Raw genomic sequence first — 144,179 nt, forward strand, 5'->3', positions numbered from 1 at the left:
AATCATTTAAATAGAAGATAGGAAAGGAGGGGGAAGAGCAAAGAGAAATTATCATAGAAAGAAAAATGCAGACAGTAAGATAAGAGAAATAAACAAAAATATATCAGCAATCATAATATACAGATTTAACTCTCCAGGTAAAAATCAGAAACTCTGGAACCTGCGGGGCGGGATGGAGCCGATGGGCAGCGGTGGCACTTCCCCCAGGGACCCACCTTCGTGCCCAGCTGCAGGTGGCCAGAGTGAGCAGGCAGGAGGGAGAGTGCCCGGCGGGGGCTGGATCTCCGCGGCCTGGCGGATGGCAGCCCCCCCGCCTGAGCACTGCCTCTGGACCTGTATCTGTTTTGTGAAGTTTGCGGCGTATGTTGGGGGTTGATTGGGATATAAAACCGGTGTTTAGAAGCAGGGCTCCCTCTGGGGAAGTGGGGTCTAAGGTGGTAGAGGAGGACAGGGTGACCCCAGAGGCCTGGAGAGGTGGAAAGACAGCGTTTGTCAGCTGGTTGGGTTTGTGCTGTGCCGGGGCAGGTGCTGGGGAAGAGGCTCCGGGTTCCCCAGGCGGACCAGGTTAGGAAGCCTGAGGAAAGCGGGCTGTGAGAGACAAATGAGTAGGCAAAAAGGAACCAAGTTTCTTTCTCCTTCACTTCTCAAAAAATGTGTTGTATTTATGATTTGTTTATATGTTGCTCTGCTGTCCCAGTTCCAGAATGAAGGGATTCTTCAAAACGTCACGATTCTCACTACAATGAGGATGGTACTTTCCACAGCTGGAACTTACGTTCATTCCATGAGAGACCCTGTCCGAAACAGAGTGAGGCTAGCAAGTATGTGTAGATTGGTGGCTCTCTGGGAGATATGGCTGTCATATCAAATTTGTCAGAATGCAGAATTTGTCTGGGAAATGAAAGCAAACATTTCTCACGATGTTTAAAATCTCTTGTAATGTGTTATTTCTTTGCACTATTTGTTGATGTTGTTTTAAATATACTTCTTTATTGACTTCAGAGAGGAAGGGAGATGGATAGAGAGATAGAAACATCAACGATGAGAAAGAATCACTGATCAGCTGCCTCCTGCACGCCCCCCACTGGGGATTGAGCCCATAACCTGGGCATGTGCCCCTGGCCGGAATCGAACCCGGGACCCTTCAGTCCACAGGCTGACACTCATCCACTGAGCCAAACCAGCTAGGGCTCTTTGCACTATTTGACTCTGAAGTCAGTCTCCCTCCTTAACTCATTAAAAGTTGCTATATTAAAAATTTATTGAGAACAAAGCTTGTTCAATCAGTTGAATTTTATATTGATAAGAATTTTGTCTTTTCCTTAAAATTCATCTGAGAGAAGAGTCCCTCTCCCTCAGCGTTCTGGTCACCTGTCCGGCTGCCACTGCCGTTGCTATGATTACTGTCACTAGACGGCTGGGCCGGGCGGCAAAGATGGAAAACACACAAGTAGCAGGGGCTTTCTACGCTCTGGCTGTCGGGCTCGTCCCCATTCCTCACTCCAGCAAGCGAGGCTTTGCCGGGAGCTGTTTGTCCGTCTCCTGTGCAGTTCCCAGGCCCATGCTGTCTCTGAGCCCAGAGGGAGGAGAATGGGGCCGCCACCAGTTTGGTGGTGTTTGAGTTCTGGTTTCCTTCCCAAGACTCCCTGCTCCCATTTATTGCTTTGAGTCTTCAGATGCTGCCCAGGCCTCTGGCTGCCCTCAGTGGGAGGAGGAGGAGGCAGAGCCACCCTGTCTGACCAGAACCGAGCTGCACAGGCCTGTTGTGATTCTCTGCACAGCACTGTCACCACCCAGTACCCCTGCCTATTGGTTCATCCGCATCTGTGTCCCCATCCCTGCCTCTCCCCAGGATGTTGCTTTCGGGAGAGCAGTAGCTTGGTTCACAGTGAATACTGCCACACACAGTAGGCACTCAAGTCATGCTTCAAATGATTGAATCTAGTCTCTCAGGCATAGAGACTTTGGGACAACTGCTTTTATCTTTTACTAGAGGCCCGGTGCATGAAATTCGTACACTGGGGGGGTGTCCCTCAGCCCAACCTGCACCCTCTCCAATCTGGGACCCTCCCTGTGGGATGGGGTCTAAACAGGCAGTCAGACATCCCTTTCACAATCTAAGTCTGCTGGCTCCCAACTGCTCGCCTGCCTGCCTGATTGCCCCTAACTGCTTCTGCCTGCCAGCCTGATCACCCCCTAATCACTCACCTGCCAGCCTGATCAATGCCTAACTGCTCCCCTGCCAGCCCGATTGTCCCCAACTGCCCTCCCCTGACATCCCAGTCACCCCCAAATGCCTTCCCCTGCATATTCCCTCTTTATTAGATAGGTTTTTTCTTTAACATATTGGACAGCCCTAACTGGTTTGGCTCAGTGGATGGAGCATCAGCCTGCAGACTCAAGGGTCCCAGGTTCGATTCCGGTCAAGGGCATGTACCTTGGTTGGGGGCACATACCCAGTGGGGAGTGTGCAGGAGGCAGCTGATCGATGTTTCTCTCTCATAGATGTTTCTAGCTCTCTATCCTTTTCCCTTCCTCTCAGTAAAAAAATCAATAAAATATTTTTTTTAAATAAATATTTAAGATACCTCCATATCTGCCTGGCTGGTGTGACTCAGTGGTTGAGAACTCAGGCTGCTGCAGCTGGCAGGGGATCATGCCATGGGGATGCCGTGCCCCGGCCAGGCTGAGACCCCAGCCCAGGCTGCTGGCGCTGGCAGGTGATCATGCCATGGGGGTGCAGGGGTTGTACTGTGGGGGTGCAGGGGTCGCGCTGTGAGGGTACGTTGCCCCGGCCAGGCTGAGACCCCAGCCCAGGCTGCCGACGCTGGCAGGGGATCATGCCATGGGGGTGCAGGGGTTGTACTGTGGGGGTGCAGTGCCCCTGCCAGATTGAGACCCCAACCCAGGCTGCCTGCGCTGGCAAGGGATGCGGCATGGGGGTGCAGAGGTTGTACTGTGGGGGTGCAATGCCCCTGCCAGGCTGAGACCCCAAAACAGGCTGCCTGCACTGGCAGGGGATCGCGGCATGGGGGTGCAGGGGATCAGCCATGGGGAGTGAATTTGTTTTTGTTTATTATAAAGGGTCAAGAGGGCCTCTGGACAGCATTCCGCCAGGCCGCTTACTCTGCAGGCTCTCAGAGGCAGCCCTCCCTGAGACTGGGGGACTCCGTGGGGCTGAGAGGACTGGGCACCGCCATCTTGTGGCTATGGGCGCTGCCATTTGTCGTGGAGGGATGGTTAATTTGCATATTACTCTTTTATTAGATAGGATTACTCCTCCTCAAGCTCTCTTCCCACCATAAATTGCTTTACACACCTTTCAGAGAAGATTTCTTGGTCACCTGACAAGGGGTTGTGGTTTTTTTTTATATTTTTTTTTACAGAGAGGAAGGGAGAGGGATAGAGAGTTAGAAACATCGATGAAAGAGAGAGAAAGATCAATCAGCTGCCTCCTGCACACCCCCCACTGGGGATGTGCCCGCAACCAACTTACATGCCCTTGACCGGAATCGAACCTGGGACCTTTCAGTCCGCAGGCCGATGCTCTATCCACTGAGCCAAACCGGTTTCGGCTGAACTTTGTTTTTTGAAGGAGCACCTATTAAATGGACATAAAAAGATACAACTAACTTCTTTCTTACATCTAATTAGGTTAAATCACATTCAAATATTACACTGAGTGAAGTGGTTAACAACACAACTTTCTCAAATAGGTTGTGCTGATTTCCCCTTCATTTCACAACATCAATTCTATTAGCAATGATCATACATTTCTATATTCCAGACACTAGACTCTTAAAGACATATGACCTGTACATATCTCCTGCCATCCCCTGGGTTGGATAGTCACTTTCTTCAATAATCATAATTCAGCTTTTGATAAAAATCTTGCTTTTGTACAAATCTATAAGTACAGTCGACTTACATTTGTTAGTTGGTTTTTGAAGAAATTTAAAATTAGGTATAACAGTATTCCTTATAACAACTTATTTATTCAAAGATTCACATGACCAGACAGGTATTTCTTACAGAATGTGGTCTACACAGGACGAGTAAAGCCAAGTTCGGCGTGGCCGGTACTGCTGGCTGCACTTCATGGGCCACCGCTCTCAGGCTGCTTTCTGTCTCATTTCACCCAGGAAGTCGTAGGTCTGCTCTGAAATGTCAAAAGGCTCATGGACACCCTCTGGTGACAGCAGAGCTTGGAGGGCGCCCTGGTTTTCTCGGTTTTGCTTCAGGAAGTCAGCGATGACTTTCCACCGCGCGGCCTCGGTCTCTTCTTCTGCCCACCTGAACGGGGGCAGGAGCGTGGAGTGGAGCAGGGGCACCGCGCAGTCGTGGTAAACGAGGAGAAACGCAGCCTTCAGGAACGCTGTGTCTCTCTGGGAAAACACCACAAGTAACTGAATGGATCTGCATCATTAAGTGTTAAATTCTGAAAGCCATTACGGGTGGGCGGAGGTGCCACAGGGCCTGGCGGGTCGGGTCAGCGGCTCTGCCCCAGGGAGGCAGCAGGAAGCAGCCCCTCAGTGGGAGCGAGTCACGGAGTCACATGGAGCAGAGGGGCTGCGGGTGACTCCTCGAGACCAGGGCTCTGGTAAGGCACTGAGGGTGTCTCACACATCCCCCCAAGGAGAATGGGCGCTGAAGTCTAATTCTGGTGACAAGGGTGTGGGTCCAAGTAAATACAACGAAAGCACAACGTGAAGCCAGCTGTGCCCCTTACTTCCATCACAGCACATCAGACGATGAAGTGTACACGGGAAGGGCCGCACGTGCTCTGCGTGAAATCCAGAGAAAGGACCCCAGCAGTAAGGACCCGCTGTCAGACTCTCCCCATAACAGGAGGACTGCAGTGTACACTGTCACTCAGCCCCCACACGGACAGGCTGAGCGGGAATCACAGGGCAGGGCACTCGGAAGGTGGAGGCGTCCCCACTGTGGAGTCTGCACAAGATGCCGCCCTCCAAGCACACCCTGTGCGCAGGGCAATTTCCACCGGCCTCAGGCCCAACACCTTGCCCATGGCTACACCAGAATAGCATTAAACCTCCCATTCTAGCCTGGCCGGCGTGGCTCAGTGGTTAAGTGTCAACCCATGAACCAGGAGGTCACAGTTCGATTCTCAGCCAGGCACATGCCTGGGTTGCGAGCTCAATCCCCAGTGTGGGCATGCAGGAGGCAGCCAATGGATAATTCTCTTATTGTTTCTCTCTCTCTCTTTCCCTCTCCCTTCCTCTCTGAAGTCAATAAAAATATTTTATTTTAAACTGCCAATTCTGGCAAAGATCAAATAAGGATACAATATAGATACTTTTTTTCAACTTTTAGGGTTTTTAGTTTGTAGATAATTAAGACTTTAGAAGTCCAAAACACCATGCCCATGGGTCCATGTAGCCCCTGCTACTTTTTATAAACCAAGTTTTATAGAACAGCCGTGCTCAGATGTTTCAATGGCAAAGCTGAGTCACTGTGACAGAGAACGTAGGGCCCGCAAAGCCAAAAATACCGACCATGTGGCCCTTTCCAGAACCGTCTATTGGACCCTGGGGTGGAGCAGTCAGGGTGTTGCTCACTGACGGGGATGGGACTGCTGGTTTGTAATGACCACGCTTCTGTGGCAATGGGCACACCCTGCGTTTTCCAATGTCTGACATGGCTCAGGCTGAGTTTCTTTTTCCTTCTCCTTACCTGTTATGCACTTTGAGAGCAGGAGGAATTTTTTTTTTAAAGGAGAAATTTGATAGTCAACTGGGAGCTTTGGTTTAGAATCTCCCCTCAACTAAATGACACTTAGTGACCTGAAATGACTCCTGATCCAGTGTCGGTTCACTTTAGGAATTGGCACCCAGACACTCCTGGGGCGTGTCTTTATAACCGTAATGACACCGTTTAAAGGACTAGGGGGAATATGACTATGGCCACTTTGCCTAAAAGGAGCCTGTGTTAGAATGTGTGAGCAGTGACGCTGCAGATGTTAATGCGGACGGATCATGAGAATTCTTGTGTTTTCATATTACACAGTGTTTTACAAAATATCATACTTTAAAAAGATATTAGCTTGTAAGAGCATGTAATAAATAACTTCAAAATGCAATGGGTATTTAATTTTAAGGCGTGCCTTTAACATTTAGGCAAAACGTTTTGTACTCATTCAGTAGAAACTTATCTGGCCACTGGGTCAAGCTAGCAATAAAACTACTGGTCCGCAATGTGTTAAGTGCATGTGGAAAAGCAGGTTACCTTCTCCGATCTTTTTAATGTACTTTCTTTCTCAGCCCACGAAGTCTGAAAAGGAAACAAATGCTATATTAATCTGAGGGTTCACAAGTCTTTGCCACACGCCTGCAAGTTTACTGTCATTAAGCTGGTGCCCGGGGTTTAGAACCCTGTCAGAACCGCCACCGTAAGAACGGTCTGAGGGCGCCTGCTTCTAACCACGGAGCCAGACCGGCCAGGCGGGGAGGGACGCCCCAGAAGCCCGTGCTTCTTACACGTTAAACCAATTTAAGATCAGAATCAGTGAGCGCGAACACACACATTCAAACTGCACAAACACACACCCGAACAATGAAACACTAGCGAGCTTTTCAGGCGAGCCAGTAGAGACGTGGAAAACTGCCGAGTACCACACCTGTCTCCAGTTCTGTCTGCTGGATGATGACAATGGTCACGGGACATAAATGCTGTTCAGCTTTGCAAGTAAATATTCTAGCTGCCCACGAGGCTTCACCAATGCTCTTCTACAGACATAAGAACCCCGAGTTCAGGTAGCCCCACAGAAGTCGGGATTGAAGCCTCCGGTGCCAGCTCTGCACACTGTACCCGAGGGGGTGCCCAGGCTCTAGCTGCTCGCTCCTGGGCCTCTTGCGGTGCCTGTTGGCTGGTATCCTTCCTCTGGCACCCGAGTTCATGCTTTCTGTGGGTGCATCGACCTTCCTCAGTGGGGAGGCCCTGGGGTGAACATGACATGTGGCACCAAGACGAAGAGTCTCCATGAAACAAAGAAGTTCCCCACCGAGACACAGAGTGTCCCTCTTCCCTCCCCCCTGCAGGAGCCGCCTGGCAGGAGCCTCGCCCCAGATGCTCACAGTTCCCCTGGGAAGAACCGCCTTAGGGGCTGTGCTCCTTCCCCCTGGCGGCTGCGCCTGGGGCCTGAGAGTTTGAAAGGATCCTTAAGAGGCCAGAGCACGTCACTAACCACCAGGAGCCATTATCATCATCAAAGCACCAACAACAAACTGAACTTTGCTAAGTTAACAGTAAGAGGCTCACGCGTCACAAACTCTGTAAGGAATCTGACTTAACCCGAACAGCACTCAGGAACTTTAGACTCACCGGCTGGTGTATGACCTTTTTAATGTATTGCTAGAGTTGGTTTGCTAATATTTTGTTGAGGAATTTAACATCTATGTTCATCAGGCATATTGGCCTATAATTTTATTTCTTTGTAGTGTCTTTATCTGGTTTTGGAATTAGGATAATGCTGGCCTCATGAGATGAGCTTGTCTTTTCCCCTGGAATTTTTGGGAATCGTTTGAGAAGGATAGGTATTAGTTCTTCGAATGTTTGGTAAAATTCACCTATGAAGCCATCCTGTCCAGAACGTTTGTTTGCTGAGAGTTGTTGTTTTTTATTATTATTATTATTACTGCTTCAATTTCATTAGTTGGTATTGGTCTATTCAGGTTTTCTGAGTCTTCCTAATTCAGTTTTGGAAGATTGTATGTTTCTAGGAATTTATCCATTTCGCCCAGGTTGACCAATTTGTTGGTATATAGTTGTTCATAGTATTTTCTTAATAGTCCTTTGTATTTATGTAATGTCAGTTGTTATTTCTCTTTCATTTTTTCTTGATGAATCTGGTAAAAGGTTTGTCAACCTTGTTTATCTTTTCAAAGAACCAGCTCTTGGTTTCATTAATCTTTTGCATTTTTTTTTTTTTTTTTTTAGTCTCTATGTGATTTATTTCCACTCTGATCATTATTATTTCCTTCCTTCTACTTAGTCTGGGCTTTGTTTGTTGTTCTTTTTGTAGCTCTTTTAAATATAGGGTTAAATTGTTTGAGATTTTTCTTGTTTCTTATGGTAGGCCTATAATGCTATGAGCTTCCCTCTCAGGACTGCTTTCACGGTGTCCCATAGATTTTGGGTTGTTGTGTGCTCATTTTCATTTGATTCCAGGTAATTTTTTATTTCTTCCCTGATCCGTAACCCATTCATTGTTTAATAGCATGCTATTTAGCCTACATGTGTTTGAATGTTTTTTGGGTTTTTTAATTGTAATTAATTTCTAGTTTTATACCACTGTGATCTGAGAAGATGCTTGATATGATTTCAGTCTTCTTGAACTTGTAGAGACTTATTTTGTGTCCTAACATGTGGTCTTTAAGAATGTTGCATGGGCACCTGAGAATAATGTATATACTGCTGCTTTTGAGATAAAATGTTTAGTAAATATCCATTAAATCAACCTGATCCAGTGTGCTGTCTCCTTGTTATTTTTTTGTCTGGAAGATCTATCCATGATGGTAATGGGGGGTGTTTAAAATCCCCTACTATGACTATATTGCTGTCAATCTCTCTAATGTTCACCAAGATTTTCTTTATATATTTAGGTGCTCCTATGTTGGGTGCATATGTTTACAAGGATTATATCCTCTTGTTGGATCAATCCCTTTAGTATTTTGTAGTAATCTTCTTTGTCTCTTGTTATTACCTTGTTTGGAAGTATATTTTGTCAAATATAAATATTGCTACACAAGCTTTCTTTTTCCCTTTCCATTTGCATGGAATAATTTTTTTCCATCCTTTCACTTTCAGTTATGTGACTACTTTGTTCTGAGGTGGGTCCCCTGTAGACTGCATATACATGGGTCATGTTTTCTTATCCATTTTCAGCTACCATGTCTTTTGGAGCATTAAATCTGTTTACATTGAAGGTTATTATTGATAAGCATTTATTTATTGCATTTTATACTTTATACTTACGTTCATCTCTATATATATTTCTTCTTCTTACAGCAGGCCCTTTAACATTTCTTGCAATACTGGTTTAATGGTAATGAACTCCTTTAGCATTTTTTTTTCTGGGAAGCTCCTTATTTCACCTTCAATTTTAAATGATAGACTTGCTGGATAGAATAGTCTTGGTTGCAGGTCCCTGCTTTTCATCACTTTGAATATTTCATGCCAATCTCTCGTGGCCTGATGTGTTTCTATTGAGAAATCACCTGACTGCCTTATGGGAACTCCCTTATAGGTAACTGTCTCTCTCGATGCCTCTTTTTTTTCTTTTCTGTCTCTTGATGCCTTTAAGATTCACTCTTTGTCTTTAACCTTTGCCACTTTAATTATATGTCTTGGCTTGGGTCTTTTTCAGTTTCCTGAACTTGATTGGGACTCTCTCTGTTTCCTGAACTTGTACATTTTTTTTCCTCCACCAGGTTAAGAAAGTTTTCAGCCATTATTTCTTCAAACATTATTTCTTGTCTATCCCTTGCTCTCTCTCCTCTCCTTCTGGTATTCCTATAATGTGAATAATTGATTGGCTGTCTCCTGCACACTGCCCACTGGGGATCAAGCCCAAAACCTGGGCATGTGCCCTTGACTGGTATCAAACCCGGGACCCTTCAGTCCACAGGCTGACACTTTATCCACTGAGCAAAATTGGCTAGGACTCATGGCTTTTTAAAAATTTGACATTTAATATGACTCAGCGCCAGACTCGCTGCCACTTCTCCTGGACCCTCTCCTCTCCCTAGCCTCTGTTCAGACTCCACAAGTCCACACCATCTCCTGCACCTCAGCGACGGCTCTCCTAGAAGTCCCAATCCCAGCACCACTCAGAAGAAGCACTATATGTAGCTGTTAAGTGGTGTTTCTTTGTTTTTCCACCTTTTCATACACCAAGTAATGAATCTCAGATTTTACCCAAGATAAGCTGCTTATGTTGACATTCTGGGAGTGAAAGCTTAAATGTGAAGAAATGGCTATGAGCACAGGCAAATTTATAGTTAAAATGGCTCAGATATTTGGCTTCCAGAAACTTCATTTAGCAAGGGGAAAGAAGTTTATGTAGCTCTTACAGTTATTTTATAGGAACCTGAGCTCACCATCTCTGCCTACCCACTCCCTCTTTCACTGCACACAGCAATGAAGAATGGGCCTGGATCTGGACATTCACGTGCAAGTGTGGCATTTGGATTTAGGCTTATTTGTAAATAGCATTATTCAAAAAACCCATGTGAATAACAAAAGGATGAAGCTTTAATTAATGTGAAGCTCAGAGAGGATGTGCAAACTGTCAATTTCTTCCTAGCTGAGTGCGAAGCAGCTGTTCAAGAACAGTTTGCAATCTCAATAAACAATAGTCGGAGAAAACCAAGATGGCGGCATAGGTTAAACACCTAACCTGCAGCCGGGCACAACAATTTCAAAAATACAACTAGAGGTCAGAACGGACATCGTCCAGAACCACAGGAGAGCTGGCGGACTGAAATGCCCACAGCTGGGGGGAAGGAGAAGGCCACGGGGACAGTCGGGGAAGCCGTAAAAGCCTAAGGTATGGAGAAACGGGCGGAGACACGAGCACACGCGCCTGCGGGGAGGATGGAACCGGAGAGGAGGGGGCGGCTGATGACCTGGCCGGAGTTCACTGGCAGGAAGGAGATAAAGGCTCCCGAGTGCGCTGAGCACCGGCTCCGATTGCACTGAACCCCATTCCGGGCGAAACCCTGGGAAACTCACTCACTTTCGCAACTCCGCCGCCCCCGCAGGCTGCCCGGCCCGGGACGCTGGGGACGCCGCCGCAGCAGCGGCGCCCGGAGCCCGGCGGCCTCCCAGCACCCGTCCCCGCCGCGCAGCCCCCCGCGCACCTGGTGCCGCGGGCCGCGCGCCCCGCACACCGGACGGAGGCCCGGGCGCCCTCTCCGTGCACCTCCCGGCGGCGCTAGACTTCAGTAGAGTTGACTGAATTCAAGGGATTAAGAAGTATAAATTGGGGGGACGCCGCGGCGGCGACGTCCGGAACACGGCGATGGCGGTGCCTGGAGCTCGGCGGCCGCCCAGCGCCCGTCCCAGCCGCGCGGCCCTCGCGCGCCTGGTTTCGCGGGACGCGCGCACCGCGCACCGGACGGAGGCCCGGGCGCCCTTTCCGTGCACCTCCCGGCGGCGCTAGACTTCAGTAAAGTTGACTGAAATGAAGGGATTAAGAAGTACAAATTGAGAAGTTTGAAAAAGATGGCGGCGGAGGTTAAAGGCTGTTCTGTTGCCTCGCACCCAGCGAAATCGGAGGGGATGAGGTGTGGAGGTGCGTGGGTCTGGCTGGTGGCGGGGGAAAGGGACTTTTGTTCCAAACCTAAGGGAGATTAGCTCTCCATCACCCTGAAACCCATCTTCTGGCGAACCCCGGGAGACCCAGATGCCTGCGGGGAGAGGCGGGACTCTTGCAGAGGTGCGCCCAGCAATCAGTGTTTGCTGCGCTGGAGTGCAGAACGAGGGGACTTAGATACATGGAAGGCAGAAGGACCAGACTCACAGCCATCGAGGCTCGCCGCACCATGGCCTGTTGGCGCCCTGAGACCCCGCCCCGCCCTGGGACCCGCCCCGCACGTCTTGAAGACCTGCCCCGCAAGTCTTGCAGGCACACCTGCGCCCCAAGCAACGGCTTATGCATGTGGGTGGACTGCCCTCTGGCAGCGGACCAGATGATCTGCTGTTCTAGTCGGACTGCTCCAGGGCCACTCAGACAGGAGGAAGAAACTACAGTTTTTGCTGTAATCCTTGCTGAGTGCCTAAGGCAGTAGCTGATCTACACCCCATTGGAGACCCAGAAACGAGGGCATCTAGTGGTCTGTGGGAGATGACACCAGATTTCAACCACGTGCATAAGGGACACATTCAACGGGAATATTCAGTGAGCGCCAAAGCTTTGCTGCACCAAGACCCGGCCCATAAACGTGTCTCCTGCACAGCAACTCTTCCTTTATAGACAAAGAGAGCCCCCCCAGTGACACCAACAACAATCAAGACTTAACTATACAAAGGAGGACCAAGATGGAGGCATAGGGCGGAAGCCTGATTGTTGCCTACCACAACAACTTTGAGACTACGACAAGAGAGCAGAGCAGACACCATCCAAGACCACCATAGGGCTGGCTGAGTAGATGCTCTACAACTAGAATAAAAGAGGGGGATGTGGGATGATGCTGATGCCGGTGACCCAAAGACCACACTTTAAGAACTACAGCTCAGGCGACACAAAAGAACTATGGCTCAGGCGATACAACAGCGGCCTGGAACGTGCTCGGCGCAGTTCCCCCGGCGGTCTCCGGCTGAGGGGACGGCTCCACTGGCAGCCAAGCACGGACAGACGAGCCCCTATGAGACATGGGGTGGGAGACTCCGCGCTTGCTGACCTCTGAGTCCGTCAAGAATCTCAACGCCCCGGAAGCGGCCAGGTGCGCATGCTCGGCGACCGGCCACCGATGCAGACCCAAGGGCCGACACAGCGACGCCAGACTGGCCCACCGCCATGCACCGGGTGCACCGGAGCTTCGCCGAGCCGCCGCCCGACGAGTTCTGCAGCAGCCATACTGGAGCTCCGGAAGGATGGCCAGGGGAATTGCTGAGGGGGGATTGACCAGCAGGAATTGGGATCGGGAAGACGGGGCCCCGCTGAGACCCGGGTGCGGGCGGGGTTGCGCGCCTCTGGGCTCGGGTGTGGTCACACGCCTCTGGGTATAAGTGAGGCCTCACGTCCCTGGGTCTAGGTGAGGCCACATGCCCCTGGGTCCAGGTGAGGCCGGACTCCGGGTCCGGGTGAGGCCAAGTGCCCCTGGACCTGGATGACGCTGGATCCCGTGCCCGGGCGAGGCCAAGCGCCCCTGGGTCTGGGAGAGCCCACACACCCCTGGGTCCAGGCGAGACCATGTGTCCCTGGATCCGGGTGAGGCCGCGTGCACCTAGGCCCGGGTGAGCCCAAGTGGCCCTGGGTCTGGGAGAGGCCAAGCGTCCCTGGGTCCGGGTGAGACCATGTGTCCCTGGATCCGGGTGAGGCCTCGGGCACCTAGGCCCGGGTGAGGCCACGTGCCCCTGGGTCTGGGAGAGGCCAAGCGTCCCTGGGTCCGGGCGAGACCATGCGTCCCTGGATCCGGATGAGGCCTCGTGCACCTTGGCCCGGGTGAGCCCAAGTGGCCCTGGGTCTGGGAGAGGCCAAGCGTCCCTGGGTCCGGGTGAGACCATGTGTCCCTGGATCCGGGTGAGGCCTTGTGCACCTAGGCCCGGGTGAGCCCAAGTGGCCCTGGGTCTGGGAGAGGCCAAGCGTCCCTGGGTCCGGGTGATACCATGTGTCCCTGGATCCGGATGAGGCCACGTGCATCTAGGTCCGGGTGAGCCCAAGTGGCCCTGGGTCTGGGAGAGGCCAAGCGTCCCTGGGTCCGGGTGAGACCATGCGTCCCTGGATCCGGATGAGGCCTCGTGCACCTAGGCCCGGGTGAGCCCAAGTGGCCCTGGGTCTGGGAGAGGCCAAGCGTCCCTGGGTCCGGGTGAGACCATGTGTCCCAGGATCTGGGTGAGGCCTCGTGCACCTAGGCCCGGGTGAGCCCAAGTGGCCCTGGGTCGGGGAGAGGCCAAGCATCCCTGGGTCCGGGTGAGACCATGTGTCCCTGGATCCGGGTGAGGCCTCGTGCACCTAGGCCCGGGTGAGCCCAAGTGGCCCTGGGTCTGGGAGAGGCCAAGCATCCCTGGGTCCGGGTGAGACCATGTGTCCCAGGATCCGGGTGAGGCCTCGTGCACCTAGGCCCGGGTGAGCCCAAGTGGCCCTGGGTCTGGGAGAGGCCAAGCATCCCTGGGTCCGGGTGAGACCATGTGTCCCTGGATCCGGGTGAGGCCTCGTGCACCTAGGCCCGGGTGAGCCCAAGTGGCCCTGGGTCGGGGAGAGGCCAAGCGTCCCTGGGTCCGGGTGAGACCATGTGTCCCTGGATCCGGGTGAGGCCTCGTGCACCTAGGCCCGGGTGAGCCCAAGTGGCCCTGGGTCGGGGAGAGGCCAAGCGTCCCTGGGTCCGGGTGAGACCATGTGTCCCTGGATCCGGGTGAGGCCTCGTGCACCTAGGCCCGGGTGAGCCCAAGTGGCCCTGGGTCTGGGAGAGGCCAAGCGTCCCTGGGTCCGGGTGAGACCATGTGTCCCTGGATCCGGGTGAGGCCTCGTGCACCTAGGCCCGGGTGAGCCCAAGTGGCCCTGGGTCTGGGAGAGGCCAAGCATCCCTGGGTCCGGGTGAGACCATGTGTCCCAGGATCCGGGTGAGGCCTCGTGCACCTAGGCCCGGGTGAGCCCAAGTGGCCCTGGGTCTGGGAGAGGCCAAGCGTCCCTGGGTCCGGGTGAGACCATGCGTCCCTGGATCCGGATGAGGCCTTGTGCACCTAGGCCCGGGTGAGCCCAAGTGGCCCTGGGTCTGGGAGTGGCCAAACGTTCCTGGGTCTGGGTGAGACCATGTGTCCCTGGATCCGGGTGAGGCCTAGTGCACCTAGGCCCGGGTGAGCCCAAGTGGCCCTGGGTCGGGGAGAGGCCAAGCGTCCCTGGGTCCGGGTGAGACCATGTGTCCCTGGATCCGGGTGAGGCCTCGTGCACCTAGGCCCGGGTGAGCCCAAGTGGCCCTGGGTCGGGGAGAGGCCAAGCGTCCCTGGGTCCGGGTGAGACCATGTGTCCCTGGATCCGGGTGAGGCCTCGTGCACCTAGGCCCGGGTGAGCCCAAGTGGCCCTGGGTCTGGGAGAGGCCAAGCGTCCCTGGGTCCGGGTGAGACCATGTGTCCCTGGATCCGGGTGAGGCCTCGTGCACCTAGGCCCGGGTGAGCCCAAGTGGCCCTGGGTCTGGGAGAGGCCAAGCATCCCTGGGTCCGGGTGAGACCATGTGTCCCAGGATCCGGGTGAGGCCTCGTGCACCTAGGCCCGGGTGAGCCCAAGTGGCCCTGGGTCTGGGAGAGGCCAAGCGTCCCTGGGTCCGGGTGAGACCATGCGTCCCTGGATCCGGATGAGGCCTCGTGCACCTAGGCCCGGGTGAGCCCAAGTGGCCCTGGGTCTGGGAGTGGCCAAACGTTCCTGGGTCTGGGTGAGACCATGTGTCCCTGGATCCAGGTGAGGCCTTGTGCAACTAAGCCCGGGTGAGGCCACGTGCCCCTGGGTCTGGGAGAGGCCAAGCGTCCCTGGGTACGGGTGAAGCCAGATCCTGGGTCCGGGTGAGGCCGTGCGCCCCTGGATCCATCCGGGTGAGGCTGGGTCCCAGGCCCGGGTGAGACCACGCGCCCCTTGGGTATGGGTGAGGCCACGTGCCCCTTAGTCCAGGTGACGCCGTGCCCCTGGGTTCGGCCGAGACCAAACCAGAGGGAGTCGGACCTCCATTACCACCATTTGTCCACCATCCAGAGCTGAGGGGTCAGTGCTGACATGTACACATAAGGAACTACTGGACATCGAAATTGGGTCTCAAAAGAACTGTTGGTCCAGGGGGAAGCTCGCTACAGAGTGATTCATTTGCCTGTCAGCATAACTATTATTGCTCGTCTCACATTCAAAAAAAAAAAAATAAAAAAAAAAAAAAATAAAAAATAAACAATAGTCATGCAAAAAAAAAAAAAAAAAAAAAAAATTTGACATTTAATATGGGCGTTTAGCTAAAATGGAAGCATAAGTATGGCAGCACAGAGTGGAGAGTTGAAAGTGTACCCATAAAAATGCAAGTTATCTGAAGTTTAATGTGACCAACTTGGAGTGGGAATTTCCCACATTATTGTTACTAGCAGTGGGAGACCAGGTGGTGCACTCCCCAGGCTGCTGCTGTAACAACAGATTGCTCATCCCTGTGAAGGTGGCATCTGGGTCTTTCAGGTAGACTGAAGACCCACTGATTTTCACCACCAGATGCTATGTGGGCTCCTCTTCCCATCTCTGTTGCTCTGGGTTCTCTCTACATGGGGTTGAGACCCCATGATACTGGGGGGAAGGAGTTTTGTAGCCACAATATCCCTCCAGCTTCTCAGCCACTGTCGCACCTGGGTGTGGGGGCCAGCCCTTTCCACGTCTCCACTCTTCTTGCCAGTCTCTATGTGGCTCCTTCTATAAATCCTTGGTTATTTCAGTTTAGCTAGCCTTCAGTTGGTTATTCAGGTTGACTGCTCTATAATTTAGCTGTAAACCCAGTTTGGGGTGGGGAGCAGATGAATGTAGTTCTCATCTACTCTGTAGCTATCTTGGGATCTATCCTGTAATGTCTTCCACTCACATTTCAGCACGTCAAAACTGGACTTGGCTCCAGTGTGTACTAGGTCCATCTCACCCAGGACCTCTTTAATGGAATAGTCCCTGGTCCTCATTTGCTGCCTTATTAAGTCTCTAAGGACCTGGGTCATGCTTCCCCTGTGGCACCTGCCATGGTATCTGTACATCTGCCTTGTGGGCATACAGGTCTTCTAATATTTGTTGACCCTGTTATGATAAGTTGAACTTTATAAAATTGACATTTTGAAGGTCAAAAATGGCTGAAAATTGAAGAATTCATGTGGTTCAACCAGCTGCTATTTCATGCAGCAGACAGTATATGTTGAATTAAATAAAGAATGATATGGGTGCCCTGATTCTCCCCTGAGAACTCAGTTCATGTATCTAACAAACCATTTTGGATTTTTGCTCTTAGGCCACAATTATTAGTGGCCATCTTAAGTTAAGGAATAAACAACAAATAAGAGATTGCAACAGTATACACAGCATGCCCTTCACCTGCTTACTGGGTGTTGGGCAGCCTGGAAAAGTAACACTCATGCTAAGAAAGGAAGGATGAGCCCAAGTCAGCTAAAAAGTGGACACAGATCAGGAGATGTCATCCAAATAGGGGGCAAAAAAAAAAAATAGGTGTCAGAATGCACTAATGTTGTGTGTTTAATTGCTTTCAGAACCCACCAGATTCCCATCATGATACTACCCACCCTGAGCGCATCCATCACATCAGGCTGCTCCAAGAGCTTGGGGAAGGTGGCCAGTACAGGATTACTGATTACATCTGAAATACAAAGACCAAAAAGGATTTACACAAACTTTATCCAATATGTTTTACTGCAACAGACATAACATATATTCAAATTAGAATCACTGTGTCACAAGATTTGTTGACAACACATTCTAACACTTTAACCTCTAGGAGCTCAAAGCTATCCCCTCAACCTCCATCCCCCACTATATCCACACCCAGAGCGTTCTGGAATGAGTCTTGTACCAAGTAAACAGAGCTTTTAGGAGGGGAACATCCTATTATTTCTGAGTTTTTTTCCAGCCTCACTTTTCTCATGACTGGTCTCACCTTTGGAAGCAGAAGATACAGGCCGACATAGGTTACATTTACTCAAAGCATGATGCATTACTGTACAAAAGGAAATTGCAAACGCCCCCTTACCAGCACTTTGCATGCTCAACCTGTCTTTCAGGAGTACATCTCCAAGAATTTGGCGATAAAATATCAACAAATGAATGTAGGACATGCTTCCAATTAATGTTTCCGGCAGTAAACTATTAAAGAAGAAAAGAAATGTATTCACTAAACAATATCCTACACTCCAACTTACAATGTTTTTTAAATGTGTGTTTATTACTTTAATGAACTATTCCAAGTTTTGTTTCATCATTAGGAAAAATGCAACAATTATATGGGAAATTCCCACTCAAGTTGGTCACGTTAAACTTCAGATAACTTACATTTTTATGGGTACACTTTCAACTCTCCACTCTGTGCTGCCATACTTATGCTTCCATTTTAGCTAAACGCCCATATTAAATGTCAAATTTTTAAAAAGCCATGAGCCCTAGCCAATTTTGCTCAGTGGATAGTGTGTCAGCCTGTGGACCGAAGGGTCCCGGGTTCGATTCCGGTCAAGGGCACATGCCCAGGTTTTGGGCTTGATCCCCAGTGGGGAGCGTGCAGGAGACAGCCAATCAATTATTCTCTCTCATCATTATTGTTTCTATCTCTCGTTCCTTCTCCCTTCCTCTCTGAAATCAATTTTTTTTTAAAGGCATGATTACGTGTTTTGGAAATAAAGAGACTAGTCAGCTACATGTTTTAACAAAGCCATGTAGCCATCCCACCTGATGTGATGAATGCAGAAGAAATGTGAGCTGATTGTTCACAGTACTGGGTGGGACATGGGAGGGTGTGGCAGACCTGGACTGAATTCTGACTTTGCTACTTCCTAGCTATGTATCTTCTGGTTAATTATTCTCCTTGTGTTTTGGTTTCCTCATTTGTAGAATACAGAAATAATACCTGAATTTCAGAAGGCTAATAAAAAGATTAAAATGAAATAAGTGTGGAGTGTTCAATGCAATGCATGGTATACATTAAGGGTTCAAAAACAAAATAAATTTCAGCATTGAAGTTAAATTATTATCAGTTTAAAACAGATTCTTATAACTATGTAATCCCCATAGTATCCACAAAGAAAAAAATCTATAGAATGCACACAAAAGAAAATGAAAAGGAGTAAGTGTATCACTACAAAAAAAATCAATTAAACACAAGAGAAGGACCCTAGCCGGTTTAACTCAGTGGACAGAGCATTGGCCTGTGAACTGAAGGGTCCCAGGTTCGATTCCAATCAAGGGCACATGCCCTGGTTGAGGGCTCAATCCCAAATAGGGGGCGTGTAGGAGGCAGCTGATCAATGATTTTCTCTCATCATTGATATTTCTCTCTCTCTCCCTCTCCCTTCCTCTCTGAAATCAATAAAAATACATAAATAAATAAATAAACAAACACAACAGAAGGTAAGAAGGAAGGAAATGAGGGACAAAACCAATCTGAAACATACATAAAATCAATAACAAAATGACAATAGTAAGTCCTCTCCTATCAGTAATCATTATAAATATAGATGGATTAAACTCCCAATCAAAAGACAGATTGGAAGAATGGACAATAGGATTTAACTATATTCTATCCTATATAGTAAAAGGCTAATATGAAAATAGACCAAATGGCAGACAACCAAACAACCGGTTGCTATGACATGTACTGACCACCAGGAGGCATGTGTGGAACATGACGGGTGTTGGCAGCAGGAGGCAGAGTGCGGAACATGGTGGGCGTCAGCCGTGGCTGGATAGTGGAGCAGGTGAGCGGGACGCCAGACCAAGGTGGGGCGCCAGTCACTGTCATCAGGGGTGGTTACTAAAAATTCCTTGCTCCCGCGCACCGCGGACCCATCCGGCACTCGCACCTGCTGCCGGCGCCGGCCCTGCTCACACCTGCTGCTGGCGCTGGAGCCACCACTCGCACCCACTGCCGGCGCCTGGTGCAGGCCCTAATTGCCCCTGAAGGCTTCTCCACCTCACCCTACTCCTGAGGGGCATTCAGGGCAGTAGCCACTGCTTGCACCCACTGATAGCACCGGCCCCGCTCGCACCTGCTGCTGGTACTGGCCCCAATTGCTCCATGCCGTCAGCAGGTGCGAGCAGGGCTGCCAGCAGACAGGGGACCAGGGGCCGCAGCAGGAGAGGCTGAGCGGGGATATGGAGGGTGGGCTGAGACCCGCCCCTCTGCCCACCGCAGCCTCTCGGCCCACATTTTCTTTCAAGGTGCACGAATTCGTGCACTGGGCCACTAGTACTACCTATAAAGAGACTCACTCTAGATCTAAGGACACTCATATGTTGAAGATGAAAGGATGGACAATGACATACCATACAAATAATAAACAAAAGTGAGCAGGGATGACTAATAATAATATCAGACAAAATAGTCCCTTAAGCCAAAAAATGTTACAAAAGACAAAGAAGGACATTATATAGTGAAAATAGGGTCCATTCACCAAGAAGATATAAAAATTATAAATATATACACCAAAATTAGAACTTCTACATATATGAAGCAAGCATTGACAAACTGAAGACAGGAGACAGATCTAAAATATAGACTTCCATACCCCACTTTCTTTTTCTTACCTTTATTACAGATGTACTCAACTTTTTTCTCCCCACTGTCCTTTTCCACCCAGTTCCTGCCCTGCCCTAGGCCTTCACCACCCTATTGTCTGTGTCTATGGGTAATGCACATACACATATAAGTACTTTGATTAATCTCTTCCCACCCCGCCCCTTCCCTCTGTGATTCATTAGTCTGTTCCATGTTTCCATGCCTCTGGTTCTATTTTATTCATCAGTTTATTTTCTTTACATTCCTTGTTCATTTATTTTCATTTTTAGATTCAATTGTTGGTAAATGGTATTTACTGCCATTTTATTATTCATATTTCTTCTTCTTCTTCTTAAACAAGACCCTTAAACATCTCTTGTAGTACTGGTTTGGTGGTGATGAACTCCTTTAGCTTTTTCTTGTCTGTGAAGCTCTTTATCTGACCTTCCATTCTAAATGATAGCTTTGCTGGGTAGAGTAATCTTGGTTGTAGGTCCTCGCTTTTCATCACTTTGTGGGGGGTTTTTTTTTGGGGGGGGGGTTGTGGTTTTTTTAAATATATTTTATTTATTTTTTTTACAGAAAGGAAGGGAGAAGGATAGAGAGTTAGAAACATCAATGAGAGAAAACATCAATCAGCTGCCTCCTGCACACCTCCTACTGGGGATGTGCCCACAACCAAGGTACATGCCCTTGACCGGAATCAAGTCTGTGACCCTTCAGTCCACAGGCCAACGCTCCATCCACTGAGCCAAACCAGTTAGGGCATCATCACTTTGAATATGTCCTGCCACTCCTTGTGGCCTGCAAAGTTTCTGTTGAGAAATCAGCTGACAGTCGTATGGGTTCTCCCTTGTGGGTAATTAACTGCTTTTCACTTTTTATGTCTTTGATATTCTAAGTCTCTTGAAGCTCTTATTAAGATCCTTGAGTTTCTGTATAACCATTATTTTGAACTCTATATCTAGTAGTTTGCTTGCTTCCATTTAATTTAGTTCTTTTTCTGGAGATTTCTTCTGTTCTTTCATTTGTGACATGTTTGTCTCCGCATTTTGGCTGCTTTCCTGTGTTTGTTTCTATGTATTAGGTAGATCTGCTATGTCTCCTGGAATTGGTAAAGTGACCTTGTGTAGTGGGTGTCCTGTAGAACCCAGTGGCTCAGCCTCCCCGTCACCTGAGCTGGGCACTCTAGATGTGCCCCTGTGTAGGAAGTATGCACTGGCTTGTTATAGTTGAGCCTTGATTGCTTTGGCATCACTGGGAGGAACTGAACTCCAGGCCATTTGGCTGTGAGGACCAGCTGCAATTACAGTGGGAAGCTGCTGTGCAGTAGACACTCCAATGGAGCAGGACTTGTTTCAGTGGGGCTTTGCTGCCCACTAATTCTGCACCTTGAATGTGTAGCTTATGGCTGTGTAGAGTTATAATCTGGTATGGTCTGATTATATGATGTCCACTGGGTGCACTGGCTCTGGGGCCTTCCAGGAGGTGTAAAGTCAGCCATTGCTTGGGGCCACCTGGCAGGAGCTACAGAGAGAGCTGCAGATGGCTGCTACTTGTATTGGGCTAGGAAGTGCCCAGGCAGGGCCCAGATGTGAAGCAAGGCAGGCTGGTGCTAGTGCAGGGTATTGGGCCTCTAATTGATAGGTTTGACACTAGCTTTGCAGATTTTAGCAAAGTCTGAAGCCTAAGCCAGGACAGGCCACTGACATGGAAAATCAGCTACAGACAGTGTGGGTGGGGCTGCAAATTGGATGAGGAAAAGTCTTAAGAGAATCACCAGGGTGGAGAAAACAGTTGGGTCAAGCTGATGGAAACTCAGCTATGGCTGCCAGTCAGGGCTGCCAGTCAGGAGCGACTATAACAGAAGAGCTGCTGTGCAGGAGACACCCCTATGGAGCAGGACTTGCTTAAGTGGGGCTTTGGTGCTCCACTTAAGTGTGTTGCTCATGGATGTAGTAAAGTTATAATCTGCCGTGGTCATATCCCACTTTCAATAAGGGACAGGACAACCAGGCAGAAGATTAATAAAAATATAGAGGACTTGAAACAACACTGTGGACAAATTGTAGCTAACAGACATATTCAGAACACTCTGCCCAACAACAGCAGATACACATTTTCTCAGGTGTACATGGAACATTCTATGGGCTAAACCAAATGTAGGGCACAAAACAAGTCTAAATAGACTTAAAGACTGAATCATACAAGTATCTTTTCTATCACAATGGCATGGAACTAAAAATCAAGAGCAGAACAAAAATTGGAAAAGTCACACAGGTGGAGATTAAACAATACATTCTTAAATAACCATGGTTAAAAAAAAAATCATGCCCTCGCCGGTTTGGTTCAGTGGATAGAGCATTGGCCTGTGAACTGAGGGGCCTGGGTTCGATTCTGGTCAAGGGCACATACCTCAGTTGCAAGCTAGATCCCTGGCCCTGGACAGGGCATGTACAGGAAGCAACCAATCGATGTGTCTGTCTCACATAGATGTTTCTCTCTCTCTCCCCCCTCCCTTCCACTATCTCTAAAAATCAATGGAAAAATATCCTTAGGTGAGGATTAACCCACAAAAAATGTACTTTGGTAATGATTTCATGTAACTGTGAATATACTGAGAACCAGTGAACTGCACACTTTAACAGAATGCACTTTACAGTGTGTGTGTTAAACCTCAATAGTGATGTATAAATAAGTACATAAATAAATGTCTTTAAAAAAATCTCAAGGCCTCGGCCAGATGGCTTAGTTGGTTAGAGTGTCATCCCATACACCAAAAGGTTGTGGGTTCAATTCCTAGTCACGGTACATACATACCTAGGTTGTAGGTTTGATCCCTGGTTGGGATGCATACAAGAGGCATCAATGCTTCTCTCACACATTGATCAATGCTTTCTCACACATTGATGTTGCTTTCTCTCTCTTTCTCTCTCTCTCTCTCTCTCTCTCTCTCTCTCTCTCTCTCTCTCTCTCTCTCTCTCTCTCTCCATCCTCCCTTCCACCCTCCATCCCTCCCTCTCTCTTTTTCTAAAATTAATAAACATATCCTTGGATGAGGATTTTTTTTTTAATTACAAGAAAATACTTAGAGATGAATGAAAAAGAAAACACAACATACAAAAACTTATGGGACACAGTGAAAGCAGTGTTAAAGGGGACATGTATAGCTATAAACACTTACATTAAAAAATAAGAAAGATATCAAATCAATAGCCTAACTTTGCGATTTAACAAACTAGAAAAAAAGAACAAAGTAAACCTACAGATAGCAGAAGGAAGAAAATAATAAAGATTAAGGGAGAGATAAATGAAAGAGACTAGAAAAACAATAGAGAAAATCAATGAAACAAAAAGTTGGTTCTTTGAAAAGACCACCAAATTGACAAAACTTTAGCTAGGTGGACTAAGAAAAAGAGAGAAATCAAATTACTAAAATTAGAACTGAATATGAGGATATCACTTTTGATTCTACATAAATAAAGGATTATAAGAGAGTACTATGACAATTTTAAGTTTTTAAAAGTTAAATCTAGATGAAATAGACAAATTCCTAGGAACACAAAAGCTATTAAGACTATATCACACACAAAAAGACTATATCACAAATTAATAGAAAATCTGAAGAGACCTATTACTAGTAAGGCAATTGAATCAGCAATAAAAATATATCAAAAAAGAAAACTCCTGGACCAGATGGCTTCACTGGTGAATTCTACTAAATATTTAAAGAAGAATTAATCCTTCTCAAGCTTTTCCAAAATTGGAAGAGGAGAGAATAGCTCCTAAATCATTCTATGAGACTAGCATTACCCTGATACCAAAGCCAGATGAATATACAACAATAAAACTACAGACCAATATCCCTTATGAACATCGATGCAAAAAAATCTTCAACAAAACACTAACAAACAGAATTCAGCGCGGGACAACATGAGTCAGAGCACAGCTCTGAAATGATACTTCTACAGCAGCAGGAAGATCTCTTTAACAAACATTTTTCAGTGCCTACTGTGTGCTATATTCAAACAAGTGCCTGGATTCCTGAGGTCTGGGGACAAGGACTCAGGAGCCTGCTTTACCAGCCCAGCACACAGAAACGTCCCTGCTTTGGAAGAAGGCCTGCCTACCTGACCTCTGCACACCCAGCCACTTGGATCTCTAGTTAGAAGTATCTGCAAACCAGTCCCCGGGCCAAAGAAACGCTATTGAGAGCTGTGCTGAAAGAGGCTCAGGAGAGCTCTGGGCTCTGGGAGGCTGATCAAAGAGGGAGATAGTGAGAGGAAGAGGAGAGGGAGGAGGAGGAAGAATGAGGCCAAACAGGTCCTTGCTTTTCTGTTACAAAGACTGCTACTGTGCTTTTTTAAAAAAATAATAATAATAATAATACATTTTTATTGATTTAAGAGAAGAAGGGAGAGGGAAAGAGAGATAGAAACAACAATGATGAGAGAGAGTCATTGATCGGCTGCCTCCTGCATACCCCACACTGGGGATCAAGCCCGCACCCCAGGCATGTGCCCTTGATTGGAATTGAACCTGGGATCCTTCAGTCCACAGGCAGATGCTCTATCCACTGAGCCAAACCAGCTAGGGCTGTGCTTCTTTTTCTAACCTTGATAAATAATTTTCCAAGGGAAGATTGGCCAAAAAATGGAATTTACAGGCTCTAAAACACCCCAGGGAAAAAAAGCCAAGAGAATAGTAATACCTATGAACACATTATTAAGGGTTATTGAAAGATTTAACTGTTAATACTATATTTATGAAACACATTTCATAAGAACAAGAGAAAGTTAAACTCAGAGCATGATCTAGAATGACAAAAGCAACCACTCAGAGAGGTGGGCCAAGTTCTCATTCATTACACTGCTTCTTGACAATCTGCTACAGCAAAAAGGTCCTGCTGGGACAGTCAGGAGAGTGCCCAGTCGTGTCCCCATGCCATGCTCCCCCTCCACCCATATAGCGTGCGCCTCTGTGGAAAGGCCCTTTCCTGATGTCTTCACAGGGCACATCTCCAATCCTTCAAACCCCATTTCAAATGCCCTCTTGTCTTACCAGCTACCTCCACTTAGATGAATGCTATGACACACTGCACCAGCTAGCTGGCATTACATTTGCATTTATCTATACACTAGAGTATTGGTGCACAGATTCTTGCACCAGTGGGATCCCTTGGCCTAGTCTGCAGGGATCAGGCCAAAACTGGCTCTCTGACACCCCCTGAGGGGTTCCGGATTGCAAGAGGGCAGTTCTCAAGTGACGCACCCCGGAATCGGAATCAGGCTCCCTCCTCTCTGGTTCCGGGTGTGTCACCCAAGAACCGCAGCTGCCAAGTCACTGCAGCTCGGCAGCTCCTGTGTTGAGTGTCTGTCCCCTGGTGGTAGGTGCACATCATAGCTACTGGTCGGAGCATCAGCCCCCTGGTGGTCATTGTATGTCATAGCTACCAATTGGACAGTCGGACAGTCGCTTAGGCTTTTATATATATAGATATAATAATAAGATTAGTCAATTATTAGAGCTCACACTGCTTAATTGCATGCCATGTTCTATAAATACTTGCTAAGTGTTTTATATGTTGTTTTCATTAAACTTCATTACAACTTATGGGGTTGATATTTCTACAGTGCCCTTTATAAAGATGTAGACATTGAGACCCCAAGAAAGATGATTCTATGATTTTTCCAAGATGTTCCTGAGTTTGAAACTGATAGACCTGGAAACTACTAGTATAAAAGCTCCCTGCAGAAAATGCAAAACAAAAATCATGAGATGCCACTGCTTACTTATTAAAATAGCTAAAACAAACAAAAAGGCTGAGAATACCAAGTGTTGGCAAGAATATAGGGTAACTGAGCCTTAGCTGGTTTGGCTCAGCACATAGAGCCTCAGCCTGTGGACTGAAGGGTCCGGGATTCAATTCTGGTCAAGGGCCTGGGTTGTGAGCTCGATTCCCAACAGGAGACAGGCAAGACGCAGCCGATCAATGATTCTCTCTCATTATTGATGTTTCTATCTGTCTCTCCCTCTCCCTTCCTCTCTGAAATCAACAAAAATGTATTTTTTTAAAAAAAGGACTATGGGGCAACTGAAATGCTGATACACTGCTGGTCAGAATGTAAAATAAGTATAGTCATTTGGAAAATAGCTTGGCAGTTTCTTATAAAATAAACACACACCAGATGTCCCAGAAAACCCATTCCTAAGTGTCTGTACTCATCAGAAATAACAGCACATTTACACATACAAAAATTTAATATACAAATATTTAGAGGAAATTTTATCCATAATAGGCCAAAATTAGAAACAACCCAGATGTCCATCAACTAACTCATGGGTAAACACACTAAGATATATCCAGCCAATAGAATACTGGCACACCTAGCTTTATTGTGCTTTGAAGATACTGTGTTGTGTGTATTTTTAATTTTTACTGACTTTTTTAAGAGAGGAGGGGAGAGAAAGAGAGAGATGGAGAGAAATATCAATGTGAGAGAGAAACATCAATTGGTGGCCTCCTGTAAGCATCCTAACTGGAGATCAAATCCACAACCTGAATATGAGCCCTGAACCAGAATCAAATGCAGTACCTATTGGCGCATGGGATAATGCTCCAACCAAGTCACTTTAGCCAAAGCGATACTACATTTTTTACAAATTGAAAATGTGGCCCTGGCTGGTGGGGCTCAATTGGTTAGGTTTCATCCCATGCACTGAAGGGTTGCTGATTCGATTCCAAGTTAGAATACATGCCCAGGTTGCAGGCTCAATCCCCAGGGGATGGAAGTATGCAGAAGGCAGCCGATCAATGTTCCACTCTCACATCAATGTTTTTCTCTCTACCTCTCCCTCTCCCTTCCTCTCTCTCTAAAAATCAATTAAAAATCTTATATTAATAAAAAAAAAAAAAGCCCTAGCTGGTTTGGCTCAGTGGCTAGAGCAGCATGTGGACTGAAGGGCCCTGGGTTCAATTCTGGTCAAGGGCACATGACGGGTTGTGGGCTCAATCCCCAGTGTGGGACCTGCAGGAGGCAGCCAATTAATGTTTCTCTCTCATCATTGATGCTTCTATCTCTCTCTCCCTCTCCCTTCCTCTTTAAAATCAATGATATATATATATATAATAATAAATTTTATATATATATTTATATATAATAAAAATAAAAAGATAAAATATATATACATATATATTTTAATCTTATAAAAATTGAAAATTTATGGCAACCCTCAGTTGAGCAAGTCTATTGGCCTTTTATCCAACAGGCTCAGATAATGGTTAGCATTTTTAAGTTGAGGTATATACATTGGTTGTTGGTGTGTTGTTTTTTTACACATAATGCTATTGAACATGTAATAACGAAAGTATGGTGTAAACATAACTTTTATATACACTGGGAAGCCAAAAATTCATGTAACTTGCTTTCTTGCAATATGTACCTTATTGCAGTGATCTGAAGCTGATCCCACAACATCTCCTGTACTGTTTAAAACAAAAACAACTAACTACTAACACAGGCATCAGCATGGATGAATCTCAGAAGCACTATGCTGAGTGAAAACCAGACTCACAAGCCTACACACTAGATGATCTGATGTATAAGACAATCTGGGAAAGGCAAAGCTGTTGGGAAGGAAAACAGAGGAGTGATTGCCTGGGGCTGGAGCTGGGGCTGGGCATTGAGGACAAAGATAAAACCACAGAGGTAACTCTTTAGAATGATGGACACATTCCTATCTTGACTGTGCTGACAGTTATATGACTATATACATTTGTCAAAACTCAAAGAACTGTAAACTAAAAGGAGTAAACTAAAGTATACCTCAACAAACTTAACATTTTAAAAAGTTCTCTGAAGAGAGACTCATGGATCGGTAAGCCCACTTAATAGAAGTTCTCTACTCTATTTCTGACCAAATCTGTCCTTTGTGCTAACTGGTAAGTAGAAGAGTAAGCTAATCTGAGCTTGTTATTCCATTTCCCTGACCTTTGGCAAACAAGTTAATCTATATATATAAAACACTAATATGCAAATAGACCAAATGGAAGAATAACCAAACAACTGAACAACCAATCGCTATGACGTGTGCTGACCACCAGGAGGAGCATGAAGAACATGGTGGGTGTCGGCAACGGGCGGCAGAGCATGGAACATGGCGGGCATCAGCCACAGCGGGATAGTGGAGCAGGTGAGTGGGGGTGCCAGACCAAGGCAGGGTGCCAGTCGCTGTCATCGGGGCGAGCCTCTGGTGGTTACTGAAAATTCTTTGCTCTCGCACACCACAGTCCCACTGGGCACTTGACCTGCTGCCAGCACCTGCTACCGGCGCCAGAGCTGCCACTCGCACCCACTGTTGGCGCCCAGTGCTGGACCCGATGGCTCGGTGCTGTCAGCAGGTGCAAGTGGCGGCTGCTGGCCCCAGTCATCCCTCAGGGCTTCTCCACCTCATCCTGCTCCTGAGGGGCGATTGGGGCCAGCAGCCACCACTCACACCTGCTGCCGGCAACAGCCCCACTCGCACCTGCAGCTGGCACCAGAGCCACCGCTCGCACCTGCTGCCGGTGCCCAGCGCCAATCCCAATTTAATTGCTCAGCGCCGTCAGCAGATGCGAGCGGTGACTGCCGGCCCCAATCGCCCCTGAGGGCTTCTCCACACCCCCTGCTCCTGAGGGGTGATCAGAGCAACAGCAGTCACTTATACCCACTGCTGGTGCCGGTCCCAATCGCTCTGCGCCATCAGCGGGTGCAAGCGGGACCAACGCCGTCAGCGCATGGGACTGGCAGCAGTGGAGCAGGGCTGCTGGCAGACAGAGCACCAGGGGCCACGGCAGGAGGGGCCAGGCAGGGGCGCAGAGGATGGGCCGAGACCTGCCCCTGTGCCCACCACAGCCTCGCGGCCCACAGTCCTTTCAAGGTGCACAAATTCGTGCACTAGGCCCCTAGTGAGGAAATAATGACCAACAAAAGATGACCAAGCAGCAGGGAAGCTGAGAGCAGAGATGGTCTACACATGCTGAGTGACCCGAGCTCCCAGACAGACAGAAACTGCAGAAGGCATACCAACCTTAGTAGGTCTCTTGATCTTCTGTTCAAAGACCTCAGTTTTATTAGAAGCTGTGGCTGCCTCCTCATCATCATCATCTGATGGAAAACACTACCTTGTGCTTAAAAAAATTAATAAATGTTACAACTTTAAGTGCTTGGGACAGTGCGTATAACACAACAAAGTATTTTCATTTTAATTTAAAAGCATGGTATTTTGCTTTTCACCACCAGTGCCTTACCCCGACAGCTGCATTGTTGTGGCTGAATTACAAAGAAAAAAAGGAGTTTAAAAAGCATGTCTGGGAGAGTGATGTCAAAGGAATGGCAGCATGAGAGATCCCCCTTGGCCTCTCCTCTGAAATTTTAACAAGTTTATCAACTATAACTCAACAAAGGATTCCATGCTCAATATAGAAGCATGCCTGAGAGACCCATGAATTGAAGCATCTAGAGGTGGGCAACCAGGAGTAAATGGGGAGGCAAGAAAGGAGGAGAGCTCACACAGCCACAGATGCAGCCCTGCGGCTGGGAGCTGGCTGCTAGCTCAGCCCCAGAGAGAGAAGGAAGCAGGTATTTCCATGGGCCAGGAAGAACAGAGAGTCTCGGTGGGCTCTCCAGCAGGACAAGTGGTGCGAACAGCAGCTGAGCCAGCTGAGAGGCTGGGGTAAGGACACAGTGCCAAGGTTCTGTCGTGACTGTCTGCTGTTGGGTGGTTAGTGTTCCAGGCAAAGATGGAGACACAGAGGCCCATCACCCCTTGGACTCCAATAACTCACTTCCCATTGCCCTTGGTGTCAGGTCAAGGAGCACATTATTTGTAAACTGAGAGAAATTGCAGCAGAGTCCCTGTTTCCTCCGGTGATTGATCCCCATTTGGAGTTTGGGGCGGGGAGGACACCATGGAGATCCGGGGGTCACCATTATGGTGAGGGTAAAACAAAGCCCACCCCCAAGCAGCACGGCTGTAATGTCTGATCGGAGCTATGGAGGGCAGCTCTGGATGTCACAGAGCTAAAAATCTTGTGATTCAGCACCACCTACTAGAAAACAGTACAAAGAACTGTTCAAAGAAAGATGCTAGAGAAGGGCCAATATAATACATAGATGCCTAGACAAAGGGACCAGCAAATACCATGAATAACCATGGAAATAAGGAAGCCCAGAAAAAAATGAAAGATCTCCATAAAGCAAGCTGGAACACATGGAAATATATTATATAACTGACAGAGAATTCAAGATTGCAGTTCTGAAAATACTCAACAAGATGTGAGAAAACACAGACAGGCAATCTAATACACTTAAAAAACAAATTAATGAACAAATGAGTACTGCATCAAAGAGTCTAAAACATTAAAAAAGAACCAATCAGAAATCCTGGAAATGAAGCATGCAATTAAGGAGATTAGGAGTAAACTACTGAATATAAGAAACAGAACTGACCAGATGGAGAAAAGAATTAGTGATATCAATATAGGAATCTAGAAATGATGCACAGGGAAAAAGAGAGAGAGACCCGAGCATTAAAAAAAAAATGAAAGAGCTCTATAAGAACTATCTGACTCCATCAGAAAAAAGCAATCCTACATAATAAAACCAAATATGCTAAGTGTCCGGTCGGCTGTTCAACCAACCAAAGTGTAATATGCTAATAATATGCTAAGGCTGCTCAACCACTCACTATGACATGCACTGACCACCAGCGAGCAGATAGTCGACCGGTCAACCAGTCACTATGACATGCACTGACCAGCAGGGAGAAGATGCTCCAACCAGTAGGTGAGCTTGCTGCTGAGGTCTGGCTGATCAGAACTGAGCGAGATGGGCTGGACACACCCTGGTGCCCTCTCGCAGTCCCTCCCCAGCTGGTCAACCTCCCACGTCCCACCCCAGGCCCAATCGTGCACCGGTGGGGTCCCTTGGCCTGGCCTGCAACCTCTCGCAACCCAGGACCCTTTGGGGGATTTCAGAGAGCCGGTTTCAGCTCGATCCCACAGGCCAGGCCAAGGGACCCCCACTGGTGCATGAATTCATGGACCGGGCCTAGTACAAGAATAATAGGCATACCAGAAGAAGAAGAGAGGGATAAGGAAACAGAGAGCCTATTTAAACAAACAATGGGTAAGAACTTCCTACACCTATGGAAACAACTAGATCCTCAAATCGAATAAGCAATCAAGAAGATTGGAAGAGCACCTAGTTACCTCAGTCCAAAGAGGCCTTCTCCAAGGCACATTGTATTAAAATTGTAAAGAATGAATGAGACACAAAAAATTCTCAAAGCAGCCAGGGAAAAGAAGAAAGTTATCTTCAAAGAAAACCCATCAGATTGTCATCGGACTTCTCAGCAAAAACTCTACAGGCCAGAAGAAAGTAGAACCAGATATTCAAATGACTGAAAGAGAGAAATTCTCAGCTAAAGAATAATATATCCAGCAAAGTTATCCTTTAAATATGAAGGAGAAATAAAGATGTCCCCAGATATACAGAAGCTGAGGGAATTTATCACCAGAAAACCACCATTGTAAGAAATACTCAAGGGAATGATTCTACTTGAAACAAAGAGCATAAGGCTCCAACACTATGAGTATGATCACCAAACAACTTACAGCATAAATAGGAATAATTTGTTATAACAAAAACATAAAAGAGGAGAGGAGTGAGGGTCTGAACTGGCAAAGGAGGATAGAGATCAGATGCACTCAAAAGAGAAAAAACTATGATACATATGCAACTGTATTTTTCATAAAGCTGATGGTAACCACACACAAAACCCCCAAAATTAAGACACATAGCTTAAAAAAGAGAAATCAGAAGAAAGAAGTGTAGAATACCACCAAACAAAACAAGAGACAGAAACACAAAGGAAAAGAACCACTGAAGGCATAGAGCTACAAGAAAACAAAAGATAAAATGGCTATAGGAAATCCTCTTACATCAATAATTATACTAAACTAGAGGCCCAGTGCACTAAATTCCTGCACTGGTAGGGTCCCTAGAGGCTGCTGGCTGCCAGCCTGGTACTCCCTCCCTTCCCCCAGCCACCTGCCGCTGACGCTGGGCGGAGCCTCCCTCCCTTCCCCCATCAGCCCTTCCCCCTGGTGGAACTCCTGAACAACCTCGGGGTCAAAGGAACAATTTGCATACTATGTTTTTATTATATAGGATGCAAATTATCTAAATTCACCAATAAAGAGGTACAGAGTAGCAGAGTGGATCAAAAAACAAAACCCAACGATATGCTGCCTACAAGAGACACATCTAAGCTGCAAAGACAAAGGTAGATTCAAAGTAAATTGGTAGAAAAAGATTCTCCAAGCAAAAAAACATCCACAGAAAAGCAGATGTTGCCATACTTTATCTGACAAAATAGAATTAAAGATAACAAGAGACAAAGATGGACACTTTATAATGATAAAGGGGACACTACATCAAGAGAACATAATACTTCTTAATATATATGCACCTGATCAGGGAGCACTGAAGTATATAAAGCAACTATTATTAGAACTAAAGGGAGAAAGAAATCAAAACACAATCATAACTGAGGACCTTAATACTCCATTCACAGCTCTGGATATATCATTCAAATAGAAACTCAGTAAAGAAATATGGATCTTCAATGACACACTAGACCAAATAGACATAATTGACATTTATACAGCTTTTCATCCCAGAACATCAGACTATACATTATTCTCCAGTGCACATGGAACATTCTCAAGGATAGACAGTATGTTGGGTCACAAAATTAGCCTCAACAAATTCAAGAAGATTGGAATTATATTCTCTGACCACAATGCCTTAAAATTAGAAGTCAGCTGGAAAAAGGAAGTAAAGAAAGCCACAAATATGTGGAGATTAAACAACATACTACTAAAAAATGACTGGGTTAAGAAGAAATAAATAAAAACATATCAAGAACTCATAAAACTCAACACCAAACAAACAACCCAATTAAAAAATGGGCAGAGGACCTGAATAAACACGTCTCCCAAGAAGACATACAAATGGCTAACAGATATATGAAAAGATGTTCAACCTCACTAGCAATTAGTTAAATGCAAATCAAAACTACAATGAGATACCACCTCTAACCTATTATCAACAAGAATAGCTATTATCAACAAGACAAGTAATAAGTGTTGGAGAGGTTGAGGAGAAAAGGGAACTCTCATTCACTGTTACGAATGTAGACTGTTAGAACCATTATAGGAAGCAGTCTGGCAATTCCTCAAAAAATTAAGAATAGAACTACATATGATCCAGCAATACCTCTCCTGGGTATACATACCTGAAAAACTCAAAAACATATATTCACAAAGATATATGCTCTCCTAAGTTCATTGCAGCTATATTCCCAGTGGCCAAGACATGGAGACAACCCAAGTGTACTGCATAAAGGACTGGATAAAGAAGTGGTAAAAAAAAAAAAAAAAAGTGGTACACACGCAGTCAGCGTGGCTCAGTGGTTGAGCGTCAACCCATGAACCCAGAGGTCACAATTTAATTCCCTGTCATGACACATGCCCAGGTTGTGGGCTTGATCCCCAGTTGGGGGCGTGCAAGAGACAGCCGATCAATGATTCTCTCTCATCATTGATGTTTCTATCTCTCTCCCTCTCCCTTCCTCTCTGAAATCAATTAAAAAATATATATTAGGGAAAAAAAGATGTGGTACAGCCCAGCCAGCGTAGCTCAGTGGTTGAGCATCAACCTATGAACAGGAGGTCACAGTTTGATTCCCGGTCAGGGCACATGCCCAGGTTGGGGGCTCCATCCCCAGTGTGGGGCATGCAGGAGGCAGTCAATCAATGATTCTCTCTCATCATTGACGTTTCTATCTCTCCCTCTCCTTTCCTCTCTGAAATCAATAAAGATATTGAAAAAAAAAAAAAGATGTGGTACATATACACAATGGAATACTTACTACTCAGTCATAAGAAAACACAAAATACTGCCATTTGTGATAACATGGATGGACTCTGAGAATACTTTATTATGCTAAGTGAAATAAGTCAGGCAGAAAGAGCTAAGAACTATATGATTTTACTATATAAAACTGAAACTCGTGGACACAAACAGCAGTGTGGTGGTTGCCAGAGGGAAGGTATAGGGGTGAAGGAGGCCTAATATATAGTGACGGAAGATGATTTGACTTTCGGTGGTGAACATATAGTGCAATGTACAGGTCTTGTGCCATAGAAATCTACACATGAAATCTATGTGATTTATTAACCAATGTCATCCCAATAAATTTAATTTTTAAAATAAAAAGCATGTTGTCCTAGCCAGTTTGGCTCAGTGGAAAGAGTGTTGGCCTGCAAACCAAATGGTCCCGAGTTCAATTCCAGTCAAGGGCACGTATCTTGTTGCAGCCTCCTCCCTGGTCCAGGCCCTAGTCAGGGCTCATGCAGAAGACAACCAATTGATGTGCTTCTCTCACATCGTTTCTCTCTGTCTTTACTTCTCTGCCACTCTCCATAAAAATCAATGGAAAAATATCCTCAGGTGAGAATTAACAGCAATGGTTCATAGGTCTATACTCAACTACTGAGCCTCGCTGGCTAGGCTAGAAAAAAGCATATCTAGCCTAGCCAGCGAGGCTCAGTAGTTGAGTATAGACCTATGAACCAGGAGGTCACGGCTCAATTCCCAGTCAGGGCACATGTCCGGGTTATAGGCTCGATCCCCAGTAGGGGATGTGCAGGAAGCAGCTTATCAATGATTTTCTCTCATCATTGATGTTTCTATCTCTCTCTCCCTCTCCCTTCCTCTCTGAAATCAATAAAAACATATTTAAAAAAAACAAACAAAAACATGTTAACCCACCTGCATCCCAGACCTCAAACACCTTTCCCTTCTAAGAAGAGAGACTGGTACTGCTGGGGCAATAGCAGTGTCCTGAGCTGTGCACAAGGAGGGTGAGGTCTAAGGAGCCAAGGTGAAGTTTCAACGCTGTCAGGCTCACAGCTGCACGAGGCAAGAACCATACCTGTCTGAATCTCTATTGCCATTGTCTAGCACAGTGCCTGGCCAGGGAACATGGTGGAAGGTGCTCAATATTGCTGGAGGGCAATCTGGCATATACAACACAACTGCACACGTCTACACCCTTGGACTAGCGATAGACAATCTCTGGATTAGCCTGTTTATGAGTTTAGCCGAGTGTTCAATGAGAAGGAGCAAATGCGGGCTCCTCCCACTTCCTCATTTCCCACAGTAGAGTCTCAGGTGTGCTAGCAAGGAAAGAAGCATTCAGGAGAGAACCAAGATGGCGCATAGGTAAACAGCTGTACTTGCTGCCTCCCACAACCACATCAAAATTACAGCTAAAATACAGAACAACTATCACCCGAACCACAGGAAAGCCGGCTGAGTGGAAGTACTACAATTAGAGAGGTAAAGAAGAAAGAACACAAAGACTGGTAGGAGGTGTGGAGGTGCAGAACAGGCTGGTCCGGCACCCAGGTGTGCCGCTTTTTTAATCAGGAGGGAGATCGGCTCTGCTTTTTTAATCAGGAGGGAGCTAAGCTCTGCAGAGGCCGCCTGGAGGAGCGAGGGATCCCAGTCCCACACCAGACCCCCAGCCCAGGGTCCCAGAGCTGGGAAAATAAGTTTCTATGGGCCGTAAGCACTATGGACTGTAAAAACCAGTGTGGATTGGGGCTGAGTGATAAACAGGCTGTTGAAGACCCAGCTACTCCTCTTAAAAGGCCAGCACCATGAAATGAATTTACAAGCTCCCACTTCTTCTGAGCTCCAGTGCTGGGTGAGGCTCTGTGGGACCCAGTCACATACAGGGAGAAACTGGACTGTCTGGCATCGGGGAAGGACCTCAGGGCAGCTTTCTTCCAGACGGAGGTGCTCGCAGCAGTCACTGTTCCTGTGCTGGGACCTCCTTGGTGCAGGGCTGACTGGCAGCCATTTCTGTTTGCTCTGCCCTGGAGATTCCCTGAGACCCCGCCCCACCCAATTTACAACCCCACCCAAGCTGTGCACAGCTGCTTTTGCATATGAATGGACTGTCCTTTCTCAGGCAAAAACTCTGTTAAACAAGTTGCAGCTGGGTCAGGGAGCTGCAAACCTATCAATAAAAGGCCCAAAAAACCAGCACCAGCACCAGCCTGCCTTGCTTCACAGCTGGGCCTCGTCTGGGTACTTCCAAACCCGATACAAAGAGGAGGAATCTGCAGATCTCTCTGTAGCTCCTGCTGGTGGCCCCAGGCAGTGGCTGACTTTGCACCTCCCAGGAGACCCAAGAGCCAGTGTACCAGTGTGAGACCATACCAGATTATAACTCTTCACATCCATAAGTGACAAACTCAAGGGGCAGAGTCAGTGAGCACTAAAGCCCCACTGAAGCACCAAAGCCCCACTGAAGTCCTTCTCCATTAGGGTGTCTCCTGCACAGCAGCTCTCCCACTGTAGTCACAGCTGGTTCCCACAGCCAATTGGCCTGGAGGTCAATTTCTCCTAGTGACACCAACAGCAATCAAGGCTCAACTACAACAAAACTGTGCACACAGCCCACAAAGGGATGCACCAAGAGTGTTCACCTCAGCTGACTGGGGAGGCTGAGCCACTGGGCCCCATAGGACACCTACCACACAAGGCCACTCTAACAACTCAAAGAGACTTAGCAGCTACCCAATACATAGAAACAAACATAGGGAAGCAGCCAAAATGGAGAGACAAAGAAACAGGTCACGAATGAAAGAAATGGAAGAAAGCAAACTACTGGATATAGAGTTCAAAACCACGGTTATAAGGTTTCAAGAATCTTCTAGAAACCTCCAAAGAATTTAGTGAGACTTTTAAGGATCTTAGAATGCAAAAAGAAAAAAAAAATGGAAAAGGACCAGTCAGAAATTAACCATACACTGACTGGAATAAAGAATAATATACAGGGATCCAACAGTAGAATAGAGGATCCCAAGAATCAAATCAATGTTTTGAAATACAAGGAAGCAAAAAACACCAACCAGAAGAGCAAAAAGAAAAAAGAATCCAAAAATATGAAGATAGTGTAAGGAGCCTCTGGGACAACTTCAAGCCTACCAACACCCAAATTATGGGGGTAAAAGAAGACTAGAGAGAGCAAAATGCTGAAAACCTCTTTGAAGAAATAATGACAGAAAACTTCCCCTACCTGGTGAAAGAAATAGACTTACAAATTCAGGAAGTATAGAGAACCTCAAACAAGAGGAATCCAAAAAGGACCACACCAAGACACATCATAATGAAAATGCCAAGGGCAAAAGACAAAGAGAGAATCTTAAAAGCAGCAAGAGAAAAACAGTTAGTTACCTACAAGGGAGTAACCATATGACTGTCAGCTGATTTCTCAACAGAAACTATGCTGGCCAGACGAGAGTGGCAAGAAATATTCAAAATGATAAATAGCAAGAACCTACAACCAAAAATACTCTACCCAGCAAAGCTATCGTTTAGAATTGAAGGTCAGATAAAGAGCTTCACAGACAAGAAAAAGCTAAAGGAGTTCATCACCACCAAACAAGTATTATATGAAATGCTGAAGGGTATTCTTTAAGAAGAGGAAGAAGAAGAAAAAGGTAAAGATAAAAAATATGAACAACGAAGTGACAACAAATATGTATCTATCAACAAGTGAATCTAAAAATCAAATAAATAAAAAATCTGATGAACAGAATAAACCTGTGAATGGAATAGAATCAGGGGCATGGAAATAGAACAGACTGATGATTCTCAGAGGAAAGGGGGTGTGGGAGTGCAAGAAGAGATTAGACATGTATGAACACAGACAATAGGATGGCAAAGGCCTGGGTGGGGTGGGAACCAGGTGGAGGGGAGCTATGGGAGGAAAAAAGAGGGACATCTATAATAATCTCAACAATGAAGATTTTAAAAAAAGAAAAGAAAAGAAGCACTCAAATAAAATGACCAGATGTTAGCATTGAACAATACATTTTTAAAACATGAATTTCCTATTTGTGTTAGAACATAGCTATCTTCTCAGATGTCTCCCGCTTGCTTGATCTCTAAGGCAGGGAAGGAAGGTGCCCCGAGAGAGCTGTACCTCTTCTGGATGCCGAAGGGTCCACTTCCACACCTTTTTCATAAGGGGTGCCACCATTCAGGGGGAGCTCGTAAGTCCTACAAAAGAAGGGTATGCTGTGACCGAGACCTGTGGTGGGAGTCCTGAGTCAATCCCTTTTCAGCACAGATATCTTTGTGTCATTGATGAGTGAGAATGGAAGCTGATCCTTCTGCGGGGCATCAGGTCAGAAAATAAGTCTCTTTCTTACCTATGAACCGTAGAAATACATTTTCCACATTAGCATGAAAAATATTATTAATGTTGTTAAAATATTTTGAATCATCATTCGAAATAAAGCCAGTATGGCCTGGGAGAGGGGACGCGGGGGGATGGGTGCAGTGGAGGGGTAATGGGGCGGGGGAGGAACATCTTTAATACTTTCAACAATGAAGATAATTTTTTAAATAGCCAATATGACTTTATATGATTTTTAAAATATAAAAGTAATAAATAAATAAAATATAAAAGTAACATGCAGATTGTAGTAAAAAGTTTCAATGGCCTAGAAATAATAAGGAAAAAGTGACAGCCACCTCTTTCCCCCTCTAGTTTGGTAGTCCCTTGCCCTATCTTATTCTATGCAAATGCAAACAAATACATTCCACAGTGAATCCCAAACTGAAGACTTTTCTTTTAAAGTTACAAACTGCCGAAGTGTAGAAGCAGGAAGGAGGTAAAAGGCCTCTCTAATCCTGCTGCCAGTCCCCACTCCTGCTCTAGGGGCAGCCTTGGGAACAGCTCACATAAACCCACCCACGAAGGCGCACAAACGCAGTTCTTCGTGGACCAGAGTGGAGTGACAGTACACATCCTATCCTTCCACTTGCTTTTTCATGTCAAAATATACATTGGAAATGTTTCTATATTAATACAGAGGCCTCAGGCCTCCACCGAATTAAAAAAAATAGCTGTGGCTTTAGCAAAGCTTGAATAGACATACCATTCCTTTCTACCAAGTACAACTAAAACCATGAATATTAATAATCTCAACAATAAACATTTTTTAAAAAGAAAAGAAACGAAGCACTCAAATAAAATGACCAAGATATTAGCATTGAACAATACATAAAAACAAAACCCCCTGCCCTAACCGGTTTGGCTCAGTAGATAGAGCGTCGGCCTGCTGACTAAAAGGTCCCAGGTTCGATTCCGGTCAAGGGCACGTACCTTGGTTGCGGGCACATCCCCAGTATGAGGTGTGTAGGAGGCAGCTGATCAATGTTTCTCTCTCATCGATGTTTCTACTCTCTATCCCTCTCCCTTCCTCTCTGTAAGAAATCAATAAAATATATTTTAAAAAAACAAAAACAAAACCCCCAAAATCATAAGAAGCCTGGGCTTCTGGGTAGGAGGGCCAGGTAATAAAGTGCCCCGTCTCCTGCCTGGTGACATCAGAGGACTAGCACAGTCAGGACTTTCACCTCCGTCCTGTGGTAAGGAGGCCCCATCCACTCTGAGGTGTCAGCAGAGGTGGAGGGGGAGCATTACCTGAATTAAACATTTGGGGTTAAAAACTATGATAATTCCCCATTCAAAAATTGGGGGAAACTGTGGCTTGGAGACTTACAGTTACAAGGCACAGCAGGACTAGAGCCCTGAATTTTATGCAAATCTGGGATCTTCATCATCTTCTTCCTGACTGCCCACCTGTATCTCTCTGTGAATTTCCTGTCTATATCCTAGACTTAGATTTACGGTATGTGAGTGTGTGCCCATTTTAAGGTTAGATTTCTATGTGTGTGCCCATTTTAAAATGCAATTGTCTTTGCCCAGTGTGTTCAGTGGTTAGAGCGTCAGCCCACATACCAAAGGGTCACAGGTTCCATTCTCACTCAAGGGCATTACCTGGGTTGCAGGTTCATTCCTCAGCCCCACCAGGGGCACGTGAAGAAGTCAACCAACCGATGTATCTCTCTCACATCAATGCTTTTCTCTCTCTCCCTCTCTCCCTCTCTTCCTCTCTCTCCTTTTTCTCCTCTCTCCCCTCCCTCCCTTCCACTTTCTCTAAAAATCAATGGAAAAAAATATCCGAGGGTGAGGATTAAGAAAAAAAAAAGAAAATAATACAATAATGAATAAATAATGCAAGAATAAATTGTTTTGCATATGCAACACTATAAACCTACTTTTCCCCATCCTGTATTATAAATATTTGCTACCAGTTTGCCATTTGGTCTTTTTTTTTGCCATTTAATCACTTTTATTATTGAATTACAGCTGACATACAATATTATATTAGTTTCAGGTGCATACACACACACACACACACACACACACACACACACACACACCCATTAGACATTATACAACTTCCTAAGTCAGTGGTCGGCAAACTCACTAGTCAACAGAGCCAAATATATACAGTACAACGACTGAAATTTATTTTGAGAGCCAAATTTTTTAAACTTAAACTATATAGGTAGGTACATTGTTATTAACTTAATTAGGGTACTTCTAAGCTGGCCTTTGCTAAAAACTCAAGGGAACAAAGAGCCACATGTGGCTCGCGAGCCACAGTTTGCCGACCACTGTCCTAAGTGATCATCCCAATAAATTTCATACCCATCTGACACCATACATAGCTATTGGAATTTTATTGACTATATTTCCTATGCTGTACTTTACATCCCTATGACTATTCTGTAACAACCAATTTGTACTTCTTAAACCCTTCATCTTTTTCACCCATCCCTCGATCTCTCCTCCCATCTGGCAACCATGAAAGTGTTCCCTGCAACTATGAGTTTGTTACTGTTCCACTTGTTCACTGATTTTGTTTTTTAGATACAATTGTTGATAAGTATGTATTTATTGCCATTTTATTGTTCATACTTTTTTATCTTTTTTCTTCTTTTCTTAAAGAAAACCCTTTAATATTTCATACAATACTGGTTTGATGGTGATAATTCCAACCTTTAGCTTTCTCTTGTCTGTGAAGCTCTTTCTATGTCTTTCAATTCTAAGTAATAGCTTTGCTGGGTAATCTTGTTGTAGGAACTTGCTTTTCATCACTTTGAATATTTCTTGCCACTCCCTTCTGGCCTGCAAAGTTTCTGTTGAGAAATCAGCTGACAGTGGTATGGGTGCTCCCTTGTAGGTAACTAAATCCTTTTGTTTTGCTGCTTTTAAGATTCTCTCTTTGTCTTTAACCTTTGGCATTTTAATTATAATGTGTCTTGGTGTGGGCCTCTTTGGGTTCATCTTATTTGGGACACTCTGTGCTTCTTGGGCTTGAATGTCTATTTCTTTTACCAGGTAAGGGAAGTTTTCTGTCATTACTTTTTCTAATATGTTTTCAATTTCTTGCTCCCTCTCTTCTCCTTACAGCACCCCATGATGCAAAATTGTCCCAGAGGCTCCTTACACTCTTCATATTTTTTTATTCTTTTTTCTTTTTGCTGTTCTGATTGGCTGTTTTTTGCTTCCTTATACTATTCCAAATCACTGATTTGACTCTCGGCTTCCTCTACTTTATTGTTGATTCCCGATAAATTATTCATTTTAGTATACCTTTCATTACTGACTGGTCCTATTTTATGGCTTCTAAGTCCTTTTTCGTGCTGCTTAAGTTCCCACTGATTTTTTTGAGCATCCTTATAACCATTATTTTTTGTTAGTTTGTTTGCTTGCCTCCATTTCATTTTGTTCTTTCTCTGGAGATATCACCTATTCTTTCATATGGGACCTATTTTTTTGTCTCCACATTTTGGCTGCTTTCCTGTGTTTGTTTTTTGTATTAGGTAGAGCTGCAATGTCTTCTGGAATTGGTAAAGTGACCTTGTGTAGTTGGTGTCCTGTAGGGCCCAGTTGTACAGCCTCCCCAGTCACCCGAGCTGGAAGCTCCAGGTGTACCTCTGTGCATACTGTATGCACTGCCCTGCTGTAGTTAAGCCTTGATTGCTATTGGCATCACTAGGAGGGACTGATCCTCAGGCCAACTGACTGCAAAGACTGGTAGCAACTACAATAGAGGAGCTGCTATGCAGGAGCTAACCCAATAAAGCAGGGCTTGCTTAAGTGGGGCTTTGGTGCTCACTGAGTCCACCCTTTGAGTATGTCACTCGTGGAGGTGGTGGGGTTGTAATTGACATGGTCTGAAGCTGTCTGTTGGTGCACTAGCTCTGGGGCCTCCCAGGAGGTGCAAGGTCAGCAACCACTTATGCCCTGCCAGGCACCACCCATCACAAGCTATGGATCTACAGATGGCTGCTACTTGTGTTGGGCTTAAAAGTCCCCAGGAGAGCCCTGACTGGTTTGTCTCAGCGGATAGAGCATCAGCCTGTGGACTGAAGGATCCCAGGTTCGATTCCAGTCAAGGGCATGTACCTTGGTTGTGGGCACATTCCCAGTGGGGGGTGTGCAGGAAGCAGCTGATTGATGTTTCTCTCTCATTGATGTTTCTAACTCTATCCCTCTCCCTTCCTCTCTGTAAAAAGATCAATAAAACATATATTTTTTTCAAAAGTCCCCAGGAGAGGCCAAGTTGCAAACCAAGATCAGCTGCCACTAGTGACAGGCTTGGGGCCACTTAGCAAGAGGTACGAGACACACCAAGGCCTGTCTGCAATTTGTGAACCGTTGAGAGGCTTTAGGAAAGTCTACAGCAGGAGCCAAGACAGGCAGTTTGTGTAAAAAAAAAAAAAAAACACTGGAAATGGCTTGGATGGGTCCACAAGTTGAGTGTGGGTAGTCTCAGGGAATCACCAGGGTGATGTGAACAGTGTTAATCAGGTTGATGGAGACTCAGGTATGGCACCTGCCTGACAGCTCTTTGGGGGTCGGGGGTTTTGGAAAAAGAACAATGGCCTCTGCCAGCATTTTTGTCCAAAGTTGTCCCTCTATCTCTTGCCCTGATGATAAACAATTCAGTTCCTTCCCATACGTCTATGATGACTTTCAGCTGCTGCCCCATTGTTAGAATTCACAGGGAGCAAGTCTAAGTCCATGCACAGACTCTTTAAGAGGAACTGCCTGGGCCCTAGTTGGTTTGACTCAGTGTATTGAGTGTCAGCCTGTGGACTAAAGGGTTCAGGGTTCAATTCCAGTCAGGAGCACATGCCCAGGTTGCAGGCTCGATCCCCAGTAGGGGGCATACAGGAGGCAGCCGATAAATGATTCTCTGTCATCATTGATGTTTCCATCTCTCTCTCCCTCTCCCTTCCTCTCTGAAATCAATAAAAATCCTACCCAATAAAAGAGTAATATGCAAATTGACCGTACCTTCGCTACACCAATAAGCCACACCCACCAACCATGCCCACCAGCCGATCAGGAGCAAATATGCAAATAAACCCAACAAAGATGGCTACCACCACAGAGAGCAGGAGGGAGGCTTGGGTTTCCCCAGCAACAGAGGAAGACAAGCTTTCCGCCTACCCTTGCCAGCCTACGCCTCTACTCAAGGCTACAAAGTTTCAATTATAGAAGGTAAACAAAACCAAACAGAAATGGCAGCAGAGCTGGAAAGAGCAGGAGGCAAGGGTTGCCCCTTGCAATGGAGGAAGCTAAGCTTCTGCAGCCCTGGCCAGCCCAGGCCTCTGCTTAAGGCTACAACGTTTCAATTATATTAGATACATAAGTCCCAACAGAAATGGCTGCATCCATGGAGCAAGCAGAAGGCTTGGCTCCGCTCCAGGCTACAAAGTTTCAATTGTAGAAGGTAAATAAACCCCAGATACCAGGGCCTCCACTTGGGTCACCAGGGGGCATGGCCAGCCTGCAAACCATCACAGGCCCCTCGCCCAGGCTGCCCCACACCCCAAGGTAACCCCCACCCTGACCTGGGACAGCCTTCAGGGCAAACCAGCTGGCCCCCACCCATGCACCAGGCCTCTATCCTATCTAATAAAAGAGTAATATGCAGATTGACCATCACTCTAACACACAAGATGGCTGCCCCCATGTGGTCAAAGATCCTGCCCCCATGTGGACACAAGATGGTCGGCACAAGATGTCCAGCAAGGGAGGGCAGTTGGGGGTGACCCAGGTCTGCAGAGGAAGAGCAGTTGGGGGGGACCAGGCCTGCAGGGGAGGGCAATTGGGGGGGACCAAGCCTGCAGGGGACGGCAGTTATGGGTGACCAGGCCTGCAGGGGAGGGCAGTTAGGGGTGACCAGGCCTGAAGGGGAGGGTAGTTAGGGGCAAACAGGCTGGCAGTGAAGCAGTTAGGCATAAATCAGGCTAGCAGGGGAGTGGTTAGGGGGTGATCAGGCTGGCAGGTGGAAGCGGTTAGGGGCAATCAGGAAAGCAGGCAGGCGAGCAGTTGGGAGCCAGCAGTCCTGGATTGTGAGAGCGATGTCCGACTGCCCATCTAAACGGGCAGTCGGACATCCCTCGAGGGGTCCCAGATTGGAGAGGGTGCAGGCTGGGCTGAGGGACACCACCCACCCACCCACCCCCAACGTGCACAAATTTTGTGCACCAGGACTCTAGTATATTATAAAATAAAATAAAAGAGGACCTGCCTGGGACTCCAGCAGCCTTTGTCTCACTCAGCCACACTCCCCACTAGTTTTTATAGCCAGAAGTAATGGGGACTTCTCTTCTGGCACTGGAACATGGGCTTTGGGGCCTGGTGTGAGGCTGGGACCCCTCACTCCTCAGGAGGGATTTCAGCAACCAAGATATCCCTCCCAAATTATATCCAGCACACATAGAGTGTGGGACAAGCCTATTCTGTGTCTCCAGCCCTCCTACCATTCTCAATATGGTTTCTTCTTTAAGTCCCTGGTTGTAGGACTTCCATTCATCCAGATATTAAGTGGTTCTGAATGATGGTTGTTCTGTAGTTTAGTTATAATTAGATGTAGTTGTGGGAGGAGGAGCGTGCTGTGTTTGCCTACACCACCATCTTGACCAAAGTTTTAAATGTGCTTACTGTGGCTGCCATAACAAGTTCAATGTTCCACCTACAGAAGAAAGGCAGAATCACAGAGGCCCTGGGGACCCTGAACTTAGCTTTCCCTCATTTTGGAGGGGACTGGGCTGTTTCAGCACTGTGAAAAGTACTAATCCCACACAAAATCACTGAAGAATATTCTCGGCAGACAGTTTGTACAAACATCTTTTAAAATCCCTTTTCTATGTGTCACTTCCCCTCCCTAGCATGAGACTTACATGCTGTTTTCATACCCTAGCTGAAGGAACATAAAAGCAGATTCAAAGCCTTCTCCCCATAAGCTACTGAAATGCTAACAGAGCATACATCTGGCAAATCTAGATTCTAAAAACTGATCTACAAAGTTACCCATTTAGAAGGAATATATAACCAACTTACTTTGCTGGAATAGGAATTCCATTGGCATCAAAAAGTTTAAGAAACACCCAGCCACAGCTTAATTCTCCTCTTTCACCAGTTGACTAAGGAATAAAAACATAGATGAAACAATGTCTGAAGCAGTCAAATTTATTTGATTAATTATTTATTTATTTTTTAAAAAAATATATTTTTATTGATTTCAGAGAGGAAGGGAGAGGGAGAATGAGAGATAGATACGTCAATATTAAGACAGAATCATTGACTGGCTGCCTGGAGCCCGCAACCCAGGCATGTGCCTTTGATAGGAATCAAACCCTGGACCCGCCAGTCCACAGGCCAATGCTCTATCCACTGAACCAAACCAGCTAGGACTGAAGCAGTCAAATTTATAATCACACTAGAGGCCCGGTGCATGAAATTTGTGCATGGGGGGGATGTCCCTCAGCCCAGCCTGCACCCGCTCCAATCTGGGACTCCTCGAAGGATGTCCAACTGCCCGTTTAGGCCCGATCCCAGGCCTAAACGGGCAGTCAGACATCCCTCTCACAATCCGGGACTGCTGGCTCCCAACTGCTCGCCTGCCTGCCTTCCTGATTGCCCCTAACTGCTTCTGCCTGCCATCCTGATCACCCCCTAACCATTCCCCTGCCAGCCTGATTGATGCCTAACTGTTCCCGTGCCAGCCTGTTTGCCCCTAACTGTCCTTCCCTGCAGGCCTGGTCCCCCCCAACTTCTCTCCCCTGCAGGCCTGGGTCCCTCCCCCAACTGCCCTTCCCTGCAGGCCAGGTTGCCCCCAACTTCCCTCCTCTGCCAGCCTGGTCACCCCCAACTGCCCTCCCTTGCAGGCCTGGTCCCTCCCAACTGCCCTCCCTGCTGGCCATCTTGTGGTGGCCATCTTGTGTCCACATGGGGGCAGCCATCTTGTGTGTTAAAGTGATGGTCAATTTGCATAGTACTCTTTTATTAGATAGGATAGAGGCCTGGTGCATGGGTGGGGGCCAGCTGGTTTGCCCTGAAGGGTGTCCCAGGTCAGGGTGGGGGTTCCCTTGGGGCATGGGCGGCCTGGGCAAGGGGCCTGTAATGGTTTTTAGGCTGGCCACGCCCCCTGGCAACCCAAGCAGAGGCCCTGGTATCTGGGATTTATTTATCTTCTACAATTGAAACTTTGTAGCCTGGAGCAAAGCCAAGCCTCCTGCTTGCTCTCAGGCAGCAGCCATTTCTGTTGGAATTTATTTATCTTCTATAATTGAAACTTTGTAGCCTTAAGTGGAGGCCTGGGCTGGCCAGATTGTTCGGAAAGCTTGGCTTCCTCCATCACTGGGGGCAACCCTAGCCTCCTACTCTCTCCAGCTTCATGCCTGCCACCATTTCTGTTGGGATTTATTTATCTTCTATAATTGAAACTTTATAGCCTGGAGTGGAGGCCTCGGCCCACCAGGGTGTGTGGAAAGCTTGTCTTCCTCTGTTGCCGGGGAAACCCAAGCCTCCCTCCTGCTCACTCAGTGGCCGCAGCCATCTTGGTTGGGGTTAATTTGCATACTCACTCCTGATTGGCTGGTGGGCATGGCTGGTGGGGTGGTTTGTAGGTATAGCGGAGTGATGGTTAATTTGCATATTGCTCTTTTTATTAGATAGGATACCAGGTCCTTTTAAAGGTACAAAATTAGTATTCACTTTAGACTAAGAATCTCTTCTCAAGAAAATAAAGTGAAACACAGCAGAGTCCCTTTGTGCCTGCAGAGCTCATGGCGATATGCAAACCCCTCTGAAAATCTCTACACCTGAGAGGCCATGGCCAAGTAGCTCCATTAGTTTGAGCATCCTCCCAATACACCAAGATTGGAGGTTTGATCCCCAGTCAGGGCACATACAAGAAACAACCAATGAATGAATAATAAGTGGAACAAATCAATGTTTCTCTCTCTCTCTCTCTCTCTCTCTCCTTCTCTCTCTCTCTCTTTCTACCTGACTGATGAGGTGGCAGCTGGTGCTTCAGTCCTCTGAGTGACAGGTGATGGGATGAGCTCAAATCACATCGACAGCACCTGAGGTCAGGAAGCTTTGTCTCCCTGGCAGATAAATGAGCAAGTTAAGTCATCCAAAGGTCTTTCCTGCTCAGAACTTTGCCCAACAGTTAACTGTCAGAGGCCACTGGGGAATACTGGGGCCCACTCAGGGGACCTGCTCCTCTCCTATCCTATCAACATTACCCAGACGGATGAATCTGCCTTAGAGAAATGAAAGGATGGTGTAAGACCCCGATGTAAGAACAGTGGGATCTCTGGGTTACCATGACACCCAGTATATATACTACACCTTTCAAATTATTAGACTATGGAGACAAAAAACTACTATCACAGACCCACACCCACTGGTTCAATATTTTAAATGATGTTAAACTAATCCAAGTTTCTGGTATTCCCTTTAAAAATTCACCACTCTTCTTGGTCCCTTAATTTGAACCACATTCACAAGGTTAAGTGCCCTCTGCCTCTAGGACAGAGGGAAACTGCTGTGTTGGAACACCACCAAACATCTGCCACTATCTGCAAAGTCCCATCCTTCCCACATCTTCATTCTTCAAAAGTACTGGAGTTCACTCAAGCTATAAATGTAAACAAATACACTCATCTATTTGTTTATTTTTAATTTTTTTCCTGCCCAATATTTTTTCCCTTTTATTCACTACTATTATAACCTCACTTTTTTTTTTCAAGGAGGGAAGGGCAATATGCCCAGCTAAAATATACTTCCTTTTCAGCAAGGGGGGGCCATATGTCCCTCCTAGCTTGAGATACAGATGAAAATTTTGAGCTGAGCCTCGGGAAATTATTTTATGGGAATAGATTGCTTTGTTGTTGTTGTTTTTCACCTTTAACCTCATAGTAATATTTAGGACTATAGGTAATAGCTGTGGAATTGTGGCATCCTTCATTTATAGTATTAGCCAGATAACGCTTAGAACTTGAAATATGACTGTTGCCCCTGTTTAGTTTCAACATATATGCAGCTTATACCCTATTTGAGGTTGATTAGCTTCTTTGAAAGAGGGTTTTCTTTTCTTTTGGTCACAAATCACTACACAGTAGTAAGGTTTTCTGGTGTTGCTCAGAATGAACCACATTATTTTTTCTTTTCACCTTCCCATCCGCCACCCATGGCAACCACCAATCTGTTCTCTATATCTATGAGCCTGTTTCTGTATTTTTAGATTCCACATATAAGCGAAATCACATGGTATCTGCCTTTCTCTGGCTTATTTCACTTAGCATAATGCCCTCAAGAACCATCTATGTTGTTGCAAATGTCAAGGTTTCATTCTTTTTTATGGCTGAGTAATATTCTGTTGTATATATGTATCAGATCTTCTTTATCCAATAGTCTATTTATAAACACTTAGGTTGCTTCCATATCTTGGCTATTGTAAATAATGTTTGAATAAACATAGGGATACATACATCTTTCTGAAATAGTGTTTTGGATTTCTTTAAATACCCAGAAATGAAACTGCTGGGTTATATGGTAGTTCTATTTTTAATTTTTTGAGGACCCTTCATAATGTTTTACATAGGGGCTATACTAATTTACATTACCACCAATCGTGCATGAGAGTTCCCTTTTCTCCACATCCTCACCAACATTTTTTGATAATACCATTATCAATTATCTTTTTGATAATACCATTCTGACAGTGGGAGATGGTATCTCACTATGGTTCTGATTTGAATTTCCCCAGTGATTTGTGATGTTGAGCATCTTTTACACTTTAATTTTAAGTGCTACTAAATAAGCAGCACTAAATACACTGAGTGGCCAATTATGATCTCTGAACGCATAATAATCTGGCCACTCAGTGTATATCCTATATAATAATATGCAAATTGTCCCCTTGACCAGGAGTTCGACCAGCAGACAGGCAGGCCAACAGCCCATGTTCCCTCCCCTTGGCCAGGCTGGCTGGACCCCACCCAAGCACAAATTCATGCACTGGGCCTCTAATACACACACACACACACACACACACACACACTCTGAGTGGCCAGATTATGCGTTCAGAGATCATAATAATCTGGCCACTCAGGGTATAATATTAAAATCACTGCCATTGTCCTAAGTGGTTTGGCTCAGTAAATAGAGTGTCGGCCTGCAGACTGATGGGTCCCAAGTTCAATTCCGGTCAAGGGCATGTACCTTGGTTGCGGACACATCCCCAGTGGGAGGTGTGTAGGAGGCAGCTGATCGATGTTTCTCTCCCATCGATGTTTCTAACTCTCTATCCCTCTCCCTTACTCTCTGTAAAAATATCAATAAAATATATTTAAAATAATAAAATAAAATCACTGCCATTCCCATTCCTCAAGGATTAAAATTCTATAACAAAAAATCTCAATTATTTTACTTGTAAATACAAGCTTTTTAAAAAATCTTCCCTTTCAACAGATACATGAGAAAGCCTTATTTGTTAACTGACATACATTACGAATATAAGAAATTCCAAGTTCAAATAATATTCCAAGATCGGGAGATGCAGAATTGGACCTGATAAAACAATCACCATCAAGCAAGCACGGCAAGGTGCCAGTAACCTGAAACATAAGAAAACTAAAGTCACCAATAAAAATTAAAACTGGGGGAGTTTTCAGCTCCATTCACCTGAAAATGTGACTGCTGTTCTCTACCAAAACCCTTCTAGATGCCGGACAAGACCCCCAGCATGACCTTGCGTCACAGTAAAGGTCTCTTAAAGGAAACAAAGAGCAGATGGACTGGACTCATCTGAACTAATGATTTGAAATTTAAAACTTTAACTTTGTGTTAAGGGGAAATAACTTTATGTTCACTTACCCTTTCCTTAGAGAGGCTAAGTAAAACAGGTACTACACCTACGCGCCCAGAGGTGTGATGGATGTCATTTGCATTTATAAGATCTTTATACTAGCCATAGCTCCTTGTGAACAGAGCTAAAATTAAAGACTTCATACACACATTGGTATGTGATTGCCAGAAGCCAATTCCAGCATGTCAGCAGGGCTGAATCATCTGGGATGGCTGAGGGCATTTCCCCAAACCTGAAAAGGATGCATAAATGATTGCTTGCTGCCAGACAGCTGAGGGCACTTCAATCTACATGTTATTGCCTCCTACTGGCCAAACACCTGAACAGCCATAGGCAGTTCCCCCAATCTGACAATGGATTCTATATACTAAACCTTGCCTTTGATATGTATATCTACCTTGCTTTAGGACAATTTATGTTAATAAAAAGCAAAGGGTCCAGAGAGACAGCAGAACTTGGTTCCTACAGCCAAGATCCTCTGGCCCCCCCAAAATGCCTTCCAAATTTATGTTCCGTCTCTGGACTCTTTAATAATGTACACACAGCCCTTCTCCAGATTCCTGAACCCTTCTAGATGCTGGACAAGACCCCCAGCATGTGATCCTTGTGAATTTCCCTTTGCTCATTCTACTCCCTCTCCTGAGACAACCACATCCCTCTTTTCTGCCAATAAAACCCCACCATCCTTCAAGGTCTAGTTTCCCTTCCACAAAACCTTCCTGAGCCTGTAGTTAATCTCTACCTCCTCTGTGCTTCCACAGCAAAGGAGGCCCATAACTGCTACATCTGCCATTGAGACAGTTCTAACAGTACCCACCCCGTAGGGTGCTCTAGGATTCCATGATAAAATGCACATGGTTAGAGCTCCACAAATAGAGATATTGTTATTATTGTGCATAGGTTTCTTCCCTAACATCATGTAAGTTCCTTCAATACCTAGGACGAATGCCTTGTACATAACAGATGCTTAATTTCATTCTACAAAGTAAATATACTTATCCTTCCAAATAGTTCACCTTATATCTGAGAAAACATTAGAAAATTCTACCCTAAACACTTCACATACACAGACACCCCATAACAGGACTCTGAAGTGTTGTGCCAAAATACCAGCAGGAGGGGGAGAAACCAAGATGGCGGCCTAGGTAAGCACCTACACTGCTGCCTCGCACAACAATTTCAAAACAACAACTAAAAGACAGAACGGACATCATCCAAAACCACAGGAAAGCTGGCTGAGTGGAAATTCTACAACTAGAAGGAAAGAGAAAAGTTCACGGATCAGAGGAGCCGCAAAGCGCTGAGGTACGGAGACATGCACGCAGAGAGGAAGGGCGGCCGAGTGCCTGGCTGGCGGGAGGGGAAAGGAAGCCCCCGACTGCACTGAACCCCACCTCTGGCCGAAACCCTGTGGACCCAGGCTCATACGGGTAGAGACTGGACTGTAGAGAAAGGCACACAGAGACTCAGAGACTCGGAGACTCAGGGAGCCGCTGCGGGCAGGGGAATGGAGGCATGCATGAGTGTGCGCAGAGAGGTCTGACTGCGGAGGTTGCCACAGGCTTTCCATAGCGGAAGGAGTCGGAAGCTCCTGAATGCACTGAATCCCAGTTCAGACTGCACTGAACCCCAGTTCTGGGCGAGCCCCTGAGGGACCCATGCTCTTACAGGAGGAATCTGGATGGTCAGGCAGAAACTCAGGGGATCCGTGGAAGGCAGAGGTCTGGAGGTGCATGCACAAGGGCAGGGCTGACGGGAAGCCAAGACTGTCTGCTCAGCCCTGAGACTCCGCCTCATCCAAGCTGAGCACAGAGGCTTTTGCAATTTTGCAAGTCTGGTCCTATAAGGCTATCTCCAATACAGAAGGTATCCTGGCGTAGATTTGCCTGAAGGTCAATTCCTCCCAGTGATACCAACAACAATCAAGACTTAACTACAATAAGGCTGTACACACAGTCCACAAAGGGGAACACCAAGAGTGTCCACCTCAGGTAACTGGGGAGGCTGACCCACCAGGCCATACAGGAAACCTAGCACACAAAGATACACTACCAACTCAGGGAAGCAGCGAAAATGTGGAGTCAAAGAAACAGACCACAAATGAAAAAAATGGAGGAGAACAAATGACTGGATATAGAGTTCAAAACCATGGTTATAAGGTTTTTCAAGAATTTCCTAGAAAAGGCCGAAAAATTTAACGAGACCCTCAAGGATATGAAAAAGGACCAACTAGAAATTAAACATACACTGACTGAAATAAAAAATATTATACAGAGACCCAACAGCAGACTAGAGGAAGGCAAGAATCAAGTCAAAGATTTGAAATACAAAGAAGCAAAAAACATTCAACTGGAAAAGAAAAAAGAAGCCAGAAAGTTGAAGATAGTGTAAGAAACCTCTGGGACAATTTCAAGCGTACCAACATCAGAATTATGGAGGTGCCAGAAGAAGAGAGAGAGCAAGATACTGAAAACCTATTTGAAGAAATAATGACAGAAAACTTGCCCCACCTGGTGAAAGAAATAGACTTACAAGTACAGGAAGCGCACAGAACCCCAAACAAAAGGAATCCAAAGAAGACCACACTAAGACACATCATAATTAAAATACCAAGGGCAAAAGACAAAGAGAGAATATTAAAAGCAGCAAGAGAAAAACAGTTAGTTACCTACAAGGGAGCACCCATACGATGTCAGCTGATTTCTCAACAGAAATTATGCAGGCCAGAAGGGAGTGGCAAGAAATAGTCAAAGTGATGAATATCAAGAACCTACAACCAAGATTACTCTACCCAACAAAGTCATCATTCAGAATGGAAGGTCAGATATAGAGCTTCACAGTTAAGAAAAAGCTAAAGGAGTTCATCACCACCAAACCAGTATTATATGAAATGCTGAAAGGTATTCTTTAAGAAGAGGAAGAAGGAAAAAGTAAAGATTAAAATTATGAACAACAAATATATATCTATCAACAAGTGAATCTAAAAATCAAGTGAATTAAAAATCTGATGAACAGAATAAACTGGTGAATATAATAGAATCAGGGGTAAAGAAAGGGAGTGGATAAATAATTATCAGGGGGGAAGGTGTGTGGGGGTGCAGGAAGAGACTGGACTAAAATTGTACACCTATGGATGAGGACAATGCGGGGGGGGGGGGGAGTTAAGGGCAGAGGGTGGGGTGGGAACCGGGTGGAGGGGAGCTATGGGGGGGGGAAAAAGAGAAACAATTGTAATAATCTGAACAATAAAGATTTATTCAATTTTAAAAAATGAAAAAAAAATACCAGCAGGAGGGAGCTTAGAGCATCACATGGCCTTTCAGGAGTTGTACTCTACACACATGTGCACACACAGCACACAGCGTGCGGGCGCCTCTGTCCTGCTTTAAGGTCTTTTGATGCCATAAGAGGAAGTTAATGAAGGTTCTTAGGGTGCAGGGACACATGGGAACTAGTGTGGCAGGAAAGTAAATACTAAAGCAATGAAAATGTGAGGGAAGAAAAAAAATTAAGTGAAATAAACTACATGATCCTACATATGGTTACATATGCATGTACATGTATGTAGAGAGAGAGAACACAGAAAGGAGCCCTGACAGCTGTCAGCTGGGAGCTGGGTTGGCCCCACCGCTGAGCCACGGCTTCTTCTACTGAAGGTAAGCCATTCCACAGAACACCAGCTTTAGAAGAGACTTCTCTGTGACTAGGATGGAGCAAGACAGAGACAGGACCACTTTATAATCATGTCTGAACACAGATAAAACAAACAGAAAAATAAATGATCAAACATGGCACTCTCCCAGCTAATGTCAGTGACTGCTATTCCCTACCAAATAGAGTTTTAACCTCTTTGTTCCTCCTGCTTCCCAGATAAAACTTATGAAGATACCAAATTATTGCTCCAGTTTCTGAGAGCACCCAATTCAAAGCTTCTCTAGATGCTCAAAATCCTAACACAAGGCCTAATCCCAAACAAGCCCTTCCTAACTTCCCTTTACTGGTTCCCCATGTTGGATGGTCTCTCCTCTTGCAAGTAGCACCAATAAATACAACTTTACAAAAAAAGAGAACACAGACATCTTTGTCTTCACTTCCCCCTATGCAGTACTGACTCAGTGGTGTGAAATCACTGGGCTAAATGCCAGTCCTTTTTGTTCCAGTCTTGACAGTCCCACGATTTTATCTGAAGAAAGTACAGCTCTCATTAACCCAGATTTCATTTTTGAAAAACATTTCCTAAATGTTACCTTTATGTTTTCATTTTACATCAGAGGGCATTTTTTTAAACCTCACCTGAGGATATTTTTTCCCATTGCTTTTCAGAGAAAGTGTAAGGGGAGGGGGTAGAGAAAAGAGAGCTCGAGGGAGAGGGAGTAAGAGGGAAAAGGAGGAAGGAAGGGAGGAAGGAAGGGAGAAAGGGAGAGAGAGAAGGAAGGGAGAGAGGGAGGGAGAGAGGAGAGAGAGAGAGAGAGAGAGAGAGAGAGAGAGAGAGATCAATGTAAGAGAAACATATCAACTGACTGCCTCCTACATGCACCCCGACTGGGGATGGGGAGCGCACCCGCAACCCACGACCCTCTGGTGTACAGACCAATGCTCTAACCACTGAGAAACACTAGCCAGGGTCATCTCTTCACTTTCATCTTGTGTGTCTTTTGTTCCAAAGTGTGTCTCTTGTAGACAGAAAAGATATGGTCCATGTTTTCTTACCCATTCAGCTAACCTATGTTTTCTTATTAGAGCATTTAAGCCATTTACATTTATAGTAATATTGATAGGTACTTATTTATAGGCATTTTTATTCTTTATGCCAGTGCTCCTCTCTCTATTTCTTCTTTTTCTTACAGCAGCCCCTTTAACATTTCTTACAATGCTGGTTTGGGGTTAATGTACTCCTTTAGTCTTTTTTTGTCTGGGAATCCATTTCACCTTCGATTTTGAATGATGGCCTTGCTGGAGAGAGTAATCTTCGTTTCAGATCCTTGCTTTACGTTACTTTGAATACTTCATGCCATTCCCTTCTGGCCTGTAGTGTTTCTGTTGAGAAATCAGTTGACAGCCTTATGGGAACTCCCTTGTAAGTAACTTACTGTCTCTCTTGCTGCACTTAAGATTATCTGTTTTGAACATTTGCCATTTTAATTGTGATGTGTCTTGATGTGGATCTTTGTGTTCCTCTTTACTGGGACTCTCTGTGCTTCCTGAACTTGAGTGACCCTTTCCTTCACCAGGTTAGGAAAGTTTTGTCATTATTTCTTCAAACAGGTTTTCTATCCCTTGCTCACTTTCTTCTCCCCTCATACCAGTATAATGTGGATGTTGTTCTGTTTTATGTTGTCCCAAAGATCCCTTAAACTGTCCCCATGTTTCTTAAGTATTTTTCTTTTTGCTTCTCTGATTGTTTTTTTCTACCTTGTTTTCTAATTTGTTGATTCAATCCTCTGTTTCCTCTAACCACTCTTTATGTGCATTCTTTATTTCAGTTACTAGAGGCCCAGTGCATGAATTCATGCACCGGTGGGGTCCCTTGCCCTGGCCTGCATCCTCTTGCAATCCAGATCCCTCTGGATGCTGGATAGCCAGTTTTGGCCTGATCCCCACAGGCCCAATCCAGACAGGAGGGAGCCCAATCCCCGCAGGCCTGATCCAGACAGGAGGAAGCCCGATCCTGTGCATTAAGCGTCTGACTCCTGGTGGTCAGTGTGCATCATAGCAACCAGTCGTTTGGTCATTCGGTCACTTCGGCTTTTATCTATAGGCTGCACCCAGCGTCCCTGCGATCGGAGCAGGCACCCGGCTGGCATCCAAGGCCCGGAAAGCCCCGGGCGGCTTTCCGGGCCTTGGGCTCCGCCGCACCCCAGCGTCCCTGCGACCCGATCGCAGGAGCGAGCCGACCTGGGGGGTCGGCTCGCTCCTGCGATCGGAGCAGGCACCCGGCTGGCACCCAAAGCCCGGAAAGCCCCGGGCGGCTTTCCGGGCCTTGGGCTCTGCCGCACCCCAGCGTCCCTGCGACCCGATGGCAGGAGCAGGCACCCGGCTGGCGCCCAAGGCCTGGAAAGCTCCGGGCGGCTTTCCGGGCCTTGGGCTCTGCCGCACCCCAGCGTCCCTGCGACCCGATGGCAGGAGCGAGCCGACTTGGGGGGTCGGCTCGCTCCTGCGATCGGAGCAGGCACCCGGCTGGCGCCCAAGACCCGGAAAGCCCCGGGTGGCTTTCTGGGCCTTGGGCTCCGCCACACCCCAGCGTCCCTGCAACCGAGGCCTGTTGCAGGAAGATTCCTGCAAGAACAGGGCTTCTGGCGGGCTTCCCTCCTGCCCCCTGAACTCTCCCTGCTGCCTCTGCCCCCCACCCCGCGCTTTCCCTCCCGCCGCCGCCACCTCCCCACCCCCCACGCTTTCCCTCCCGCAGCCGCCGCCCCTCCCTGCGCTTCCCCTCCTGCCCATGCCCCAAGCTTTCCCTTCCCTCCTGCCACCTCTGCCCCCCACCCCGTGCTTTCCCTCCTGTCATCACTGCTGCTCTGTGCTTTCCCTCCCTTCCGCCGCCGCCCTGAACTTTTCCTCCCACCGCCTCTGCCCTCCACCCCGCGCTTTCCGCTTTCCCTCCCACAGCCGCTGCCCCCCCTGCATGTTCCATCCCGCCACCACTGCTGCCCCGTGCTTTCCCTTCTGCTGCACCCCGCACTTTTCCTCCTGCCGCCACTGCCCCCCCTGCACTTCCCTTCCCGCAGCTGCCGCAGCAGCCTTGCTTTCCACTTTCCCTCCCTATTTCCTTCTATGCTGTCTTCAGTCTTCACTCCTTACTCCGTCTGCACATGCAAATTAACTGCCATCTTTGTTGGGTTAATTTGCATACTCGCTCTGATTGGTTGATGGGTGTAGCAGAGTGATAGTTAATTTGCATGTTTGTCTTTTATTAGTTTAGATATATATTAGTCTTCATTTCCAATTTGTTGTTTTTCATTATTTCTATGTCTTTTTCATGCTGTTGAGCATTCTGAAAACTATTACTTTGGCCTTTGCCTTCGAAGGTCTGGAGCGGCGAGATGAAAGGGCGGCCCGGCGAGGAACCGCTGTGGTTTGTCCGATTTTTGGCCAAAGCTGGCGCCCAGTGAGGGTTTCAAAGATCTGCCCCCCAGGGTGTCCAGGAGCCACTTAGAGTCCAAGCGTTACATACTCAGTTCAAACCTGGCCGAGACCATGGTGCCATTCCTGCTGAAAAACGATGGCTATCACCTAATCCTGGAAATCAATCCAGATCCTGGAATCCTGACTAGAGCATTACTTCAAAGAGGTGCCAGAGTGATTGCCCTTGAAAGTGACAAAGCTTTTATTCCACATTTGGAGTCCCTAGGAAAAAAGCTGGGTGAGAAACTACATGTGTTCCACTATGACTTCTTTAAACTGGATCCTAGGAGTTTTGGAGTAATAAAACCTGTTGTGAATTCAAAGTTGCTTTTTCAAAAATTTGGAATAGAAATACTTCCTTGGTCAAAAGGTATCCCTTTGAAAGTCATTGGAATCTTCCCAACTAAAAATGAGAAAAATATGATTTGGAAAGTTTTACATGACATATATTCCTGTACTTCTATATATTGATATGGACGAGTACAACTAAATTTTTTTTTTTCTTATGAACTGGAATCCCAGAGGATGATGGTGAACCCCCTGAACCCTAACCTGTACTATGCATTAAGTGTGCTCTGGCAAATAGCTTATGATGTGAAGCTTCTTCATATGGAAACTTGGTCGTCATTTGACATATGCAGTCAAAGTGGGCAGCGGGAAAAGCCACAGTGTAAGGAATCATTAGAACAGCAAATACAACAAAACCTGTGTCTTATTCAATTGACTCCTCATAAAGATTTATCTTCACATTTAACATCTGTTAACTATGATGTATTTTTTCACATGACAAAGCAGTGTTTTTTGAAGCACCATGGCAAGCTAATTGACTACTTAACTTCATTGAGTCTAATTGATACAATGGACATATTGAAGGAAATAAGACAAGATAAAATAATAAAAATAATAGACATGTATCCTTCAGACTTTAAATGCCTTTTTGAAACTATAGAATGTTCCAAAGATCACACCTGTAAGTGGCTATATGATGACTTTATGGAAGATGTAATCGTATAGGAAACTGACTGCCAAGACAGTAGCTGGAGCCGTTTATTTTATTTGGAAATTATAAAGCAATTGAAAAAGAACTAGGTTTTTAAAGCTCACTGTTTCAACAGAAGGTAACTATTCTTGCTTTTCACAAACAAGGCAGATAATTTCTTCTGAAGTTGATACCATTAGTACATTGGATAAAACAATGGCTGCTATTTTATTTACAACTGAATAAAATGAAAACTTCACTTAATTGTGGATTTGATCAGCTTAGATTTGTTTGTTTTAAATTCCTATCTACTGTCAACATACTGGTAGTTGTATGGAATTACCAGATGAAATTTACTTTTAAAAATCCTGTTAGTCAAATACTTACATTGCACTACTTTAAATATTCCACTTTCACTGTTGATTTTTGCATCCTCCGGGGGCAAAGTGTTCATTTGTAAAATGAGAAAGTAAATTAAACTGATTTAAATAGTTTGTTTTACTTTTCAGTTTGTTGAAAGGATTAACAAATACTGTGCAATTACATTAATTTTAAAATGGCTTACACTTTTTAGAAATTAAAATATTTTAAATAAGATCTTGTGATTATTTTTGGTTGTTTCAAATGAAACAAAGTTGACCCTAACTTATTCACTTTAAATTCCGTCATGTATGGTCAATGTACATTCAATAAATAATTCAGAATGTTAAAAATAAATAAATAAATAAATAAAAATAAAAACTATTGCTTTATACTCCGTTTCCAATAAATTGCTTTTCCTCCATTTCATTTAGCTCTTTTTCTGAAGATTCCTCCTGTTCTTTCATTTGGGCCTATTTCTTTTTTCTCCCATTTGTGCTGTTTCTTTGTGTTCATTTCTGTGTATTGAATAATGCTGCTATCCTCCCAGTCTTGGTGCAGTGGCCTTCTGTGGGACCCAGTAGTGCAATCTCCTTGATCTTCTGAGCTGGGTGCTCTAGGAATGTCCCTTGTGTGGGTTATGTGGGCCCTACTGTTGTATTTGGGTCTTCATTGCTGTTGTCCCATTCATGGGAGGGTTCACCACTCAGGCTTGCTGACTGGGAGGCTCAACCCCGACCATGTCATGCCATCCGGGACTGACACATCATGGGGGCAAATTCAACAGCACTGGAGCAAAATTCAACGAGCTCCACAAGTAACAGATCCAAAGTTTATTTCCTTTCTTTCTTATCTTTTTTCTTTCATATCTTGTATTTATTTATTTTCACTCTATTCTTTTTTTTTCTATTTCTCTGTCTTTTTCAGTTTTTATTTTTAATTTATTTTTTTTCTCTTTTCTTTTCCTGTTTTCCTTTTCCTATTTTAGATTTATTTTATTCACTAGTAGCCCATTTGCAGGAAGAATCCTGCAAGCGGCCGCTGCGGCCACATGCACTGCCACTGCCACCGCCTTTGCAGCCGCCGCGCCTGCACCCACGTGCGCTGCCACCCGCCCCACCCTGCCCTGCTCCACCCCGCCCGAGCTTTCCCCACCCGAGCTTTCCCTCTGGCAGCCTCCTTGCTTTCTGCTTTTCCTCCCTCTTCCTTCTAAGTTGTCTTCAGTCTTCACTCCTCCCTCCCTCAGTGTATGCAAATTAACCGCCATCTTTGTTGGGTAATTTGCATATACTCGCCCTGATTGGCTGGTGGGCGTGGCTTTGGCTGGTGGGCATGGCTTGGGCATAGCGAAGGTGCGGTCAATTTGCATATTACTATTTTATTAGGTAGGATTATTATTGCAGCTTAAAAATTAGTATTATTTCATTATTTTTTTATTTTTTTATTCTTATTCTATTTCTTTTCCATCCTCCATATTCTCTTTTTTGTTTTGTTTTGTTTTTGTCTCCTCTAATTCTTTTGGTCTTGTGTCTTTTAGTATGGTGGGGTTTTTTTTGTCTTTTGTTGTTGAGTTTCATGTTGTTTTAGGTTTGGTCTTGTTTTGTTCTGTCACAGCATCTGTGGAGGTTGTGAATCACTGTTCCTGCCTGGCCCTGGGCAACCTGACTGAACCACACCAGGGCACAGCCACAAGTAGTTCAGGGGATAGGGCCTCCATAGGACAGAGGCTGTGTCTGCCTTAAATATATCTATTGTGAGCTGCTCTTACTCCCCCCACAGAACCGGGCTCTGTAGGGATATCTAGGTTCTGGCCAGGATGGTTTAAACAGATTTGTGTTGTGGGGTAGTACCTATACCTTGTAAGAGGCGGTAGCAGGCACTTCCTCTCCTTCAAATGCTTCAGCTCTGCCTGGCTCACTGGCATCCCCTTTTGCCACCCCAAGCAAAAGGCATTTTTAAAAATAAAAATCATCCCCACTACACACGCCAATCTTTTGGCAGGGCCTCCGCCCAGACTCAGACCTGGCCAAATATCCGAGTCCCTTATGCTGCCAGACCCAGTCACATGGACACAGATATCCAGCCCAGAGCCATTCCCTCTGGTCTCAGGCTGTAGCAGGGTGGGGCAGAACCAGCCGTTGCCCTGGTGGGAAAAGGGGCATATGCCATACACTCAAGGTAGACAGGACTGATCCTCTTCTGTGGGATCAGAGAAAAGGAAATAACAAAATAAATAAAAACTAAAAAAAAAGAAAGGAAAGAGAAAAAAAATAGAATGAAAGGGAAGAAAGAAAGAAATGTTATAAAAGAAAAAAGATAAGAAAGAAAGAAAAAAAAACTTTGGATCTGCTACTTGTGGAGCTCGTTGGATTTTGCTCCAATGCTGTCCAGCCCCCAACCTGAACTCCACAAAAAGTCCTTCTGCAGATTACAGGGTCCCTCAGATTCACTGCTGGGTGTACCGGTCAGACCCTTCTGCCAGCCCCAAATTCCAATGCATGGCTCCTCCCATAGACACAGATTGAGGTGAACCCAGGCTAGTGTTGTGACAAAGCAATCACTCTTTGCATGTGGTGGTGTGGTTTGAGACTCTCAAGTGGACCGAAACATCACTGATTCCCACTGCCCGGTGATACCAGAGGACAGGGGCTGGACTGCCACACCTTCCCTCTGGCTTCCCAGCCATGCAGCTCACCCTCTCCTCATTTCTTCCTGTCCCCTCTCCACACTCCCCGCTCACAATAATTCAGATCAGCTACATTTCAACTGGTTTTTCAAGTTGAATGCTCTGCAATTTAGCCACAAGTCCAGTCTGGTGCTGGAAGCAAGTGGACAGAGCTTCCTGCTAGTCTGCAGCCATCTTGGAATCTTCCTCCAGCAAGCATTTTTATGAACTGAACCCTGAAATCCACTGAATGAGGTGATTCAAGGAATTATAACTTTGCTGAGTCAGAAACATGAGTAATTTTTGTCAAAGTCCTCAAAGAACATTAAATAATCTAAACATTTAAATATGACCCCATATAGTCTGTGCTAAACTTAAGTATATCATTTCAGAAATACACTTTGACAGCGTCACCTTAGAAATTAATTGCATGACACTTAACAGTAAAAGAAATTCATCTTTCATTCCATTCACTCAGCAGATGACTCACCTGAGGAGAAAAGGTCCATGTTCTGGGCTTTTTAGGCTGCCATGTAGCTCTGACTGTATGAATGTTGCTCAGAACCTGAAATGAGATTTTCCCATTAGAAACCATGTAGAAAGCTCTCTGAAACACCACTACTTCCACGCCCTAAACAGTTAACAGTGGCTAAATTGCGTGGAGAGGAGGGAGAAGGGATCTTTCACTTTTTACTTTGTGCAATTCTGTCATTTCTGCTTTTTAAAATCAAATACATATATAATTTTTTAAATGATTAACAAAAAGCAAGTGTTAAAGCACTTTATAAAACAGAGAAGGACTAATAAAATGAATTCAGACTCATATCTTTGCATTAGTGATAAATTATATTAAGTGAAATACTTAATATCTGAGATATAAAAGTAAGTTTCAGGTACCAAATGACCTTTTAAGAAACGTGACTCATAAGAGCATTTCATGTGTAGTCCGTCACCCTGCCCCTGAGACAGACAAGGCTAACAGCTCAGATATATGGTTCCATCTTCTTCAAGATCTCAAGGCCCATTAATTATATTATTTCTGCAATTTAATCTCATAAAATGCTACTGAAGAAGTTAGTCACACAATATACATAAAACAATGAAATACAAGAGGAGCCAAAACTATAAAGAAAAGTTCAAATTCTGTAAAGTTACAGTCAAAATTGACATCTTCCAAAGAAAGGGTAACAATTTTTATCTTCAATAAAAAATATTTTAGTATAGCACTTCAAAAACTAATCTTTAAAAATAATTAGAAATTATCCCAAACATGTCATCTGAGGTCAAATTCAATTCACTGCCCTCTAAGTCCCTACGGTAGGCAGTTAGCAGTATCTTACGGGCGTGCAGGAGGCAGCCAATCAATGATTATCTCTCAACATTGATCTCTCTCTCCCTCTCCAAAATCAATAAAAATATTTTTTTTAAATTCCTGGAAACAAATGAAAATGAATACATGACAACCCAAGATCTATGGAACACAGCAAAAACAGTCTTGAGAGGAAAGTCCATAGCACTACAGGCCTATCTAAAAAAAAAAAACAAGAAAAATTAATAATAAACTATTTAACCCTACAACTTGAATAATTAGAAAGAGAACAACAAGAAAAGCCCAGAGTAAGCAGAAGGAAGAAAATAATAAAGATTAGAGCAGAAATAAATGACATTGAGACTAAAAAAGAAAATACAAAATACCAATTAAACCAAAAGGTGGTTCTTTGAAAAGATAAACAAGACTGATGAACCTTTAGCCAGATACATCAAGAAATCAAGAGGGAGAGACGGAAGGAAGGAAGGAAGGAAGGAAGGAAGGAAGGAAGGAAGGAAGGAAGGAAGGAAAACCCAAAGAATTAAAATCAAAACCAAATGAGGTGAAGGAACAACTTACACCCCAGAAAGACAAAGGATTGTAAAAAAAAAAAAAAAAAATACTATGAACAACTATATGCCAGTGGTTCTCAACCTTTCTAATGCCGCAACCCTTTAATACAGTTCCTCATGTTGTGGTGACCCCCAACCATAAAATTATTTTCGTTGCTACTTCATAACTGTAATTTTTCTACTGTTATGAATCATAATGTAAATATCTGTGTTTTCCGATGGTCTTAGGCTCTATAGCAGCGGTTCTCAACCTGTGGGTGGCGACCCACAGGTTGAGAACTGCTAGCAGGGTCGCCTAAGACCATCGGAAAACACAGATATTTACATTACGATTCATAACAGTAGCAAAATTACAGTTATGAAGTAGCAACGAAAATAATTTTATGGTTGGGGGTCACCACAACATGAGGAACTGTATTAAAGGGTTGCGGCATTAGAAAGGTTGAGAACCACTGCTATATGCCAACAAGCTGGACAATGTGGATGAAATGGACACATTCCTAGAAATATAAGATCTTCCAAAACTGAATCAGGAAGAATCAGGAAACCTAAATGGGCCAATAACAACTGATAAAATTGAAGTAGTAATCAAAACACTCCCAGCAAACAAAAGCCCTGGTCTGGATGGCTTCACAAGGAAGTTTAACCAAACACTCAAAGAAGAAATAATACCTAGCCTCCTCAAACTACTCAAAAAAAAAAAATCCAAGAGGAAGGAACACTTCCAAGATCTTTTTAAGAGGCTAGCATTATACTATTCCAAACCAGATAAAGACACTACAAAGATAAATATAGGCCACTATCCCTGATGAATATAGATGCTAAAATCCTCAAAAAAGTATCAGCAAATCAGCACTAGCTGGTTTGGCTCAGTCGGCCTGCAGACTGAAGGGTCCAAGGTTTGATTCCAGTCAAGGGCAGATGTCTAGGTTGCGGGCTCGATCCCAAGTAGGCAGCAGTGCAGGAGGCAACCAATCAATGATTCTCCCTCATTTATTGATGTTTCTATCCCTCTCTCCCTCTCCATTCCTCTCTGAAAATCAATAAATATATATTATTTTAAAAATTATTAGCAAATCAGATCTAGCAATACATTAAAAAGAACATACTCCATAACCAAGTGGGATTTATTCCAGGCATGCAAGCCTGGTATAATATTTGCAAATCAATAAATGTGATATATCACATAAACAAATGGAAAGACAAAAATCACATGATCATATCAATAAACAGAAAAAGGATTTGACAAAATCCAAAGTCCATTTTTGATAAAAATTCTCAGCAAAGTGGGAATAGAGGGATCATAACTCAACATAATAAAGGCCATATATGACAAACTTACAGGCAACATCATACTCAATGGACAAAAAATAAAACCATCTCCCCTAAGAACAGAAACAAGACATGGCTGTTCACTTTCACCACTCTTATTCAACATAGTACTGGAAGTCCTAACCACAGTGATCAGACAGGAAGAAAACATAAAAGGCACCCAAATTGTAAAGGAGGAAGTGAAACTGTCATTATTCACAGATGACATGATATTCACAGATACATAAAAAACCCTAAATGCCGAAACCGGTTTGGCTCAGTGGATAGAGCATCGGCCTGCGGACTCAAGGGTCCCAGGTTCGATTCCGGTCAAGGGCATGTACCTTGGTTGCGGGCACATCCCCAGTAGGGGGTGTGCAAGAGGCAGCTGATCGATGTCTCTCTATCATCGATGTTTCTAGCTCTCTATCCCTCTCTCTTCCTCTCTGTAAAAAAATCAATAAAACATATTTAAAAAAAAAAAAAAAAAAAAAAAAACCTAAAGACTCCACCAAAAAAACTACTAGATTTAATAAATGGCCCTAGCCAGCTTGGCTCAGTGGATAGAGCGTCGGCCTGCGGACTGAAGGGTCCCAGGTTCGATTCCGGCCAAGGGCACATGCCTGGGTTGCGGGCTTGATCCCCAGTAGGAGGCGTGCAGGAGGCAGCCGATCAATGATTCTCTCATCATTGATGTTTCTATCTCTCTCCTCTCTTCCTCTCTGAAATCAATAAAGAAATATATATATTTAAAATAAATAAATAAATAAATAAATAAATAAATAAATGAATTTGGCAATGTAGCAGGATACAAAATTAACACCCAGAAATAGATGAAATTTTTATACACTAATAATCAACGCTCAGAAAAAAACAAGCCCACTTACCATTACAACAAAAAAAATAAGATACTTAGGAATAAACTTAACCAAGACGGTAAAAGACCTGTACTCTGAAAACTATAAGACATTGAAAAAAGAGATAGAGGAAGATATACACAAGTGAAAGAATATACCGTGTTCATGGATTGATAGAATCAACATCATTAACAAAGCAATCTATAAATTCAATGAAACCCCTATTAAAATATCAACAGCATATTTCACAGATCTAGAGCAAACACTCCAAAAGTTTATATGGAACAAAAAAACAAAAAACCGAATAGCTGCAGCAATCTTGAGAAAGAAGAACAAAGTTGGAGGGATCACAATACCAGATTTCAAGTTATACTACAAAGCTACCGTAATCAAAACAATCTGGTACTGGCACAAGAACAGGCATATAGGTCAATGGAACAGAACAGAGACCTCAGAAATTGGCCCAAGACATTACGCTCAATTAATATTTGACAAAGGAGGCAAGAGCACCCAGTGGAGTCAAGACAGTCTCTTCAATAAATGGTGTTGGGAAAATTGGACAGGTACATGCAAAAAAATGAAACTAGATCACCAACTTACATCATATACAAGAATAAACTCAAAATGTATAAAAGACATAAGTGTAAGTCGTGAAACATAAAAATCCTAGAAGAAACCATAGGCAGCAAAATCTCAGACATCTCTCGAAGCAATTATGTTTATGTATATATCTTCTAGGACAAAAAAAAACTAAGGAGAAAATAAACAAATGGGACTACATCAAAATAAAAAGCTTCTGCACAGCAAAAGAAACCATTAACGAAATGAAAAGGGAGCCCACTCTATGGGAGAACATATTTGGCAATGATACATCTGATAAAGGTTAATATCCAAAATATATAAGGAACTCATACAATTTAACAGAAGGAAAACAAAAAATCCAATTAAAAAATGGACAAAGGACCTAAATAGACACTTCTCCAAAGGAGACATACATATGGCCAAGAGACATATAAAAAAAATGCTCAAAGTCACTGATCATCAGAGATACAAATTAAAGCAACAATGAGGTATCACCTCACACCTGTCAAAATGGCTATCATCAACAAATCAACAAATGACAAGTGCTGTCGAGGATGTAGAGAAAAGGGAACTCTAGTACACTGCTGGTGGGAATGCAGACTGGTGCAGCCATTATGGAAAACAGTATGGAGTTTCCTCAAAAAATTAAATATGGAACTGCCATTTGACCCAGTGATCCCACTTCTAGGAATATATGCTAAGAATCTCAAAACACCAATCAGAAAGAATACATGCACTCCTATGTTCCTAACAGTGTTATTTACAATAGCTATGATCTGGAAACAGCCCAAGTGGCCATCAGTAAATGAGTGGATAAAAAAGCTGTGGTAGCCCTAGCCAGTGTGGCTCAGTGGATAGACCGTCGGCCTGCAGACTGAAAGGTCCCGGGTTCGATCTGGTCAGGGGCACATGCCTGGGTTGTGGGCTCAATCCCCAGTGGGGGGCATGCAGGAGGCAGCCAATCGGTGATTCTCTCTCATCATTGGTGTTTCTGTCTCTCTCTCCCTCTTCCTTCCTCTCTGAAATCAATAAAAATATTTTTAAAAAAAAACAAGCTGTGGTACATTTATACCATGGAATACCATGCAGCAGTAAAAAAAAGAAGAAGAAGAAGAAGAAGAAGGAAGAGGAGGAGGAGGAGGAGGAGGAGGAGGAGGAGGAGGAGGAGAAGAATCTATTACCTTTTGAGACATCATGGAGGGACCTGGAGATGATTATGTTAAGCAAAATAAGCCAGTCAGAGAAAGACAAATATCACATGATCTCACTTAAGTGTAGAATCTAATGAACACAATAAACTCATCTATAAAATAGAACCAGAGGCATGGAAACTGATTCTCTGATGAATCTCAGAGGAAGAGACCTGGGGAGGAAAAGATTAACCAAAGAACATATATGTATACATACAATGCCCATGAACACAGACAATCAGGTGGCGAAGGCCTGGGGCATGGCGGGAACTGGGTGATGGTGGCAAGGGAGTTGAAAAGGGGTAGGGACATTTGCAATACTCTCAAGAATAAAGTAGAAAAAAATAGATATCACAGAGGCCAGAAGAAAGTGACACAATATTTGTCAAGTGCCAAGGAAAAGAATCACCAACTCAGAATTCCATCTCCAGTGAAAATATCCTTCAGGAATGAGGGGGAAATGGAGACATTCTCAGATAAAGAAAGAGAGAGTCAGGGTCCTATCTGAAAAGATGAGTTTAAACAAAGTTCTCTAAACAGGAAGGATTGAATAAAAGAAGGAAAATTTCTGAACATCAGGAAGAAAGGAAGAACAATGGGAAGAGTAAAAAGGTGAGTACAACAGATATTCTCTTGAGGTTTCTAAATTATGCTTGATCTTTGAAGCCAAAATTATAATACTGCGTGATGTGGTTCTCAGTGTATGTATGGAAGGGAAATGTTTAAGATGATTATATTATAAAGGAAAGAGGGTAACGACAATCAAGGGGAGGTGAGGTTTCTATTCGTGACTCAAACTGGAGTAGTGACACTAGCAGACTGTGGTGAGTTATGTGCCTACAACAAACACCCAGAGCAAACAGTAAAACGCTGTACAGAGATCCTCTCCATAGCACTGAAGGTGATTCAGAGGGTCTGTGAGAGTAGTATGTTCAAGTAACACACCACAGTATGGAAAAAAAACAAAACAGATGAATGAAAAAGAGAGGCAATAAAGAGAACCCCCCCCCCCAGCAAACTAACGATTTCAGACTCTTCTCCAGTATCTGTCTGCTTTCAGACAGTTGCTTTTTGTACGTCACCCAGGATGTACAGTTGTCAACACTGGCAAGCTGTTCCGAGAGGAGCTTACTCAGCCAGTATTAGAAGCAAGCAGTGTCTCGTTAATCAATTTTACAAATATGCTTTTTATTTGGAACGAGGCTTAGATTTATTAAAGAAGCACTCAAGTCAATAGCATCAGTATTTGTTCTATAACTTCTCAAGTTGGAAAGTTGACATAAATAGGTTTCAAAAATTCTATTATTTTATGTAAAATTACTTTTATTATTCAAAATAAAATTTCAGTCTGTTTTATGTTCTCATATAACAGGCAATTCATCTTTTCTTGGCCACTGGCGACACCTGCTGGCTCATGCATGGCAGTGGCTGGTATTGTGCAGAGTGTGGAAGTGAGGCAGGGTCCCTGTAACACAAATTCATTTACTCCCAGTTCAGATGAATGAACAACACTTTTCTCGTGCCATGAGTTAGAGGTCTACCAGGATAAGCAAAGCAAACCACAACCCCTGCAGACCTGATCTGCTTTCAGTGTCCAGAGGCTCCAGGGGTCCTCAAACTTTTTAAACAGGGGGCCAGTTCACTGTCCCTCAGACCGTTGGAGGGCCGGACTATAGTTTAAAAAAAAAACTATGAACAAATTCCTATGCACACTGCACATATCTTATTTTGAAGTAAAAAAACAAAACGGCAAAAACCCCCGCATGTGGCCTGCAGGCCGTAGTTTGAGGACGCCTGGTCCAGACCAAACTGTACATCAGCACCATGGACAGAGCCAACTCTCCCTCACCAGCCACATCCAATCCATCACCAAATCCTGTTGGTTTTACATCTCTCACCGCTACCTCCACCTCCCTAATCTAAGTCATCACCATCGTCTCTCACATGCCCACTATGTCCCATGTGTTTATGCTAACTCATTAAATAACCCTCACACTGACCCTAATAGGTGTGAACAGATGAGAGGGAGAGCAAGGTCAACTTCTCTGGTCAGCGTTCCACACTCAGCAGCTGGTGGAGCCAGGATTGATCCTGGCAGGCTGCCTCCAGGTTTGTTTTCCTGAAGGTGACACTTGCTGCCCGTTCACCACCACAAGGTGCCATAGCCCCCAAATAGTCTACTCATGTCCCTTCTGTTCCCTCTAATCATCCTCAGAGAGGAGCCAGACATCTTCCTTTCAAAACATGTGTCAAAATTGTGTCACTTCCCCCAGTAATTCTCCTGTTTTTAGCATAAAGACACCATGGCCTACAATGTCCTAGGTACTGACATCTCCCATTTTAAACCAATCTGTACTTCCCCTCGCTCTCTTCACTCAGCCACACTGACCCACTTCCCAAGTCCTTTCCCACATAACCTTTGCTTGCACTGCTCACCTGCACTGCTCCTTCAACCAGATACACAGTTCTCTTTTTGCACCTTATTATGGCCTGTTCACCCCACAGATCCCAACTCAAGCATCACGTCCTCAGGAGAGTCAGACTACCCATCTCTAATGTAAACATGCAGTGCTATCAACTTCCCTGAAAGCACAGCTTCAGCCAGCATCCACTTTATATGCTACATTTTCATGTTTTGTTCAGTTCAAAATATTTCCTAATTTCCCTTGAAATTTCCTTTTAACCCTTTGATTATTTAGAAATCTATTTCCAAATATATAAGGATTTTCCAGTTATCTTTCTGTTACTGATTTCTAATTCAGTTACATGGGATCAAAAATCACACCATCAGCCCAGCAGGTGTGGTTCAATGGTTGAACATCAACCCATGAATACCAGGAGGTCATGATTTGATTCCCAGGTTTTGGACTCAATTCCCAGTAGGAGGCATGCAGGAGGCAGCCAATTAATGATTCTCTTTCATCATTGATGTTTCTATCCCTTTCTTTCCCTTCCTCTCTCTGAAATCAATAAGAACATATTTTTTTTAAATATTTTATTATTTCAATCCTTTTAATTTGTTCAGAAGCATCTACTTTGCTGAACGTTCCATATGCACCTAAAAGAATGTCTATTTTGGAGTGAAGTGTGCAAAATGTCAGTTAGATACAGTATGTCGGTGGTGTTATTAGATTCTTTTCTCTCCTTACTAATTTTCTATCTGCCTGTTGCATAGATTTCATACACACACACACACACACACACACACACTCACACACACTAGTGGCCCAGTGCACAAAATTCATGCATATTAAAAGTGAATTCATTAGAGGAATTATTTTAATATTGCTATTTGCCCTTTCTCTATAATAGAAGTGTCAGAGATGAAAGAAAATTAGTAAAATGTATATGAAAATCTTCCTCCTGTCAGAGTCTGGGGCATGCCACAGCACCCAGTCAAGTCCCCACCCACCTGCATGCATCTAAAAATTGCGCGAGACCCAGAACCGGCCGGCCCCACCCCCGTCAAGCCCCACCAGGCAGGGGGCACAGCCTCAGGTCCCCAATCAAGCCCCGCCGGGTAGGAGACACAGCCTCAGGGCCCCATCAGGCCCTGCTGGGCGGGAGGCACAGCCTCAGGTCCCCCGGCCCAGCGCCAGAGCAGGAGGCACGGCCTGAGGTCCCCCGTTAAGCCCCACCAGGTAGGGGGTGCAGCCTGAGGTCCCTGTCAAGCCCCGCCAGGTAAGGGGCATGGCCTGAGGTCCCCCATCAAGCCCCACTGGGCAGGGGGGTGCAGTCTCGAGTCCCCCATCCTGGCCCGGTGCCACGCAGCCTTAGGTCCCTGCTGATCGCTCATTACAGCTCATTATGGGAACCCTGCCTCTGCTGTGGGTGCAGCCATCTTGTGATGGCGTGAGGGTCAATTTGCATATTACATCTTTATTATATAGGATATATATATATACATATGTGTGTGTGTGTGTGTGTGTGTGTGTGTGTGTATAGATTGATTGATTTCAGAGAGGAAGAGAGCAAGAGATAGAAACATCAATAATCTGCCTCCTGCACACCCCACACTGGGGATCGAGTCCACAACCCGGGCATGTGCCCTTGACCAGAATCGAACCTGGGACCCTTCAGTCCACAGGCTGACCATGGGGTCAAACCAGCTAGGGCTGTATAGATTTCTGAGAGAAGTGGTAGAGTTTCCAACTGTAACTGTGGCTTTGCCTGTTTCTCCTTTCAGCTCTATCAGTTTTCACTTTGGTGCATTGTGAAGCTCTGATGCTAGGTGAACACTTTGGGGATTGTTACATCTTCTTGGTGAACTGTCCCTATCATGCAGTGTACCTCTCTATTCCTGGTAACTGTCTTGTTCTTAAGTCCACTTCGTCTGATATTAATATATTTTAAGTGCTACATGTTTTCTCACCCTTCTTATTACATTTAAGGTAGGTTTCTTATACGTAGGCTATGGTTAGATTGCTCTCATTGTGGTTTTAACTTGCATTTCCCCAATGACTTATTATATGTTGAATATCTCTTTATATGCCTCTTAGTTTTTCATATATTTTCTTTTTTTAAGTGGTTTTGTTCATTTAGAAAACTGAGTTATATTTTTGTTTCTTGGGCATCCTTGACTTGTTCATGATCTTAGGGAACAAGTGTTCAACATTCCACCATTAAAGATGATGATGCTAGCTTTAGTTTTCTCCTGTTGCCCTTTACCAATTTAAGGGCATTCTCTTTTGTTCCTAGTGTGTTGGGATTTTTTTTTTAATCATGAATGGGTTTTGAAATTGGTCAAATACTTTTTCTACATCTATAGTTCCTTAGTTCTTTAGTTCTATTAATATGGAATATTACAATTATCTGAATTCAAATGTCAAATGTTGGTTACACAGGTGCATACATTTGAATTCCTGAAATTCAAGTTCAATATTCCCCAATTAGTCATGATATTCAATGTGCTAATATTTTGTTTAGGATTTTAGTTTTGATATTCATGAAGGACACTACTCTTGTAATTTTTTTTCTTGTAATGTCTTGTAGTATTTTGGCATAACATTTTTCCTGGCCCTACAAAATGAGAGGGGAGCATTTCCTTTTCATCTTTGGAAGAATTTGTCTACTACTGGAATTATTTCTTCCTTAAATGTTTAGAGGAATTCACCAGTGAAGCCATCTGAGCCTAGGGTTTTCTTTATTGGAAGATTTTTAATTACAGTTTCAATTTTTTTAACAAAGGTCATCTAAATGTTCTATTTTTTCTTATTTCACTTTCAGTAAATTGTAGTTTTTCAGGGAATTGATGTATACACATTATCAAATTTATTGGCATAAAAAAATGTTTATAATAACCCCTCACTGTCTTTTCAATGTCTGGGGGATCTGTGGTGAGGTTCTATTTTCATGTCAAATGTTGATCATTTGTTTTCTTTCTCCCTTTTTAAACTTTCTTAATCAGTCTTACTAGTTAGGCATTTCTCAATTTTACTAATCTTTTCAAAGAATAAACTTTTGCCTTTTCTGATTTTCTCTTTTGTTCATCTGTTTTCTGTTTCATTAATTTCTATTCTTACCTTTATTATTTCCTCCACTCTGCTTCCTTCTGGTTTAACTCACTCTTCCTTTTCTAGCCTCTTGAGTTAGTTTAGATCACTGATTTTAAATCTTTCTTCTTGTCTAGTAGTATATGCAATCAAACCTGTACATTTCCAGCCCAGCTGGCGTGGCTCAGTGGTTGAGAGTCAACCTATGAACCAATTCACAGTTGGATTCCTGGTCAGGGCACATGCCCAGTTGCAGGCTCAATCCCCAGTAAAGGGCGTGCAGGAAGCATCTGATCAATAATTCTCTCTCCTCATTAATGTTTCTATCTCTCTCTACTTCTTCCCTTCCTCTCTAAAACCATTAAATATATATATATATGTGTGTGTGTGTGTGTGTGTGTGTGTGTGTGTGTGAGTGTGTGTGTGTGTATTTTAAAAGCTATGCATTTCCATCTGAGCATCATTTAAAGATATTATCTCAAAAACAAATCAATATTTTTAATCCTCACCCGATAATATGTTTTTTGAGAGAGGAAGGGAGAGAGAGATAGAGAAACTTTGATGTGGAGAGAAACATCAGTTACCTCCCATACACAGCCCAACCAGGGATCGAACCCACAACCTAGGTCTGTGCCTTGACCAGGAATCAAACCCGCAACCTTTTGGTGTATGGGACAACGCTCCAACCAACTGAGCCACCTGGCCAGGCCAAATCAATTACTTTTCAGGAGTCATTCAAATTCTTTGTTTGGTTATGGATAAAAAATATTCTCCTAGGAATCAGGGAGGAGTCAAGTGGAAAAGGACACAAGGAAGCTCCATAAGGGGAGGTAATGCTCCACTTCCTGATGGGGTGGGGGTTATACAGGGATGTGCGTTTGACAGAAATGCAACTCTGTGCACCTAAGTCTTGAGCTATACAATACTAGAAGGCAAGCATCAGTACCTTTTTGTAGGTGAAAACTCTATGGCTAAGAGGCCTTAACTGCGACGATTAGCCAACATCACACATCTGGCCACTGAAAGAGCCAGAGTGAAGCCTATGTCATCAAAACCCATGTAGTTTGCACTCGACCACATATTACTTTACTAGAAGCCCAGTGCATGATTGAATCATGCATGTGTAGGGTCCCCTACACGCTTTTGCTTTCGATCGCGGGGGAGCTGAGTGCCTGTCTGCTGGTGCACCAGGCCTTTCGGAAGCCTCTGGCTCAGCGAAGGCTTCCAAAAGGCCTGGTGCCAGAGCAGACAGGCACCCAGCTCCCACACTTTCGCTTTCGATCGCGGGGGAGCTGGGTGCCTGTCCGCTGGTGCACCAGGCCTTTCAGAAGCCTCCAGCTCGGCGGAGGCTTCTGAAAGGCCTGGTGCCGGAGCAGACTGGCACCCAGCTCCCCTGCTTTTGATGGTCCGCGGCGGGACGTGAGCTCGCTGCCCCAGAGGCCCCTTCTGTTCCGCAGCACAGCCATGGTGCAGACGCTGAGCTCCATCCCGCTGGCCCACTTGGCTACTCCTGCCACCACTAGTCCCGCCCCCTGCGCCTCCCGCTGGCCCAATCATGGGCGTAGCGGAGTGATGGTAATTTACATATTACCATTTTTTAGGTAGGATATGTATGTACACATGCCTATACATACACATACACATGCACATGCACATGCACATATAAAGAAACAGAGACACAGTGACAGACAGACCCCCACCAGGACATGTTTAACGTGTAGACTAACAAAATGTTTTCCATCCTGACGTGAACCCTGTGCTCCTCAGTAAGCTCACCTTATTGCCATCAAACAGACAGAGGCGCACGTGTCTGCTGAGGAGCTGGATGCTCACTCCTGGAACAGGAATCATTTTACAGCTCCAGAGGGTCAGGATCAAGGAAACACGACTTGCTCTTGACCTAATCTAAGAAAAATTAGTTATGAAAAAGGTTCACTTTTGTGACTAACAAGACAAATTCATTTTCAAAGCATCTTTTATAAATACGTAAGAAAATATACATAAGAATAATGTACAAATAACAAAAGGAAGAATTTTACAAACAAATATACACCCACAAGAAAACTGTCAATAGTATGATTAATTTAAGTCAAAATTTTAGGTACATTTTTTATGACAATTTATATTTGAAATATTTGCACTTTGGTGGAAATGTATAAAACTGTGATGGGAAGGACCGCCATACAATCAGTTAAGATGTATGAGCTCATTCACACAGTCGCTCCTCCACAATGGGGGTGAGGGCAGACGGTCACAGTATGTGTAGCTTCCAGCCAGCTCCTCCTTGGTTTAATTCCAAGCACTTAGCTACATTGTTCCTTGGCTTCCTAAACAGATGTTGTGACAGAGATTAGTCACTGACCACGGGATATGACTGCTTGGTCCACCTTCACAGGTACAGTTCAGAATGTCCATAAACAAATTTCATCTGGTTTCTAATTTAAGAACATCTTCCATTCTTAACTTTCTGCCTTATGATCATGGTCCTTCCATTTAAAATACTTACATCATTGATAAAATAAGGCAACATCTAAAAGCCTCACCTTTTCATTTTAAGAAATGAGAGCTGGGTGTAAAATTCATAAAATGAGATGCCATTTATTCCAGTATTCCAGTACTAGTACACTAAACAGACCAAATACGACATCTTTATTGACTTGCAATAAAGGATATTTAATACAAAGAAGGTTCCAGGCAATACTTGGGTTGAGAGGAAAAGCGGCACTAAAATTCTATGCTACTCCTCTCCATAACACCTGACCACAGTAAGTCTGTTCTCCCCTTGAGGCCCTGGGGCAGGAAGGGGAAAAAGTGGAAGATAAACAGGAAGGGGAGTGATGCACTCCAACATGGTGTAGATCTGCTAAAAAGTTGGAGAGTACAATGAAATAAAGAGTGTTTCCTACTTCAATTGGGGATACAAAAATCCTTTACTCTAAGGAATCCCAAAAAACATATAATCAGAAAGTACTTATTCTTACTTAATTAACATAATATTGATAATAATAATTGCTGAGGCTGACCAGCAGACCCTGAGCGATGGATGAATGATTACTCTGACACACGTTTCTGTGAAAGAGAGGGCTAAGGGACTGCTTGGCTATAGAAACCAAACAGCCCCATTCACCTGCCTCCTTAGGCTTTTATTGTAGCAACAGCTTGAACTAAAATTAACTTCTAGATGCTATCAGCAGGGTAAGTAGCCTTGAGAAGACACATGCATCTGCAGTGTCCTTTAAGCAAGGCCATCTGAAGACTAAACATAAGGATTTCAGTAAACACTGGGGGCTCAGACTTGTTTGGAAAAGTCAAGGCAGGAGCTTTTTCGACCTTTCGGAGAATCCTCCTTACAGACTTTCCCACCAAGTCCCGTGCTTCCCCACAAATAATGATGATGATGATGATGGTGATACTGGCTAACATTTCCTGAGTTATCACCATGAGCCAGGCACTATTCTATGCCCTTCACACACATAATTCTCTCAATAACCCTATGTGGCAAGTATTGCTTTTATTCCCTTTTCATAGATGAAGAAATTGAGGCAGAGAATGACTGAGATAGGTACTATTTCCTTTGTAACAATAGGAGAAGAGAGCTATGAAGAATAGAAACAAAATAAATCACAAACCTAAGTTTTGTCTTAGCTGTGAAACTCATTGAGTATTTCAAAATCACAGAACAGAAACAATGTCTGTTTTTCATAATGCATTAATCAATTTACATGTTATTGGTTTACTTGCAACCATGACACAATCTGGAAAAGTTGTAATTTAGTAGCTACACTTACAGTGCCTGTCTTAGCATCCCACAGGAGATCCCTGAAGGCCAGCTGTGAAGGAGTGAGCTCTGGCTGTAAGAAGTAACTTGCTCGAAATTGATTCCCTGCAAAAATAATGTTTTATTTGTTTTCTTACAAAGAAAGGAATTCAATTCAAAACCAAAAATCCATTATACTATGCTATAAACTTAAGAAACAGACATCCAAAAGGCCAGCTGCTTCCTGGGAATGGGCTTCCTAAGACAGAGGCACCAACTGGGATTTACAGACAAAAAAACAGAGGAAACACAAAGATAGAAACACATAAGAGCTGATCACCAAGCAACTTTAAGAAAGATCTGAAAGCCTCTTAGGCCAATAACATGGCCCATGATGAAGGTGATCCGTTCAAATATTTTTGTAAGATTCAAGAAATCTGTAAATATTTTTTTGGAAATTTAGAAAAATATATAATCATTAATGTTACTTCTTTACACAAAACCATTTTGATACTGTTCTCCCAAACTTTAGTCATGAAGAACACTTATTACAAAATCATGTATTCATTGCAGAAATCACCTTTGACTTCCTACTCTGTGCCAGGTGCTATGCTAGGACCTAGAAATCCAAATGAGAACAGAGAAATGTGGCCCTGCCCTCATGCATTTACAGCTGAGTGGGGGAAACCATTTAAAAATTAAGTAGATTCCCAGCCAGGGTTACTCAGTGGTTGAGTGTTGACCTATGAACCCGAAGGTCGTGTTTTGACCTCAGGGCGCATGCCCAGGTTGTGGGCTCAATCCCCAGGAGGGGGCATGCAGGAGGCAGCCGTTCAATGACCCTCTCTCATCATTGATGTTCCTATCTTCCTCTCCCTCTTCCTTCCTCTCCGAAACCAATAAAAATATATTTTAAAAAACAAAATGTTCTTATGGACAAATGTTGACAAGTACAGGGAAATCCAAGAACAAGTAAGAGAACAGAAAAGGCGAATGGAGGAAACTTCGGAAAAGTCTTGCTGTGAAGAAAAGCAGAGAAAGGGAGGCTTGGCCTGGAAAGGGAAGACTGGAGAGGCTGGTTCTCAGAGGCGGGAGGCACTAGGCTTGCCAGTGTCACTGAGGAGGGAAGAAGTGGTGGGCCCAGCTGAGGATACAGGGAGGGGCTGACAATTAAGAACCATGTTTCTGGAATAAAGTGAAGAGACTGGAGCCCAGAGTACAGGAACACAGGAAGACAGGCTGGCCTCTGATCGTATCAGGGGTCCTTCCTCCACTGTCACAGGAAAGATGAGGAAAAGATGAGCGAGCACCAATGAGATGTGAGGCTCACCATCTTTTTAAGCAACTTGTTTGGGCTAAAACAAGGCAGTTAGACATAAAGCTTAACTAAGGTCTGTGGCGGCTGAGAGACCCCAGACTGTTACCTTCCTCCAGCAGCTGGAAAAGCGTGGACGGCCTGAACCCAGCAGGAATGGCTCCCATCGTGGTCAGCACATCAACAGTGTTTATCTGCTGAAGATGCTAAAAACAAATTGATTCGCTGTTTTCATTCATGTTTCCCTCACCTCTACAGTATTGTCTTTATCATTATAGCAGCTGCAACCCAAAAAGGAAAGCACAGTGTACAGATGTCAGTGAAAAACACAGCAATTTACCCCCAAGTTCCTAAGAGGAGGCCTTCACTGAATCCTGGCATCCCCCAAGGACCTAAGCCTCAAGCTGTGCCCAGTGGGCTGAGCCCTGTGCTCCTGCACATCCTTCATCAAAATGTCCCCCCTCCTGTCCCGCCCCTCAATGTACTGCCATGTAACAGATGAGTTAATATCATAAACTCACATGCACTGACAATGGCTTTTTTTGTATATATGTGTACACCACACACACACAAACGCACACAAACACATTCACAAGCATGTCCATGTGAGACCCAGGGTAAAAAGTCAGAAAGAATAATTACTAAGCTGTTAATGGTGATTATTTATGGGAGGAGTGAATTTTCATTTTTCTATGTAATTTTTAAGTGATAAGATTATGAATAATTTCTTACTTTTTGAGGTTTCTGGAATTTTTCCTACTAACTAAAATTTAACAGCAGTCTTTACCTAAATGATAGAAAATGCAGGCAGAATCAGTGAGAGAGATTACCAAGCCCTCAAATCTACTCTTCTTACAGAAAAGACCTGATGGGGAATGCTGGTTGGAGCAGAGGCTCACTAACCAGAAGCACATGTTTCATGCTCTGTCCGTCCAGGCCTGCACCCTGTCTCACATCCAATGCTCTCTTCCAAAGCCCCATCCTGTTTTGATGAACTCTAGCAGAACTGTTAGGTAACAGAGTGAGACATCATTGACAAGACAGGAGGTACCAACCTCTGAGAGAGCTTTTTGGACTGCACTCCAGTGAGAATCAGTTCTGGAAGACAAAACAGTAACGTGAATGCACAGATAGTCATGCTTATTCACTTGGTTAGACAACTTCATTAATCAAAGAACAAAGTACATAATAACTATCAGTAAGTCCTTTTTTTCCTTTTCCAAAACCGTGAGAGAAAAGGTTTTTGGGTGTGTTTGTTTGTTTTTTAGGGAGAGGAAAGAGAGAGGGAGAATATCAGTTTGTTGTTCCAAACAAATATCAGTTTGTTGTTCCAAGTTATGCATTCATTGGTTTTTCTTTTTCTTTTTCTTTTTTAATATATTTTATTGATTTTTTACAGAGAGGAAGAGAGAGGGATAGAGAGTTAGAAACATCGATGAGAGAGAAACGTCGATCAGCTGCCTCCTTGCACACCCCCTACTGGGGATGTGCCCGCAACCAAGGTACATGCCCTTGACCGGAATCGAACCTGGGACCCTTCAGTCCGCAGGCCGACGCTCTATCCACTGAGCCAAACTGGTTTCAGCTCATTGGTTTTTCTTGTATGTGCCCTATCGGGGACTGAACCCACAACCTTGGCCTATCGGACGATGCTGTAACCAACTGAGCTACCCAGCCAGGGCTGTCAGTAAGTTCTGAAAACCTAACATTATCCAGATGTAGCCAAGAAAGAACAATCACAAAATTAAAGTAGCAATGATCTTTAAGCAAACAGTAATATGAAAAGCACTGTTCACAAACTGCAAGTTGTCTCTTACCAAAAAAATCTTGAGTTATTTACAATGACAAAAATAAACAAAGTTTCCCAAACCTTTAATTTATTTTACTTGGCTATCCCCTCAGGCCTTGGTACCTATGCTCAGCTTGTGCTCCTTGTGCTATCTCTTCCGCCACCTCCACATCGCCTTCACTGCCTTCTTCACTTGACTCGTGGCCTTCTTTATGATGGGGCTGAAAAATGATTGAAACATAAGGCACTTTTCTTACCTAATGCAAAAATCAACCAATACAATGACTTTCAGAGAGACTTGAGTGTAGATGGGAATTTACATGAGGGGCATATAAAAAATCAGTGGGAAGAAGATTTCAACATGTGGTTGATCGTTTGGAAAATTACAAGGATAGAGGTAAAGAGAAAGTTTAATCAAAATACATTCCAGATAGAATTTATTCAAATGAAAAAAAAAGGAAGGAAAGGTACAAACAAAAGAACTCAAACAGCATTAGGAGAAAATAATCCTGAGATGGAGAAGCCATTTCCAATTATGATGCCCAAACCAGAAATCATACATGAAAAGAAACACTGACAGACTTAGCTACATAAAAAATAAATGTGGTTGAAAGTCAACAAAGAAAACACCTGTTACAAATTTTCAAGAGTTAATATCCTTATTATTGAAATATTACAAAAATGCCAATACATCAGTAAGAGTTTTAAAAATCCCTTATAAAAGCCGAAACCGGTTTGGCTCAGTGGATAGAGCGTCGGCCTGAGGACTGAAGGGTCCCAGGTTCGATTCCGGTCAAGGGCATGTACATTGGTTGCGGGCACGTCCCCAATGGGGGATGTGCGGGAGGCAGCTGGTCGATGTTTCTCTCTCATCGATGTTTCTAGCTTTCTATCCCTCTCCCTTCCTCTCTAAAAAATCAATAAAATATATTTTAAAAAATAAAAAGAAAATAAAAATCCCTTATAAAAATGGTCAAAAGAACTGAAAAGGCAATTTACAAAGAAGAAACAGAAAAGGTCATAAAGCATATGACATGAAGCTCAGGTCCATGAATGCAAATCAAAACAATCACAAGCCCTGCTGGTGTGGCTCAGTGGTTGAGCATCTACCTATAAACCAGGAAGTTACAATTCAATTACCGGTCAGGGCACATGCCCGGGTTGTGGGCAATCCCCAGTAGGGAGCATGCAGGAGGCAGCCAATCAATGATTCTCTCTCATCATTGATGTTTCTGTCTCTCTCTCCCTCTTCCTTCCTCTCTGAAATCAATAAAAATATCTTTTAAAAAACAATCACAAGCCTTTTTTGCCATCACAGCGGCAGGAAGACTGGTGATGGCCATGACTGCAAATGTGTGGGAAGCATGTTCTCTTGACACTGGGGTGGAGAACAAGTAGGCCTAACTTTCTGAAAGGCAAAACAGCAAATTCAGTCAAATGTAAAGGTCAAGCCCTTTGAACCAGCACTGAGCACCTGGGGCTCCACCAGGGAACAAGCAGGGAGTCTACAAACCCACCTGACAGACGGGGCTTCACAGAGGCTGCGGGGGGTCTGCTGCTGAACCTCCACATCCTCCTTTCTTTTTTAAAAAATATATTTTATTAATTTTTACAGAGAGAAAGAGAGAGGGATAGAGAGTTAGAAACATCGATGAGAGAGAAACATCGATCAGCTGCCTCCTGCACACTCCCTACTGGGTATGTGCCCGCAACCAAGGTACATGTCCCTTGACCGGAATCGAACCTGGGACCCTTGAGTCCGCAGGCCGACGCTCCATCCACTGAGCCAAACCGGTCAGGGCCACCGCCTCCTTTCTAACAGAATCCCTCACTTAGGCAAGGAGCCAGCAGAGAGACTATAGTTTCCAAGCCCTTCTTGCTGCTAGACGTTGAAAAGAACTGGAAATAGTCTTAAAAAGATGGAAGTTTGGGCGTTTTGACATCTTGTTCCCTTTCCTTCTCTTTTACTGTTGGGAACTGTTAAAAGATCTAGCAGTCGACTTAACCTACAGAGACACCCCTGGGAGAGCTGCCCCCACTGCCCAGAGGGAAACATTAGATGGGGCCTCACTACCTCCACCTTCTGCCAAGCGCGAGAGAAATCTGTTTCTATCTAACTTAAGCCACTATTTGGGGATCTCCTGTAACTCAGAATGGAAGCTAACCATAGCTTCTTCACCACAAAATTGATAGCTGTGATAGGCAGAAACAACCTGAATGTCCACCTGTGAAGCTGGAAGACACTGCTGCCATTGAAAATATGAGGCAGACCCACTGTGGGATAGGACAGCCACTCGCCGCCTGTAGCTGCTGCGACTCCTCCAAAATGAGATGCACTATTTACCGGTAAGTGTAAAATACACACAGGAATTCGAACTTAACATAAAAAATAATTTTTTACTATTGATCAGATGTTGAAATGGTATTATTTTTGATATGTTGAATAATATACAATATATTATTAAAAACCATATCACCTGTTTCTTTTTTACTTTTTTAAATATGTGGTATAGTGAAAAATATATATTTGGTCTTTATTCCCAGTTCTTGGCAAGAGTTCCTAAAACCCTTGGAATGTCCTGACTGACAGAAGTGTCCTGTTCTTCATAACCATACTTGAGTCTATGCTAATGCGGTGATGGGAGGGGGTGCTATTTGCCAGAGAAACCAACCCTGTGATTAGAGGACTGGAACTTTCACCACACACCCCGCCCCCTCCCCCCACCCTACTCCCTACCCCGCTTCAGGGAAGGGACAGGAGCTGGCGAGGGAATTCAGTCACCAATGGCCAAGGCTTTAATCTCATGTCCACATAATGAAACCTCTATAAACCCCCTAAAGATTGGGGTTTAGGGAGCTTCCAGGCTGGTGACCACTTCCAAGTGCTGGGGGGGAATGGCACACAGAGCGGGCATGGAAGTCCCAGGTCCCAGTCCCTTCACCTCCCACACCCTGGGCACCTCTTCCTGAGTCAGGTCCTTCATAATAACCTGATAAACACAAGTAAGCTGTTTTCCTGAGGTCTGTGAGTCCCTCTAGCAAATTCTCAAACCTGAGGAGGGCTGTGGAAACCACTGAATTTATAGCTGTTACTCACAAATACAGGAGTCTCCCAGGACTTGAGACTGGCATCTGAAATAGGGCAATTTGTGGGCTGAGTCCTTACCTGGGGGGTCTGCTAATTCCAGAAGTTAGCGTCAGAACTGAATTGAACTGTTGGACCCCTGGTTGGTTTCAGACAATTGGTGTGGAAAACAACACATATTTGGTTTCAGGGGAACCACATAGTTGTTTAAAAGTGGTGTCAGGGGGGAAAAGACATCTCAGTGTGGTTAATAGAAAAATCTTAATTATATTTATAGTTTGCATTAGATTGCTATTAAACAACACCGATCCCAACAGATTATCTATGCGTATTGTCACAGAAAATGACCATGCTATTTCATGAAATATGAAAAACAATAGGTCACAAACATGAATGTAGAGTATGTTCATAAGCTAGTTGGGATCCTATATGCGTGCAAGTAAACACAAAGTTAACTGTGGTTTTGCTTTACAACAAATAATAAACCTCGATTAACTTTTATGACCAGCACGAACCCACACAGCATCTTGATTGTGAGCTGACATTGTAGGGCTCACCTGCATGAGAACACTCACAGGTCCCAGGACTGTTAGCACACAGTATTTCCCCATGCTCTCTCCCTCAAAATTAAAGTGAATTCTACACATCAAGTCATTCAATAGTAAGTTGATCCAAGAATACAGCTTAACTTTTATGAAAAATGAAAAGGTGTTGAAAGAGGAAAAGGAAAGAATAAGCAAAAATACTAACCTCCACGTAGGTTCTGGGAACGAGACCTTTGTTTCCTTTGGCATTTTTAGCCATCCACCAACCATCAGGGTGTTTTTCAATTATAAGGAGAATTTCCCCTTTCTTAAAGAAAAACAAAGTAAAAAAATTGTAATTAAATTTTACTCTTAAAATAAGAATTACCAACATTAAAACTATTTTTAAAAATATAATGAAGGATAAAAATCATATGATCGTATCAATAGATGCAAGAAAAGCATGTGACAAAATGCAGCACCCACTTATTTCTTTTTTAATTTAATAAATCTTTATTGTTCAGATTATTACAATTGTTCCCTTTTTCCCCCCATAGTTACCCTACACCTTGTTCCCACCCCACCCTCTGCCCTTACCCCTGCCCCACTGTCCTCATACATAGGTGTGCGATTTTTGTCCAGTCTCTTCCCGCACCCCCCACACCCCATTCCCCCCGAGAATTGTCAGTTCACCAATTTATTCTGTTCATCCAATTTTTTTCACTTGATTTTTAGATTCACTTGTTGACAGATATGTATTTATTGTTCATAATTTTTATCTTTACCTTTTTCTTCTTCTTCCTCTTCTTCTTAAAGAATACCTTTCAGCATTTCATATAATACATTTTTGGTGGTGATGAACTCCTTTAGCTTTTTCTTATCTGTGAAGCTCTTTGTCTGACCTTCAATTCTGAATGATAGCTTTGCTGGGTAGAGTAATCTTGGTTGTAGGTTTTTTTTATTTTTATTTTTTTTTTAATTTCTTTATTGATTAAGGTGTCACATATTTGTCCTCATCCCCCCATTCCCATTCCACAACCCTCCCCACAGATGCCCCAACCCCCTGTTGAACTTAACCGTTGGGTAGGCTCATATGCATGCACACAAGTCCCTTGGTTGATCTCTCCCCCCTCCTCCCAACCTTCCCTATCCTCCCTCTGAGGCCCGATAGTCCGATCGATGCCACCTTGTTTCTGGTTCTGTTCTTGTTCCTCAGTCTATGTTGTTCATCATTTCCCCTAGATGAGCGAGATCATATGTCACTAGAGATATACTTATAAGAACTGAATGTGAGACGAGCAATAATAGTTATGCTGACAGGCAAATGAATCAGTCTGTAGTGAGTTTCGTTCTGGACCAACAGTTCTTTAGAGACCCAATTTCAATGTCCACCAGTTTCTTATGTGTACATGTCAGCACTGACCCCTCTGCTCTGGATGGTGGACAAATGGTGGTAACGGAGGTCCGACTCCCTCTGGTTTGGTCTCGGCCGGACCCAGGGGCACGGCTTCACCCGGACTAAGGGGCACGTGGCCTCACCCAGACCCAAGGGGCGTGTGGCCTCACCCGGGGACAGGACCCAGCCTCACCCGGATGGATCCAGGGGCACACGGCCTCACCCGGACCCAGGATCCGGCTTCACCCGTACCCAGGGGCGCAAGGCCTCACCTGGACCCAGGAGCACATGGCCTCACCCGGGCCCAGGGACCCAGCCTCATCTGGGTCCAGTGGCGCATGGTCTCACCTGGACCCAGGGGCGCGTGGCCTCACCCGGGGCCAGGGACCCAGCCTCACCTGGGTCCAGGGGCGCAAGGCCTCACCTGGACCCAGGGGCGCGTGGCCTCACCCGGACCCAGGGGCGCGTGGCCTCTCCCAGACCCAGGGGCGCGTGGCCTCACCAGGACCTAGGTGCACGAAGCCTCACCCGGATCCAGGGACACATGGCCTCACCCGGACCTAGGTGCGCGAGGCCTCACCCAGATCCAGGGACACATGGCCTCACCCGGACCCAGGGGCGCGTGGCCGCTCCCAGACCCAGGGGCGCGTGGCCTCACCCGGACCCAGGAGAACGTGGCCTCACCCGGACCCGGGACCCAGCCTCCCCGGATCCAGGGACACATGGCCTCACCCGGACCCGGGGGCGCGTGGCATCTCCCAGACCCAGGGGCGTGTGGCCTCACCCGGGCCTAGGTGCGCGAGGCCTCACCCGGATCCAGGGACACATGGCCTCACCCGGACCCAGGGGCGCGTGGCCTCTCCCAGACCAGGGGCGCGTGGACTCACCCGGACCTGGGTGCGTGAGGCCTCACCTGGACCTGGGACCCAGCTTCACCTGGATCCAGGGACACATGGCCTCACCCGGACCCAGGGGCGCGTGGCCTCTCCCAGACCCAGGGGCACGTGGCCTCACCCGGACCTAGGTGCGGGAGGCCTCACCCGGATCCAGGGACTCATGGCCTCACCCGGACCCGGGGGCGCGTGGCCTCTCCCAGACCCAGGGGCACGTGGCCTGACCCGGGCCTAGGTGCGCGAGGCCTCACCCGGATCCAGGGACACATGGCCTCACCCGGACCCAGGAGCGCGTGGCCTCTCCCAGACCAGGGGCGCGTGGACTCACCCGGAACTGGGTGCGTGAGGCCTCACCCGGACCTGGGACCCAGCCTCACCTGGATCCAGGGACACATGGCCTCACCCGGACCCAGGAGCGCGTGGCATCTCCCAGACCCAGGGGCACGTGGCCTCACCCGGACCTAGGTGCGCGAGGCCTCACCCAGATCCAGTGACTCATGGCCTCACCCGGACCCGGGGGCGCGTGGCCTCTCCCAGACCCAGGGGCACGTGGCCTCACCCGGGCCTAGGTGTGCGAGGCCTCACCCGGATCCAGGGACACATGGCCTCACCCGGACCCGGGGGCGCGTGGCCTCTCCCAGACCCAGGGGCACGTGGCCTCACCCGGGCCTAGGTGCGTGAGGCCTCACCCGGATCCAGGGACACATGGCCTCACCCGGACCCGGGGGCGCGTGGCCTCTCCCAGACCCAGGGGCACGTGGCCTCACCCGGACCTGGGTGCGTGAGGCCTCACCCGGACCCGGGACCCAGCCTCACCCAGATCCAGGGACACATGGCCTCACCCGGACCCGGGGGCGCGTGGCCTCTCCCAGACCCAGGGGCACGTGGCCTCACCCGGACCTGGGTGCGTGAGGCCTCACCCGGACCCGGGACCCAGCCTCACCCAGATCCAGGGACACATGGCCTCACCCGGACCCGGGGGCGTGTGGCCTCACCCGGATCCAGGGACACATGGCCTCACCCGGACCCGGGGGCGCGTGGCCTCTCCCAGACTCAGCGGCACATGGCCTCACCCAGGCCTAGGTGCGCGAGGCCTCACCCGGATCCAGGGACACATGGCCTCACCCGGACCCAGGGGCGTGTGGCCTCTCTCAGACCCAGGGGCGCGTGGCCTCACCCAGGTGCGGGACCCAGCGTCATCCGGGTCCAGGGGCACATGGCCTCACCCGGACCTGGCATCCAGCTTCACCCGGACCCAGGGGCACATGGCCTCACCCGGACCCGGAATCCGACTTCACTTGGACCCAGGGGCACGTGGCCTCACCCAGACCCAGGGACGAAAGGCCTCACCTAGACCCAGAGGCGTGTGACCACACCCGAGCCCAGAAGCGCGCAACCTCGCACGCACCCGGGTCCCAGCAGGGTTTCGTCTTCTTGATCCCAATTCCTGTTGGTCAATTCCCTCTCAGCAATTCCATCGGCCATTTTCCCAGAGCTCCAGGATGGATGCCGCAGAACTCGTTGGGCGGCGGGCTCGGCGAAGCTCCGGTGTGCCCGGTGCACGGCGGCGGGCTGGTCCGGTGTCGCTGCGTCGGCCCTTGGGTCTGCAGCGGTGGCTGGTCGCCGAGCGTGCACACCTGGCCGCTTCCGTGGCATTGAGATTCTTGAAGGACTCAGAGGTCAGCAAGCGCGGAGTCTCCCACCCCATGTCTCCCAGGGGCTCGTCTGACCGTGCTCGGCAGCCAGTGGAGCCATCCCCTCAGCCGGAGACCACCAGGGGAACTGCGCCGAGCACGGTCCAGGCCGCCATTGTGTCGCCTGAGCCGTAGTTCTTAAAGTGTGGTCTTTGGGTCACCGGCATCAGCATCATCCCGCATACCCTTCTTTTATTCTAGTTGTAGAGCATCCGCTCAGCCAGCCCTCTGGTGGTTCTGGATGGTGTCTGCTCTGCTCTCCCATCGTAGTCTCAAAGTTGTTGTGGTAGGCAACGATCAGGCTTCCGCCCTATGCCTCCATCTTGTTTCTCCTTTGTATAGTTAAGTCTTGATTGTTGTTGGTGTCACTGGGAGGAATTGTCCTCCAGGCCAATTGGCCGTGAGGGCCCTCTTTGTCTATAAAGGAAGAGTTGCTGTGCAGGAGACACGTTTATGGGCCGGATCTTGGTGCCGCAAGGCTTTAGCGCTCACTGAATCTGCCTTTTGAATGTGTCCCTTATGCACGTGGTTGAAATCTGGTGTCATCTCACACAGACCACTAGATGCCCTCATTTCTGGGTCTCCAATGGAGTGTAGGTCAGCTACTGCCTGAAGCACTCAGCAGGGATTACAGCAAAAACTGTAGTTTCCTCCTCCTGTCTGAGTGGCCCTGGAGAGTTCATCTGGTCAAGCTGCCAGAGGGCAGGCCACCCACATGCACAAGCCGTTGCTTGGAGCGCAGGTGCGCCTGCAAGACTTGCGGGGCGGGTCTTCAAAACGTGCGGGGCGGGTCCCAGGGCGGGGCGGGGTCTCGGGGCGCCAACAGGCCATGGCGTGGCGAACGCAATGGCTGCAAGTCTGCTCCTTCTGCCTTCCACGTTTCTAAGCCCCCTCGTTCCGCACTCCAGCGCAGCAAACACTGATTGCTGGGCGCACATCCGCAAGAGTCCCGCCTCTCCCCGCAGGCGTCTGGGTCTCCTGCGCGTCCCCAGAAGCTGGATTTCAGGGTGATGGGGAGCTAATCTCCCCTAGGGTTGGAACAAAAGCCGCGTGTACCTTCCCCCACCACCAGCCTGACCCACGCGCCTCCGCACCTCATCCCCTCCGATTTCGCTGGTTTCCTCTTCCCTCTTAGCTGTAAATCTACCATTCAGCCATCTCTCCTGCAGTTCTGGGTGGCAGACGCTCTGTCCTCCAGTCGTGCCCCTGAAATTGCTGTGCGCGGCGCAGTTCGCAGTTCATTTGTTTAACTTTGCCGCCTTCCTGGTTCTCCTCCGCCAAAATGGCTAAAGGACTTGAATGTAAGATGGGAAATCCTAAGAATCCTCCAAATCGGTGTTGGCGGCCTCCGGGGCCCCGAGGATCTCCCTGGGCAGCTCGGCCAGGTCGGTGGCGCGGATGAGCCCCTCCTGCAGAAAGATGGTCTCTTCCTTCACCGAGAGCCGCTGCGCCGAGTCCGAGTCCGCGGCCGCCATCACAGCAGCTGCCGCAGCGCCCACGAGCCCATGGCTCCGGCTGCGGTGCTGACTGAGAGGAGCAGCCGCCCGGTCTGGGGAGACGCGAGCAGCCGTCGCCTCCCTCACCAGTACATGTTTTAGTTGTATTTCCGAAACTGCCATGCGAGGCAACAGATCAGCCTTTCACCTCCGCCGCCATCTTGCCGCCCACCTTCTTGGTTGTAGGTTCTTGCTATTCATCACTGTGAATATTTCTTGCCACTCCCTTCTGGCCTGCATAGTTTCTGTTGAGAAATCAGCTGACAGTCGTATGGGTACTCCCTTGTAGGTAACTGTCTTTCTCTTGCTGCTTTTAAGATTCTCTCTTAGTCTTTTGCTCTTGGCATTTAATTATGATGTGTCTTGGTGTGGTCCTCTTTGGATTCCTTTTGTTTGGGGTTCTGTGTGCTTCCTGGATTTGTAAGTCTATTTCTTTCACCAGGTGGGGAAAGTTTTCGGTCATTATTTCTTCAAATAGGTTTTCAGTATCTTGCTCTCTCTCTCTTCTTCTGGCATCCCCATAATTCGGATGTTGGCAGGCTTGAAGTTGTCCCAGAGGCTCCTTACACTATCTTCATATTTTTGGATTCTTTTTTTTTTCTTTTCCGGTTGAGTGTTTTTTGCTTCTTTGTATTTCAAATCTTTTACATGATTCTTGTGATCCTCCACTCTGCTGTTAGATCTCTGTATAATATTTTTTATTTCAGTCAGTGTATGTTTAATTTCTACTTGGTTCTTTTTCATATCCTTGAGGGTCTCGCTAAATTTATTGGCCTTTTCTAGAAAATTCTTGTAAAACCTTATAACTGTGGTTTTTAACTCTATATCCAGTCATTTGCTTTCCTCCATTTCTTTCATTTGTGATCTGTTTCTTTGTCTCTGCATTTTGGCTGCTTCCCCAAGTTGATAGAGTGGCTTTGTGTGCTAGGTGTCCTATAGGGCCCAGTGGCTCAGCCTCCCCAGTTACCTGAGATGGACACTCTTGGTGCACCCCTTTGTGGGCTGTGTGCACAGTCTTGTTGTAGTTAAGCCTTGATTGTTGTTGGTATCACTGGGAGGAATTAGCTGTGAGATTCAGCTGTGTCCTCGCTGGGAGAACTTCTGTGCTGAAGACACCCTTATGAGATAAGACTTGCAAAAGCCTCTGTACTCAGCTTGGATGGGGCAGAGTCTCAGGATGGAGCAGACAGCCTTGGCTTCCCATCAGCCCTGCCCTAATAGACCCCTGGGTCTCAGTGTCCTGTGATAATCACTGCACACACCTCTGAGAGAAAGCCGCCCTCAAGTTTTACCCGCTGCCAGACAGTCCAGTTTCTCCCCGAATGAGTCTGGGTCCCCAGAGTCTCGCCCGGAACTGGAGTTCAGTGCAGTCGGGAGCTTTTGTCTCCCTCCAGCTTGAGAAAGCCAGCCTCATACTCAGTACTCAGTTGCCTGCCCTCTCAGCGCGCGCGTCTCTGGACCTCAGCCTTTTGCAGTTCCTCTGAGTCTCAGTGTGCTTTTCTCTTTCTTGACAGTCCAGTTTCACCCGGTATGAGTCTGGGTCCCCAAAGTCTCGCCCAGAACTGGAGTTCAGGGCAGTTGGGAGCTTTTGTCTCCCTCCCGCTTGAGAAAGCCAGCCGCACACTCAGTTACCAGTCCTCTCCATGCGCACGTCTCAGTACCTCTGCCTCCTGCAGCTCCTCTGAGTCTCAGTGTGCTTTTCTCCTTCCTTCTAGTTGTAGAATTTCCACTCAGCCAGCTTTCCTGTGGTTCTGGATGATGTCCGTTTTGTCTTTTTGTTGTAGTTTTGAAATTGTTGTGCGAGGCAGCAGTTTAGGTGTTTACCTATGCTGCCATCTTGGTTTCTCCCCCCAGCACCCACTTATGATAAAAGCTTTCAGCAAAGTGGGAATAGAGGGGACATATCTCAACAGATATGACAAACTCACAGCCAACATCATACTCAATGGGAAAAACTAAAAGCATTTCCCTTAAGATCAGGAACAAAACAGGAATGTACACTTTTACCACTCTTATTCAACATAGTACTGTAAGTCCTAGCCACAGCAATCGGACAAGAAGAAATAAAAGGCATCCAAATTGGAAAGGAAAAAAGAAAACTGGCATTATTTGCAGGTGACATGATACTGCATGCAGAGAACCCTAAGATTCTACCATAAAACTACTAGAACTGATAAATTAATTAAGTAAAGTAGCTGGACACAAAATAAATATTCAGAAATCAGTTGTATTAACCAACTAAAGGCCCAGAGTACAAAAATCATGCACTGGAGTTGGGGGGGGGGGCGGTCCCTCAGCCCGGCCTGTGCCCTCTTGCAGTCTGGGACCCCTCAAGGGATGTTCGCGTGCTGTCTTAGGCCCATTCCCCATAGCAGTCTGACATTCCTCTCACAGTCCGGGACCCCTCGCTCCTCACCCCCAACCTGCTCACTGCTCCTTCCTTAGCACTGCCATGGAGGAGGGAGAGGCTCCCATTACCACTGCTGCACTTGCCTGCCATAAGCCCAGCTTCTGGCTAAGCAGCGCTGTAGAAGTGCACTGACAACCAGGGGGCAGTTCCTGCATTGAGAGTCTGCTCCCTGGTGGTCCATGTGCATCATAGTGACCGGTCATTCTGGTCATCCCACCGTAATGGTCGCTTAGGCTTTTATTATATACTTAAGGTCCAGTGCACAAAATTCGTGCACTGGTAGGGTCCCTAGCGGTTGCCAGCAACCAGCCAGGGCCTCCCTCCCTTCCCCTGGCCAGCCTTCCCCTTCTTCCTGGAAGAACTCTGATTGAGGGGACAATTTGCATACTATGCTTTTACTATATACGACTAGTAGACTAGAGGCCCAGTGCACGACATTCGTGCACTGCGGGGGTGGGGGGGCTGCGTCCCTCAGCCCAGCCTGCACCCTTTTGCATGCAGGAGCCCTTAGGGGATGTCTAACTGATGGATTAGGCCCGCTCCCCACAGGGAGCCTAAGCTGCAGTCAGACATCCTTAGCACTGCTGCAGAGGCAGGCCACTGCGCTCTCCAGCCATCATCCTAGCTTGTGGCTGAACAGCACTCCCCTTGTGGGAGCACACAGACCACCAATGGGAAGCTCCTGCATTGAGCATGTGCCCCCTGGTGGTCAGTGTGCATCATAGTGATCAGTCGTTCCACCGTTAGGTCTATTTGCATATTACCCTCTTATTATATAGGACTAGAGTCCCAGTGCACAAACTCATGCATGGGTGAGGTCCGGCTGGCCTGCCCCTATGTGGGCCCATTGGGCCTGGCCAGCAGGGGGGAGGGACCATGGGCAGTTGGTCGGCTGCCCCCACCCCTGATCAAGGGGGTCCGTTCAGGGGCAGGGACAGCTGGGGGGAGGGGCCATGAGCGATTGGCTGGTTGGCCCGCCCCCAATCAGGGTGTTAGGGGCCAATCATGGGGGTGCCGGCCAGAGTGGGGGGTGATGAGGGCCCGGATGAGGCCGGTTGGCTGCTGCAGTGTGTGTCATAACCACCAGTCATTCCGGTCGTTCCGGTCATTGCGTAATTCTGGTCACTGGGCTTTTAGATAGATAGATAGATAGATAGATAGATAGATAGATAGATAGATAATAGATAGATAGATAATAAACTATCAGAAAGGGAAACTAAGAAAGTAATCCCATTTACAATTGCATCAAAAAAATAACTAGAAATAGCCCTAGCCAGTTTGGCTCAGTGTGTAAAGCATCAACCTGTGGACTGACGGATCGCGGGTTCAGTTTTGGTCAAGGACACATGCCTTGGTTGTGGGCTTGATCCTCAGTGTGAGGCATGCAGAAGGCAGCCAATCAATGATTCTCTCTCATCATTGATGTTTCTAACTCTCTCTCCCTCTCCCTTCCTCTCTGAAATCAATAAAAATATTTTAAAATTTTTTTTAAATAACTAGAAATAAACTTAACAAAGGAGGTAAAAGACCTGTACTCAGGAAATTATTAGAAAATGAATAAGATACAAATAAATGGAAGCATATATTGTGCTCATGGATAGGAAGAATTAATATTGCTAAAATGTCCATACTACCCAAAACAATCTGTAGATTCAATGCAAGCCACATCAAAATACCAATGGTGTTTTCCACAGAAGTAGAACAAAAAAATCCCAAAATTTATTTGGAACCACAGAAGACCCCAAATACCCACAGCAATCTCAAGGGGGCAGGAGGGGGCAGAAACAAAGTCAGAGATACACCTGATATCAAACTATAATACAAGGAAGAACAATTTTTTTAAAAAAGAAAACACATTAAAAGAAACTATCCTACAAGGTATATTAATAAAAATAACATGGGCCCGGCTGGCATGGCTCAGTGGTTGAGCATCAACCTAAGAACCAGGAGGTCACAGTTCGATTCCAGTCAGGGCACATCTTGGGTTTCAGCTTGATCCCCACTGGGGGCGGCAGGAGGCAGCTAATCAATGATTCTCTCTCATCATTGATGTTTCTATCTCTCTTCCCCTCTCCTTCTCTGAAATCAATAAAAATATATTTTTAAAATAATAATATCATGGTACTGGCATAAAAATAGACACATAGATCAATGGAACTGAATAGAAGGCCTAGAAATAAATATTAATTGACTATACGGTCAATTAATATATGACAAAGGAGGCAAGATCACACAGTAGGGTAAAGATAGTCTATTCAATAAATAGTGTTGGGAAAAGGACAGATACATGTTAAAAAATGAAACTACACCACCTTCTTACACCATACACAAGAATAAACTCAAAATGGATTAAAGACTTAATTGTTAGCCTTAGCTGGTTTGGCTCAGTGTTGGCCTACACACTGAAGGGTCCTGGGTTCAATTACAATCAAGGGCAGATGCCTGGGTTGTGGGTTCAATCCCCAGTAGGCAACATGCAGGAGGCAGCCAATCAATGATTCTCTCTCATCATTGATGCATCTATCTCTCTCGTCCTCTCTGTTCCTCTCTGAAATCAATAAAAATATATTTTTAAAATAATAATAAATACAGGAGAATATTTTTTTAAAGACTTAAATGTTAGACTCAAAACCATAAAAATCCTAGAAGAAAACATAGGCAGTAAAATCTTGGACATTTCTCAGAGTGATTATTTTTCTGATATATTGCCTCAAGCATGGGAAAAATAAATAAGTAAATAAATAAATAAATGGGACTACATGAAATTAAAAAGGTTTTGTACAGAAAAGAAAACCATCAACAAAATGAAAAGACAACCCACTGAAGGAAAACATCTTTGCCCATACATCTGATACGGGGTTAATATCCAACATTTATAAAGAACTTATGAAAATCAATACCAAAAAACAATCCAATTAAGAAATGGGCAAAGGACTTGAATAGACAATTCTCTAAAATGGACATACAGATGGCCAATAGACATATGCAAAGATGCTCAATGTCACTAATCATCAAAGAGATGCAAATTAAAACCACAATGCAAATTAAAATCTCACACTTGTCTGAATGGCTAACATCAATAAATCAACAAACAAGTGTTGGTGAGGATGTGGAGAAAAGGGAACCCTTGTGTACTGTTGGTGGGAATGCAGAGTGGAAAACAGTATTTTTTCTCAAAAAATTAAAAATGTAACTACCTTTTGACCCAGAAATTCCACTTCTGGGTATATATCCAAGGAAACCCAGAGCACTAATTTAAAAGAATATATGAACCCCTATGTCCACTGCAGCATTATTTATAATAGCCAAAATATGGAAGCAACCCAAGTACCCATCAATAGATGAATGGATAAAAAAGCTATAGTACATATATATAATGGAATATTACTCAGCCATAAAAAAGAACAAAATCTTACCATTTGCAATAGCATGGATAGATGTAAAGGGCATTGTACTAAGTAAAATAAGCCAGTCAGAGGAAAAAAAACCACCTATCTGATTCCACGTATATATGGAATCTAAAGAACAAAATAAATAAACAAACAAAATTGAAACAGACTCATAGACACAGAGAACCGACTGATGGTTGCCAGAGGAGAGAGGATTCGGGGTACTAGGTGAAAAAAGTGAAATAGGATTAAGAAGTACAAAGTAATCATTACAAAATAGTCCTGGGATATAAAGTAGAGCATAGGAAACATAGGCAATAATATTCTAATAACTAAGTACGGTGCCAGGTAGGCCACTGAAATATCAGGTTGGCCACTTTGTAAAGGATATGACTGTCTGACCACTATGCTGTACATCTGAAACTAATACAAAAGAATACTGAATGTAAACTGCAATTGAAAAATTAAATTAACAAAAAGTCTTAAAAGGATAATAAATAAATAAAATAAAAAGTAGAAGAGTATTATTACTTTTACCATTTTGCTACCATGTAACTTTGGTAACAATTTCACATGACTACTGCTTATTAAATCATAACTATTACTTATTTAAATGGATTGAGTGTTCAAAAACTTAGTATCCGGAATATGTAACACAGGTACCCAGGTAGAATCTCCTTATTCTGTTAGATATGCAAATTGGTCCTGAGCTTAGGTTCTAGTCTTGTTTCTACCTGCCTTAAATGTAAGGTCCCCAGCCTGCTGAGCAGTAAAATCTCCAACAGCAATGTATTCTTCATCTGTTGCCTGCCACTGAGATTCATTTTCCTGTTTCTCTTCCTCATCCTCTTCCTCTTCCTCTTCCTCTTCTGTTTCTTCTTCCTCCTCACTACTTTCTTCACTTTCTTCTTTGTCAACATCGTTGTCTTCTTCATCTTCTTCAGCAAAATCATTATCTTCCTCTCTTTCGGTAAGTGCCTCAATTCTGCAAAAAAAATAATTCCATGACAAGGATCACTTGAAACAGAACTTAAGAAGAGATGAAGTATGAGTGTAACTTCTCTACATAGAAGAATTGGCCATATTTAAAACTAGCAAATAAAGAAAATAAGGAAAAAGCACGGCTAATAGTTTCTACCATCGAGCTAAGAATATGGGACTTGAAGGACTGAGTGGTGAAGGAATTATATGGCAGGAAGGTAAGTGACAGGGTAGAGCATGCGCTGGACTAGAGGCCAAGAGACTTGTAGTCTAGTCTTGGATTCATCCACTCAGCAAACTGCTTGAGCATTAGCACACAGTGCTTAGAGCACGGGCTCTGAGTTTAAATTCTGGCTCTACTCCTCCTTGATGAGGAATAACTGTGATTTACAGGCAGTAAATTATAAGATCTTCATTTCTCATTGATAAAGTGGAGATAATAATAGCACTTGCTTCATGAGGAGTATATGAGTTACTGACTCAGTGTTTGGAACAGTGTCTGCCCCACAGCAAGCTTGTAATAAAGGTCAGCGCTGAGGATGCTGGTCCGTGTCAGACACAGTGGCTACAAAGGTAAGTCAGACACAATGCCAGGTCCCCAAGGAGAATCTAGAAAATGGATAATTACTCTAGAGCTCAATAGGAACTAGCATGGAGGCAAACACAGGATGCTAAGGAAACACAAGAGGGGCACCTAACCTAGACCACATGGATGCAGATCAGGAAAGACTCAGAAATAGGTCTTGAGAGATGAGATGGAGTTAATCAGGTAAAAGGAAGTAGCAAGGAGGGGAGGGAGGGAGAAAGGAGGCTCAAGAACAGGGAACCTCAAGCAGGTCATGAATGGCAGGACAAGGCTTGGAGAAATGGGAGAGGTGAGGCTGCGAAGAGGTGAGCAGAATGCAGCCAGGTGAGCGCCACCTGTAAGGCAGTCCTAAGATGAAGTGAGGGAAGGGCAGCATCTGCTCCGCACTTTAGAAAGATGGCTACACGTGGGGAACAGACTGGAGGAAGGGCTAAAGGAAAGGTGGCTGTGAAGAGTGATACAGGGCCACAGTATGGACTAAGAAAACAGCAATAGGGAGGAAGAGAAGGACATTTTGGAAAGATATGAAGGAGGTAAAATGAAATGTGAGGGAAGGGAGAGGAGTTCAAATAATACTGACTGGGATAAGTTGCTAAATCTCTGAGTGTTACTTATTCATTCAACATTAGCAAAGTCATCAAATGTTTACAGAACACCTACTGTGTGACAGACACTGTGCTTGGGAAACAACAACAAAACAGAGGCCTTTGCTCTCCTACAGCTTACATTATAGAAGCTTGCCTTTAAAACGGTCATGTTTAGGAACTCATTTTATTGTTTATATTGGTTTTCTTAGCAACTTCTTTACCTTATTTAGTAGTGATTGCTCTAGGTTTTATAATATGCATCCCTAACTTATCATAGTCTAACCTGAATTAATATTACATTTCACCCAAAATGAAAGACCTTTAAGATGATATCTTCCCATGTACCCTGCCGGCCCTTTTAGCTACTCCTGTGCCTCTGTTGTCACATATTGACTTCTGCATAGAGTTGATCTTTATTATTTGCAGATTCCGTATTTGTAAATTCACCTACTTGCTAAAATGTATCTGGTAACCCCAATCAACACTTGCAGTGCTTCTGTGTTCATGCACAGATGAGTGCAAAGCAGCAAAAAATTCAAGTTGCCGGATGCACAGGCTCGCAGCTGAGGTTGAACAAGGCGATACTCTGCCTTCTTTCTTCAGCTCTTGGACTGAAAACAAGTATCCTTTTTACAGTCTATTTAGTGCCAGGAATTTTGCACTTTTGTGCCTTTTGTTGGCAATTTTGTCATTTAAAGTGGCCCCAAACATACTGCTGAAGTGCTGTGTAGTATTCATACAAAGACTACAGCAGAAAGGGTCAGATCTCATGGGAAGGGAAAAGAAGGGAAGTCACAACTTTGCCTTCAGGTAATTTATCATCTAGTTGGGGAACAAAGCCGAGATCTGAAAAGCTAAATAAACAAATGTATGAAAATACAGATGCTGCCTTTAATGTCAATGTTCATATGTAAAAAAAATTATTTGGATCGTCTACTTGCATACGTTCTCCTTTCATAACTTCTTTGAAAGCTGGAGGCAGAGACATGCGCTGCTTCCTGCTGGAGGGGAGGGAACAGCCTTTGCAAAGTTGAAAGGAACCTGATGGTGTAAACCAGTGGTCGGCAAACTCATTAGTCAACAGAGCCAAAATCAACAGTACAACGATTGAAATTTCTTTTGAGAGCCAAATATTTTAAACTTAAACTATATAGGTAGGTACATTGTTATTAACTTAATTAGGGTACTCCTAAGTTGGCCTTTGCTAAAAACTCAAGGGGCCAAAGAGCCGCATGTGGCTCGTGAGCCGTAGTTTGCCGACCACTGGTGTAAACAAACCAAATTTGTAGCAAGCAGAAAGGAACATATCAAGTATTCAGAGTCTTCAAATGCTGTTCCCTTATTTTTATGCTGTATCCTGGGAAAATGCTAAGGATGGAGGTACAAGGACTCTAGGACTCCCGCTGATTTCCAGTACTGAGAAGGACAAAGTAGCTGGTATTGGACTTAACCTTCTCACCAGAAACAGCTCTAAAATCTGGACAAATACACAACACGCTGTTTGACGTCACTGAACATCACCCAAGCAGCACTGCGGACTTCTGCATGACTCCTGGGCTCTCACACTGTCTACTGTGCTCTGTGACCAGTGTCCACTGATTATCCTGTTACGGCCACTTGTTTATATCTATATTGTTGTGTCTGTATCCTGCGTGAAACACTAAAACTGGTGACCTCATATCTGAAAGAAGGAAGGGAAGAAGCATACTCAGTTCTACTTTCTCTGCTTATGGACACGGCAAGTTCCTGCAGTTGGTGGGTCAGGTTGTCCAAGAGACTGAGCTCCTCCTCCTTTTTCTGATGATAGTTTCCAACAGGTGCAGGTTCATCGGCCTGGAGAGAACATGAGTCCATTTCACGGAAAAATGTATTTGTTTTCTATTGTATTTAACTTTAAAAGAAAAGACAACTCCTATACATGCTAGAAGACAAATTAAATAGCAGTATCAGAATAGGCCTCCCTTAGGTAAATAAGATGAAAAGAAATGTAAATGATTAGTTAGCATGTAAACCAAACGAAAAATTAAATTACTTGCTTTTTGTTTTGCTCTGCAGTGGGAAGGGCTACATCCCAGGCAGATGGCTTTGTCATGAAGTCGAGCCCCTCCCAAGCACCCCCGCCTGGGCAGTGAGATGGGAAAGCTGCTCCACCTCTGGAGCCTGTTTCCACATCTGGGAAACGGGTCCGCAGGTTCCCAAATGGAGAGTCAGTCTTCATGGAAACATCTGTGAAACAGATGTTCTGGGCTATCAGTGTCTGTAATACTTACTTTGTTTAATTTTTGAAGAGCATTTTTATTTTCATCGATTGCCTGTTTTAATTGGATACACCTAAATTTTTAAAAAGAGAGAAAAAATATTGATTTTTCTATTGTCAAAACAAAAAAGTTATTCTATAAAATCATACATAAGACTTTAAGCAGGCAAGGCAGTTAGTGATTATATGGCTTATGTTTAAAAATACACATGTAGCCCGGCTGGTGTGGCTCAGTGGTTGAATGTCGATCCATCAACCAAGAGGTCCCGTTTCAGGCTCAATCCCCGGGGGTGCAGAGCAGGAGGCAGCCAACTGATGATTCTCTCTCATCATTGATGTTTCTATCTCTCTCTCCCTCTCCTTTCTCTCTCTGAAATCATTAATAACATTTTTTAAACTGTAGAAAACCTTATATGAATAGACAAATATGTCATAAATATTCTAAATAAATAAACACATGTAAATAAAATGCACATGTAAATGCTTTTCCACCCATTAGCCTGGCATCCTCACAGCCCAGCTCTGAGGCACACAAATATGAAAATCAAAGCTCAGAAAGCTAAGTGACCCCAGGCTACAGGGTCCTGCCTCTACAATAAGGACAGCATCAGACTTGAAAATGCTTCTCCACCCACTCTAAAGTCCACAAGCCTAGGCCCCAGCCAAGAGGACACGAAGAATGAGGATAAGGCTCACAGGTAGTGTGCACCAAGCGGGATGCTAGGCAGTTCATAGGCATCGCCTCATTCGACCCTCAGAACCACCCTCCCTCCAGATGGAGAAAGTGAGGTTCTAAAAGGTGAGCACAGCCCGTCAATGGGAGAGTAACCACGCAGAGGCAGAGCAGAGGACCCCACAGTAGCCTCTTCCCATCACAGTGCACGTCCCCTTTGAACTTGACCTGTCTATTCACCTAGGGTTTAGGTATTCCACAGGCAGCTCATGGCATTTAGCTTAAGTCTTAGACATCCAAGTGAGAACTATAAATACAACCAAAAGTGGGCTACAGCAGGGGCTTGCTTTATATATTAGTACTAGAGGCCCAGTGCACAAAATTCATGCATGGGGGGGGTGTCTCTCAGCCCAGCCTGCACTCTCTCTAATCTGGCACCCCTCCTAACCGCTTGCCTGCCTGGCCTGCCTGATCGCCCCCTAACTGCTCCCCTGCCAGCCTAATTGACACCTAACTGCTCCCCTGCCGGCCTGATCGCCCACAACTGCCCTCCCCTGCCGGCCTGATCACCCACAACTGCCTTCCCCTGCCATGACCCGCCTCCTCCGCTGGGCCCCACCTCCACTGTGCACATGGCCATCTTGTGACAGCCATCTTGTGACAGCCATCTTGTGATGGCCATCTTGTGATGATGTGAGGGTGTGATGGGTGAGGGCATGATGCCACCTAGGCTATTATTAGTATAGATGTTATTTATATTATCATGTATTACATAAATTAAATCATGTCTATAACATCTAAGCTATAAAGAGGGAAATCAGTCTTAGGGCAATCCATGGTCTTTCTATTATGCAGGGAGAGAGAAAAGACACTAAGTTTAGATTTAGTTAAGGCCCTTCTATAAGTCTTTGACTATTAAATAAGCCTGATTACATACAGAAAGTCTGACAGTTAGCTCCCCTTTCTCTTACCTCACCCCTCTCTGCTCTCCCTCCTTACCTGGGCACTCTTCTCTAAAAAAAGTTAATAAATGACCTGGGGAGACTTCTAGGTGCTAAAGAACTTCCCTGTACACCAGGTAACAGCCCACCTACTCTGGCACTGAGGGCTCCTCAGGCTAAAGGCTTATTCCCAGCCCCTGCAAATCCCTGCCCACCCACAGAGAACTTCATTCTCAGCAGGAAGTACCAGTAGGAAGGAGACCTAGATATACAACAGTAGAAAAACCTATAAGGCTCTCTAGACTAATCAACCTAGTCCCTCATGTATAATAATCTATAATAATAAGAACATAATATGCTAATTAGACCAGACATCCTTCCGGAAGAAGCCAGGACTGCAAGAGAAGCCCGGGTCCCCGGTGCCTGCTGGCGGCCGAGGGAAGCCCAGGTCCCGGGTGCCAGAGGGAAGTCAGTGCTGGCAGCCGGGGGGGCGGGAGGGGAGGAAGGCCTACTCTTGCACGAATTTCGTGCATCAGGCCTCTAGTTCTTAAATAAAAATGGATAACCCAAGGACCACCAGATGTAATAAAGAAAACAAGCAACATGGAAGATAAAATTTAAGACTCACCAACATTAAAGACAACAGAGAACAGAAGAAAACTTTTTAAATATCTCCTAATCATGAAAGTAGTGAGATCATCTGAAAACAGGAACACGATGTTATGAAAAAGAGCAAGAAAAAACACTTATAAGGTGCCAATGTGTCTGCTAAAATCAAACATTCCATAGGAAGTTAAAGAAAAATCAAGAGAATCTCTCAGGCGAAAACAAAAAGACACAGAAACAAAAACTATTAATGGGGAAATAAGAGACCAAGAAAACAGTCCAGGAGGCTCCCTGACTCAAAGCTGTTTCAGGAAGAAAAAGACATACAAAAGTAAAAAACTTACCTTTTAATAAAAGAAAATCTCCTGGAGCTCATGAGCGACATGAGTTTTCAAACTAAAAAGATGCACTGGGCCCTGGCCAGGTGGCTCAGTAGGTTGGAGCATTGTCACATGCACCAAAATGCTGCCGGTTTGATTCCTGGTCAGGGCACATCCCTGGTCAGGGCGCATATGGGAGGCAACCAATCGATGTTTCTCTCTCTTCTCTGAAATCAATTTTTTAAAAACATATTGTCATGTGAGGATTTAAAAAAAAAAAAAAGACACAATGAATGTTGAGCAAGATAAAAACCACAGACATCATGATAAAATATCAAAACACCCAAGCTGAAGAGAGAAGCCAACAAGTCAGTTAGAAAGCAGTGGTCATCATCGCACCAAAAAAAAAACAATAATAATAAGATACCTAGGAATAAACTTAACTAAGGAGGTAAAAGACCTATACGCGGAAAACTACAAGACACTGAAAAAAGAGATAGAAGAAGACATAAACAGATGGAAGAACATACCATGTTCATGGATTGGTAGAATCAACATCATCAAAATATCCATACTACCCAAAGCAATCTGTAAATTCAATGCACTTCCCATTAAAATACCAACAGCATATTTCATAGACCTAGAACGAACTTTCCAAAAATTCATCTGGAATAAAAAAAGACCCCATATAGCTACAGCAATCCTGAGAAAGAAGAACAAAGTAAGTGGGATCTCAATACCAGATATCAAGCTGTATTATAAAGCCACTGTTCTCAAAACTACCTGGTACTGGCACAAAAACAGACATATAGATCAATGGAATAGAATAGAGAACCCAGATAGATACAGAGACAGTAAAGCATCAAACAGACTGTCAAATTACAGAGGGAAGGTTAGGGAGAGGTGGGGGAGATAAGAGATCAATCAAAGGACTTGTATGCATGCATATAAGCATAACCAATGGATGCAAAACTCTGGAGGGTGAGGGCATATATGGGAGTGGGGTGGGGGGTGGCAATGGTAAGATATGTACACATATAATTCCTTAATAAAAAAATTGGAAAAAAAAAGAATAGAAAACCCAGAAATCGATCCAAATCACTATGCTCAATTAATATTTGACAAAGGAGGCATGAACATACAATGGAGTCAAGACAGTCTCTTCAATACATAGTGTTGGGAAAACTGGACAGATACATGCAAAAGAATGAAACTAGACCACCAACTTACACCATACACAAAAATAAACTCCAAATGGATCAAGGACTTAAACATACGACAGGAAACCATAAAAATCCTAGAGGAATCCATAGGCAGCAAAATCTCAGACGTATGCCGAAACAATTTCTTCACTGATACTGCTCCTAGGGCAGTGGTCGGCAAACTGCGGCTGTCGAGCCACATGCGGCTCTTTGGCCCCTTGAGTTTTTAGCAAAGGCCAGCTTAGGAGTACCCTAATTAAATTAATAACAATGTACCTACCTATATAGTTTAAATTTAAAAATTTTGGTTCTCAAAAGAAATTTCAATCGTTGTACTGTTGATATTTGGCTCTGTTGACTAATGAGTTTGCCGACCACTGTCCTAGGGCAATGGAAACTAAAGAGAAAATAAACAAATGGGACTACATCAAAATAAAAAGCTTTTGGAGAGAGAAACCAAGATGGCAGCATAGGTTAAGCACCTAACCTGCAGCCTGGCACAACAATTTCAAGAATACCACTAAAGGTCAAAACGGACATCATCCAGAACCACAGGAAAGCTGGCTGACTGAAATGCCCACAACTAGAAGGAAAGAGAAAACCACAAGGAGTATCAGAGGAGCCGTAAAAGCCTGAGATATGGAGACACGTGCGGGGAGGACGGAGCCCGAGAAGATGGGGCGGCTGATGGCCTGGCCGGCGTTCTCTAGCGGGAAGGAGATAAAAGCTCCAGATTGCGCTGAACCCCAGCTCTGACTGCACTGAACCCCAGTTCGGGCGAGACCCTGGGAAGCCAGGCTCATGCTGGGGGAATCTGGGCTGTGGGGTGAAGGCACAGAGGAGCGGCGAAAGGCAGAGCTCCGGAGGCGCGCACATGAATGCACGCAGAGGACAAACTGTTGCCTGTGCCGCTGAATTGCCCTGGCGGGGAGGAGACAGGGGCTCCGGACCGTGCTGAACCCCAGTTCCGGCTGCGCTGGGCCCCGGCTCTGGGCGAGACCCTGGGAAGCCAGGCTCATGCTGGGGGAACCTGGGCTGTGAGGTGGAGACGCAGGGGAGTGGCGAAAGGCAGAGCACCAGAGGCGCGCACAGGAATGCGCGCAGAGGATGGTCTGTTGACTGTGCCGCTGGAGTGCCCTGGTGGGAAGGAGACAAAGGCACCAGACTGCGCTGAGCCCCAGTTCCGACTACACTGAAACCCAGTTCCGGGCGAGAATCTGGGAGTCCAGATCCATTGGGGGAGAGACTAGACTGTTTGGCGGCGGGCAAAACTCTAGGGCGCTTTTCTCTCAGAGGTGTTTGCAGGGAGTACAGAGGGACACTGAGACCCAGGAACCTCATAGGACGGGGCTGACGGGAAGCCAAGGCTGTAGGCTCCACCCTGTAACTCCACCCCATCCAAGCTGAGCACAGAGGCTTTTACAATTTTGCAAGTCTAGTTGAATAAGGCTGTCTCCTGGCGTAGACACAGCTGATCCTCACAGCCAATTGGACTGGAGGTCAGATCCTCCCAGTGTACCAACAGCAATCAAGGCTTAACAACACCAAGACTTTGCACTCAGCCCACAAAGGTGGGTACCAAGAGCGACCACCTAGAGAGATTGGGGTAGCTGAGCTACCGGCCCCTATAGGTCACTGACCACACAAAGCCACTCCATCAACACAGGGAGGCAGCCAAAAGCTGGAGACACCAAAACAGGTCATGAATAGGAGGGATGAAGGAAAGTAAACTAATGGATGACACAGTGTTCAGAACCACATTTATAAGGTTACTTAAGAATCTTCTGGAGGACCGAGATGGCGGCATAGGGCAGACACCTGATTGTTGCCTACCACAACAATTTTGAGACTGCAACTGGAGGGCAGAGCAGACACCATCCGGAACAATGGCCGGAGGAGTTGCTGGGAGGGGGTTGATCGATGGGAGTTGGGATCGGGAAGACGGGGCCCCGCTGGGTCCCGGATCCGGGTGCACTCGCCCGGTGACTGGTCGCCGCTGCAGGCCCGAGTGCCACTGCAGCAACGTTGGACCGGCCCGCCGCCGTGCACCGGGCGCACCGGAGCTTCGCCAAGCCTGCTGCCTGGCGAGTTCCACAGCGGCCGCCCCGGAGCTTTGAGAGAATGGCCGAAGGAATTGCTGAGAGGGAATTGACCGACAGGAATTGGGATCGAGAAGACGAGGCCCCGCTGGGTCCCGGGTCAGGGTGAGGCCACGCGCCCCTGGATCCGGGTGAGGCCGCACGCCCCTGGGTCCGGGTAAGTCTGGGTCCCGGGTCCAGGCGAGGCCGCGTGCCCCTGGGTCCGGGTGAGGCCATGTGCCCCTGGGTCTGCTGGAGGCCACGCGCCCCTGGGCCCGGGTGAGGCTGGGTCCCGGGTCCGGGTGAGGCTGGATCCGGATCCGGGTGAGGCCACGCGCCCCTGGGTCCGGGTGAGGCCGTGTGCCCCCGGGTCTGGGTGAGGCTGCGCGCCCCTGGGTCCGGGTGTAGCCGCGCCCCTGGGTCCAGGAGAGGCCGCGCGCCCCTGGGTCTGGGTGAAGCTGGATCCCGGGTCCGGGTGAGGCCGTGTGCCCCTGGATCCGGGTGAGGCTGGGTCCCAGGTCCGGGTGAGGCCGCGCCCCTGGGTCCAGGAGAGGCCACACGACCCTGGGTCCGGGTGAAGCTGGATCCCGGGTCCGGGTGAGGCCGTGCGCCCCTGGATCCGGGTGAGGCCGCGGCCCTGGGTCCAGGAGAGGCGCCCCCGGGTCCAGGTGAGGCCGCGTGCCCCTAGGTCCGGGTGAAGCTGGATCCCGGGTCCAGGTGAGGCGTGCGCCCCTGGATCCGGGTGAGGCTGGGTCCCGGGTCCGGGTAAGGCCGTGCCCCTGGGTCCGGGAGAGGCCACGCGCCTCTGGGTCTGGGTGAGGCCACGTGCCCCGGGGCCTGGGTGATGCTGGGTCCCAGGTCCGGGTGAGGCCACGCGCCCCTGAGTCCGGGTGAAGCCACGCCCCTGGATCTGGGTGAGACCAAACCAGAGGGAGTCGGACCTGCATTACCACCATTGGTCCACCATCCAGAGCTGAGGAGGGGTCAGTGCCGACATGTACACATAAGGAACTGGTGAACATTGAAATTGAGTCTCAAAAGAACTGTTGGTCCAGAAAGAAACTTACTACAGACTGATTCATTTGCCTGTCAGCATAACTATTATTGCTCGTCTCACATTCAGTTCTTATAAGTATATTTCTAGTAACACATGATCTCACTCATCTAGGGGAAATGATGAACAACATAGACTGATGAACAAGAACAGACCCAGAAACAAGGAGGCATCAACCGGACTGTTGGGCCTCAGAGGGAGGGTAGGGGAGGGTGGGGGTAGGGGGGAGAGATCAACCAAAGGACTTGTGTGCATGCATATGGTCAACCAAAGGACTTGTGTGCATGTCCAATGGTTAAGGACAACAGGGGGGTGGGGTGGGGGATGGGAATGGGGGGATGAGGACAAATATGTGACACCTTAATCAATAAAGAAATTTTAAAAAAAAATAATAAAAATAAATAAATAAATAAAACATAAAAAAATAAATAAATAAATAAATAATAAAAAGCTTTTGCACAGCAAAGGAAACCATCAATAAAACAACAAGAAAGCCCACTGCATGGGAGAACATATTTGCCAATGACATCAACAATAAGGGTTTAAATCTCCAACATTTACAGGGAACTCATACAACTTAACAAAAAGAAGATAAACAACCCAATAATAAAATGGGCTGCCAGAAACCAATCACTGTTTCACTAATAGAGAGATGTGGACAGGAAGCCAGGAAGGCTGGTCAACAACCTTAATTGCTCTAAACACTCACTGTTTAGTTGAGACATTGTTAGCTGAAGCAGCCTCCACCTCTGTTGATCTTGTGTATATTTCTGTTATTTCCTGCCTAAGGTGTTTTCCCCATAGCCTCAGTAAAAGGGATAGCAGGGCCAGAGCAGAGGTAGTTCTGCCACTAGAGTTGGACTACCGCCTGGCCCCCCATATCGCCAAATTAAATTTCTTCTAGTCTCTTTTCATTTGTGTGCGGCCCTTCTCCAGAACCCGAACCCTGAACTGGAACCCTGAACCACGCGGGACGTGGAAAGGGATTCCCACAATGGGCAACTGACCTAAATAGATACTTTTCGAAAGAAGACAGAAGGAAGGCCAAGAAACATGAAAACCTGCTCAAAGTCACTAATCATCAGAGAGATGCAAGTCAAAACAACAATGAGGTACCATCTCACACCTGTCAGAATGGCTATCTTCAACAAATCAACAAATGACAAATGTTGGCGAGGATGCGGAGAAAAAGGAGCCCTCGTGCACTGCTGGTGGGAATGCAGATTGGTGCAGCCACTGTAGAGAGCAGAATGGAGTTTCCTCAAATGGAGTTTCATATGAAACTCCCATATGACCCAGTGATCCCACTTCTAGGAATATATCCCAAGAAACTAGAAACACGAATCAGAAAGGATATATGCACCCCTAATTTCATAGCAGCACAATTCACCATAGCTAAGATTTGGAAACAGCCTAAGTGCCCATCAGCAGATGAGTGGATTAAAAAACTGTGGTACATCTACACAATGGAATACTACGCTGCGGTAAAAAAAGGAGTTCTTACCATTTGCAACAACATGAATGGAAATGGAGAGCATTATGCTACGTGAAATAAGCCAGGCAGAGAAAGATAAATATCACATGATCTCACTCATTTGTGGAATATAATGAACAACATAAACTGATGAACAAAAACAGATCCAGAGACAGAGAAACATCAATCAGAACGTCAAACCTCAGGGAATGTAGGGGAGGGTGGGGGGAAAGGGGAGAGATCAACCAAAGGACTTATGTGCATGCATATAAGCCTAATCAATGGACACAGACAACAGGGGGGTGGGGGCATGAGTGGGGGGTGAGGGGTGGGGGGTAATGGGGGAATAAGGATACATATGTAATACCTTAATCAATAAAGAAATAAAAAAAGAAAGAAAGGAGTAGTCATTAAACTTAGCATCACTAGGTGCGAAGAAACCTGACAATGTCTTCCAAGGTTTAAGTAGAAATTATTTTTACACTAGAGGCCCGGTGCACGAAATTCGTGCATGGGGGCGGGGGGTGGTGTCCCTCAGCCCAGCTTGCACCCTCTCCAATCTGGGACTCCTCGAGGGATGTCCGACTGCCCGTTTAGGCCCGATCCCACCGGACATCCCTCTGGCAATCCAGGACTGCTGGCTCCCAACTGCTCACCTGCCTGCCTTCCTGATTTCCCCTAACCGCTTCTGTCTGCCAGTCTGATCACCCCCTAACCACTCCCATGCCAGCCTGATTGATGTCTAACTGCTCCCCTGCCAGCCTGTTTGCCCCCAACTTCCCTCCTTTGCTAGCCTGGTCACCCCTAACTGCCCTCCTCTTTAGGGTTGATCGCCTCCCACTGCCCTCCCTTGCAGGTCTGGTCCCTCTCAACTGCCCTCCCCTGCTAGCCATCTTGTGGTGGCCATCTTGTGTCCACATGGGGGCAGGATCTTTGACCACATGGAGGCAGCTATCTTGATCTTGTGTGTTGGAGTGATGGTCAATCTGCATATTACTCTTTTATTAGATAGGATAGAGGCCTGGTGCACGGGTGGGGACCAGCTGGTTTGCCCTGAAGGGTGTCCTGGATCAGGGTGGGGTTCCCTTGGGGCATGGAGAGGCCTGAGCGAGGGGCCTGTGGTGGTTTGCAGGCCAGCCACGCCCCTGGTGACCCAAGCAGAGGCCCTGGTATCTGGAATTTATTTACCTTCTACAATTGAAACTTTGTAGCCTGGAGTGGAGCCAAGCCTCCTGCTCAATCCGTGGCTGCCGCCATTTCTGTTTTGATTTGTTTACCTTCTATAATTGAAACTTTGTATCCTTGAGTGGAGGCCTGGGCCCACCAAAGTGTGTGGAAAGCTTGGCTTCCTCTGTTGCCGGGGAAACCCAAGCCTCCCTTCTGGTAGCCATCTTGGTTGGGGTTAATTTGCATACTCGCCCTGATTGGCTGGTTGGCGTGGCTTGGCTGGTGGGCGTGGCATATGTAGCGGAGTGATGGTTAATCTGCATGTTACTCTTTTATTAGAGAGGATTATCTCCCTCCAGCCAATTATTAATCAAACATACAGGCTAAAATACATTTTCAGACATGCAAATCTCAATGTGAACCTTTAAAATGGCTGTGAGGAGGTCTTTTTATACACAGAGAAGACTATTTTATGGTTATTTGGGTTTAAAATAATTAGTTTATTAAAATAAAGTTTAAAAACCTAGTTTTTCCTGGCGCTTCAAATTCAGCCTATATATCTTATTCTATTTTTAAGCCTAGTAAAGCGAGTACAATCACCTTCACTTTTTCTTTCACTATTGTTTAACTCACTTGACCTAAATTCCTTAAACAATCAATTCTACTAATAAATGTAGTTAATTAAATCCCCTTAGACATTTTAAAATTCATATAAACTTAATTTTGCTTTTAAGCACTTTGAATGCCTGACTTCAGTAAGTTTTTCAAATGATTCTAATGAATCATTTAAACTAGTAGAATGAATCTCTAATGTTCTTCTGGATGTTATAAACTCTTTAAATACCCCAAACACACAGATTATCTTAATGATGTCCTAAACAATACAAAAGTATTAATAATCGAATTCAATTTAGTTCATTATGACTACATAATTTTAAACTCTATTTTATTTTAAACTTTTCCAGGGATTTAAAAAAAAATGTCACAAGAGCCAAAACCGGTTTGGCTCAGTGGATAGAGCGTCAGCCTGCAGACTGAAGGGTCCCAGGTTCGATTCCGGTCAAGGGCATGTACCTTGGTTGTGGGCACGTCCCCAGTGGTGGGTGTGCAGGAGGCAGCTGATTGATGTTTCTAACTCTCTCTCTCTCTCCCTTTCTCTCTGTAAAAAATCAATAAAATATATTTTAAAAAAAAAAAAAAAAAAAAAATGTCACAAGAACACTTATCCACCAAGAGGACAGTTTTCCCACCTTAAGGAAGTTGGAATTGTTACTAGAGATTTCTGACCTGGGCCTACATGGGCCAAGGGCCTCCCACAATCCTGCCTCAGCCACCACGTTCACTCAGCAGTTTCTATAGTTGCTGTCACAACAGCAAGTCCACCACCTTCAGGTTTCAGGCGGTTTCTCCTAGATCCAAGTGAGGCCGTGATGTAATTCCTCCACGGGATTCAAATGGACCAAAGCCTGCTTCTCCATGGCAACTTCAGCAATGTCCTTCCTCTTGCTTCCCCGAACCCTGCGCTTCTCAGCAAACTTAAAGTATTTTTATTGCCCCTTCACTCTAATGTCTCATAGCTAAGTAATGTTAGAGAAGTTAACTAGCCACTGTGAACCTTCATTTTCTCCTGCTGTATTGTGAGAGTTAATCAGGAATAGTTTTCAGAGTGCGGACCACACTGCTTGGTACATACAGAGTACAAAATAAATTAAGTTACCTCTTTTTAACATTTGTAACTCTCAATTTAATCTTATCATTCAAATATTTAGACCTGATAGATCTATATAATTGCAAGAAATCTTTTTAAATACATTTTGAAAAAAATCATTGTTACCTCAATATTTCTCATTATTAGTTTTTTAATTGTACTAATAAAAACAGAAAGAAATAATGCCGTAAACAGCTTCAATTCTGTAAACACAGCTCATTGCAATACAAGTACAGTTCTTGGAAAGCTTATAAAATTGAGTAAGCTTTACCTTTGGTAAATATCTCGCCTTTTACTGGTTTCTAGAGCTCCTTTCAATTGACTCTCAGAAAGCAAACTATCAACCTGTAATAAACAGAAATTTTAAAATATCATATTCTTAAATATCATGTAACCTTAGGAAATAAAATTTTAATCTTTTCACCAATATTTTAGGATGAACACAACAACAAAGTGGAAAGCATTATATCGTGAACTTCCACCAGCTAGTTTCCACCACTGACGTTTTACTATACTTACCCTTATTTATCCATCTATTCACCAGTCTTATTTATGAATTTCAAAGTAAACTGCAATCATCAATACATTTCCCCTTAAATAATGCACCATGGTATCACTAAATAGAGTTTAATAATTGGTGTAAAATTTACATACAATGAAATGCACAAATCTTAAATATACATTTGTATACACCTGTGTAACCCAAACCCCGTCAACATATAGAAAAGCACCTTTACCCCAGAACGTGCCCAGGAAGTATGTGCTCTTTTGTGTAATCCTTTTACGCAGCATGTTTTTGAGATACTGCCATATTGTTTGTTGTACATATCACTAGTTTATTCCCTCTTATGGCTGAGTAGTATGCACTGTATGGATATATCACATGTTTGTTTATCCTCATTCTTATATCTTACACTTTGACTTAGTATTTTCCAAACATATATAACTTTGCCAAAGTACCCACAAAAGAACCACATACTTCTGTTGGATACTTTTCTATAAATGATGCGAAGACAACGTGGGTGAAGAAATAGAGAAGTTCACTAGTTTCTTCTCTACTCTTGCTATTTTGCATCTTGTCTGAGGCATGAATGAGCTTGGTTCTTGTCCCCTGGACACCAAGTAGGAAATCTGTTCCATTTTTTGCTTTAGGTGTCCTCTATAGAGACAGGGAAGAATGAGTTCACATTATCCAAGAGCCTTTCCCATTCAGGATATCAAAGGCTCCTGAGCTAATTCTTCTCCAGGTTGGACAATCCTTGTTAATAGTTTGTTTTGTTTTAACAATGATTTTTGTCATTTTCCCAATATCGCATTAAATTATAATTAGATACAGAATCATCCTATATAATAAAAGCGTAGTATGCAAATTGTCCCCTCAATCGGGAGATCATTCAGAAGTTTGACCAGAGGGTAGGGCTGGCCGGGGAAAGGGAGGGAGGCCCTGGCCAGCAGCCAGCAGCTGCTAGGGTCCCTACCAATGCACGAATTTTGTGTACTGGGCCTCTAGTATTAAATATCTAGACAAAGCTCAGCTTAAGTGCATGCCTCATCAAGTTTTATTTTTATTTCTACCAAAGAGTATTTTGTGTTTGCTGTATCACTACAATTCCAATAGAATCACTTAAGAAATATTTATCCACCCTAGCTGGTTTGGCTCAGTGGATAGAGCGTTGGCCTGTGGACTGAAGGGTCCTGGGTTCAATTCTAGTCAAGGGCATATGCCCGGGTTGTGGGTTCGAGCCCCAGTAGGGGGCATACAGGAGGCAACCTATCAATGATTCTCTCTCATTATTGATGTTTCTATCTCTTATTCTCCCTCTCCTTTCCTCTCTGAAATCAATAAAAACCTATTTTTTTAAAAAGATATATGTATCCATCAAATCTTTGGTACTTTTAAATGAGTGTCCAAAACATGAATATTCAGTAAATCTCCTGTCTGCCATAGATAATAAAATAATTTTATTTAGTGGAAACAACACTTGGCAATAGATCAAATGAAAAATAAAAAGTAAAATTAATGAAGTTAAATAGAAATTTAAAGAAATAATCCAGATTTTATTTTTTAAGTAATATACATCTGGTATTCAAAATAATAAAAATGTATGCAGAGATACATAATAATCATCAGCATACTACATAACCATCCTACCATGTGTCTATCTTTTTTCCTGCATATACAGGGTATCCCAAAAAAATGTATACACACTTTAACAGCTGATAGCTCCATTTTAAAAATAAAATGTATTTTAATAAACATTGCCTTTATAATTATTCAAAGTGTGCATGTACATTTTTGGGATACTCTATATATTAAAAAATACTGTATATTCAAACTCATATATTTGTAAACTGACATTGTATCACAAATAGTTTACCAATACATTAAAATCTCTCACATTTTAATTACAGTATTATAGCCTATCCTATTACATATCATTCCCCACTAGTGATCATTTAAGTTGTAGCCAGTCTTTTCTATGAGTAATACTGTGATGAACACTTTTACACATTAATATCTGTCCCAATTTTTTATTCTTGTGTGTGGTAAATTCCTGGAAATGTAATCATCCAGCCCAGGAGATGAATATTTGCTACATCTTATCAAACTACCTCCAGAAAGGCTGCCCCCTGTACCAGGGAGCAGTATAAGCAGGTGTCTGTTTCATCACACCATATCCAGTACTGAATATTGTGATTTAAAAAGTGTTCAAGCCCTCGCCAGTTTGGCTCAGTGGATAGAGCATCGGCCTGAGAACTGAAGGGTCCCAGGTTCGATTCCAGTCAAGGGCACTTGCCCAGGTTGTGGGCTCCATCCCCAGTAGGGGGCCTGCAGGAGGCAGCAGATCAATGATTCTCTCTCATCATTGATGTTTCTATCTCTCGTTCTCCCTTCCTCTCTGAAATCAATATATGTATTTTTTTTTTTTTTTATTTTGCTCAGTGATTGAGCATGGAGCTATGAAGCATGAGGTCATGGTTGGATTCCAGGTCAGGATTACCAGCTTGATCCCCAGTGCAGGAGGCAGCCGATCAATGACTCTTTCTCATTATTGATGTTTCTATCTCTCTCTCCTTCTTCATTCCTCTCTGAAATCAATAAAAAATATTTTTAAAAAAATAATGTTCAAGAGCCCTGACCAGTGTTTATGTTATGTGAGCATCCTGTGGACCAAATGGTCGCAGGTTCAATTCCTGGTCAGGGCACATGCTTAGGTTGTAGATGTGATCCTGGGTCAGGGTGCATACAGGAGGTCAATGATGTTTTTTTCTTTCTTTTTTCCTTCTCTCTCTCTCCCCCTCACTCCCTCTCCCTTCCTGTCTAAAATCAATAAAAACACTTTAAAATAAGTAAGTGTCCGAGATATCTTTCCTTTGCAACTACTTCTCTTTGAAGTTAACTTTTCTCAAGCATATTAGTTACTTGTATTTCTTCGTTTTAAGTCTTTGCTCACTGACTAGTCCTATGTCGCTTAAGTTCACGGGAAGCAATAGCGGCCTCCATGGAGGAAGGGGCGGGGGGACGGGGGAAGAAAGTAGTGGCTGGAGGAGGGAGAATGGTGTGGGGCACAGATGTGGTTGATTGGCAATGGTCCCTGTTAAAAGGTTAGATCGGAAGTGAGGGCGTTAAGGGAGGTGTTAGGTTCGGGGACTGAAATGTTAGGGTGAGGGCGCGCAGTGAAAGGTCAACATTTCGGGAGTTTGGGTCCCCGGGGTCTGGTGGGGAGGTCGAGGGTCAGCTCCCAGGATCGCCCCGCAAGAGCCCCGGGCGCCCCAGGACGCGGCCCCATGACAGCCAGATGTACCTGCAGCTTCAGCTCCCGGCCCCGACGCCGCAGGGACTGCAGAGGGTCTCGCGGCCGCCGTGGCAGCATCTCTTCAGCTCCGCGCTGGGCGCGCACGGGTTGCCAGGGAAACCTCCTGAGCGGCCCCGGTAGGTGACGTCACCAGGTGACGCCATCAGCGCGCGTCCACCTCGCAGCCCGCCGCAGCTGGGGCTGGCGAACACAGCAAAGGCAATGGTCGTCTATCGCATCCCCCCTCGCAGCTGCCCCGCAGGCCGGAGCCCTCAGCCTCCGCGCACATGGTCATTTGAAACCGGCATCCAGAGGCCGGGGTGGAGGTGGGGGCCGGGGGCTTCCCCCTCGGCGTCCTAACCTGCCTGTCCTTCGACCGCAGTGTTGCCACGTGACTGCGGGCCTCGGTGTTCTGCCCCGTTTTCTGATGCCAGTTTTGCTAAGCCAAACTGCAAGGACAGCTTTCCTCTATGGCCCTCATGGGATACACAGTTCGGTTGCATACTCTTCTTTCAAAAGGCAGTTTTTAGTTCTTTGCTATCGGGTGTATTGCTGAAGTTTCATTTCATTCTACTTTCAGTTTTGTGAGTATGGTGATTCTGTCTGTTCTACAGCAAGCCTGTAAGCAAATAATTACCATCCCCATTTTGTAACCATGAACATATACCTCATTTTTTAATGTTCTTTAACTTATAACTAATAATACTAAACTTGGTCAGAATATAGAGTTAAAAAGAATACTAATGAATTAAGTGATAGCAAAAAATTTTTAACCCACATAAAACTATATTAACTTTAGGGATAACTAGAACATTAACTTGAGCTAATATAGGTTCCTACAATTAAAATATGAAAACTTAATATACCAACTGACTATAAAATAAAAACTAGAATCAAATACACTAACAACAAAACTCATTAAAAAAAAAAAAAAAAAACAAGTTATATACTAACAGTTTCCTTATGAGTACCCAGCAGGACTCAACTGTTCCTGTCCCATGGCCTGACCCCAAATCACCCAACCACAGGAATTTGGCTGATGCTGACGAGTTCCAGAATGCTGACAGTAAAGATCTATATCGGGACCACCAAGAAGGCAGCCTGCCTATCCGCAGTTTCTCTGCCTGTCCACCCGCCCCCTTCCTTCCACCCTGTAAGAATTGCTGGCTTCACCAAGATGAGAAGATGGTTTTTAGGACCAGAGTCCACCATCTTCTCAGGTCACCCACATTCGAATAAACCACTTTTCTTCTCACAAATACCTGTCTCAGGAGTCTGGCTTTTGTTGAGGCAGGCAGTTGAACCTGTGTTTGGTTTCAATTTTATATCTATACTCTGAGATTGTAATAACATTTCCCCAAGTGGGACTGGATCCTATAAATCCAGTTCCCAAACTCCACTACATTGAATAAGAAAAATGATGTGAGCTTACTTTTCAAATGATGAGTCACACTAATATAAATGTTCTTCAGTATCACACACAATTTGATTCCACAGGCCCAACTGCCATGCTATTTATGTATGGCTTTTATCTTCAAGTATAATATAAAGAAAAGTGACAAGTGTCCACCTCACTGAATTTTCACACTGAAACACCACCAGGTAACATCATCCAGATTAGGATACAGAACAGTACCAGTACCCTAGTAGTCTTCTCCTCCCAGGCCCCACCCACTTCCACTCCTTCTACGACAAAAGTAAATACTACCCTAGTTGCTAACAGCAAAAACTTGTTTTGCCTTTTTGAATTGTGTGTCCTGGCAGCTTTGTCTGGCTTTTATTCAACATGTTTGTGAGATACACTTTTATGACTGTGTGCTGTTATAGTTTGTTCATCCTGATATTTCATGTGTGATGTACTCAATTCATTCCTTCTGCCATTGCTAGACATGTGAAAAGTTTCCAGCTTCTGGCTATTATAACTGGCTACTATTGACATATGTACACAGTGGGAATATAGGTGCACAATGCTGGGCCACAGGCCATATTTTATGTTCAGGTTTAGTAGATACTGCCTATTTTCTCAAAGTTGTACTGATAAGTCAGTACTTCTAAGTGATCTTTTAAGTGTTAAGGAAAAAAAATGCACTAAAGACAATCTATCATTTATGAAATTCTTATTTATTTTAAATGTCTATAAATAAATTAGGTGCCCTAGCTGGTTTGGCTCAGTGGATAAAGCGTCGGACTGCGGACTGAAGGGTCCTGGGTTCAATTCCGGTCAAGGGCACATTCCTGGGTTGCAGGCTCAATCCCCAGTAGGGGGTGTATAGGAGGCAGCCGATCAATGATTCATCATTGATGTTTCTATCTCTTTCTCCCTCTTCCTTCCTCTTGAAATCAATAAAAATAAAAATATATTTTTAAATTTTTTGGAAAAAATCCTATATCTGATTTAAAGAAATTTCCATATTTTAAATGGAAAAGTCATGGATATAGTTTAGTTTAACTCTATGTTGGGAAAAATAAACAAACTCCCAACATATGTGTATACATATGAGCAATGAGAAGAATGAAAACAGTTTATTACTCTTGTTCAACTCAGGTGACTGATTTTATACATTTTTGTACCATATTCAGAGTTACAAGCATTTATTCCTATGAGTCCTGGAACAGCATCACCACCAAAATGGTGGGGTTAGGGGCAGGGGAGGGAAGGTATATTTTGATGAGTGAACAATGTCATTTCCAGGGTACATGACTGGCATCATAACCCATCTCCCAACTTCCTCATTGCCAATTTTAGCTAACATGGGAAAAGTAACATCTCCATATGAGATAATGTTTTTAGGGGGAAACATTTTAAGTAGGGCAAAGGGTAGAGGGCTAGAGAAATAGTTACAGAGGCAATGTCAAGGAGAATTGCCCACCACAGAGCTGGGCACACACACAGTCACGGTGTAGAAAGGCAGTAAGCAAAAAACAAAGGAATGACTAGGAGGGGCAAGGGTGGCTAAAAACCACAGAAGCACCTACCTAGATAGGACTTGGGGGATGAACAGCACATCCCCAGAGGGACAGGGATGACAGAACATTGAGGTGAGACAGGAGAGGGAGATGAGTGGGTGGGCCAGGGGGCTACACATAAGTAATGGGAAAGGAAGCACCATTGGACAATCAGGTCCACAAGTAACACGCCACATGAACAAGCCCAGACAGACAGAACTGGTCATAGTCCAGACACTTAACTAGGCACAAATCAACAGTCTGGGAGCACCATGTGCCTTAAGAAGTCTATCTTATCTCAAAGAGTCTCAACTCCTGGAGCCCCAATGAGTAATGGGGACTAGGATCCTTCAACAAACTGCTGCCCAGATGAGATGTGTAAGGACAGGGGGCAAAAAAAAAAGGCCTTTTTCTTTGCTGTAGCCTTCCACAATTTATGAGAAGCACCTGGTAATTAAACCCCAAGATTGTTTGCTCCTCTGATTCAAACAGGTTCTCTGTTCAAACTATAGGACAAGACAAGTTACTTTCAAGGCTATATTCTTGCATTCCCCTCCTCCCTGCTATGTTTTCAACTCAGGGATAATTTGCATCAGAAAATCTCTAGTGAATAGGAAAGTTCCCTTCCCCCTCTTCAAACAAGCCTCCTTTGAACTCTTCATAACTTTTACTCGAAGCATGTTGTGCAGGCTTGGGGAAAATACCGAGACACTTCCCTAGGACATCTGCAGCCATTTCCCTTTAAAAGAGCAGGCTGCTACGTGCCCCTGAGTCAGGGTGAAGCCGTGCCCCTGGGTCCGGCCGAGACCAAACCAGAGGGAGTCGGACCTCCATTACCACCATTTGTCCACCATCCAGAGCTGAGGGGTCAGTGCTGACATGTACACATAAGGAACTGGTGGACATTGAAATTGGGTCTCTAAAGAACTGTTGGTCCAGAAAGAAACTCACTACAGACTGATTCATTTGCCTGTCAGCATAACTATTATTGCTAGTCTCACATTCAGTTATTATAAGTATATCTCTAGTGACACATGATCTCGCTCATCTAGGGGAAATGATGAACAACATAGACTGATGAACAAGAACAGAACCAGAAACAAGGAAGCATCGATCGGACTATCGGGCCTCAGAGGGAGGATAGAGGAGGTTGGGGGGAGGGGGGAGAGATCAACCAAAGGACTTGTGTGCATGCATATGAACCTATCCAACGGTTAAGTTCAACAGGGGGTTGGGGCATCCGTGGGGAGGGGTGTGGGATGGGAATGGGGGGATGAGGACAAATATGTGACACCTTAATCAATAAAGAAATTTAAAAAAAATAAAATTAATAAAAATAACATATATAATACAAAAAAAATAAATAAATAAAAGAGCAGGCTGCTGTTTGTTACCTGTCCTTGTATTGATTAGGAATGCACCGGTCTTTTTCCTTCGGGGAAAGTGAAAATAAACTTTCTCTCTACATCTATCTCTTCTTTTAGTTGTGAATTCTTTCACAGCCCGAGTCACCAGATAAAAAACCCTAATAGGATGGAACTCTAAGAACCAGCATGTCAGTCCTCAAATTCTGCATTCACAGAATGAACACAAGGTTGGCAGTAAAGCATAATGACCCGAGTAAAATGAGGAGAAAGCTTTCTGTGGAAACAACTTTCTGAATTTTCTTGTTAACATCATGGAGATGTCGTTAAATTTGCTAAGACAAAAACAATTAATCTTTACCGGAACAAACAAGGGCTGTGTTCTAAAAAACACCTCTTGCAAATCCACAATAACCAGGGACTTGGTCTCTCGCTCTTGATTTTTTTTTTTTTTAATATATTTTATTGACTTTCTACAGAGAGGAAGAGAGAGGGATAGAGAGTTAGAAACATCGATGAGAGAGAAACATCAATCAACTGCCTCTTGCACACCCCCTACTGGGGATGTGCCTGCAACCAAGGTACATGCCCTTGACCGGAATCGAACCTGGGACCTTTCAGTCCGCAGGCCGACGCTCTATCCACTGAGCCAAACCGGTTTCGGCTCGCTCTTGATTTTTAGATGGAGTGGAGATTCGTCACTAAGCTCTATTCAAGAGGGTTTCTCCTTCACATGCATATTCCATGTGCTCCTGGAAGCACAAATGTCTCATTGTTTTTCAGTCCTGAACTGTTGTCCCTGCTAATAAGGAGATACTTGAGGTAAATTCTTCAAGGAGCACTGAGGTTACTGGCTCCAGGAGCCGCCAGAGATTAAACAGCTGCATTGGGGTGTGTCCACACAGAAGAGGAGCCGAGGGGAGCTGGGTACTTTCAAGCTGGCACTTCTGCCTTACTCCCTCCGGTATTCAGGCCCCTGAGAGTCTGGTTTCCAGGGAGTCATTGATGATTTATTGAGTCATTTTCAGTTCACTTCTTACAGTGATATCAAGTTATTTGTTGACATTTAGACTGATTAGGCAGATCCCTGAGCAACAAACCTACCGGTAATTACAGAGCCTTAGGTCTTGGATCTCTTCGCTGCTTGTCACCTATAAAGTACTGCTCCGGGATTTCCAAGGATCCCTCATTGTGAGTAAGAAGTTTTCAATAGTGCCACACCCCTCCTGAGCTTCAGGGATCCTCAGGTCAACACCCACCAAAACCCCTTAGTGAGTGTTGAAAATTAAGACCCAGCCCGGCCATCACCGCTCAGTGGTTGAGCATCCTCTTGATCTATGAACCAAGATGACATGGTTCAATTCCTGGTCAGGGCTCATGCCCAGGTTGCAACTCAATCCCCAGTATGGGGTGTGCAGGAGGCAGCTAATCAATGATTCTCTCTCATCATTGATGTTTCTATCTCTCTCTACCTTTCCCTTCCTCTCTGAGATCAATAAAAATGTTAAAATTTTTAAAAAAGATTCATCTTAGAAACAAGACAGGATGGGGAGAAAAGATGGCGGCCGAGGTGAAAGGCTGATCTGCTGCCTCGCATGGCAGTTTCGGAAATAAAACTGAAACATGGACTGGTGAGGGTGGCGACTGCTGCTCGCGTCTCCCCAGACCGGGCGGCTGCTCCTCTCAGTCAACACCGCAGCCGGGGCCATGGGCTCGTGGGCGCCGCGGAAGCTACTGTGGCGGCGGCCGCGGACTCGGCGCAGCGGCTCTCGGTGAAGGAAGAGACCATCTTTCTGCAGGAGGGGCGCATCCGCGCCACTGACCTGGCCGAGCTGCGCAGTGAGATCCTCGGGGCCCCGGAGGCCGCCAACACCAATTTGGAGGATTCTTAGGAGTTCTCATCTTACATTCAAGCCCTCTAGCCATTTTGACAGAGGAGAATCAAGACGGCGGCTAAGAAGCCCCAGGTGCGGAGAGGGAGCGGGCTCGGGGGCTCGGGGAGCTGGCGGGAGGGGTCCCGGACGCTGCCCAGAAATCGCGGCCGCCAAGGAAAGTTCCGACTCCATACTCACTCAGTTTCGCAACTGCGCCGCCCCCGCAGGCCGCCCGGCCCGGGGCGCTGGGGACGTGGCGGCGGCGGCGCCCGGAGCCCGGCGGCCGCCCAGCGCCCATCCCCACCGCGCAGCCCCCGCGCGCCTGGTTCCGCGGGCCACGCGCCCCGCACACCGGACGGAGGCCCGGGCGCCCTCTCCGTGCACCTCCCGGCGGCGCTAGACTTCAGTAGAGTTGACTGAATTGAAGGGATTAAGAAGTACAAATTGGGAAGATCGAAAAAGATGGCGGCGGAGGTGAAAGGCTGATCTGTTGCCTCGCATCCAGCGAAATCGGAGGGGATGAGGGGTGGAGGCGCGTGGGTCTGGCTGGTGGCGGGGGAAAGGGGCTTTTGTTCCAAACCTAGGGGAGATTAGCTCTCCATCACCCTGAAATCCAGCTTCTGGGGACCCGCGGGAGACCCAGATGCCTGCGGGGAGAGGCGGGACTCTTGCGGAGGTGCGCCCAGCAATCAGTGTTTGCTGCGCTGGAGTGCGGAACGAGGGGACTTAGAAACGTGGAAGGCAGAAGGACCAGACTCGCAGCCATCGCGGCTCGCCGCACCATGGCCTGTTGGCGCCCTGAGACCCCGCCCCGCCCTGGGACCCGCCCCGCCCTGGGACCCACCCCGCACGTTTTGAAGACCCGCCCCGCAAGTCTTGCAGGCGCACCTGCGCTCCAAGCAACGGCTTATGCATGTGGGTGGCCTGCCCTCTGGCAGCGGACCAGATGAACTGCTGTTCTAGTCGGACTGCTCCAGGGCCACTCAGACAGGAGGAGGAAACTACAGTTTTTGCTGTAATCCTTGCTGAGTGCCTAAGGCAGTAGCTGATCTACACCCCATTGGAGACCCAGAAACGAGGGCATCTAGTGGTCTGTGGGAGATGACACCAGATTTCAACCACGCGCATAAGTGACACATTCAGTGAGCGCCAAAGCCTTGCTGCACCAAGACCCGGCCCATAAACGTGTCTCCTGCACAGCAACTCTTCCTTTATAGACAAAGAGAGCCCTCCCAATGACACCAACAACAATCAAGACTTAACTATACAAAGGAGGACCAAGATGGAGGCATAGGGCGGAAGCCTGATTGTTGCCTACCACAACAACTTTGAGACTACGACAGGAGAGCAGAGCAGACACCATCCAGAACCACCATAGGGCTGGCTGAGTGGATGCTCTACAACTAGAATAAAAGAGGGGTATATGGGATGATGCTGATGCCGGTGACCCAAAGACCACACTTTAAGAACTACGGCTCAGGCGACACAACGGCGGCCTGGAACGTGCTCGGCGCAGTTCCCCCGGCGGTCTCTGGCTGAGGGGACGGCTCCACTGGCTGCCGAGCACGGACAGACGAGCCCCTATGAGACATGGGGTGGGAGACTCCGCGCTTGCTGACCTCCGAGTCCGTCAAGAATCTCAACGCCCCAGAAGCGGCCAGGTGTGCATGCTCGGCGACCGGCCACCGCTGCGGACCCAAGGGCCGACGCAGCGACGCCGGACCGGCCCGCTGCCATGCACCGGGCGCACCGGAGCTTCGCCGAGCCGCCGCCCGACGAGTTCTGCAGCAGCCGTCCTGGAGCTCTGGAAGGATGGCCAGGGGAATTGCTGAGGGGGGGTTGACCGGCAGGAATTGGGATCGGGAAAACGGGGCCCCGCTGGGACCCGGGTGCGGGCGGGGTTGCGCGCCTCTGGGCTCGGGTGTGGTCACACGCCACTGGGTATAGGTGAGGCCTCACGTCCCTGGGTCTGGGTGAGGCCACGTGCCCCTGGGTCCAGGTGAGGCTGGATTCTGGGTCCGGGTGAGGCCATGTGCCCCTGGACCCGGATGACGCTGGGTCCCGTGCCCGGGTGAGGCTAAGCGCCCCTGGGTCTGGGGGAGGCCGCGCTCCCCTGGGCCCGAGTGAGGCCAGATGTCCCTAGATCCAGTTGAGGCCTCGCACACCTAGGCCCGGGTGAGGCCACGTGCCCCTGGGTCTGGGAGAGGTCACGTGCCCCTGGGTCTGGGAGAGGCCACACACCCCTAGGTCCAGGCGAGACCATGTGTCCCTGGATCCGGGTGAGGCCTCGTGCACCTAGGCCCGGGTGAGGTCACGTGCCCCTGGGTCTGAGAGGCCAAGCGTCCCTGGGTCCGGGTGAGACCATGAGTCCCTGGATCCGGGTGAGGCCTCGTGCACCTAGGCCCGGGTGAGGCCACGTGCCCCTGGGTCTGGGAGAGGCCAAGCGTCCCTGGGTCCGGGTGAGACCATGAGTCCCTGGATCCGGGTGAGGCCTCGTGCACCTAGGCCCGGGTGAGGCCACGTGCCCCTGGGTCTGGGAGAGGCCAAGCGTCCCTGGGTCCGGGTGAGACCATGTGTCCCTGGATCCGGGTGAGGCCTCGTGCCCCTAGGCCCGGGTGAGGCCACGTGCCCCTGGGTCTGGGAGAGGCCACGCACCCCTGGGTCCGGGCGAGACCATGTGTCCCTGGATCCGGGTGAGGCCTCGCGCACCTAGGCCCGGGTGAGGCCACGTGCCCCTGGGTCTGGGAGAGGCCAAGCGTCCCTGGGTCCGGGTGAGACCATGTGTCCCTGGATCCGGGTGAGGCCTCGTGCACCTAGGCCCGGCTGAGGCCACGTGCCCCTGGGTCTGGGAGAGGCCAAGCGTCCCTGGGTCCGGGAGAGACCATGTGTCCCTGGATCCGGGTGAGGCCTTGTGCACCTAAGCCCGGGTGAGGCCACGTGCCCCTGGGTCTGGGAGAGGCCAAGCGTCCCTGGGTACGGGTGAAGCCGGATCCTGGGTCCGGGTGAGGCTGTGTGCCCCTGGATCCATCCGGGTGAGGCTGGGTCCCAGGCCCTGGTGAGGCCACGCGCCCCTTGGGTATGGGTGTGGCCACGTGCCCCTTAGTCCGGGTGAAGCCGTGCCCCTGGGTCCGGCCGAGACCAAACCAGAGGGAGTCGGACCTCCGTTACCACCATTTGTCCACCATCCAGAGCTGAGGGGTCAGTGCTGACATGTACACATAAGGAACTGCTGGACATTGAAATTGGGTCTCAAAAGAACTGTTGGTCCAGGGGGAAGCTCGCTACAGACTGATTCATTTGCCTGTCAGCATAACTATTATTGCTAGTCTCACATTCAGTTCTTATAAGTATATCTCTAGTGACACATGATCTCGCTCATCTAGGGGAAATGATGAACAACATAGACTGAGGAACAAGAACAGAACCAGAAGCAAGGAGGCATCGATCGGACTATCGGGCCTCAGAGGGAGGATAGGGGAGATTGGGGGGAGGGGGAGAGTTCAACCAAAGGACCTGTATGCATGCATATGAGCCTATCCAACGGTTAAGTTCAACAGGGGGTTGGGGCATGCGTGGGGAGAGGGGTGGGATAGGAATGGGGGGATGAGGACAAATATGTGACACCTTAATCAATAAAGAAATTTAAAAAATAAAATAAAAAAAATAAAAAAGATTCATCTTCTCTTCATGGAAATGAGCTTGAGTCAGGGTAAGAGATGCCAATTAAGATTATTCCCAAATAAGGTAAAACATATACCTCATTCTCCTCTTCTTGTCAACTTGATAGACATTGTAGCCCTATTCCTCAAAAGATTTATTTATTTATGAAGGTATTCTTTGAGCTTCTAGAAAATCAGATACACTTTATCAGAGAATTTGTAACATGCCCTCTCACTTGCCCCTGACTTCAGCTTCCTTGGTCTTCCCTACCCTATTCTGCTCTATTTCATCCCATAACACCTTCTGAACTATAATTTACTTATCTTTATTATCAAACTCCCTCCACTGGAATGTAAACTGCATGAGGATAGGGATTTTAGTCTTTTGTGTCAACTGCTGTAGTAGATACTCAGTAAATATTATTTGAATAAATTTAAGATCCTAAAGGGCAATAATAATAATAACCTCAGTTATTTTTAAAATACATTTTTATTGATTTCAGAGAGGAAAGGAGAGGAGAGCTATAATCAATGATGAGAAAGAATCATTGATTGTCTGCCTCCTGCACACCCCATACTGGGGATCAAGCCCACAACCGGGCATGTGCCCTGAATAGAAATTGAACCATGACCTTCTGGTTCATAGGTCGACACTAAGTACTGAGCACACTGGCTGGGCTAATCTCAGTTATTTTTATACAGCCTCTTACTTTCCTGATCAGGTCTAGTAAACAACTGACCAAAGGGACTCACAACAATGCCAAGGCCAATTCTGCTTTGCAGTTATACCAAGGAACTAGCATAGATTCCTTAAGAAACAAGGTAGCCGCTCAAAGACACTAACATATAGTTTGAAAACCCAGGTCTCTTGATGCAGTGAACTGCATGGCCAATAAGATACTTCTTCTCCTTTTAATAAAAAGTTCAAAGATGTTTGAAATTTTATTTTAAAAATAAAATTGGAGCATAAGTGCCAGGAGAAATAATTTCTGTCCAGTGCTCTATATCCATCTTCAACAAGCTATTGGAAACAGAAAAGAGAAAAAAAGTGAGAAATACATAATCATTAACTTCAACGTATCCTACTGTAGAGCTAAACCATGAACTACAAGATCTGGTGTTACAGCTTGGATGAAAAAGCCAGGACTAGATGCAAGGCTCCTGACTTCAGGCCCTCTCCCTTTCCATTCTGCCAGGCTGCCAATAACCCAGGGACTCAGAGTGGAGAGTACAAAACAGGAATGCAAGGACTACGGTGCTACCTTGCACGTGGTAAGGAATTCCCAGCAAACACATGCAATGAACTGGGACACCAGTGCAAGTTACTGGGGGAAACAAAGCTTCCTCCTCTTGTTGGTGTCTGTGGGAGCAAGCCGCCTCCTGTGAGCTGCCATCTCCACTTAGACTTAGACTTAGAGCCACTCTCCATACGCACTGCTCACTGCTCACCGACACTGCAGAGGCGCCTAGGTGGCGGGTGGGGGTGTGAGGGCGCCTGACTCAGGCAGCCTCCCCAATCCCCACCCTCCCCCGCGTGGGCAAGGCGAGGTGGGCGCGCGGGAGCGGCGGGGCCCACGGCCGCGCTCAGGCCAGGTCCAGTTTCTTCTGCGCCACCGCCAGCTGGTCCTGCAGCCTCCGCTTCCTCCAGTCCAGGTAGCGCCTCCGCAGCCGGTTCGCCTGCCAGCCCACGAGCACCCCGCAGGCGAAGGCCAACAGCACCGACAGCTGCAGCTTCCTCTCGGACACGTCCGCCATCGCGGCCGCCGGCGCACAGAAAGGCCTTCGGCGGGGGACGCGGCACCCGGCGAGCGTTCAAGACGGCGGAGGAAGCGAGCCCAGCGCCGCCTGCTGCGCGGTGGCGGACCTGCAGCGCCTGCACCGGGAGCGTGGGACGGATCTGACTTGCTGGGCATGTCATTCCTATGGTCACTTTTACATAAAACTCCTTACCAGACTGCAGACTCTCCTGTGGGCTGGATGAACTAAGCAAGCATGTTGGAGAAGCTCAAATAGCAAAGCACTGATGTGGCCTCTAGGAACGGTGGCCACCCCGGCCAGCAGCAAGCCAAAAGCTAGAGCCTCCATCCTGCAACTGTCACGAGAAAGGAGCCCTCCTGAGCCCTCCGCCTCCCATGGCCTGTAGTGTGGTGTGGGTTCTTGACTTCATGCTGGAAAGATCTTACAATACGAGTCCAGGTGATTTTGAGAGAACGTTTATTAAAGCTGGGACAGTGAAATAAAGGGAGGGCTTAGCATAGAAGCAGCAGGAGAGCAGAGGAGGTGCTGTTTTGGCCCTGTAGAAATTTTATAGTAAAGAAGTGAGCCACACTGGGTTTCGAGGACTCACTGAGAAGTAAAAATCACAATGATGGAAGTGAGCCAAGGTGAGGCTGCTGTTAGCTCACTGAAAAGTGAGAGAAATGGGGGGCTTGGTGGCAGGTTCCTGGTGTTAGCCCAGGAGGAGCTACTGCTGCCCACTGCTCCCCTGGTTGCAAGTCTAGTGGGGACCTTCAGAGTTTAGGAGAGAGGGCAAAAGTACATGCCCCAGAAAAGGAGGGGTGTGGGCGTAGTCCAAGGAGAGCTGGGTCCTTTGCTTTGAGGGTCCTTATTTGTTTTCTAAAGTGAATCCTAGGGGAGGGCCTCAGCAAAATATTCCTCAGCTTTCCAGGTGTGTTAATATGCTGATGTGTCAAACTGAGCAAATAGAGGGACCAGGGTTATTTTCTGGTGAGTTTTACCTCTATCTTGGATTTGCTTGGTTCTAATTAGGGTTTTTTTGTTATTTGTTCCCCTGACTTCATTTGCGCTGGGATTTGGCTGGCATTAATGACACTAACTGGGTCTCTGTTATCTCCCTGACCAGGGTGATTTAAGCTATTTACTTTAGGAAGAATTGTAAACCATTTGCTCTCAAGTGTCCTTGGTTAGGGAAGATAAGATCTTGCAATTTATTAGCAGGCTGTAAATTGCTCAAATTGACCCCATTTGTCTATCCATCTGTCTCAGTTTCCCTTTTCCCACTTGTCAAAAAATTCTCCTAACATCTAACTATCCTGACTCACAACCACATATCATCCAAACCACAATTCAGCAGCCACTTCTCTCAAGTTTCTAAGTCCACAGGCACCTGGTGCCCACACCCTCCTCACACACACTGTCCCTCAACCCCATATGGTGGCTACTGGTTAAGACACCCTGGCACCCACCCCGCTTATCCTGATCCCATGCAGCCCCCTCCAGGAACACATCTGAAGACAGCAGGAGAGCGCATGTCCACCGTGGTGGCACCGACACATTGATGGGTCCCTCACACAGACTGCAGTGCCCGTTCTGCTGGAGTTCCTGGCCCCCTGCTCTGTGGGCTGTGCAGCAGCAAGTGGCTGGGCTGGGGACACCCATGGAGCTCCCTGTGGCCTCTCAGAGCTGAGGACGCCTGCAGCCACAGCCACAAGAACCCACCCCTCAGTCCCACCTGCAGGAAACCGAATTCTGCCCACAACCGGGTGAGATTGGAAGCATCTCCTTTCCTCCTAGACTCTCAGGGGAGACCACAGTCTCAGCCAAAACCCTGGTCTCGTGAGCCCGGAATCAGAGGGACAGCTTACCCCATGCCCTGCTCCTGACTGCAGAAGCTGTCAGACGGTCAGGAATGTGTAGTGTCACTAGGCTGTGGTGATATTGCTCCACAGCAAGGAATGACTACTCCATGTCCTTTATGAAATCAGGTGGCGTCTTTAGTTGACTTGCATAGAAGAAACTTCCTATTGGAGAGGGTGCTCGTTCGTAACACAATTTCCTAAAAGTGAAAGTTACATGTTGCCTTGAAGGGAGACAGTTCTCTGGGGGTCCCTCATGGTTCTGCTTGTCTTGCATGGGGCACTGTCTGCCCTTGTTCCTTTGTGTGTAGGAAACAGTTTTGGAAGAGCGTGTCAGCCTCTGGAACAGAGGGCAGGCTTGCTTTCAGCCCTAGGAGATGGAGATGAGGTCTCCCTGTGAGCCAACAGAAGACGTTCTTACTGCCCATTATTAAAAGATGTGGGGTTTTTGCCCAGCCAGAGTGGCTCAGTGTTGAGTGTTAAACCATGAACCAGGAGGTCACCGGTTCGATCCCAGGTCAGGGCATATTCCCAAGTTGCAGGCTCAGTCTCCAATAGGGGGTGTGCAGGAGGCAGTCAGTCAATAATTTCCTCTCATCATTGATGTTTCTCTCTCTCTCCCTCTCTGAAATCAATAAAAAATATATGTTTTTAAAAGACATGTGTTTTCTAAGCTCACTGTTCCTTTTCTATGATACCATTCGGTGTGCATGCAAACATCACCTGGCCAACTTCACATCACCCTGTGGGAACGAGGACTCAGATCTGGCACAAAATTGGTGATGCTTCATTGCTATGTCATAAGTAATAGTATCCTTTCTCTCTGACTGGAATGGGGCAGGAAGAAAGGGGCAAGCGAAGGAGGGAAGGAAAAGGTATAATCCTGGAGCCCAGGGCAGGTATCATCAAGGCCCAGGTTGCCTGCTGGCAGTGGGCAAACCTGACTTCAAGGCCCAGCCCTGGTCCAAGATAGGACACACAGAAATTCTACAAGAAAGCAGAGCTGGCCAGTGCCCACAAGCCCCATCGTCACAGTAGGGAGAGAGGACGAGACTAGAGGTGGCTCACCTGTTTGACAGGCTCATGCCAGCAAGGATCTCTAACTGGGGTAGCTTCACCCTTGGGCTCAGGCATCCCAACCGCCATTAGCAGCGCCATCTCTGAATCCAATACGGCAATGTAACCGTCCTCATCCTGGGCCACAAGGTGAAGCTCCCAGTCCAGTCCTGATCTAAGTGGGGCGAAAGACACTCAGCCAGCCCTTAAACAAGAGCTTCGTGTGAGCCTGGGGCTGCTGGTGACCATCTTCTCCACCTTTGGGGAGACTCCTGAGCCCACGAGCCAAGCAGAGAGAAATCACATCTTCACGTCATTGTTTGAGTCCCTGGATCCTGCCTTTTCAGCTATGGGAATTAATAAATTCCACTTAATTAAGGTATTTCTATACTAAGAGTTCTGTATCTTGCAGCTATATGTGTTCTGACAATAACTTTGGCATTCCAGGCCCTGACAGGCTGGGCCCATCCATGTCACCACTCTCAAACACCAGCTCAGCGGTCCCCAAGCCTGTCCCTTTCTGCTTGCTTTCACACCCCTGATTACATCATTCCTCGTGAAAGGCTACCCATTCTTCCAGGCCAGCATGCCCTCTCTCCTCCTTCATGAAGCCACCCTAGACCATCAGTATCAAGGGGCATCAAGTGCCAGGTGTCAAGTTTCTGCCTCATCAGGTTTCCTCCCCTGACAGCCAGACTGGAAGGCCCTACAGGGCAAGGCATGTGTGCTAATAGCTACCTCCTTTTGAAAGGTGAGCGTTGCAAAAGAAAGCATGGAAGACAGATGACAGGAATTGTGTGTGAGTGCAAGTGCACACATGTGCAAATTTCCCTCGCCACTCTTATCGAACACAGGGAGGAAACAGGTGGGAAAGAAAGAATATGGAACATGCCCCCCCCCTTATTAAAACAAAGACCCCCTCCCCCAGGTCATTCCAGAAGGAAACTCTCCAACAGCAGTGGCCCTAGAAATCTAGGTGAGAACCCCCTAGAGTAAGGTCAAACCGAGGGGGGCAGGGACTGGCCGGGGTGCCCCCAGCGGCAGGAAGTGCTCCTTTCACAGGGCTGGCTGCGGTTCCGGTTCCGCTAGAGCCAGGAGGACAGGGAGCTTCCGAACAGGGCTGCCTGAGCCCTGCCCCTTCGGGCCCCATCCTCAGAGAGCCCTGCAGCACTTAAACAAGATGGAGCAGATGTCTCTTTGCAAGTTCTTCCATTACCAAACTCTGAGACACAGGGCCTCCATGTTTCCTGCTGCCCTTCACATCCTGCATCCTCTCACGCTGAGTCCTCAGCCTGCAGCACTGCCTCCACTTTCCAGCTTGTGACAAGTCGGCAGGGACTGGGGCTCCTGGGTTCCCCACTCCAACACCTGCTGGGGCCAACTCTGACTGCTCTCCTCCTCCCCTTTGGCCAGGTTCCAGGACTCCACACCACTTCCCATCCATGCCTCCCTTCCCAGGCCCTCAGACTCTTCACTAACACAAGGCTCCCTCCTCACAGTCACCAGTCATTAAGAAAAACCTGATTTTTAAAAAAATAAAAAAAACCTGATCCTTTCTTGGCCTGGCCAGTGCGGTTCAGTGGCTGGAGCATCGGTCATAGGTTTGATTTCTGGTCAAGGGCATGTACGTGGGTTGCAGGTTCGATCCTGAGCCCTAGTTGGACACAACCAATCAATGTGTCTCTCTCACGTTGATGTTTCTCTCTCTCTCCCTCCCTCCCTTCTCTAAAAATCAATGGAAAAAATATCCTCGGGTGAGGATTAACAAAAAACAAAAACAAAAACCTGGTCGTTTTTTTTCTCAGAACCAACCCTTCCAGGGCTCCCCACTGCTTTTAGTGCCTTCAATGGGCCCCCTCACCTTGCTAAACCTCTACTCTTGCCACACCTTGGCCACCAGTTATGCCTCACCCTTGCTAGCCCCTCCTCAGGAATTGCCTCACCCCACCTCCGAATACTCTCACATTGAACCTGGCTCCAGCTGCCATCAGGAAACCTCTGGTACTCAGGTCAGAGCCTCGGGCACAGCCCGCCTGGTACAGCCCCTGTCCCAGCTGTCCACTGGACCACTCACTGCCTTCCCGTGGACAAGTCCACCTCCAGAACTGAGACTATAAAGCCCTTGGAGACAGGGTCCTGAGGGTCATGGTGTTTCCCTCATGGTATCTCACATGCTTTGGATAAACCATAAGTCGCAGCAACAATCATCATTTATCAACAATCATTGATAAATTCCTGAAATGAAATGGGAGAGGACACATTCCTAGGCCCCGAGAAAGATGTGTGCTCTTCCCAGGAATAAAAATAAAAATGTTTAAAACCACCAAAACAGGCTGTTCCTCAAAGGGAGCCCTAAGATCTTTTACTGTGATGCTCATTTGGGGGCCCAGCATGTCAGCTGAGTGTAGAAATGAATGAATGGAATGTGGGTAGCCCTGTAAGGAACCGACACTGAAGGCTCTCCTGCAGGTCACATCCCGGACTACTGGCACTCACATGCCTCTCCCAGTAAGGAAGTAACCACTCCCTATGGTTTCAAAAGGTTTCTTCGGCAGTCCCCGCCCTGGGTCTATTTCTCCCCATACAGGACAAGAATTATCCTCTGCAGCTCACCCACTGGGGCTCCACAGCGCCCGGCGATGGGAGGGTCTGTTAGATGAGCTTCTAAATGGAAGTGTCTTGCTCAGAGTAGGCACATGCACTCCCTGACGTTTTTTACACAGATGTATTTTTATTAATTTCAGAGAGGAAGGGAGAGGGAGAGAGAAACATCAATGATAAGAATCATTGATCGGCTGCCTCCTGCATGCTCCCTTAATGGAGAATCGAACCCTCAACCCACGCATGTGCCCTGACCAGGAATTGAACCAGGACCTCCTGGTTCATAGGTGGACGCAGTCACGGAGACACACCGGCCTGGCCCTCTGACATTTTAAATTACGCACTTCATCAATTTCTCCTGCTTCTCCAAGAGGATGGAGCAAACCCACTCAGGGAAGTTGTGACAGAAAAACGACAGGGAGCCACTGGCATTTACATTCTTACTTGTGGTTTCTGTTCATTTGTTTTGTTTTTATTTGTTTTTCCTAGAAAAAAAGAAAAAACACAACCAGGGGGATATATATGACAATGTCAGGATAGCAGGGGGAAGAGAAAGGCTAGAGGCATGGACAGTTAATAAAAGGAGGGTTCTGAATTACATGGAACAGTCCACAGGGTCATGTCTGAGGCCTCACGAGATGACCGGTCATTTTGGCATGCGTGTCCGGTGCCTGGTCTCCTGATCTGCCCCTCAGACACCCAAGCACCCAAGGTCAGCGAGAGCTGGCCACACCCTAGCTATCTGCCAGACAAACTCGGACTTGATAGAAAGACAAGGCAATGCAGCCCCTTGGCTTTGTGCGTAGGTACCACATGGCAGTCTTTCCTGCCTAACGGTGGAGTCTGGGGTGACAGTCACAATGGGACACACTTTGGCATCACAGTGAACTCCAGGCAGCCACCATTCATGTGCAGACATGGGCTTCACCACCCACACAGATGTCTGTCCAGACATCCCCAGGTGGTCTGGCCCAAGGATGAGGCACGTAACGTTCCTTCCTAGCCACCGTTCAATAGCAGTGTCCACTCTCTGGTCTTGCTCGGTCACCTGCAGGAGGAGATTGGGACCCATCTGCTTTTCAGCTCCTCAATGAACACTGATTCCAAAGACGCTTGGCCATCTGGATCCATACTGATGGTTTCTCGAGTTTCTCCCACTTTTATGCTGATCTCAGGGCAGAAAATTCAGCCAGACCCAGAGCCATGTGTGGCAAACAAGAAAGCCAGAATGATGGCTGGGCAAGAAAGAACCAGCAAGTAGCACAATGCAAGGCCAGAGGACATTCAAGAAGGGGAGGGGGCATGCAGCAAGCTGTTGCCCCAAGTCACAGTTTAGGAGAGGCACTAAGCCTGAGGGACACAGCCAGCTCTGCCGTCCTCCCGCAACGGGGCCACTGGTTGTGATTCCTATGTGGAGAGTGCCCTGCTGTGACCTCTGTTCCTGCACGGAGGCCAGGTTACATCTCAGTCCACAGTCCTGAGGAGCACCACGCTGGCCAGCCAGCCAGGCCCTAGTCCTGCTGAGGGGGCTCTGGGTTCCACAGGAAGGCCCTGGGAGCGAGGGAGTAAGGGAAGAGGGATGCATTCTGCTGGAAGAAGTTCAGGGAGAAACTACTGTGGGCTGTAAGGAGCTGTGGCTCAAAACAGTGCAGAGCCCAAAAGAATGGGATAAACATCGATAAAATGACAAGTCTTGTCACTAGTTTAAAAACAGATGATTGTTGCTGTTGCTTGGTTTTGTTTTTTCCTTTTAAAACCACTCAATTTTAAAAGGTGAAGGGGCTGGGGAGGTTCAGCCCCTTCACTCTGATCCTTTCTGGGTACCAGGAGGCCTCAGGCCCATACCCACTGCTCTCCTTTCCTGAGCTCCAGCCACCTAAGCCAGGGCAGGATCGGGACAAGACTTGCTCTGCTTCCCAACAGCAATTCAGTCTCCCATCAAACCAGAACACAGAGGATGGGAAGTCCAAAGACTAAAGTGCAGAGATTTCCAGAGCGGGCGGCCTGCCACTGGGCACTCTGAGAAGGAATGGGGCGGGGTCAGCCCACAGCTGCAGCTGTGGAACAGACGCTGACCACTATGAAGGAAGCCTGCGGGCACAGTCCCCTTTCTCTTGGGCCCTGTTGACACCTCTTTCTGAGACAGTCCAGTCAGTAGCTCCCCAAGGAAAGAAAGTTCTGGTGTGAAAGATATGGCCCATGAAGGGAGAAAGTGTGTATGACCATCCCTGGTTGGTAACGACTAGTGATCTCAGGGACAGGAAGGTGGCAAGAGGGGAAACAGTGCATGATATGAAATCCATGAACCCCAGGTTTCAAGAGCAAGGATACATGAACAACCCAAAAGGCAGTCTCTCTCCTGGGGAAGGTTTGGTGAAGATGCTCAGGATCCTACCAGTGAGGCCTGCTGGGGGAAGGCACTCCTCTGTGGGAGGAGCCGCCGAGTGGGAGCAGGTAGGAAGGCCTAGGCTGGCATTAGGGTGTGTAGGCCGGGGGCGGCTGGAATTGGTTGATGACCTCATATTCCGAGGGGTAGGGCTCGGTCTCCTCCATCTCAGACAGCAGCTCCAGCGCCTGCTCCTCCTCCTCTGTCGGGTAGTGGCGCAGGAGATTGGCTGCTGTGGCCAGGATTGAGGCTCCACCAGCTCCTGCCACCAGGTAGAAACTAACAGCAAAGGTGACATACACCTGGGAACCATGGTACTTCTTATGTTGCTGCTGCTGGGCCAGGATGAGTTCGGAAGCCCAGTAGGAAAAGCCGATGACGGTAGCACACTGCAGGACTGGAGGACAGAGGGACAGCACAGAAAGGGGTTAGCAGGCATCCTGCAGCTGGGATGATTAAGGAACCAAATGCAGCCTCTCCACCCAAACCCCAGTGTCAGAGAACCTGCGTGGCCCTGGATCCTGCAAGGGGGAGCTCTCTGGGCCATGGGGTTCTTGGGCGGAGGCTAGGACAGATGCACGACCCGTCTGGGCCAGTCAAGTCTCTCCATCTTAACCTTTTGCACTCGGATGTCGAGTGTGACTCGACACGGTTAGCATTGGTAGCAGCTCTTTTTATACTCTTTGAATGTATCAATAATTTGAAATATAAAAAAATCCAAATAAATAAGTTTGTATGAAAAGAAACTCCAGTTTTTTATTCTACTGCCGCGGTTTGTAAAATCTGGGTTATTTAAAAAATTAAATCCCGAGTAGAATAAAGGAATCGAGAAAAAAGCAAGCGAGTGCAAAGGGTTAAGAATCTGGAGATGGAACCTGAGGGCTGCTAGAAGTCAGAGAGCTTGAAAGACACAGACAAGGCCATGCAGTTTGGGACTGGAGTTCACACCACCACATATCAAATCAACACCCAGCCCAGTCTGTGGGGAAGCAGAAGGGGAGGAAAGAATGCGATGAGACCAGGAACTCCAGGGGAGACACAGTGAGACACTCTGCTCATGCCAGGCCCCAGGAGCCCAACTGAGCTTCAAACCCAGTTCTTGGAGAGCTGTGAGATTTCTTGGGGAACTAAAGCAAGCTGCTATCACGCCCAGTGCTCCAGGAAAGGCTAGAGTTGAAATGAGCATCTGGACCGATGCCTGCTCAGAGAAAGCCCGTCATCCCCACCTACAACCCCAGACGGTGCTCCCATCCTGTGGCAGTTCCTCCCCCGCTGGGAGCAGTCCTGGACTTACCTGTGAGGATGTGGGCAAAGGCATAGCGACGGGTGATCTTCAGGGCTGGATGCTTGGGCCCAAAGACATCTAGGAGGAATGCGGAGAGACTGCACAGGATGCCCAGGAAGCAGAAGGCGGCAATGACCCGCAGGAGCAGCACCGTCTGGGGATTCATGCAGAAGTCTGTAGTGGGAAAACCAGATCTTCAGGACCCCAAGCAGCACCCTGGAGTCCCCACCTGGGAGGAGTTTGTCCCTCTCAGCCACAGTCCTGGAGTGCCAGGGGAGTCCTAGAGAAATCGCTCATAACTCTTGCTCCCAGCTAGCCCACAGAGGTGGGACAGCACCCAAACTGGCAGACAGGAACCCTGGCCACTGCTTCCACACACTCCACTCCTTCCCTTCCAAAACACCGCTCTAGCCCTGCCAGTGTGGCTCAGTGGTTGAGCATCAACCTATGAACCAGGAGGTCACGGTTCGATTCCTGGCTACGGCACATGCCTGGGTTGCAGGCTCGTTCATCATTAATATTTCTATCTCGCTCTTTCCTCTTTGAAATCAATAAAAAAAATTAAATTAAAAAAAACAAACCCTAGTCTAAGTGCAGGCCTCCACTTTGTTGTACTGGCCATGATCTTCTAAGCATTTTCAAAGACACTGACAATCTGACATGTCAACCCATTCTCCTGGGCTGCAGAAGGAGCCCACTAACTGCTGCGCTGAGATGGCCAGAGAGGCAAGGCCAGAGGCCGATCAATGTCGATTCTCCATTCAGCCACTCATTCATCCCCGTTTGTGTTCAAAAAGAATCTGAAGCCATTTAGAAAAATATATCCTTGCCGAAACCGGTTTGGCTCAGTGGATAGAGCGTCAGCCTGCGGACTCAAGGGTCCCAGGTTCGATTCCAGTCAAGGGCATGTACCTTGGTTACGGGCACATCCCCAGTGGGGGGTGTACAGGAGGCAGCTGATCGATGTTTCTCTCTCATCGATGTTTCTAACTCTCTATCCCTCTCTCTTCCTCTCTGTAAAAAATCAATAAAATATATTAAAAAAAAAAGAAAGAAAGAAAAATATATCCTTACAAGAGTGTACTAAATAAGTTAGGAAAGGTGGTAGGCTGGATCTTCACTTTTTTTTTTTCTATTTTACTGATTTTTTACAGAGAGGAAGGGAGAGGGATAGAGAGTTAGAAACATCGATCAGCTGCCTCCTGCACACCCCCTACTGGGGATGTGCCCACAACCAAGGTACATGCCCTTGACCGGAATCGAACCTGGGACCCTTCAGTCCGCAGGCTGACGCTTTATCCACTGAGCCAAACCGGTTTCGGCCACATTTATTTTTGTTCACTCTCTGAACCCTACTAAAACAAAACGAAACAAAACTTTTTAAAGACATAAACCCACACCACAGGGAGAGGGGCAAAACACAATTCTGGAAACTGGAACATAAAGGGGCTTAGAAGTGCCTTAGCAGACTGAGTAAGCTGAAGTGTCAGCAGAAGTAGGAAAGCTAAGACGCAACTAGATTTATACCACGAATGCCTAAGGAGCCCAGACACTGAGTACCAAACGCCTTCTAAAACAAGTGCAAAGCCAGTCAGGGCGCACACTCCCCCAAAGCGTGGGAGCGAACCAAGGCCAAGGAAGATGCTGAAAAAGGAGACCCCACATTCAGTCGCCCAGGGTCACGGTGAAGGGAGAACTCAACACCTGTACACCAGACACACAGTCACCTAGTCACCCCTCCAGGACATCATACCATTCTCATTCTTTTAAATTCCGCCGAAACAGTGTCAGACCCTGTGACATCTGTGCAAAATGCCACAGCTCCTAGAAACAGACAGAAAGGCTGATCTGAAAAGAAGCTGTTTGAAGCTTCAAGAAAATGTAGGAAACGTGCCTTCCCCTCTCTCCTCTGTTCCAGCCATCGGCAGGCTCTTCTTTCATTTAGGTCATGGGTCATCACGTGATTTAGGAAAATCTGGGAAGCGCTGGCTTAGACTACAGGCTCCTCTCCTGAGTCCTGACCACAGGCTGAGGCTGGGAGATGGTGGTCATCACTCTCCAGTGCGCGTGTCAGTCCCTGGGGTGCTGGCTGAAAGCACGTGCCCAGGCCTCAGAAACTCGAAGCTCTCAGTCTGGAGCAGGGCCTAGGAATATGGATTTTAATAAGCAGCCCAGGTAATTCCCATGCAAGGTGGCCCAAGCCTTACACTCCAAGAAACACAAATCCTGGGCCTGGAGGACAGGGGACTGAGAAGAAAAGGCCAAGAACCCGGGGTGCAGACCTAAACCCAACAAAGCAGACTCAAACCAAGTCAGTGGCATCATGGGTGCTTGGCAGAGGGCCCGGCATCCGGACCACAGAACCAGAGCAGATACCAGGAGACCCTGGGCCTTAGTGACAGCACGCACTCCCTGCCTCAGGCTCAGAATTCACCAGGCAGATGGTGGTTGAGCCCATTCCAGACTCATGCCGCGATCTAGCTTTATGTCATCCACTAAGCTGTCCTTAGAACTATCTGTCACTCTCTTGTCAGCTGACCATCTGTTTTGGGCGCGATCATCCAACCTGGTGTTCACTTACTACCAGGAGGCTTGTCTGTGTGATGGTTCTGCCAGTGACCAGGCCCAGGCCCAGGCTCGGTTTCGTCCAGCCCTACAAGCCTGAGTGGGCCTGCAGGAGGTTTCGCTGAAGGAAGAGCTCCTGGAGACGGGGACTGGCTCCTGGCTTTACTTTGAATATTGTTAAAAGCTCTCTGAGATAGTTCTTCTTGATCCGCGTGGCATGAGCAGGGATGGGGCAGGATGAAAGTGTTCTTTCTTCTAGTGCTTCCAAGAATAACCTGGAGCAGCAGGGTGCAAGGGCTTGCAGCACACTCCACTCTGCAGCAGGCTGTGCTCAGATTACTTAACACATTGCGGACCAGTAGTTTTATTGCTAGCTTTACCCACTGGCCAGATAAGTTTCTAATGAGCGAGTACAAAAAACGTTGTACATAAATGTTAAAGGCACGCCTTAAAATTAAATACCCATTGCATTTTGAAGTTATTTATTACATGTTCTTACAAGCTAATATCTTTTTAAAGAATTCTCATGATTGGCCACAAGCCTTAGAACAGAAAACACGCGAATTCTCGTGATCCATCCGCAAATACGGCCAGGCACTTGGGCTTTAATTGAGGTTCTTAAAAATCCACTAAGTTTTGACCAGCCAGTGTGGCCCAGTGGTTGAGCATCGACCCAGGCACCAAGAGGTCACTGGACTTGATCCCCAGCAGGGGGCCTGCAGGAGGCAGCCCCTCTCACTGATGTTTCTCTCTCTCTCTCTAAGAATCAATAAAAATATATTTAAAAAAAACACTAAGTTTTAATTTAACAACTAGTTTTAACTGCAAAAAAGTAACACTCGGTGGCTTCAAAGCTACTTTCTTAGGCTGCATAATGAGTACAGGATGTCCATTTTATTATCATCCTTAAAAATGTACATCTATTATATACATTCCCATGTGTCTCGCCTTCCATAATACACTTATCCCATACAATCTATAATAATAGAAGCATAATATGCTAATTAGATTGGACGTCCTTCCGGATGAAGCCGGGGCTACGAGGGAAGCCTGGGCCCTGGGTGCCAGAAGCCAGTGCCGGCAGCTGGGGGAGGGAAGACCTATTCTTGCCCGAATTTTGTGCATTGGGCCTCTAGTAATATAATGAAAGGGTATTATGCAAATCAAAGGGCGGAATGACCGGTCGCTATGACGTGCACTTACCACCAGGGGGCAGACGCTCAACGCAGGAGCTGCCCCCAGCCCCAGGCCCCGATCCATCGCCCCATCAGGGCCAACCTCTCGGTCCCTTCCCCCAGCCAGCAGGCTCTGATTGCCTAATGGGGAACGGGGAATCAGGGGTGGGTGGTGGCAGATGTGGGCGGCTGCTGGTCACCCCACACACAGAGGGTGACCAGCAGCGGGGGCCGGGGCCAGCGAGCGGAGGGAACAGCCAACCTCTCGGTCCCTCCCCCGGGAAGCTGGCATTCTTTCCCACAGCCAAGACACAGGCCTGCCCACAGCTGCAGACAGTTGCTCCTCACTCCTCCCCACCTGCTCCCTGAGGGGGAGGGAAAAGCCATCAGCAAGGTAGCAGGCGTTGGTTAGGTGGGTTGTTGAGAAACCTGTCTCCAGATGCTACTGAATTCTAACCCTGTTCAGAATTCCATTTTCTCTGCTTAAAGCACCTGATCTTACCCTCTTCAGTGGTGATACAACCTGAAATCTAATGGGACCTTTTTGTGGGATGGGTTATCGTACCCCAGGACCCTACAAGTAGAATCCTCCAGCGAATAAACGCAGTGAACGTTCAGGCGTGACCCTGATAGCACCACCGGCCCCCTGGAACTCTCTCTGGCATTGGGTCCACACCCCATCCCTTATCTGAAAGAAATTCCACACAAAAGCACCTCCTGTGAACGGGCCTCCACGGGGGAGAGGAGGGGGCGGCGGCAGCGGGGAGTCTTCTACATGGGCTCTAAGTATATCCTGGGCCAGGCCCACCTCGGGTGCAAGATGGCAAACAGGGAACCGGGAGTGGGTGGTGATGGGGGGTGGGGCTGGCTGATGGCAGCTGGGGAAGATGGCCCTGATCGCAGGCCAGGAGTAGGACCTAACCCATGCACGAATTTCATGCACTGGGCCTCTGGTTTTCATAGTAAGGAAGTCTCACATGATATGAAGCTTCAGAGAGAACATCCCTCCCTTCCACATGTCAAACTGCCCCTCCTGAGAGACAAACATTATTGGCAGTTTCTTCTGTCCCCTCCAGGAATAGCCTGTGCACACTGACAGGTCAAACATTATCTTAGTTAGGCCTCACACTGGGGATCCACCATGCAGCTCAGATGAGGGACTGGAGGTTCCAGGACGTTAAGTGACTTCCTTCAGGTCCCACAACGCAGGACTGGACTCCAAACCAAAGCTAGACTTCCAACCTAGGTCAGGCTCCCTTGCATTGTGATGCCAGAATCACCCATGGAGACAATGCATCAAATGCTAACACGTGGCATGTGAGTGGTTAGTATAAATGCTCTCAGAGCCACCCTCAGAGCCAGTAGCTGCTGAGCGCAGAACAGCTGAGAGCACAAAATCCCTTCCAGGCAAAACATGTGTGGGCCATTGAACAAAGAGAAGTGCTCATACCGGGAATTATTAGGCAAAAGCTGGTTGGGATGGTGTAAGCTTCTGCAGCCATCAGAAGCAGTAGGGAAATCAGAAAGGCACTAGACTTGGCACCAAATCCGAGACCTACCATAGACTGTGTTACTGTGAGCAAGTCACTTAACTGCCCCTGGTCTCTGCTCTCTCATCTGTCAAATGAAGGCAGTACTGCCTGCCCCACCTCCAGGGGCACCGAGAGGGAGTGCTCAGCAGCCTGCATGGTAGCTGCCCCGCTCCCTCCCGGGGCCACAGCATGTCAGCCCTGGTGTGCCTTCCTGCTTACAATCAGTGTGGGCCAGAGAGAGCGCCTGCTAAAGCCAGACTAAGGGTGTGCCCCACCAGAAGAATGAGGACTACGGCTTTTGGCCCAAATTCAAACAGGTTTAGTTTCTATGTGACTGCCTTTCCCCACTCCAAAGCTGTGAGCAAACCCTCGGGCTTAATGGAAAGCCAAATGTGAACGTCCCTTGGAGAGATGCTAACAGATAGCCCAGGATCTGCCCCCCGGCCCAGGCGGTCTCTCAGGGGGTCTCAGCGCACAGAGAAGACAGGCAGAGCACCTCGGACCCCTCAGACCAAACTCAGGCTCCCCTGGGTCAGGATCTCAGTACTCTCTCCTTCCTGCCAGACATCAGAGTGGAGGGGAAGACCACAACTATCTGCTCCCTTGAGACGGCTGCTAAGGGAAACAGAATTCCCAAATGTGTGCAGGCATTATGTTATTTCTGAGGAAAAAGGACTCATGGGGCAAGGTCCTCATTTTAAATTCAAACCAGTGGTGCAGCTCACCACACTCGGGTCAGACAGAACACATCCTAACTTCCAGTGGCGTTGTGGCCTGTTTATTTTGGTAACTATTGCTCGATGGCCCCCTCCAGTGACCAGAGAAGAGGAAGCTGCTTGTGTAATAGGATCCCAAAGCACTGACTTTGGCTCAAGGTCACTCACTGGTGAGTCATGGGGCAGGATCTGTTTTGAAGGCCTGGCTCTTCCTGTCTACCTGCCCACTGCGCCCAGCCCCTCCCAACCCAAACAGATTGAAGTGGCCTCTGGCCAGTTCCCTTTTTCTGTCCCACTGCCCTTCACTTCCCCTCACTGGAGTCCCTGTGGGTTAGAGACACTGCCCCATCACCCTGGCCCCAGCCCCGTCCTTCCCAGCACTTATCCGCCCCACCTGCATAGCCTCTCCCCACTGAGACTTTAGCTTCCAGACAGGCTTCCGACAGAAGATTCCAACAGGGCCCCCTAGAGTGCCTGGCTGGCCCATCACCAGAGATACCATGGTCCTAGCCAAGCTGCCTCAGAGGACAGGCCCAGCAGGACCTGGAAGTGCCAATTGCATCAGTCACTACCCCTCCGACATACAGGCCCTCTGGTTGGCCCTTGAACTTCCAGTGGCAATCATGACTCACTTGACTTCAAATCCCAGACTTCCTCATTCTTCAAAGGTACTTCCCAAGGCTGCTGTCAGTGCGGCCCTTCACTGCCACACTTGAGAGGCAGAGGAATTGGTGTGCAGAGGGAATGATTATCTGGCCCGCCCCCCTGCTTGGGGCCACTAGAGGTCTGAGCATATCTCTGGACCTGAGCCCAGGCTGAAGAGCACTGTGAGGAGCTGGCACCCCTGGGAAGTAGGAAAACTCAGGACGGGGATTATCTGAGGCAGCCTGCATTTGCTAAAGCCTCCAGGGCTCTGCGAGTGACAGATCTTGTCTCAAGATCACCAACTTGAGCCGATGGAGATGATGAGGAATAAAAAGCACAGCTTGGGCTGGGCTTGTGATAAAAACTCAACTAGAATGGGGAAGTAAAAAGCCTTGGACAGCTTTGACAAAAGGAAAAGAAGCTGGAGGGCACTGAGGTACAAGGTAAGAGTGGAGGCCATACCATGGATATTAGCTGTGTGGCCTCGGGCATGTCACTTGACCTCCCTGAGCCTAAGACCTCTGTGAAGTGGTGGTGATGACAGTCCCAAATGAAGGTGCTGTGTTTTTTGTTTTTTTGGGGGTTTTTAAAAATATATTTTATTGATTTTCCACAGAGAGGGAGAGGGATAGAGAGCCAGAAACATCGATGAGAGAGAAATACCCATCAGCTGCCTCCTGCACGCCTCCCACTGGGGACGTGCCCGCAACCAAGGTACATGCCCCTGACCAGAATCGAACCTGGGACCCTTGAGTCCACAGGCCGACGCTCTATCCACTGAGCCAAACCGGTTAGGGCTGAGGGTGCTGTTTAGGATAAACTAAAGGCAGGCATGAAGTGTGCTGAGCACAATGCCTGGCACTGTGGGGGCTGAGAAACAGGAAGGTACAGCTCTAAAGCCTGCTGGCCCAGCTCACTCCCTGTCACCTGCAGAGACTTGGCAGTCTGTTTTCCCTTTGGAAGTATCTATAGGCACCAGACTTGACTTCCCTGCTAGGACATCTGTTAGGTCCTGAGGATCAGCATAATCACACAGGACAGCATGTTTAAAGGCCCACTGAGTACCAAAAACCAACCACTACAGAGAAAGGGAAGAAGCAGAGCCATCAGAAGAAACTATCAACTTTCTGATGAAGTATTCCTAGCTTGCAATGGTCAAGGAGACGGCCACACATCGAAACTGTCCGTGGGTTAAGATCCCTAAACACATGAGCAAATGTAAAGGTTAAGGCAATGTGCTTTTTTTAAAACTGATTTCAGAGAGGAAGGGAGAGGGAGAGAAACATTAATGATGAGAGAGAATCATTGATCAGTTGCCTCCTGCATGCCCTCCCCGCCACCCCCACTGGGGATTGAGCCCATAACCTGGGCATGTGCCCCTGACCGGAATCAAACTGGTACCCTTTAGTCCGCAGGCCAATTCTCTATACACTGAGACAAACCAGCTAGGACGGCAATGTGATTTTCTACATATATATATATATATATATGTATGAACAAAGAAGAACCTGCATCAACAATTTATTTTTACTTTTTACAGGGTTTTGACAAGGATGTACACCAAAGCACAATAACCCTGAGATCATTCCTGACAGCTGAAATAAAGGATAAAAAAGATAAATGAGACAGTATCACTTTATACCGAGTCAGTAGATGTGGCAGACGCAGCTATGCCACTCCCAGCTGTGTGGCCCTGGAGAAATGTGACTTCACTTCTCGAGACACAGCTTCTTGGATCTCTGAAATAAGGACCTCGGATCACACTGCCTCTCCCCTATTCACAAACTTCATGAGCCTCCCTAGGAATGAGCTGAAAGGGAGAAGCATTGGGAACTGTCTCCCAGTTTGTAGGTGACACCAAGCTCTGAGAACACTGAAACACCAGGGGGTCAAGTGCAAAGGTCTGGATGAAGTGGTGGCAGCTGAGCTTCAAAGAAGGCAAATGAGGGAAATGTGCTGAGGGAAAAACCATCCAGATTCAACTCCAGCTCGATGGCCTTTCTTCCATCAGCTACACGCCAGAGAAAAAGCTGCGTGTCACAAGGCCTCCATCATAGGTATAACCTCTGTCTTAATGAGCCAACCCAGCGAAGACTATCATCAGGAAAGAACCTGGAATCAAACTAGAAGCCCCATCCTGTTCTCTAAATCATTCTAAAACCTCAAAAACCCTTAAAAAGAGAGAGAGATACAAAAGAGAGAACTCTCAGAGAAAGACGTTAGACCACAACGACACAGCTTTTCAGCCTAGACCTGCAAAAAGTGGTATAAGATCCAATGCATAGAGGAGAACTTGACCTTTTCACCAAACCCCAGTGTCTGAGTCCTTAAAGAGACGACGTGAAGATATCTCCAGGAAGGGCCTCTGAGACATGGCATAGCAGACAGCTGGAACACATCACAGCCAGAGAGTGGCACAGGGAGAAAAGAGAAATCCTTCAAGAATGGTTCAAAAGACCATGGGGACGATGAACTGTGCTGGTACCAAGGGCAGTGTGGGGTCCACTGACTGTTTTTCCGGTAAAAGCCAGGCAGTGCAATGCTGCGCTTACACTACACAGCCTGTACCCTCCCTGATGGAGACAGAGCTGGGCAGGAGCAACTATTGGCTCTCTGGGACAGCAGCACCCCCGCCAGGCTGTGGCCTCCCTGTGTCCAGTAAGGAGACCAGTCCCTAGTCTCTTTCCCCTTTCCTCTGCACACCTGGCTGAGCAAAGAAACCTCACCTCGTCAGGTGTATGGTTCTGAGATCCAAGTTCCAACTTTTACCGAGGCTGGAACTGACTCCTGATTATCTAAAATGCCACAGAATTCCTTTTTCTAGAATAAAAACCCAATTACTGTAGAATATGAAAATATATTTTAAAGTCTAAGCATATTAAAAGTTCTTTTTCTCCATCAAGCAGCTGACCCAAAGAAATCTCCCCGCCCCCTCTTGCCAAAACCGGTTTGGCTCAGTGGATAGAGGGTCGGCCTGCGG

At 46.4% G+C, this 144,179-nt stretch overlaps 3 protein-coding genes across 6 annotated transcripts in view; all 3 read right to left on the reverse strand.

Moving 5' to 3' along the window:
* Positions 1–3,983: 3,983 nt before the first annotated feature.
* On the reverse strand, positions 3,984–113,893 carry NPHP1 (nephrocystin 1). The gene is made up of 20 exons (XM_054728418.1): positions 113,809–113,893; positions 110,274–110,347; positions 98,793–98,853; positions 98,231–98,355; positions 95,107–95,353; positions 83,317–83,418; positions 79,605–79,702; positions 78,748–78,790; positions 77,802–77,898; positions 76,409–76,503; positions 74,397–74,525; positions 61,798–61,872; positions 49,820–49,930; positions 45,363–45,445; positions 38,067–38,143; positions 29,028–29,127; positions 17,445–17,557; positions 16,981–17,054; positions 6,247–6,291; positions 3,984–4,385 (listed from the first exon to the last, which is right to left on the reverse strand). Exons 1-20 carry the CDS (start codon positions 113,875–113,877, stop codon positions 4,113–4,115), a joined length of 2,091 nt encoding a protein of 696 aa, XP_054584393.1. The 5' UTR covers positions 113,878–113,893; the 3' UTR covers positions 3,984–4,112.
* Positions 113,894–124,571: 10,678 nt separating this feature from the next.
* LOC129151949 (mitoregulin-like) lies at positions 124,572–125,440 on the reverse strand. Its single transcript, XM_054728602.1, has 2 exons — positions 125,092–125,440; positions 124,572–124,663 (listed from the first exon to the last, which is right to left on the reverse strand). Exon 1 carries the CDS (start codon positions 125,395–125,397, stop codon positions 125,227–125,229), a length of 171 nt encoding a protein of 56 aa, XP_054584577.1. The 5' UTR covers positions 125,398–125,440; the 3' UTR covers positions 124,572–124,663; positions 125,092–125,226.
* Positions 124,572–144,179, reverse strand: part of TMEM127 (transmembrane protein 127) — a 20,938-nt gene continuing 1,330 nt past the window's right edge. For 2 of the 4 annotated variants that reach the window (XM_054728601.1, XM_054728600.1), the window contains exons 2-3: positions 134,576–134,740; positions 131,327–133,678 (exon numbers count right to left, since the gene is read on the reverse strand). In XM_054728601.1, the coding sequence (XP_054584576.1) occupies positions 133,371–133,678; positions 134,576–134,732 (465 nt within the window). In that variant the 5' untranslated portion in view covers positions 134,733–134,740 and the 3' untranslated portion in view covers positions 131,327–133,370. Of the gene's footprint in view, positions 124,664–127,247; positions 127,439–131,326; positions 133,679–134,575; positions 134,741–144,179 lie in introns of those variants that run through there. The other 2 variants (XR_008558655.1, XR_008558656.1) reach the window with 2 other exon arrangements.

The sequence above is a fragment of the Eptesicus fuscus genome, chromosome 16 (genome assembly GCF_027574615.1).
Source record: "Eptesicus fuscus isolate TK198812 chromosome 16, DD_ASM_mEF_20220401, whole genome shotgun sequence".
Taxonomy (NCBI): domain Eukaryota; kingdom Metazoa; phylum Chordata; class Mammalia; order Chiroptera; family Vespertilionidae; genus Eptesicus; species Eptesicus fuscus.

What these genes read in the sequence shown, in the direction of transcription:
- NPHP1 (XM_054728418.1), bottom strand. Translation starts at nt 113,877, where the DNA reads ATGCTGCCACGGCGGCCGCGAGACCCTCTGCAGTCCCTGCGGCGTCGG. An exon ending in GCCGGGAGCTGAAGCTGCAG is followed by an intron (nt 110,348 to 113,808) that starts GTACATCTGGCT and finishes TGTTTATTACAG; the next exon opens with GTTGATAGTTTGCTTTCTGA. An exon ending in CCCTTCGGCATCCAGAAGAG is followed by an intron (nt 29,128 to 38,066) that starts GTACAGCTCTCT and finishes AATTTTTTTAAG; the next exon opens with CACAAGGTAGTGTTTTCCAT.
- LOC129151949 (XM_054728602.1), bottom strand. Translation starts at nt 125,397, where the DNA reads ATGGCGGACGTGTCCGAGAGGAAGCTGCAGCTGTCGGTGCTGTTGGCC.